Source organism: Amblyomma mixtum, chromosome 9 (genome assembly GCF_055824585.1).
Source record: "Amblyomma mixtum isolate Tamu chromosome 9, ASM5582458v1, whole genome shotgun sequence".
Lineage (NCBI taxonomy): Eukaryota > Metazoa > Arthropoda > Arachnida > Ixodida > Ixodidae > Amblyomma > Amblyomma mixtum.
This window is the reverse complement of record NC_143020.1, coordinates 71,888,643-72,031,046: the sequence shown is the minus strand read 5'-3', so window position 1 is coordinate 72,031,046 and position 142,404 is coordinate 71,888,643. Positions and strand designations below refer to the sequence as shown.

The window sequence follows — 142,404 nt, the reverse complement described above, 5'->3', positions numbered from 1 at the left end:
CCTCCGTGTCCCTTTAACCGCATCGGTGCATCCGCGGTGTGTGTGTTGAGTTGGTTTGCACGTTTACTGGACGCCATTAACTAAGTAACTAATTGTCATGAACTATTTAACCAGTTGTCACAAACCAATTAAATAACAATTACTAATTAATTAGCGAATTATTATTAACTACTGCTCATGCATCTCTACTACACCATTAACTATCATTACTGACTTTTCAAGCAACAATTAACCATTCTTAATATCATACAGGTGATTGACAGGTGCCGTTGACGCGCGGACGGACACGCTGGCGAGTCAGGAGCCATAAATGTTTGGTTTGGTCCATGGGGTTTAATGTCTCAAAGCGGCTCAGGCTATCAGGGACGTCTTAATGAAGGGCTCCGGATATATTCGACTAGCTTGTGTTCTTTACCGTTCACTGACATCGCACAGTACACGGGCCTTTAGAATTTCGCCTCCATCGAAATTCGACCGCCGGCAGCCGGGATCGAATCCGCATCCTTCGGGTCACCAGCCGAGAGCCATAAACACTGAGCCACCGCGGCGGCTTGAGAACATAAAAGGCTTTCGCCTTAAAATTAAGGCACTGCACGATTGCCGACATTGCGCTGCGAGCCTCTACCATGTCGGCTCATTGTTTTCACGACTACGGCTGCTGAAGAGACTGGAAAATCCGCAAAAGCCCAGCCAAAGTACAGGGGACCTTTGGTGGTTACTAAGGTTCTGTCCACCGACACTTGCCGAGTTACAGAGCTCGACCAGTCAAATAGCACTCGTTTTGCAACTACTGTCCACGTGTCGCAGTTAAAGGGGTGGGTGTCGACAAAATACCTAGACAGGCTAGACAACGACGATATCACTAGCGAGGAGGAAGAGATTGTGAGTGAAGCAAGCAAAGCAAGCAGTGTCAAAGAGAGTTTGGAGCCGTGCTCCAAACGCTCTTCATAGGTGCGAGGCGGTGACATCATGGTAATGGGTCACCGTTATTCGTTGAAGGGGGGTCCTTTGAAGGATTAATGTCGCTTCGTTGTTGAGTTGTATCGGACTATATAGGAAATCTAAAGACCGATTCTGGCCACGTATATATATTTACTTTGCTCGCCGTGTGAAGAACGCATTACCGCTGAACTTTCGTTGAGTGGGATGTACTCGCATTGTGCTCCCCATTCCAGCCGTTAGAAGAACAGCCGCCAACTTACTTTGCTTGAACTGAGTGGCAGCGGTTGCAGAAAAAAAATAAGGGCGGCTATCTCCCAGACAGCGAAAAAAACAGCTACACAAGCTTCTATGCAAATACTTTTATGCTCGAGGTACCGGCCCACAATTCTGAAAAGTTCATATTGAATGACTTAAAAGCGAGAGCTCTACTTCTCGGGGTACAACATTCGATTTCGATGCGGATGAGACAGTAACCTTCAGTGCCTAACAAAAAACCGAACTTAACAATGCGGCGGTATGGCCCAAGCTATGGTAGTGTGAGCACGTGATCGTATGACTATTGGGTACCCGACCTTGACCCTGATTTTGACACTCGATTTGTGACAGTGGCCACCACATAGACAATGACCGTCGATGCCTCACAAGGTCAAACTGAACTTAACTGCGTGTTCGTATGGCCCAAGTTATGGTAGTATGACCACGTGATGATACGACTGAACCTTGGACACCTGACCTTGGCCTTGACATTTGATTTGAGACGGTGGAGACCGTGCTTAATAGCTGCTTTCGCTCGTATAACTAGGTTCGAGCCACGCTGAACTACAACTATTTTTTTTAGTCATACATCGGTGATAGAGGCCTTATCAGCAAGAGTAAATTTACCTGCATTATCGCCAAAGAGCCTGCGAAATTTTCGGCACTCTCAACAAGAAGGCTGAATCCACTTCTGATGCTTACTTGAAGGAGCTTCCGCCCCACAATAAAAAAAAAAAGTTCTGTAATCTGGGGCTGATCATGGAAAAATCTCAAACATTACATGCAGTTGATTGTTTTCCACGTAGCCGTCGTTGATGAGCTCTTCCTCTTTGAGCGACTGCACATCGGTCCACAAAGCTATGTTGCGGCATGCTGTTGGCTTTTGAAGAGACATGAGAGAAGGATTACTTATTGTTGCCTGAAGCACGCTATCTGCGCTGCTTTTTATGGGATGCACCACTGAAAGCTTGATCGTATGGTTAAATGGCCACTGCACAAGATCATCCATGTTGCCCTTATACAAGCGAAACCGCGCGTACAGGCGTACAGATTTACCGTCTTTCTGGAGGAAAATGCCTGGTGACAAGTTGTAGCCACGCAGGTAGACGGGCTCGCTCTCATACTCAGCGCAGCCTACCTTCAACGCGGTCTCCCTGAGTGACTTGAAATCCTTTACGACAAACACACAAAGCGCCTTGCTTGGTTCAGTGTTTCGGACAATGCTTTCGATATGCTCCAATGTCTCCAAGCGAAGTTCAGTATTTTCTTGCGTTGCCGCTTTTGCTGCTTCGATAGCAGCAGCATTCTCTGACAACACTTCTTTAGTTTGGCTCGCTGCTTTAGCGATTTCATCCTTCAGCGTTTTCTCTAATCTTTTTATACTTCCGGGAAGATTCCTTGTATCAGACCTCGAGGCCAAAACCGATTTCAGTTTCTCGCTAGATGCGTCCACTTTAGACATGATCTGTGTTAGACTGTCATGGAGTTTCCTAACTTCTGTCTTAACCTCCAGTCGCTGATTTTCCCTAGCGTTGTTTATCGCGTGGGAGATCTCGTTCAGCCTGTCACCGTGTGCACTAATGTGAGAAACTATTTGCCCGAGAAACTCCTTGACTTCCCCCGCCTGTTTTTCAAATGTTTCTTTCAGAGAAGAGTCAAAAGCAGCGGCGTTCCAGGAATCTGAATGTCCTTCGCCGTCCGATGTAGCAGGCTTTGCCGACTTGCAATAGCAGTTTTTCAGGTGCGGGATCACACTGGAACAGGGAACGGCGGCAGAGCACTTGGGACAGCAAACAGTGTGGTGTCCACAATTGCGCCGGAAATGTTGGGCGATCCGCGAAGCAGGAGCCACATACTCGCAACCTGCTCCCACGTTCCAGCACATCACCTGCAATGATAAGGCGTGCGTAATGTAGGACTAAGGTAACAGCGAAGCCTGCTACGGGCGAAAACAGCGGACTTGTGTCGTTTAGTTGTGCAGAACGCAGTCACTCTCAGTCTCACGCTTGCATGAGACTGATAGTGCGTGATTGAGGGAAGGAGAACTATCCGGCAGCAGTTTTGCGAACGAAGCGAGTGAAAACCCAGAAACAAAATATGATTTAGTTTTTTTTATTTTTTTAATGAATTACTCCAAACTTTATTTCTCAAATGTGCATACAGTCTTTAGAATGAGCCATAGGCCAAAAGCTAAAGAAAACAGCTTGAAAATGCCTGTGGCTCATCTAAGGGCCATTACAAAATAATAAGTAAAATAAACGCATACATACAACGGTGGCGAATGGGGTGGAGCGCATATGGTAGGTTCTCTCAGATCATGAATGGTAGCTTACCAATATCCCTGAAGAGAAAAGTATACAACAGCTGTATCCTACCAGTACTCACCTATGGGGCAGAAACGTGGAGGCTAACAAAGAGGGTTCAGCTTAAGTTAAGAACAACGCAGCGAGCTATGGAAAGGAAAATGATAGGTTTAACGTTAAGAGATCGGAAGAGGGCGGAGTGGGTGAGGGAACAAACGCGGGTTAATGACATCTTAGTTGAAATCAAGAGGAAGAAATGGGCTTGGGCAGGGCATGTAATGCGAAGGCAAGATAACCGCTGGTCCTTAAGGGTAACGGAGTGGATTCCAAGAGAAAGCAAACGTAGTAGGGGACGGCAGAAAGTTAGGTGGGCGGATGAGATTAAGAAGTTTGCAGGGATACAGTGGCGGCAACTGACAAAGGACAGGGTTAATTGGAGAGACATGGGAGAGGCCTTTGCCCTGCAGTGGGTGTAGTCAGGCTGATGATGATAGAAAGAATTTATAATATTTACGAATGAACGGATTAACTAGAAAAAAAACAAGTTAAACCCGAAAGCATATAAGTGGATCTTCGGCGAAGACTGTGGAGCCTAACGGAATTCCTGGCGCCAATGAAATGCTTCGTTCGTTCACAACGAAATTTCGCATGTGTATACAGGGTCTAGCAGAGTGTTACCCCCCCCCCCCCCCTCATTCCCCCTTGAAACCCCTTCAAGATACAACGCCGCTGACATCATTACATAATTCGTGAAGCTCCGCAGGGTCGCGGCGTCCTTTCACCAACCTTACATACTCTCTGTGAAGAAAGAAAGGGAAATGCTTTTTAAAGAAAAATGGTCGAGCAAGTACTCGGACAGCGCACCCGCCTGCCGCGTCGAGACCAATGAGCGCATGCGCAGGACGGGGCGTGGTACGCAGTAGCGGTAAAGTGAAGCTGCGCGCCCTGTCCTAAATGTATCTACTTTCACCATAGCGCGTAGCATTCCCGCCACCGCGTACCGTGCTCTGCCACTGCGTACGCACTGCTTGGTCTCGACGTGGTAGGCGGGCGCGCTTTGACGTGAACGTGGCGCCAGCTGGCGGCGCCGCCTGGTGATCCTACACAAAGTGACAATGCGCAGAGGTGAATGTGAAACGAATGGCCTTTTTTTTTGCGACCTTCCTTGGGACCGAAACTAACGCTTGTAGAATGAAGTGGCTTGATTAGATCGATTCGGCCAAGCTGGTCTCGCATACTTAGTAGCCATAATCGCTGTGTGCTAGGCATTAAATCTGTAGAGATGTGCAAAGTCCTTCGATGCCAGTCAACAGCCAGAACCTCTGGTGCTATTTGTTTTTATTTGCTTTGGAGGGTAAAGCGAACGTGTTGGTTTTGTTCATCTGATATAAAACACAAAACATGACAAATTGTATCTTGAATTATTAGCACAATTTGCAGTATATTTACTTTTTGTCCAATTACTAAGCTCCCACCCGATGATATCATATCCACTTCTAAAAACCGTCACTTTGTGGAAACACCATCAGTGCCATGAATTTGTTTTTGACAGATAATTAAAATAAAAACACCGGAATATACGCGGCACGACCGATACCAGTAGCATACCTATACCTCACTCTATGCAACCAAAAGGCAAAACAATGAACTGAAATTGTTTTTCACGACCCCTTTAAGGCGGAGGTTAAGCGTATTCCAAGTATTGAAAAAGACTCCACTCCCTAGCAAACATACATGTATACCTCTCACATAAATGGGCATTGTGTTTCAGCAGCACGTGTTTCGGCAGGCCGAACAGTAACATCGCTATAATATCGCTCTATAAGGATTATTGCCCACCTCTCTTCTCAACAGCTCTTTGGCAGGGAAGTCCGCGCAGATGACGTCTTCGTCCTGGCACTCGCAGCCGCCCAGCGGACAGACGTGTAGACCTTCTTCAGCGCACTGAACGCAGCACGACTCGCACAGCGTGTGGGAGCATGGAAGCAACGCCGTCTTGGGGCGCACCAGTCCGCACGCCCCACAAACTCTGTTCGGTGGAAGAGGCTTGAGGAAGTGTAGGGGCCTCCAGTCCAGCTCCGCGGAAAATCCGACCAACGTGTACTGCATGCTTTCAGGAGGCATCTTCTGGCCCGCACGATCGCTGCACTTCGATCCGCAGGAACTGCAGAATACGCCCCCGTCAAAGGGCTCACTTATCGCATGCACTCCTGGCCCGTCGCCAAGGCGACAATCGCTGAGATAACCGCCGCCTATCTGTCTTGGGGCCCGATTCTCGATATTCACATTTGCCTGTGGGCGCCATATTGCCTCTCTGATTGGCTGTCAGAAGTGTCAATCGCCGTCAATGGGCGTGTCAATCAGGGTCGGTTACACGAGCACTTTTCGCGGTGACGTCGATTTGACGTGGCATTGAAAATGCATTTTCGTAGCGCTATTCTTGGTGCCCGGCTGGTACATATATGTGATTGTGAAGGGAAAAGAAGCTACAAGTGGTCCGCGCGAGAGCACTTGCGCTCGACTTGCCAATTTGGAGAAAATAGCTGCACACCGGAAATGGCAACTTCCTAAAATCTGATTGGTTGGAACAATATCACGTAAATCACGTGATAGGCACACATGTTGGAGTGATGTCAGAATGACGTTTCACCACGTTTACGTTGTGAAATTCGCCGCCATCATTTCGCCCGGCGAAAGGTACCCGAATCATGCAAATGAGTTAGTGAAATGTTGATTTATACGGCGTTAGGTAGCCGCACTTTAACAGGTATTTATTTCAAGACAAAACTAAGCTCACAAAAGTCTTGTTTTGATTGTACAATGTAATGGTATGGCGTTATAAGAGCACATCTGAAATAAGCAACCCTTGAGAGCGTTAATAGTGAAGGCTTAAGCGTACAGCCGCATGGGGGCGCTAATTGCTCTCCCGTTGCAAACCCTTCGCTCGCAGTGAGAAATCATCCCTCCGTGCGGTTAGTGAAGCGCGAAAATTGCTCGAATGGCGGTGCCGGCGCTGCGATTTGCTGCTCCTTGCATTCATTCGTCGTTTGTTAAACCCTAGAAGTGGGAAAGGTGAGCGACTTTCGAGGTCACCGCGATGTTTTCGAGTTGTCTCTGACTAGACAGCTCGTCTATGCAATCACCTGACGAGGCATATGGTGTGGTGGCTATGCAAGGATGCATTACGGCGAGAAGCAGTGCCGACCTGTCGTGCTCTGAGGGGCGATCGCCAGCTGTGAAACGTGGCAGAACGGATGGGCTTTGCGCGCGTGATGAGCAGATGACACGACAGGTGTTCGCGCGACCGAGCAACAAACTCCAGGAATGTGTCGGGCTTCTCGACGAGACATCCGACGATTCCGTGTGTGTGTGTAGCGTCATTCTCATTCCTTTTGCATGCATGCTGCGAATCCGAAATTTTTATTCGGCATTTCGCGTTGCTTTTTTCATCATACTGTTTTCAGTTTTTGCACACGGTTCAAGTTGAGAAAACAAATTCTAGTATGCTAGTACGTTGGTCGATTTTTTTGTTTTTGGTGTTGATGAATGTGAAAGGCAGCATAGGTGAAATCAGCTGGAAGGCGTCGTTTCCTTAAGTGCGGGAAAAAAATGCGTGAAACTCTAAAAGAATACTTACCCTGGCTTAAGCATTATTAGTGAAGCACACAAAAGTGATTTTGCTATTCAAGGTAAAATTTTCATAACAGTGTTACATCATCAGTTACACAGCAGTCCGTGGAAATGACCGTAGGAGGGTGAAAAACATCATCTCTCTTAGGGCGCGCGAAAAACGAACATGAATGACTCTTGTACATTTTATTTACAGGTGTGTTGTTTCTGCCGGTGAAGGTTCCAGCTCACACAAAGTCTGTGCGGGATCCATCCATGACCCGTTTGTGTGCAATCTCTCTTCATGTGCTGCCCGCATGGAAATCGTCAAACTGGTGAGCACGCGCTTAGTGTGCGTGTAGTGGCAAGCATTAAGGAATAACATGTTTGGCTTTAGTAAGATTGCGTGCGGCTAATGATATCTGATTGCATTTATATGTAGTTTATTCAGCAAGCAAGAACAGTGTAAATAGAACCACGTATGAAAATAATGTAAATTAATCATGTCTGTACTTTTCAGGTGACAGCGGAGATAGGTGTGCGTGACACGCAGTGTTGTTCTGTGGTTTTGAATTTCTCTCAGTGACCACAATGTCAAGGTAGCCCCATTTCGATTGGTGCAAAATGCATATACTAAAAAACTCAAGGTAGTCATAAACAGTTAAACTTGTGCCCTTCCTTGCAGTGCATTCTGTAGCAGTTTTCTTGAGTATAAAAAGGCTGTAGTAATTATTTCTGTGCATCAGTTTGGGAAATCTGCCATCAAGTACCTTTAGCTATATAGAAACACTTTGTTTTGATACTAATGCATCGTGATTGGTTTTGCAGTGAGCGTATTTTACATTTGTACGTAAAACTAGACTATTTTTTAACACAATGTCTAGCTCGTTGGGAGATTTCAGTGCACATCATTGATTAGTGTGCAGTGATGGTGTGCATCTTATGCAGATGTGGCAGACAACCCTCACCATGGGGTCTCATGTGCTCTGGAGCCGGGATGCCAGATTCATGTTTGGTCACCTCCCAGCTGGTCTGGTTACCCAGCTGAGTGGCCATACCGGGCTCCTGAGGTGTCTGCAAAGGCCATGGTGCAGCATGATCAAGAATTCTCTGCGAAGGTCACCACAGCTTGCATTGTGCAACCCAAGATATTCATCCACACTCAGCTGCAGGACCATGACACCACTGGCAAGTGGTGGTAATAGCAGGAGCATCAACAGCTACAACAAGGAGGAGGACACAGCACCATTTGAATTCTGCCTGACAGACAGGAAGTGCATGATCAGCAGCTGCGTGCGGGAATTGCACTCACTGCCACGGTTTTGACGTGTAGCTATGCCACAAGTAATCAGTGTACATTTGCTCTGCTTCAAGTTTGATGGCAAACTGCTAGGAAGCTGGTGAAGTCTTCATCATTTTGGTGTTCTTCATTAAACTGGACCATATTGGTGGTATGCATGACAGTAGAAATCAGTTTTGTCTGGTGCTGCAGTTTTTTGTGAGTCAGGAAGTGTCCCAAGTGTTTTCAGTCTGCCGTCTGCCAACTTGCTGAGTGCGTGCTTCAACACATGTTTTGGTGATTGTGAAGAAGTGCTTTCCTTCATGTGGTGCCTCCCTATGTGTTCTGCTTGTACACAACGCACATTTTATTTGGTGCTTAAGTTCAGTGAAAGACAGGAAGCCACCAAAATGTTTTCCTTCTAGCACCAGAGTGTTCACTGCACATGCGTTCACCAGTGCTTTTCTGTTTGCTTTGGTGTTTCTTGACAGCTAGCAGTCCACAGCATCCTCAACATACAGCATGGTCGCTGTGTCTCTAGTCATTTACAACATCTGTTCTTCAGGGTGCAACATGCCTTGTGTGGTACTGTTTGTGTGATAAGATCACAACATGCTTTGTCTCATGGCATGTGGTTGCCTCTGTGTGCTTGCTTTCGACTGCCTCTTTCACATGCTGCTTGTAGTTATACAGCAGTGAACTATTTTTCCTGCAGGAAAAGTCACGTAATTGTTTCATGGTCATTTTCCCAGATGAAAATGCAAGGCCTGGCCAGCGTCTTCACACGTCTACCCATTCCCATCTTCTAGTTCAAATTTGAACCCGTGACGAAAACCTAGAAATTGTACATTAATTCAGTTGAAGGTAAATGGAGGCATAAATTGTGCAGCTGGACGTAATTTGTTTTTCAATAATAAAGCTCCAAATGGCATTTTGTAGCTGGAAGGGCATGATCCGGTTCAATAATTCAACTGGAAATGGATCATAATAGTTGTAGTAGTAGTAGTAAACTTTGTTGATCTTTCTGGGTTACTCAGGCGGTCTTCCCAGGTTTGGGATCTTTTTCTCTTTCCAGGATTTGCGGTCTGTGTTGTTTTTCTGTGCTGGGCCATCAACCTTGAATGCATGCATTGGAAGATCACTGCCCACCTGTCCTCCCAGTGAAACTCTTGTTAGATCCCATTTTCATTGACATGTTCCCTTGCGTTTTGCTTCATGCAAATTGGGGATGCTGTTTGGTCATTTCTGAAAAATCCTAGACAACCTGCTCACCCCCTGAACCCTTAGTGTGACTGGACCATATCAGTATATCAGTGTACGTGCTGCCATTTTTCTGTTTAGCAAAGGCGACTGCTGGCTACTTAAGTTCGCAAACTAGGCAACACTAATGTGCATGTACACCACTGTCAAACGGTTATGAAAGACAAGTCTGTCCCAAAAAAATTCTTATCTTTGTAGACGAGACATATTCGTCAATGTGTATTGTTGCACTATGTAATGATTCGCAGTTAGGCTGCATAATGAATTCTAGGATGTATGAAGTTCAGTGATGGAAATAAATTAATTTGCCAATAATGGCTTCCACAAACTTTTCACTCTGCATGTAAAAGACACCTCACTTTTTTTAAGCAAACTGCAACACCTAAGAGGCAATGCAACTTGTCTCGCTCCCCAAAAATGTAGGGGCACACTTAAGCTCAGCATTCATGGGTATGACACGACAGTGTTCATGGCTCCCTGCAGCGATTTCTCTTCACACACACAGTCACTGTTCTTCATTCGTGTTCACACATTTATCAGAGTTGCCTCAACACAGGTTCCCAATTCTTATCTTTGAACTCTTCCACACTGCAGTTCACCTACGTAATGTTATTGTAATTAGTTTCTCACTAATTGGCACATCTCTAGTTCACTGCAGTAATTACATTGCTAGGCTTCAAATTAAGCCAACAGCACCCACACATCACTCCCCCCCCCCCCCCCCCCCCCTTTGTACCTCAGCAGAGTCATTGAGCCTACACGGTCTAATTGGTAGCGTGCCTGGCTGGCGATCCAGGGGTCATGGGTTTCAAGGCAGACAGAAATTTATTAATTTTCAGTACGTAAAATCTATTATTTTATAAAGTGAAGTAGTTTCAGACGTGTGCTGACGTTTGATTCAGATTACAAATCCTCTTTTCAGTGACTTTCACTGCGGACATCTACGCGTGAAGCTTGTTTTTTGACACAATGCCGGCTGGATAACACTGGGTCTTCTGCAGAATCGCAGCCTCTCTCCTTGACAGTGGTGTGTGCAGGCTTTCCGTACCTTTCTTTTCTGGTTGCACATGGCACCCAATAACTTCTTAGCACTAATTGCGATGCCATCATATACAATACAGCAGTAATGGTATTACTTGGTGGTAGTGAGAAAAAGAAATTATTCTTATAGTGTGAAAAAAGAATAGCAGCCTGTTTCCACCTGTCTTGGTTTGGTTTCATACTTCTGCTAGAACTTAAAGAGAAATTAGCCAGCAAAGCTGTACAAGACGGTAATTTTTCAGGGAGCTGAAATTTTATGCACAGGCACTTGCAATGACTCCAATTTCATCAACATTTTGCAACCTGTTCTATCATTATATTGGTGGTGAATAGCTTCTGTTCATTAATTTAACACTCTCCTCGTGGAAACTCTGAGTCAGACTTGCTTACCATTTTTCAAGCTGCCTTAATCATGCTCAAAAAAACAATTTACCCTCCATGTGCACACACCACTAGGCATTTTAAGTGTTCTGTTTCTTTTTCATGCAGTGGAGTGTAATACATACATAGAGGGGAGAAATCTCCAACCTGTCACTTATGCTCGAGCACCAGAGCAGATTTTAAACGCACATATCAGGCTTGCCCAAACAAACCAAAACCTCCTTTCCAAGGGGTGGAATCACAGGAGCGATGGGAGGCTTCTCTGCGCAGCTCACAGGCAGAGCTTCAGCTTTGCATCATGGCCTGGGCCTTGAAGGTCGCCGCAGCCAAACAGTGCCTGGTCACCTAAAGTGGCCTGAGGGCCGTCGCCGACCTCTTCACCCCTTCACTAACCCTCACCTGATCCACTGAAGTGGGACTAATAAAGTTATTACCAACCAAGGGCTGTAATAGCCTTCCTGCCAACGCACTTCACCATGGTAATTTTGAACAGCTTCTTTGAACAAATAATCTCTGAGCTGTACACAAGCTTTGTCCTCAGTACAGGTAGGCCCTTTGTTATTGGAATGTGGTAATCTACTGTTGCAGAGCAACTTCGATTAGTCCTCAGTGTCCTTCAGACATTTCCTGACATTTCAGCACCTACATCTGGTATGGTGCCCTTCACTGAACTGTAGATATCATATTTTGAGTGTACATAGAGGGTTGTCTATTTTAGTTCACAGTAAAGGAAGGTACTTTGAGAGTGAACGCATTTCATTGAGCATTACTCTCCTGCAGTGCGCAATAGTGGCATCACAGGGTCTTTATTGCATTAGTGTATGGTGTAAATGTTGCCTAACGGCATTGTGATCCACCCCTCAAAGAGAACCAACAATAGCCCTGATATGTATGTGGTCAGGAGTGTGCACAGAGGGAAAGTCATGCACTTGCACATCAGGCTAGAAACATGACTGAGGCCTCTTGTAGATTGCTCGTGGAGTGCACAGGGCTTGTCAAAACCAATCCACATCATCCAGTGTTAACATGCTGCATTAATAGACCTTTTGCTAGAATACCACTGCTTGTCTGTGATGCTGACTCCCTCAAATACTGTGGGTCATGTTAGCCTTGCATTTCTTGCCCCATTTGTGTGTTATCTTGCTGCTGTGCATGCTTGTGCTTTTCTTGTTGTGTTGCTGTTCTTCCTTCTTAACTCACCGTTGTTTTTATTATCCTTCAGCTCCTTGACCTGACCCCGAGCCATGTTCAGGCTTAATATGACATGTGCACTAGATAATACGCGTGTATGTGCATGATATGATAATAACTTGCATGCACGTTAAAGAACCCCAGGTGGTCGAAATTTCCAGAGCCCTTCACAACGGCGTCTCTCATAGCCTGAGTCGCTTTGGGACGTTAAACCCCGATTCACCAAACCGATAACTTGCATGAAGCAAATAAAGCAAGTGTCTTGCACACTGCATTAGCTGTTTGTGATGTGGCATCACCCTCCAACTTCATTATACCCCTCTATATTCGTCCCGTTCCCCAATGTTGAGTAGCATATGTGAAGATATCTTTTTCCAGCAGACTTCACCTCTCTTGACATCACACATTGCCCTCTTACAAGGAATCTTGCTGCATTGAAAGGAGCTGCCTGGTGCTGCTGTGGATGCATTACAGTTGTCCTACAGCAAAGGAATTGTAGGGATGGGCATGACAAATTTTGTTTCACCTCTCACATTTTGGTGCGTACTTGCATCACACGAGTGGCGTACCTGCCTATATGCCCTTTGTAAGTGCTGTGTGCTCATTGTTAGACAGAATTAACGAGATTGAGGGCCTTTTCAAACATTGAAATTAAATAGCATTATTGGGAGCCTTTTTTTATTTGAATAAAATAATGTACCTGCAGCTCTACGCCATGCATTTGTGAGGTGCTTTTACATAAAGTCCGTGAAGTCTGCTTGCAGGCAGACTTAGTTAATGTTCACAAAGCAAAAGATGAGTGCCATGTCCTATTGAGATTAAGTGAAACGCCAACACTTTGAAATACATGCTCCTGTTGACAGTGGACTTTTAGCTGTGTCTGTTTTTCTTTAAGTACTGGCGGGAAACAATATCTCCCTATTTTGCTTTCGCATTTGACGCTTTTGATAATAAGACGTACGCGCTCATAGCGTTGCACTTGACGCGATTCGCAGTCGCGTTTCGTGCGCGGCCGCTTGGAAACGTAACCAAGGGTAGTGTTAAGTTCTATGCACCTGAAGAAGTGACACGGTGAGGTAAAGCTTTCCAACGCCACTGACGCGTTGAGGTTACGATCGAGAGCCAGCCGTTTCTCCGCCAATTCCTCTCCCCGTGACGCTGATCGCATCTCACAAGTACGGAGACGCGACACGCTACGCGATGGCTTCGGGCAATAAGCGTTCGCTTCATGCAGCACAATTGCCGCTAAACTCTTATTTCCGTGACGACCGGCCACAGGGTCTTTAGCGTCGCATTCAGCACCATCACTGTGCGGCGAGTACGCCGAGACCGCCGCCACAACGCATTTCACCGTCCATCTCTACGGCGCTACTGTGCTAACTCACCTTCGCGCCGCAACTCGGCGGTGTTTTTTGTACTTGGCGTCAAGTAGCAGACGACATTTTATTTTTTTGTCATACTTTTTTCTTTATTCTTCAATGTCGTCATTCTATTCTGCTGTTACGCATTTTCGCACCGCCCCGATTCACACGTCACGGGTACGCCCCGCTCATGGCGGATTGGCGAATATCGAGAATCGGGCCCTTGCTATGGCAGGGCGCGTTGCGACCTGGAGCAAGTAATCTCTCCAGTTGCACCTGCCGACATTTTCACATGTTTATTTCTGAATCGTTACCTCGCAGACTGAAAGGTTCGTTGAAAATTGTTTGTTAAGGTTTTGATGTTAATTTTTTCATACCAGTGACGCCCCCCCCCCCCCCCCCCCCAACATATCGTCACTGCACTACGCAACTAGCCTCCCATTGTTTCCGAGTGAAGAACCCCTCGGCACGTTCCGAAAAAAGTTCGCAAGCGCCCATACTCACGTCCCCCGCCCCCCTCCCCCATCCACATCGCCGAGGGAAGGAAAGTTGGGAAGCGCCCGTTACTCCCCTCGAGGGGGAGCCGGTGTCGGTGTGTGACGGTTTCATTTCTGTGTGAGGGTGAGCGCGCGGAGGGGACGATTCCTTCGTCAAGGTCGGCGATAGACACTTAACGATCGCGAACCACTCGTTTTCGACGTTCTCGGGCCAGTGTTACCTTTCTTATACCCCTGTCACACTAGCAAATTTAATGTCATTCGAACCTAATGGCATTCGATGCATCGAATGTCATTCGGTCTCTTTCGGTGCTACACGGAAAAAAGTAATGTCATTCGAAAATGATGGCATCGACGATCAGTGAAAAAAAAATAGTCCAACCGAACGTCATCGGCGCGCATAAAAGATGTTTGAAATTGTTGTGCAGTGTTTCAAAAGCGGGTGAGAACATTTGTGTGCCGTATTATACGCTTAAAATATTATTTGCGGCCATTCTGCACCACTTTAGCCATCAAAAGCCAAGCCAAGTACAAAGTCAACCACAAATCCGATAAATGTAAACAAACAAAATGGCTGACATGGCGGCGCGCGGACACGCGCGGAGCTTGGAAATGACTTCCAAAAGGTGAACTGCTCAGTTACGTCTTTAAGTAACTTCGAGCTTAACAAACAGGGCACGCCAGCCAGCAAGAATCACGCATCCCAAAATGACCGACGGTCGTGGGAAAGACGCTGCTTCGCGCTCGGCCGCTGCTGTAGGCTGCTGAGACCGAGAGTAATAGCTATCCACGACAGCCTCTAGTGTGAACAGATTCACACCAACATTAACTTTTTTTTAGCACAACTAAATAAATGCACTTTCTAGCTTTGGCAGTGTGCACATTATTTTTTCGCGTCGCTTGTTCCTGCTGCGTATCTGGTGTCCAGAGTACGCATTCGGTTCGAGATCGAATGCGAATGAGTTCCCCTAATTCATTCGATGGCGAATGTCATTCGAACCTAATGACATTACATGTTCCCGTGTAGCAGTCGAATAATGACATTAGGTGCTAATGTCATTCGATTCGAATGACATTAAATTTGCTAGTGTGACAGGGGTATTAGTGTAGGTGTAAATAAATCCTCTTGCGTTTTTTTGAAAAGTATACGTCGATCTCCTGCATATCATTGAAAAACAAACAGAGATGATGTACGCCGATGATGCATGCATGCTTACTTCTCTCTCTCAGCCGTGAAATTCACTGAAACTCCAGTAGCAGCTCAGGGAGAGCCTCGATATAAATGCCAGAGCGCTTTATTGTGAAAACTGACGGAGGATAGAATTCGGTAACATTTCAAGCTACATATATTATTTCTTCGCTGCGTAGCCAGAGCGTTTTCTTTCCCGTTAATTGAACTACTATAGTTGGTCTCGTCTACATTTACCATCAGCTACGTCCCGCCACACAGGACGGTGCCCCGAACCTTCCAAGTGCAATCTGGTACTACTTTTGTGCTATCGTTCTCCTCCATTCCGATCCTCATCAGGCAGCTTTATTTAGCATAACTGGGCGGCAGAAAGTCAGCTCTGGGGATGATATTGAGAGAGAGAGAGAAATGGACGGAAAGGCAGGTAGGTTAACCAGGCGAGCCCAGTTGGCTACCCTACACTTGGGGAGGGGAACAAAGGGAAAAAAAAGGAAAAAGAGCGGCAATGAAATGAGTTTTCTAAGTGTCCAGCGACCATCATGTCACGGGGACAGAGGGCGCGCACTGAAAACTTAAAAAATTATAGACGGGAATACAACCCCGAGTCCCTTAAGAATCTCAGGAGCGCTTTCACCGCTTTCCTTTGCGTGGAAGGTTGTGTCCAAGGCCCCAGAACGTTGGACTCTGTTAAAGGACGCGAGTCCAAGCGGCACAGAGTTGCAATTAGGGAAGCGCGCTCTGGCTCAAAACGAGGGCAGTCACAAAGGAGGTGTCCGATCGTTTCATCACAACCGCACTGGTCACACGCTGGAGAGTCTGCCATTAAGATGAGATGGGAACAGGCGTTTGTGAACGCCACAAGGCGGATTCCGGCTGCGCAGAACAGGGCTAATTTGAAGTGAGTGGTAGATCATGCAGTGTACGTAGTTACGAAGATGCTGACGATGATGTAGCGCGCCGGTAAGTGTACCAAGCGGATTGTGAGTACCCAACTCTTTCACTCAGTTTTTGAGTTGTATGACTACTGCGTTGGCATATAAACGGCGCAATGGGCTATCTCCTCCCAGTGCAGTCTACGTTCCTATGGCTAGAATATCATCAGGCGGCTTGGTTTGCAAGAGTTGATGCGCATGCTAGTTGGTGCATCATGTTTACGCACAGCGCAAGGGAGGACGAGACGAAGAAGGACAGGGCTGTGTCTGTCCTCTTCTTCTTCCTCGTCCTCGTCCCTTGCTCTTTGCATGAGCTTGGCTCATTTAGGCTGACCGCCGACGGTTGCAGAAACAAATAGCGGTGAACGCAGCGCCAGGAACATGGCTGCACTGGTGGTAAGGAGACACTTTATTCTAGACAACAGATTAGTCATCAACGAAAAATATTAAAATTATGACATAAACAGCATTTTATTCAAAAATTACTAACACAGAACTTCCACGAACAGGAGAATTAGCGCAAGATATTTATTTTCTGAGAACCTTTTATAATTTTGGCAGTGTTGCAGCCAACAATTCCGGACACAATCATTTCTGAACGGGAACCGGTTTACGAACCCGATTTTTTTCATATATTCGAAGATTTCACTACAACAATCAATATATCCGCAGATCTCCCGTCGGCAGGTTTGTATTTTTTTGCTATTAACGTTTTTTCTCCCGTCAAAAGCGTTCCCTATTGGTTTTCTACAGCAGACTAAACTGCTTGATGCGAGGGATGGAAGCACTAAAAAAGAAAGATTTTCATACATATGAGAACAGACAATTACCTTCAATATTTTCATGGCAATACCTTACAATATTTCAATATACTAATATTTTTTTCCAGGCATGTTGCACCTAGAACAATGGCGCTTCATCGACAGCTGCGACTCATGACAAGTTTATTTATATTTATTTATATATACGAAATACCTAAAACGCCCCCATGGGGTAATAACTGTAGGGGAAATATCATAAAAGCAACCGACATACAATACAATAAACTAGGCCAATGATGCAATATACTCAGAAAACCACCCAACCGCCCCTCATCCCAAAAAGCAAACAAGTTTGGCATTCAGGCGCCGATCATTGTAGGAGCTCGAACATTACACGCAGCTGATAATTTTCCACGTACCGGTCTGCGATCAGACCATCCACGTCTAGTGACTCCTCAGTAAAGTAACCGGCAACGCTACTGCACACTGTTAGTCTTTGAAAGCACGCAATAGAAGGTGGCCCTGAGACCTCAAACACGCGATCCGCACTTTTTGTAGGATGCATCACGCCATGTTTGACTTTCTGCCGGAATGGCGACTGCAGAACGTCATCCATATTTCTATTATAAAGGCGGGTCCATGCGTAGTGATCTACTGATTCGAAGTCTGTCATGGGCCAGATTCCCAGTGACAAATTGTGACTGCGTAAGTATAGACCCGTTCGCTCTCATATCGAGCCACGACTCTCTTCATAGCACTCTCGCGCAGGGACTTAGAATTTTGCACAGAAAACATGCACACTGCCTTGCTTATTTCAGTTTGTCGCAGAATGTTTTTGACGTGGTCCAGGATATTCGGAGGGAAATCATAATTTCCTTGCGCAACATCTCTTACTGCTTTGCTGGTAGTGGCAGTCTTTTCATGCTGCGGGGTTTTCTCTATTCTCTTTGTGCTTTCGGAAAGTGTATCACACAAAGTGTGATACACTTTCTGCTTCCTATTCGCCGTGATCAAAGCGCTTTTGTACGGCTCGTTACGGATGTTCGCAATTTAGTGCAGTCAGGAGGAAACTTGCATCACTTTATCTAACAATTTATTTAACAGCTGCATCTCACCGGTGCTCACCTATTGGGGTATGAAAGGTGGAGGCCAACAAAGAGGGTTCAGTTTAAGTTAAGGACAACGCAGCGAGCTATGGAAAGAAAAATGATAGGTGTAACGTCAACATATCGGAAGCGCGGGCGGGGTGGATGAGGGAACAAACGCGGGTTAATGGCATTCTAGGAGAAATCAAGAGGAATAAAGGTGCTTGGGCAGGGCCTGTAATGCGAAGGCAAGATAACCCCTGCTCCTTGAGGGTAACGGACCGGATTGGAAGAGAAGAAAAGCGTAGCAGGGGACGGCAGAAAGTTAGGTGGGCGGATGAGATTAAGAAGTTGGAGCCACGCTCCAGGCTTTCTTCATAGGTGCAAGGCGGTCGGCCGTGACATCATGACAATAGGTCGTCGCTGCTGGTTGAAGGGAGGTGCTTTGAAGGATGAATACCACTTCGTTCTTGATTTGTATCGGAGTGTATTGTAAACCTAGAGACCGATTGTGGCCACGTATATATACATTTAGTTTGCAAGTCGTGTGACGAACGCGCGTTACCGCTGAACCTGCGTTGAGTGGGATGCACTCCCATTGCACTCACCATTCCAACGGTTAGAAGAGCAGCCGATAACTTTCTTTGCTTGAAGTGAGTTCCAGAGGTTACAGAAAAAAAAACGGCGGCTATCTAGGAGAGAGAAAAAAAAACCCCACACAAGCTTGTATGCAAATATTTTTATTCTTGACATTACATGAAGTACTGGCCCACAATTATGAAAATTTCACAATGAATCACTTTAGAGTGAGAGCTCTGCTCATGGGGGTACAACTTCCGATTTCGATGAGGATGAGGCAACGTCCTTCAATGCCTCACAAGGTCAAGCGGAACTTAACTGCGGGGTGGTATGGCCCAAGCTGTGGTAGTGTGACCACGTGATTATGTGACTATGACTATTCGGCACTTGACCTTGATTTTAACATTGGATTTGAGACAGTGGCCACCACATAGACAATGGCCGTCGATGGCTCACAAGGTCAAAGCGAACTTGAATGGGTGGTGGTATGGCCCAAGTTATGGTAGTGTGACCATGTGATCATATGACTGACCATTGGGCACCTGGCCTTGACCTTGATATTTGATTTGAGATGGCGCAGACCATGCTTAATAGACCTTTCGGTCGTATAACTGGTTCAAACCACGTTCAACGCCAGCCATTTTTTTAGTCATACATCCGCCACAGAGGTCTTATAAGCGAGAGTAAATTTACCCGAATGATCGCCAAAAGGCCTCCGAAATTTTCGGCACGGTCAAAAAGAAGGCTGATTCCACTGCTGATGCTTACTGGAAGGAACTTCCGGCCCATTTTAAAAAGAAGTTTTCTAATATGGGGCTGATCGTGGAAGGATCTCGAACATTACACACAGTTGATTATTTTCCACGTAGCCGTCTTTTATTAGGTCTTCGACTTTGAGTGAATGCTCATTTATCCACGCACCAAAGTTGCGGCATGCTGTTGGCTTTTGAAGGGCCGTGTTAGAAGGATTATTTGTTTTTCCCTCAAGCACGCGGTCTGCGCTTCTTTTCATGGGATGCATCACGGAAAGCTTAATCTTGTGGTCAAATGGCCACTGCACAAGGTCGTCCATGTTGCCCTTGTACAGGCGAAACCACGCGCGCAGTCGTACAGATTCGCCGTCTTTCCGGAGGTAAACTCCTGGAGACAACTTGTAGCCGCGCAGGCAGACGAGGTCGCTCTCATAGAGAGCCCAGCATACCTTCAACGCGGTCTCCCTGAGGGACTCTACATCCTTTACAATAAACACACAGAGCGCCTTGCTTAGGTCCGTGTTTCGCACAATGTTTCTGACATGTTCCAGTGTCTCCAAGCTAAGTTCAATATTAGCGTTCTCTGAACACTTTTTTTGAGTTTGGCTCGCTGTATTACCGATTTCATCCTTCAGAGTTCTCTCTAATTTGTTTATACTTTCGGAAAGATTCGTTGTAGAAGACCTCGAGGCCAAAACCGATTTCAGTTCCTCGTTAGATGCGTCCATTTTAGACATTATTTGTGTTAAACTGTCATGGAATTTCCTAGCTTCTGTCTTAGCTTCGTGTAGCTGATTTTCTGTAGCGTTGTTTATCGCGTGGGAGATCTCGTTGAGCCTGTCACCGTGTGCACTAATGTGAGACACTATTTGCCCGAGAAACTCCTTGACTTCCCCCGCCTGTTTTTCTAATGTTTCCTTCAGAGAACATTCAAAAGCAGCGGCGTTCCAGGAATCTGAATGTCCTTCGCCGTCTGATGTAGCAGGCTTTGCCGACTTGCAGTTTTTCAAGTGCGGGATCACACTGCAGCAGGGAACGGTGGCAGAGCACTTGGGACAGCGAACAGAGTGGTGTCCACAATCGCGCTGGAAATGCTTGGCGATCCGCGAAGCAGGAGCCACACACTCGCAGCCAGCTGCTTCGTTCCAGCACATCACCTGCAATGGTAAGGCGCGCATAAGGTGGGACTGAGATAGCAGCGAAGCCTGCTAGGGACGAAAAAAGCGGACTTGTGTCGTTTGGGGGTGCAGAATGCAGTTTTACCGTGCTTACGCCCGTGTATTCCGATCGCGACAGTACAACAAAACTAATAGTTAATCTGTACAGTTTCAAGCTGTGATATCGCTGGTCATTTTTGTCTCATTCCAACTTGAGACATGAGATTGATAGTGCGGGATTGAGGACAAGAAAAGGTATCCCGCATAATTTTTGCCGAGCCAGAAACAAAATGTCATTATTTAAACCCGATAGCATTAGAGCGGATCTTCGGTGAAGACTCGGGGTTAGCGGAATTCCTGGCCCCAACGAAATTCTTACGTGGTTCACAACGATATTTCGCATTTGTCTACAGCGTCTAGCGTGGGTAATTACCAAATTTAGCGCATTTAATACACATATTTTAGTGACTACATAGATAATGGCAAGCAAGCATCAGGACGACCGATTATTTCCAAGCTTTGCTGTCGTGATGGTCGATGTGTGCGCATGGAGGCACCCGAAACCATGCGCGGAAGTGCAGCCATGGGTGCAGCAATATGCATGGCACAACGCTACGTAACGCTACAACACCAAAAGCACAACACTTGTGCAGCGCAAGATGACATAGCTTCTATTTTATGCCTTCGATTCCGCCGTCTGCCAAGGGAAAACACGAAAGTGCAAAGCGTATGCGTTCAGAGAAGGATTGCTAAAGGACGAGGCACTTGGGTGGATGCTAATGTAGCCACTGGCTGTGCTTGGGTGGATGCTGTGTTATTACAAATTCACTCGAACATGGGGGACTCCCTTAAACCTTAATTCAAGAACTCTATCTCCTGTAGATAAGCTACTAAACTTTCTATAATTTATTTATTTATAATCTACACGTGGCTTGAAGACAAAGCAAAAGGGCCAGTTGCCAAACTCTTGATTCTGTTTGTGTTGTTGATTCAAAATGCACTTATTTATTGTTAATTAATAAAAGCTGTGGTCATAATATGGCATCTGATCTATTTCGTGACAAATGTGGCGCTAAGATTAAACGGCATTGCTACTTTAGGGGACTTTTAACTTGAGACCTGGATAATCTCGTAATCATCCCAAAGGCAGCCCTGAGACGGAGGTTAAGCGTGTTCCAAGTTTTTCGACAAAGGTTGTACTCATTGGCAATCATATACCTGCCGCATAAATGACCAGACGTTTTGCTCAGGCAGCACGTGTCCGCCTCAGATGCAGAATCAGAGATCACTGCGGGGACCCACATTGGGGGAATGCGAAAGCACTGACGCCTCCTCGGCACTCGTCGCCTATTTGCCTCTATAGTGTTTTTTTTGCTTGTTACTTTAACTACTGAATTAGCGTAATTATCGTAAGGTTTAATTAAATAGAGACTTATTTACTCTGATTACATCTCCTTTTATCTCAATCAACCGTTTTGGTTTTTTAAATTTGGTGCCGTGGTTGCTATTCCGTCCACTTATCATATACCCGGCCACCCTGTTCAACCGCCCAATGGTTTTTGCTGATAATCGACTAATAAATCTATGCCAACTGAAAGTTTTAAATCAATTGTCACTGATCAAATATATTTCATGCTTTATTTTCACTCCTTTGCCCACTTTTGCCCTGCACTGTCGTCCACGGCTGTTTTTCTGTCCACTCACTATATAGACATCCGCACTATTTTGTCGTTTTTTCGAGATTATTTCTCTAATTATTTAACTAATCATCCTATCGACATCTTTTTTCTTTGCGAAGCATGCTCATTTCATCCTCTTTCGATTACAACCACTAGTTTTATGGTAAGTCTTCTGAGAACGTCAGAACTGCCGCGGACACGTCTTGCGGACACGTTTTTGTGCTACGATCCCGCCGACATATATGCTGGGAATGCTTTGACATAAATAAACCTCTCGCATAATGACACCGCTATAATATCGCTCTATAAAGATTCTCGCTCTCTTCAGGAGCTCTTCTGCACGGAACTCTCTCCAGTCGATGTCTTCGTCCTGACACTCGCAGCCGTCCAGCGGACAGACGTGTAGGCCTTCTTCAGCGCACTGCACGTAGCACGACTCGCAAAGCGTGTGGTAGCATGGAAGCAGTACCGACTTCGGGCGCACCAATCCGCAAGCACTGCAAACTCTGTTCGGTGGAAGAGGCTTGAGGAATTGCAGGGGCCGCCAGTCCAGCTCCGCGGAAAATCCGACCAACGTGTACTGCATGCTTTCAGGAGGCATCTTCTGGCGCGCACGATCGCTTCACTTCGATCCGCAGGAACTGCAGCATACGCCCCCGTCAAAGGGCTCACTTATCGCACGCATTCCTCGCCCGTCGCCAGGGCGACAATCGCTGGGACATCCGGCGCCTATCTGTCTTCCTATGGCGGGACGCGTGGCCGACCCGGGAGCAAGAATCCCTCCAGTGGCGCCTGCCGACACCTTCACGTGTTTTTTTCGGAATCGTTGCGTCGCAGACTGAAAGCTTCGTTGAAAATTCTGTTTAAGATTTCATGTGAAAGATTCCATGCCATAGACGCCTACCCCCCCCCCCCCCCCCTCCCCTTTTACCTCCCACCATATCGTCACTGCACACCGCAAATAGCCTCCCATTGTTTCCGAGTGAAGAACGCCTCGGCTCGTTCCGAGAAAAGTTGGCAAGCGCCCATACTCCCCCCCCCCCCCCCCCGCCTCGCCGAAGGAAACAGGTATCGGTGTGCGACGGTTTGATTTCTTTGTGAGGGTGTGCGCGCGGAGGGGACGATTCCTTCGTTAAGGTCGGCGATAGATACTGAACGATCCCGGAGAAACGAGCCACTCGTTTTCGGCCCTCCCCGGCCAGTGTTTCCTTTCTTAGTGTAGCTGTAAATAAATTCTCTTTCGCTGTTTTTAAAAGCATATTTCGATCTCCCGCATGTGATTTAAAAAGGAACACAGACGATGCACGTAGATGTTGCATGTATGCCCTATTCTCTCTCTCAGTCATGAAATTGACTTAAACTCCAGTAGCAGCTAAGGGAGAGCCGCGACATAAATTCCAGAGCGCTGTACTGGGAAAAGTGACGGACCGTAGAAATCGGTAGCGTTTCAAGCTACATTATTTCTTCGCTGCGTAGCCAGAAGGTTTTCTTTGCCGTTAACTTCACTGCTTTAGTAGTTGCTTCGACGTTATATCATCACCTACATCCCGCACGCAGCTCGATGCCTCGTACCTTCAAGGTACAATCTGGTACTACCTCTTGGTATCGTTCACCTTCTTTCGGTTCCTCATCAGGCAGCTTTATTTTGCATAACGGGGCGGCAGAAAGTCAGTTCTGGAGATAATATTAAGAAATTTACAAGCACAAGGCGGTTCCGGCCTGCGCAGAGCAGGGCTAATTCAGGCCCAATTTGAAGTCAGTGGTAAATCCTGCAGTGTACGTAGTCACGATGATGCTGACGATGATGTAGTGCGCCGGTAAGTGTACCAAGCGGATTGTGAGTACCAACTCCTTCATTCAGTTTTTGTGTTGTATATGACTACTGCGTTGGCATATAAACGGCGCAATGGGCTATCTCCTCCCTGGGCAGTCTACGTTCCCATGGCTAGAATATCATCAGGCGGCTTGGCTTATAAGAGTTGATGCGCATGCTAGTTGGTGCATCATGTTTATGCACAGTGCAAGAGCCGAAGACGAGAAGAAGAAAGACAGCGCTGTGGCTGTCCTCTTCTTCTTCTTTCTCGTCCTCGTCCCTTGCGCTGTCCATGAGCTTGGCTCATTTGGGCTGTCCGCCAACGGTTGCAGAAACAAATAGCGTACAGGCAGTCTGCGGCGCTGCACCGGACATTTGTGATGTGCGGCACCTGTTGTAGACTTGCCCAGCGACGGCCCCTATTAGAAAACGGCTCCTCAGGGAGGTCGGCCTGTGGTGGAACCGCGACGGGGACTATGTGAAGTGGACTATGGACAATCACTTCACAAGCAGCCTATGCGAGTACCTCGCCGAAACTGGTCTACACTCCTTCTTTTAACTTTCTGTAACCTACATTCCACTCCCCCTTTTCTCAACTTATGCCTCATGGCAGACTTCTCGAATAAAAAAAAAAAAAAAGAAACAAATAGCGGTGAACGCATTGCCAGGAATATGGCTACACTGGTGGCTAAGTAGACACTTTATTCTTCACAATAAATTGGTTATCAATGAAAAATATTAAAAGTTTGACATAAACAGCATTTTATGAAAAATTTACTCACACTTCCGCGAACAAGAAAGTTAGCGCAAAATATTTTCAAAAAACGTTCTAAAATTTTGGCATTGTCACACCCAACCATTCCGGACAACAGCATTTTTTTACGGGGTCCGGTTTATGAGCGCATTTTTTCATGTATTGTAAGATTTCACTATAAAAAGCAATATATTCGCTGATCTCCCATCGCAGGCTTGCATTTTTGCTATCAACGTTTTTGCTGTCGTCAAACTGTTCCCGATTGGTTTTCTACAGCCGTCTTAACCGCTGTATGCGAATTATGGAAATGCTCTAAAGGAAAATTTTGCTACACATGCGAAGAATGGATCCTTACCTTCAATGTTTCCATGACAGTACCTTACAATATTTCAATATACAAAATTTTTATCCAGGGATGTTGCACATGGAAAAATCGCACTCAGTGGACAGCTGCTGCTGATGACAAGTTTATTTATATTTTTTTATATGTAGAAAATACCTACAGCGCCCCCACTGGGTCATTATTGTAGGGGGAAATATCATAAAAGCAACCGACGTACAGTACGGTAAATTAGGCCAATGATGCAATATACTCAGAAAACCACCCCAGCTCCCATCACCCCAAGAAGCAAACAAGTTTCGTATTCAGGCGCCGATCATTCAAGGAGCTCGAACATTACACGCAGCTGATCATTTTCCACGTACCGGTCTGCGATCAGGCCATCCACATTGAGGTACTCCTGAGTAAAGCAACCGGCAACGCTACTGCACACTGTTGGTCTTTGAAACCACGCAGTAGAGGCTGGCTCTGTGACCTCAAGCACTCGATCCGCACTCTTTGTAGGATGCTTCACGCCAAGTTTGACTTTGCGCTGGAATGGCCACTACAGAACGTCGTCCATGTTGCCCTTGTAAAAGCGGATCCGTGCATAAAGTTCTACTGATTCGCCGTCGCTCATGAGCCAGACACCCGGTGACAAGTTGTAACCGCGTAAGTAGACCAGTTCGCTCTCATACCGAGCCGCGCCTCTCTTCATCGCGGTCTCGTGCAGGGGCTTAAAATTTCGCACAGAAAACACACACCCTTGCTTAGTTGAGTGAGCCGCAGAATGTTTTTGACGAGGTCCAGGGTATTCGGAGTAAAATAGTTCTTTACTTGCGCAGCACGTCTTACTGCTTCGTTGCTAGTGGCAGTCTTTTCACCCTGCAGGGCTTTCTCTATTCTCTTTATGCTTTCGGAAAGTGTATCACACTTTGTGGTCAAAACTTCTTTCAGTTCATGGTTGGAGGCGTCAGTTTTGAACACTAGTTGTGTGAAGCAGTCCTCACGTTATGGAACTTCAACCTTAACTGTGTGTTGCTGAATTTCTTTGAGCTGTTAATATCATGAGAAATCTCATTCAGCCTGTCACCGTGGGCGCTGCTGTCAAACTCTATCTTCCCCAGAGGTTCCCTGACTTCTCCCACCTCTTTTTCAAATGTTCCCTTCAAAGAAAAATTGAAATCAGTGGAGTTCTTGCATCCTGCCTGTGCTTCGCCTTCGGATGTGGGAGGCGTTATCGAGTTGCAAAAGCCATATTTCAGGTGCGGGATCAAAGTGCAACATGGAACAGTGGCAGAACACTTGGGACAACGAACAGAATGATGTCCACAATCGCGCTGGAAATGTTGCACAATCCGCGAAGCAGGCGACACATACTCGCAGCCTGTTCCTTGTTTTCAGCACTTTACCTGAAAAGATAAAGCAGCCCATTACACTCAGAAGCCAACACATGCAGGGTGCTCCACATAGGTGTCTAGAAAATTTTTGAAAACAGGATTTTTGAGTTACAGCGCTTTTTTTTCGACATAGCATGGTCAACAGTGTAGTACATTAGGATATATAGCTAGGGCGTGATAACTAGCAGGCTGTTTAACTAATAATGACTAGTTATCTTTCTAACTAATACTGTTGGGGTCTTTAATTATTATGAGGCGTGTAGCCGACCCGAAGTAATATCCATATAAGTTTTTAGAATTTCGAAAACGCGGTTACCCTTGGCGCTGTGGCGCAGCCAATTTGGGCTACATCGCCTCAAAATATATACGCTTTCGAGAAGCTTGCATGCAAACCTCCCACTCCAGTGCACGTAACTCATCGAAATATAAAAAAATTTGATGGGTCACAGCGCCGAGGGTAACCACGTTTTGCAAATTCTAAAAACTGATGTGTATACAGTTTTATTTATTTATTTATTTATTTATTTATTTATTTATTTATTTATTTATTTATTTATTTATTTATTTATTCAATACTGCAGGCCTTTACGGCCCAAGCAGAAGGGGCATACAAATGACATCAGCGTATAGAACGAAGATAGCAAATAATAATTTCAAAACACTTGTTCTATGGGCAATAGAACATGAGCAAAACAAGGACTAAACGAAATGCAAACCGAGCTCTTCATTTGGGAAAGTGAAACATAAACAAACAGAAGTAAGCCAATGAATGAAATGAAATGTCAAACTTGCAGTAAGGCAAAACACGATCAGTTTGGGCATCCAAAAAGCAGACAAGAAAAATATTCAAGAGCAATTTAAGGTTTCAATTGAATCAACGCTGGTTAGAAGAGGCAGAGGTAAGTTGTTCCAATCTGTTATCGTGCGAGGAAAAAAAGAATATTTAAAAACATTAGTTCTGGTGCTGTATGGCGTTAGAGAGTCATCGTGTCGATGTCGTGTTCGATGTCGATGTCGATGTCGATGTCGACGTCGATGTCGACGTCGACGTCGACGTCGTGTCGATGTCGTGCCATGGGCTATACGGCTCTCAGTAATTAAAAAGCGTAGGAGTACTAGTTAAAAAGTTAACTATTCAATATTAGTTAACCAGCATGGTAGTTAGCACGTCATAGCTATATTCTGATGTACTACACCGCTCACACTGCTATGCAGAAAAGAGCGCTCTCGCAACAGAAAATCATATTATTAAAAATTGTGTAAATTCTTTGGTTAAACACCCTGTATAAGTCGACATTAAGGGGCCTGACTTTGTCGTTTGGTTCTATCTGGTTGTATGAAATACCCTGACTTTTTATGAATACCCTGTAGGGGACAGATATTTATCCAGTTTTCACTTATTATCAAATCTGCAAAGGCGGAAGAAAATGATTATTTTGAAATTTCAGTTCATTTACATATTTTACTTTGAAGCGATCAGTTTCAGGTTATTCTGATGACATATGTATAGCCTTTGTCAAAAGTTTAGAGCCCAGGGAGCTTGCTTCTGGGCCACATTGCTTTGCTCGTAATGCGTCCTCAGCGTCCCAAATCTCCTGAAGGTAAGAAGATTGTTGGTCCTGCTCCCTACGATGCGTAGGTCTTCCATTAGTGCTACAGGAGCGCTACAATAGTGCTTTGAAGCAAACCCCCTGGGCTCTAAACTTTTGACAAAGGCTGTACAAGAACAGCAACAAAAAGCTAGATCTCTGTAGCTTGAAGCAATGCTCACACTGGTAACTTTTTAGATCGATTAGATTGTGGGAGCGCCGCAATGAAACACCATGACTCAACGCTTTTAAAAAATTGGCTGTGACTTAACTCAGTCATGCCTGGACGTACGTAGCGAGAGGTATGGCTAATCTTATTGTTTTGCTTGGTTATCTCTACGGTTACATCATTATCGTTTAGCTTTGTACGTCTCAGTGTTTAGGTTTTGTTGTTACGTATCGTTAAGTAATGGTTACATTAAAGACTAGACATTTGTAAAGTGTAATGCATTTATTTTCAATCTTCTTCTTCATCCTATTGTTTCTCAAATGCCACAAAGACGCCCCGATGGTTGTCTCGTTCGCGCAAGTCTTTTTTCCCATCTCCTTCTGGGGTTAGGCCTGAGTGAGCATTTTCTTTCGGCAGCACTTCAACATAACATACAAACTCTCTCACTGCGACTTCGCTGTAAAAATTGGAGAGGACGCTTACGCTCCACCTTAAGGATATGACGCGATAGCGCAGTGGGTTAGGCTTTGCATTTGCAGCAGTTTGACACCTTTGAACGCATTTTTCATTTTTTTTTTCAGTTGTTTCAACGGCAAATTTTCTTAATTAGCATCGTCATGCATTGACTTTTCAACTTGAAGATTTTGACACCTTTGAACACTCTTTTTCCATTTTTTCACTTAATTGATCAATTAATTGCAATTATTTCATTAGCTCGTCGCCACCTATCACACAGCCATCAGTCATCAATCACTAGAACCAAAAAATACCAATATATTATGCGATTTTGTAGCATCACATATTCTATAGCCTATATAGCCTATAGTCTATATAGTCTATATAGTCTATAGTGCATATAATATCATATGTATTACATAATGTGCAAGCGTGACGGCGCAAATTTCGCCGCAACTACCATCGATCTATCGGCCTGCCGGAGCAATGAGGTCGTCGCTCCTTGCCAGCAGCTGGTTTCATTCACCCAAGCCAGGATTGAGCGCAGCACAATCGTGGCGCTCGAATGCGCTACACACGCGATAGTTTTTTGTACTTCGGAGACTTTCTTTGGAGCTCGGAAAAACGATAAACGTAAGGCTTTCTTCATCGCAAATAAATAAAAGGGGGTTTCTGCAGGTGCTCTGCAACTTTGCTATTCACATTTGCTGTCTAAAGCCAATATTTACGCGTTTATAAAAATTATCTTAATTTCTAACTAATTAATTGCGAAACAAAAGATTTTCTATGATGCGCAAGCTGGTTGGTAGGTGCATGTAAGTGGTTTCCCTGGCCTACCTAAAATATTTTACCTTTTATCCTTTGGCTAAAGTTAGTCTGGACACCCTGCATAGTAAAGCGAAAGACCTATTCTGGCCACGTAGGTATAATTAGTTTGCTCGCCGTGTGAAGAACGCGTTGCCGCTGAACCTGCTTTGAAAGGGATGCACTCCCATTGCGCCCACCATTCCAGTGGTTAGAGGAGCAGTCACCAACTCGCTTTGCTTGGTCTGAGTTGCAGCGATTGCAGCAGAAATATAACCAGCGGCTATCTCGGAGAGAAAGGGAAAAAACAGATACATAAGCTTCTATGCAAATACTTTTATTTTTGAGGTACCGGCCCACAGTTCTGAAAATTTCACAATGAATAACTTTAGAGAGAGAGCTTTACTCCTCGGGGTACAACCTCCGATTTCGATGTGGATGAGACAGTGACCTTCAGTGCCTCGCAAGGTCAAGCCGGACCTAACTGCGTGGTGGCATAGCCGTAGGTACGGTAGTGTGAGCACGTGACCATATGATCATATGACTATTGGGTACCTGACCGTGACTCTCATTTTGACAACGATTTGTGACAGTCGCCACCACATAGATAACTACTGTCGATTCCTCACAAGGTCGAACATAAATTGAATGGGTGGTGGTATGGCCCAAGCTAGGGTAGTGTGACCAAACTGAACTTAACTGCGTGTTCGTATGGCCCATGCTATGGTAGTACGACCACGTGATCATAGGACTGACCATTGGGAACCTGACCTTGACGTTTGATTTGAGATGGTGGAGACCATGCTTAATAGACCTTTCGCTCGTATAATTCGTTCCAACCGCGTTGAACCCCAGCCATTTTTTTAATCATACAACGTCATAGAGGTCTTATAAGCAAGGGTAAATTTACCCGAATGATCGCCAAAAGGCCTGCGAAATTGTTGGCACTGTCAAAAAGAAGACTGATTCCACTGCTGATGCATGCTGGGAGGAACTCCCGCTTCTCTATAAAAAAAAAGGATTTGTAATATGGCACCGATCATGGAAGGATCTCAAACATTACACGCAGTTCATTATTCGCCACGTAGCCGCCTTTGATGAGCTCTCCGACTTTGAGCGACTGCGCATACATCCACGCAGCAATGTTACGGCATGCTGTTGGCTTTTGAACGGACCTCTGAGAAGGCTCAAGTGTTTGCTCAAGCACGCGATCCGGGCTTCTTTTTGTGGGATGCATCACGGAAAGCCTGATCGTGTTGTCAAATGGCCACTGCACAACATCGTCCATGTTGCCCTTATACAGGCGAAACAGCGGGTACAGTTCTACAGATTCGCCCTCTTTCTCGAGGTAAATTCCAGGGGACACGTTGTAGCCCCGCAAATAGACGAGGTCGCTCTCATACTTAGCCCCGCCTACCTTCAACGCAGTCTCCTGAAGAGACTTGACATCCTTTACAGCAAACACACAGAGCGCCTGGCTTAGTTTGGTGTTTCGCACAATGCTTTTGACATGCTCCAGTGTCGAGCTATGTAAAGCATTAGCTTTCTCTGACAACGTTTTTTGAGTCTGGCTCGCTGCATTGCCGATTTCATCCTTCAGTGTTTTCTGTAATTTATTTATACTTTCGGAAAGATTCGTTGTATCAGACCTCGAGGCCAAAACCGATTTCAGTTCCTCGTTAGACGCGTCCATTTTAGAGATCATTTGTGTGAAACTATCGTGGAATTTCCTAGCTTGTGTCTCAGCTTCGCGTTGCTGATTTTCTCTAACGTTGTTTATCGCGTGGGAGATCTCGTTGAGCCTGTCACCGTGTGCACTAATGTGAGAAACTATTTGCCCGAGAAACTCCTTCACTTCCCCCGCCTGTTTTTCAAATGTTTCCTTCAGAAAACACTCATTAGCAGCGACGCTCCAGGAATCTGAATGTCCTTTGCCGTCTGATGTAGCAGGCTTTGCCGACTGGCAACAGCAGTTTTTCAGGTGCGGGATCACACTGCAACAGGGAACGGTGGCAGAGCACTTGGGACAACGAGCGGAGTGGTGTCCACAGTCGCGCTGGAAATGTTGGGCGATCCGTGAAGCAGCAGCCACATACTCGCAGCCAGCTCCTTCGTTCCAGCACATCACCTGCAATGATAAGGCGCGCATAAGGTAGGACTGAGATAACAGGGATGGCTGCGATGGTGCAAAGAGCGAACCTCTGTCATTTGGTGGTGCAGAACGCAATTTTACCATGCTTTCGGACGTGTATGCTGATCGCGACAGTAAAAAAAACTAATAGTTAATCTGTTACATTTTCTTCTTTCTTTCAAGCTGTGATATCGTCGGTCAATTCTGTCTCATTCTAACTTTAGACATGACATTAATAGTGCCGGATTGAGTTAAAGAAAACTTAACCCGCAGAATTTTTGCGAAGGCAGAAACAAAATGTGATTATTTAAACCCGATAGCATTTGAGCGGACCTTCGTTAAAGACTCGGAGTTAGCGGAATTCCTGGCCCCAACGAAATTCTGCTATGGTTCGCAACAAAACTTCAGATTTGTCTACAGGGTCTAGCAATGTAATCACCCATTTTAGCGCATTTAATACCGATATTTTGAGTGACTGCATGGATAATGGCAAGCAAGCATCAGGACGACCCATTATTTCCAAGCTTTGCTGTCCTGATGGCCGATGCGTGCGCATGGAGGCACCCGAAGCCACGCGCGGAGGTGCAGCCATGGGTGCAGCAATATGCATGACACAACGCTACGTAACGCTACAACACGTTAAGCACAACACTTGTGTAGCGCAGATGACATGGCTTCTGTTTTATTCCTTCAACACGCCGATACCGCCCTCTGTCAAGGGAAAACACGAAAGTGCAAAGCGTATACGTTAAAAGAAAGACTTCTTAATGACAAGAAACGTGGGTGGATGCTAATGTAGCCGCTGCCTGAGCTTGGGTGGATGCTGCTTTACTACAAATTTACTCGAACACGGAGGATTCTACTAAACATTAATTCAAGAACACTATCTCTTGTAGATAAGCTATGTGCACGCGCAGTAAACTTTCTATAATTTATTTATTTGCAATCTACATATGCCTTGAAGACTAAGCAAAAGGGCCAGTTGCCGACCTCTTGATTCTGTTTGTTGTGTTGATTCAAAATGCTCTTATCTATAGTTCATTAATAAAAGCTGTATTCATAATATGGCATCTGATCTATTTGGCTACAAAACTGGTGGTAATATTAAATAGCATTGCTACTTTAGGCGACTTTTAACTTGAGACCTGGCTAATATTGTAATCAGCCCAAAGGCAGCCCTGATACGGAGGTTAAGCGTCCTCCAAGTTTTTTTGACGAAGGCTGTACTCATTGGCAGACATATACCTCCCGCATAAATGACCAGACGTTTTGCTCAGGCAGCCCGTGTGCTCCTCACATGCAAAATTAGAGATCACTGCGGGGACCCGCATTCGTGGAATGCGAAAGCACTGAGGCCTCCTCGCACTCGTCGCCTTTCTTTGCCTCCATAATTTTCTTTGTTTCGCAATTTAACTTCATAATTAGCGTAATTATCCTAAGCTTTAATTAAAAATACATTTTTTTACTCTGATTATACCTTCTTTTTGATTGACTTTGATTGTAAAACATTTTATTCGCCGGGAAGAGCTTGGCAAGAGGTCGCGTTAAGTGGTCGAGAGTACGTAGCCCTCGACGACTTTGTCAGCCCACTCCACCGCCAAAACTTGCGTTCTGGGGTCAGAGCTAGCCAGCACGGTCTCCCACCGCTCGAGAGAAGGAGCTGTAACTAGATCACCCGGAGGTGGCTCTATTTTGCAGTCCCACAGGATGTGATCGTAGGTAGCACGTTGGCCACAGTGTTTGCAGTTTGGGTTGTAAAGATCTGGATAAATGTGCGCGAGGAGTGATGGGGTGCGTATCGATCTGGTCTGTAGACGACGCCACGTAACCTCTTGTTCTTTAGTAAGTCTTTTGTCTGGAGGGGGGAAAATTCTCCTCTCTAGTTTAAAATGATTGGTGAGATCATGATATGTGATCATGGAGTCCTTCGTGAAATTCAGGGAGCCAGACTCATCCACTGCCCGGTCGACGAAACCTCGGGCTTTATTGTGGGCTGTCTCGTTCCCCGGATTCCCCGAATGGGCTGGGACCCATAACAATTCGGAATAATTTGGTGAGAATTTGGTTGCGTTAAGGATTCTAAGGGAGGTGTTTGTAATTCGCCCTTTAGCGAAATTATTGATACCCATTTTGGAATCGCTGAAGATGATGCTCCCTTGGGTATGCGCTAGGGCGAGGGCTATAGCCGCCTCTTCTGCCGTTTCAGAGGATTTCGTTTTGATTGTCGCCGAGATGATGTGGTCACCATTCTCGTTCACAACCACAATTGCAAAGGCATTGGTATTTTTGTATTCTGCCGCATCTACATAAAGTGTTCCAGCGCACTGTCTGTATTTGTTATGTAAGGCTTTGGCTCTTGCTTGTCTTCTGCCCTCATGGTGTAAGGGGTGCATGTTTTTGGGGAGTGGTTTGATTAGTAGGGCCGTCCTATAGTCGCGGGGTAAGTCTACTTTAGCATCGTTATTCGTAGGTTGAAAGTTAATTCCGAGCCTGGTAAGAATACTCCTGCCAGTTCTGGAATTGGCTAATCGCGCTGTTTGAGCCATTAAATGGGCTTCTTTCAGTTCATTGTAGGTGTTATGTATTCCTAACCTCATAAGCCTTTCAGTTGAGGCATTTAGTGGGAGTCCTAACGCAGCCTTATAGGCCTGCCGTATCATACTATCCAATTTGTCCTTTTCTGCTTTCGAAAATTTGAGATAAGGGGTGGCATAGAGTATCCTGCTTAGCGCAAAGGCCTGCACTAGGCGGCATAAATCTCTTTCCCTCACCCGTTGTCTGCGGTTAGCTATGCGGCGGATTAATCACGCCGTCGCTTCTACCGTGCGTTTTAGCTTAGTGAGTGTGTCAGCATTCTTTCCATTTGTTTGTAAATACAACCCCAGTATTCTCATGGTCTGTACCTCTTTGACAGATCGTCCATTAACATAGACATTTATTTGCGGGGGGGATGTCGTGGTACGCCTACCTCTTTGTTTACGACGGATCACGAAGAGTTCAGATTTTTGCTCAGAACAAGTGAGGCCGGATTCCCATGCGCATGCCTCAATGCCTCAATGCGCATGCCTCATCACCATACCTTCTTTTATCGCATTCTACCATTTTGGTTTTTCAAATTTGGCGCCATGGTTGCTATCCCGTCCACTTATATACCCGTCCAGCGTATTCAACTGTCCATTGGTTTTGCTGATAATTAACCAATTAATCTACGTCAGCATAACTTTTTTCAAAAATTATCGCTGATCAAAGACATTTCAATTGATTTCCAACTGTATTTTCACTCCTCTGCCCACTTTGGCGCTATACTTCCATCCGCGGCTGTTTTCCTGTCCACTCACTATATCGACGTCCGCACTATTTCGGCGTTTTTTCGGCATTTCTGGCACTAATTTATTGCCTAATAAAATAACTATTAACTAATTAATTTATTCGTCTAATCATGCTATAGAAATATTTTTTTTGCGCAGAATCACATTTTCCTCTTTCGATTACAACCACTAGTTTTATGCTACCTCTTCTCGGAACGTCACAACTGCCCCGGACACGTCTTGCGGACACGTCTTGCGGACAAGTCTTGCGGACACGTCTTGCGGACAAGTCTTGCGGACACGTCTTGCGGGCAAGTCTTGCGGACACGTCTTGCGGACACGTCTTGCGGACACGTCTTGCGGATAAGTCTTGCGGATAAGTCTTGCGGATAAGTCTTGCGGATAAGTCTTGCGGATAAGTCTTGCGGACACGTCTTGCGGAGAAGTCTTGCGGAGAAGTCTTGCGGACACGTCTTGCGGACACGTCTTGCGGACACGTCTTGCGGACACGTTTTGCGGGCACGTTTTGGTGCTACGACCCCGCCGACATAGGCTAGGAATGCTTTCACGTTCATAGAACTCCCGAATAATGACACCGCTATAATACCGCGCAATAAAGATTCTCGCTCACCTCTCTCTTTAGGAGCTCTTCTGCGCGGAACTCCCTCCAGTCGACGTCATCGTCCTGACACTGGTAGCCGTCCAGCGGACATACGTGTAGGCCTGCCTCAGCACACTGCACGTAGCACGACTCGCAAAGCGTGTGGGAGCATGGAAGCAACGCCGTCTTGGGGCACACCAATCCACCCGCCCCACAAACTCTGTTCGGTGGAAGAGGCCTGAGGAAGTGCAGGGGCCTCCAGTCCAGCTCTGAGGAAAATCCGACCAACGTGTACTGCGTGCTTTCACGAGGCATCTTGTGGCACGCACGATCGCTTCACTTCGAACCGCAGGTACTGCAGCATACGCCCCTTGAAAGGGCTCACTTATCGCATGCCTTTTTCACCCGTCGCCAAGGCGACAATCGCTGAGATAACCGCCACCTATTTGTCTTCCTATGGCGGGGCGCGGGGCGACCCGGGAGCAAGTAATCCTTCCTGCTGCGCCTGCCGACGATTTGAACTGTATATTTCAGAACCATTACCCCGCAGACTGAAAGCTTCGTTGAAAACTTTGACTTAAAGATATGATGATTTCGCGCAAATGACGTCTCCCCCCCCCCCCCTTCTCCTCCCAAGGTGTCGTCACTTCGCAACTCAACTGGGCTCCCATTGTTTCCGAGTGTAGACCCCTCGGCCCGTTCCGAGAAAAGTTCGGAAGCGCCCATTACTCCCCTGTAGGGAGAGTCGTGTCGGTGTGTGGTGGTTTGATTTCTGTGTGAGAGTGGGCGCGCGGAGGGGGCGATTCCTTCGCCAAGGTCAGCGATAGACACTCAACGAACCCGGAGAAGCGAGCCACTCGTTTTCGACCCTCTGCGGCCAGGGTTTCCTTTCTATGTGTAGTTGTAAATAAATCCCCTTGCGTTGTTTTTAAAACCATATTTCGATCTCCCCCATGTTATTGAAAAACGGAGAGATGATGCCCGCAGATGATGCATGGATACCTTCTTCTCCCTCTCAGTCGTAAAATGGACAACTTGCAGAATAACGAGCGCCCTCTACAATTTTCCAACCAAAAACCCTCGTTCGCAGACGGCAATCTCGCATTCTTCTTCGATAAGGGAGAGGAGACACGTCCCTTTATCTGTATGGGAGGGAAATTGTTGAAAGGACACAATAGAGCCGAGGCGCGAACGAGAGGAGTGGGTCGAGACAGGTACTCGTCAAGGGAATGCATCATTGTAACCTATGCACAACTTTCCTTTGCACTCTACCTCGAAAGCTGGCAATGTCCGGCGGGGCTTCAGGTTCACGCAGATTTGGGGGCAGCCCCGCACACCTTTTCGAAGAAGGACCCAGTGCAGGGCTGCTGACTCATCTCCCCTCACGCTAACCCCTTCAGGCAGCAATGAGGGAAGCGAAAACGTGTCTGTGAACGAGGGTTTTTGGTTGGAAAACATCTTCCTGTAAGTCGACTTTCCGGCAATTTTTGCAAGTTGTCCATTCACTGAAACTACCGTACGAGCTCAGGGAGAGCCTTGACACAGCGCTCTATTGTGAAAAGTGACGGAGGATAGTAATCTGTAGGGTTTCAAGCTACATTATTTCTTCGCTAAGTAACCAGAACGTTTTCTTTCACGTTAACTTCACTGCTGTAGTTGGTTACGTCTACGTTATAACATCAGCTACGTCCCGCACCCAGCTCGATGCCTCCTACATTCGAAGTTCTATCTTGTAGTACCTTATGCTCTCGTTCACCTTGTTTCCGTTCGTCATCAGACAGTTTTATTTAACCAAACTGGGCGGCAGAAGGTCAGTTCTGGAGATAATATTAACAAGTTCTCAAGCAAAAGATGGTTACCGCCTGTGAAGAACAAGGCTAATTTGAAGTGAGTGGTACAGCCTGCAGTGTACATAGTTAGGATGATGCTGACGATGACGTAGTGCGTCGGTAAGTGTACAAAGACGATCGCCAGTACCCAAGTACTCCTTTAAGTTTTTGTGTTGTATGACTGCTTTGTTGGCATACACACGGCGCAGTGTGCGGCCTCCTCCCTGTGCAGTCTACGTTCCGATTGCTAGAAGATCATCAGGCGGCTTGGCTTATAAGAGTTGATGCGCATGCCAGTTGGTGCATCATGTTTATGCACAGTGGAGTGGAGGACGAGAAGAAAGACAGCGCTGTTGGCTGTCCTCCCCTTCTTTCCCGTCCTGGTCCCTTGCGCTGTCCATGAGCTTAGCTCATTTGGGCTGACGTGCTGCTATTGCAGAAAAAATATGGGGGTGATCGCAGCGCCAGGAATATGGCTTCAGGGGGGGGGGGGGGGCTGCGTAGACACTTTATTATTGGCAATGCATTAATTAGCAACGAGAAATACTCAAGTTATGTCATAAACAGCATTTTATTCAAAAATTACCGCTACACAACTTGACCTAACCGGGAAGTTAGCGTAAAATATTTTCAAAGCGCCTTCTTAAATACTGTCAGCGATCACTGATCAATTCCGAACGAAAGAATTTTTGAATGAGAACCGGTTTATGAACACATTTTTTTTATATATTCTAAGACTTCACTACAACAATCAATATATCCGCAGATCTTTCTTCAGCAGGCTTGCATTTCTTTGCTATTAACGTTTTTGCTGTCGTCAAAACAGTTCCCCGTTGGTTTTCTATGGCAGTCTAAACTGATTGATGTGAGCGATGGAAACACTCGAAAAGAAATATTTTCCGTTACGTCCTAAGGATGGACCATTACTTTCAATATTTCCATGACAATACCAAACAATATTTTAATATACGAAATTTTAATCCAGGGTTGTGGAACATGGAACAATGACACTGCATCGACTGCTGCGGCTCATGACAAGTTTATATTTATTTATATATGGATGTATGCATGTATGCATGTATGCATGTATGTATGCATGTATGCATGTATGTATGCATGTATGTATGCATGTATGTATGCATGTATGTATGCGTGCACGGATGCGTGCATGGATGCATGCATGCATGCATGCATGCATGGATGGATGGATGGATGGATGGATGGATGGATGGGTGGATGGGTGGGTGGATGGGTGGGTGGATGGGTGGGTGGGTGGATGGATGGATGGATGGATGGATGGATGGATGGATGGATGGATGGATGGATGGATGGATGGATGGATGGATGGATGGATGGATGGATGGATGGGTGGGTGGGTGGATGGGTGGATGGATGGATGGATGGATGGATGATAGGAGCGCCCCCTTTGAAACGGGGTGGTGGTAATTGCCGCCATGCTCCGCTTTTCTTTCATTGTTATTTTTTGAACTGTGTTGTCAGTTGTGATTAAGATTCGCCATCATTTTTACCTACGGTTTCCTAGAATTCTAACCTTATGACACATCTCTGCTTTTCAGCCACCAATCCTTCAATCGCTTTTTGCTCACTTCCACTGCAGATTTATTTAACTATATTAAGGCGGAAACCTTTAATGCCTCATCGTTGTAAGCAGGAGCTGTCGACAAGAAATGTCACGCTTTTCAGTTGGTCGAAACGGTCGTAACGTCACAGTGCGCGAATTTCAAACGGGGCCAATTGTACTTTGGCTACTAACCATGCAACCAATTAAAGGGATCGTATAGTGATGCTCCAAGTAAGTTTGAGTTCAGTTAATTGCTTACTTAACCAGTTAGTCCAATTAACCTTTCTAGTCAGACCAGATAAGTAAATAAAACCGAGTAAGAAATTGGCCGAGCTTGGGAATCGAACCCCGCTCTCCGGAGTGCGAGTCGAGCACGCTACCACTCCGCTATGCTAGCTCGATGGTTTCGAATGAACAAAGGCGCGTCTAGTGAATACGGTGTCTTCGTTCACTCCCATCTTCCTCCCTTCCCATTACGGCGAGGTTCAGGTGTGCACCGAATATGCGAGACAGATACATTTCCTTTCCTCAAAAACCAATTTACTGACGAGCAAGGCGTATTTGTCCGCGTTTCAGATTGGTCCAAATTGTCGTGATGTCACCGCGTGCGAATTTTGACGGGTGTCCACCGAAATATGTGAGACAGTTACTGCGCAACTTTCTTTCGACAAATACAATTTTCGACTAGTGCTACTGAAATATGCGAGACAGTTAATGCGTAATTTCCTTTCCTCAAATATAATTTTCATTTTCTTCATTACGGCCCCTCTTTCTTCTTTCACTCCACTTCCTCCCTTCCTGTACAGTGCGGCTCAGGTGTCCACCGAGACGACAGGCAATTACTGCGCCATTTCCTTTCCTTAAAAAGCGTTGCGTTCAAAGGGCAAGGCATCGCGCCGAACGGGTGGTGGCGTTCAATGGACTCCGTGGCAGCGCTACAACATGCTGTCGCGTTCCACTCCTAAAGGCGAAGCTTAAGAGTCATTAATTGGCAGTTAATTAATGCACCAACAAAATGTGAAGTGAACAATCGCGTAGCAGAATGCAGCACTCAGGCTTTCGCCTTTCAGCACTTTAGCCGCTAAAGTTCCTCGTAATTTTTTATACTATAACATATAGATAGTATAGTATACTAGTATACTATATAAATAGTATAGTTATTTATACTATATGCCTACAGCACCCCCACTGGGTCGTTATTGTAGGAGGAAAATATCGAAAAGCAACAGATGTACAATACATTAAATTTGCCATATGATACAATATACTAAGAAAACCATCCAAGCTCCCATCATCTCAAAACGCAAACAGGTTTTGCATTTCGGCGCCGATCATTGGAGGAGCTCGAACATTACACGCAATGATCATTTCCTACGTACCGATTTGCGATCAGACCATCCACATCGAGTGACTCTTGAGTAAAGTAGCCGGCAATGCTACTGCATACTGTTGGTCTTTGAAAGCACGGAATAGAAGGTTGCCCTGTGACCTCAAACACGCGGTCTGCACTTTTTGTAGGATGCATCACGGCAAGTTTGACATTGTTCTGGAAATGCCACTGCAGAACGTCATCCATGTTGCCCTTGTAAAAGGGGATCCATGCATAAAGTTTTACTGATTCACCGTCGGTCATGATTCCGACTCCTGGGGTGCGAATACGAGTCGCTCTCAATTTTTGACTCAGTTTCGAGGCTGTGACGTCAGAATGACGACACCGCGAGACGCTGACCGCGGAATCAACCAATTAGCAGCGAGGTTGCGGTGGCTAGTAGCAGGGCTCCACCCAGGCAGCATTTAGTTGCACAATAAGGGACCATATGCTTATAATATGCTGTAAACGCGCCGTTAATAAGATGAACAATGTTTTATTTTCCTAACAAACTGTGTTTCAAACTCGACAACATGACGCAAAACAAGAAGCCTCCTCATTTTTGCAATTATGTTTGCTCTTCAGTTACTTTTGCAGACGCAAGGGTACGCTAACGCTGGAAAAGCGTCGGCTAGATGGCGTGAGCTGCCGCCCGATTCAAAGGATTCAGCATTATCCGTCCACCCACATATTCAGCCATCGTAAACATGGCAGCCAGAAAAAAATTAGCTGATTCGACGGCTGTCTCTTTTTTTTTACACATTATGTAGAATTGTAGAATCAAGGTACTCTGCGCACGTCTTGAGTGCATGGAAAAATCGTTTTGAAGGTAGTGATTGCTACGGGTCTGCCGAGATCAGTTTGCAAGGAGCGCTCGGCTCGAAAACCGACGGAGGGAGCTTTAACACTTCAACTTGCTTGAACTGAGCTCCAGCAGTTAAATAAAAAACAAAACCAGCGGCTATCTCATAGAGAAAGAGAAAAAAAAAAACAGCTGCACAAGCTTCTACGCGAATATTTTCATTCTTGACATTACATGAAATACCGCCCCAAAATCCAGCTGCAGAAGCTTCTATGCAAATATTTTTATTCTTGACATTACATGATGTACCGGCCCACAGTCCGGAAAATTTCACATTGAATCACCTTAGAGCGAGAGCTCTACTCCACGGGGTACAACTTCCCAATTCGATGTAGATGAGACAATGACCCTCAATGCCTCACAAGGTCAAACCGAACTTAACTTGAAGTGTGGTGGTATGGGCCAAGCTATGGTAGTGTGACCACGTGATTATATGACTACTGGATACCTGACCCCGACCCTGATATTGACATTTGATTTGAGACAGTGGGAACCCCATAGACGATGACCTTCAATGCCTCACAACGTCAAACCGAACTTAACAGTGGTGGTATGGCACAAGCTATAGTAGTGTGACCACGTGATAATATGAATAACTATTGAGTACCTGACCTCGGCCTTGATTTTGGCATTTGATTTGAAACAGTGGGCACCACATCGACAATGACCGTCGATGCCTCATAAGGTCAAACTGAACTGAACTTCATGGTGGTATGGCCCAAGCTGTGGCAATATGACCACGTGATCATATGACTATGAGCGTTGGGAATCTGGCCTTGACATTTGACTTGAGACGGTGGATACCATGTTTAATAGAGCTTTTGCTCGTATAACTAGGTTCAAGCCATGTTCAACGCCAGCAATTTTTTTAGTGATACACCGTAGCCGCCGCGGTGGCTCAGTGGATATGGTGCTCGGCTGCTGACCCGAAAGACGCGGGTTCGATCCCGGCCGCGGTGGTTGAATTTCTTTGGAGGAGAAATTCTAGAGGCCCGTGTACTGTGCGATGTCAGTGCACGTTAAAGAACCCCAGGTGGTCGAAATTCCCGGAGCCCTTCACTACGGCGTCTCTCATAGCCTGAGTCGCTTTGGGACGTTAAACCCCATAAAGCAAGCAAAGCAAGTTTAGTGACACACCAGTCATAGAGGTCTTATATGCATGGGTAAATTTACCTCCATCATCACCAAAGAGCCTGCGAAATATTCGGCGTTGTCAACAAGAAGGCCGATTCCGTTGCTGATGCTTATTGAAAGGAACTTCCGGCCCGCTAAAGAAAAGTTTTGTAATCTGGCACTGATCATGGAAAGGTTTCAAACATTACACGCAGTTCATTATTCGCCACGTAGCCGCCTTTGATGAGCACTTCGACTTTGAGCGACTGCGCATCCATCCACGCACCAATGTTACGGCGTGCTGTTGGCTTTTGAAGGGACGTGTGAGAAGGAAATTTTACTTTCGCCTTAAGCACGCGATCGGCGTGCTATGGGGATATCACCACCGAAAGCTTGACCTTGTGACAAAATGGCCACTGCACAAGATTGTCCATGTTGCCCTTATACAGGCGAAACAGCGGGTACAGTTCTACAGATTCGCCTTCTTTCGTAAGACCAAGTCCAGGCGACAAGTTGTAGCCGCGCAGGTAGACGGGCTCGCTCTCATAAGCAGCAAAGCCTTCCTTCAGTGCGGTCTCCTGGAGTGACTTGACATCCTTTACAACAAACACACAGAGCGCTTTGCTTTGTTCAGTGTTTCGCACAATGCTTTTCACATGCTCCAGTGTCAAGCTAAGTGAATCATTAGCGTTTTGTGACTTTTTTAAGTTTCGCTCGCTGCAATACCGATTTCATCCTTCAGCGTTTTCTCTAACCTGTTTATATTTTCGGAAAGATTCGTTGTATCAGACCTCGAGGCCCAAACCGATTTCAATTCCTCGTTATATGCGTCCATTTTAGACACGATTTGTGGGAAACTGTCAAGGAGTACCCCAACTTCTGTCTTAACTTCGTGTCGCTGATTTTCCCTAGCGTTGTTTATCGCGTGGGAAATCTCGTTCAGCCTGTCACCGCGTGCACTAATGTGAGACACTATTTGCCCGAGAAACTCAATCACTTCCCATGTCTGCTTTTCTAATGTTTCCCTCAGACAACATTCAAAATAAGCGGCACTCCAGGAATCTGAATGTCCTTCGCCGTCTGATGTAGCAGGCTTTACCGACTGGCAACAGCAGTTGTTCAGGTGCAGGATCACACTGCAGCAGGGAATGGTGGCAGAGCACTTGGAACAGCGAACAGAGTGATGCCTACAATCGCGCTGGAAGTGTTGGGCGATCCGCGAAGCAGCAGCTAGATACTCGCAGGCGCCTTTTTTGGATTTAGATAACAGTGATGTCTGCGACGGAGTAAAGAGCGAACTTGTGTCGTTTAGTGGTGCAGAACGCAGTCACTCGCAGTCTCGCGCTTGCATGAGACTGATGGTGCGAGATTGAGGCAGAAAAAACATATCCGGCAGCAGTTTTGCGAACGAAGCGAGTGTAAACCTAGAAACAAAATGTGATGTACTTAAACCCTATGGCATTTAAGCGGACCTTTGGCGAAGACTCTGGAGCCTAAGACAATTCCTGGCGCCAACGAAATGCTTCGTTGGTTCACAACGAAATTTCTCATTGGTATACAGGGTCTAGAAGGGTGAATACCCCCCCCCCCCCCCCCCCCCCCTTCAAACCCTTACAAGGTACTAAGCTGCTGACATCAGTACACAATTTATGATTGGTCTGCAGGGTCGTAACATCCTTTCACTAACCTTACGTACACCCTGTAAAGAAAGAAAGGCAATTGCAATGGAAAGAAAAGTGGTCGCGCAGGTACTCAAACAGCCCGCCCACATGCAGCGTCGAGACCAATGAGCGCTTGCGCAAGACGGGGCGTGGTACGCCGTAGCGGTAAAGTGTAGCGGGGCGCTTTACCCGCCGCGGTGGCTCAGTGTTAAGGCACTCGTCTACCGAGCCGGAGTACCCGGGTTCGAACCCGACCGCGGCGACCACGTTTCGATGGAGGCGAAACGCAAGAGGCGCCCGTGTGCTGTGCGATGTCAGTGCACGTTAAAGATTTCAGTGCACGTTAAAGTGTAGTGTATTATTTATTTATTGTACCCTCAGGTCCTGAAGGCATTACAGAGTGGAGAGGGGGGGGGTACATAAAAAAATCCAGCCTAAACAGCAACAACAAGTAGGAGAGAAAACAAAATAAACCAGGAATACTTAGTAAATGCAAACACAGAAGGCAATGACTTTAGATATGTAGTGGGGATACATTAAAACAGTGTTTGAACAGTGAAAGGCATACTTTATATATTAATAAACAAATATATACTCAGAGAGAACCATTAATGACTAAGAATTGTGATAGTATCAGAAATATCCGCGATGTCGTGGGGAAGGTGATTCCAGGGGACACACGTTCGTGGTATAAATGTGCCGTGAAAACTCGTGTGCCAAAATGGGATTCCAACTTTATGACGGTGATGAAAGCGTGCTGATATATAACATGGTCTTGACAGTAACTTATGTTTGAGGAAGCTATTGTGGTAAATTTTATGAAAGAGACACAATGAAGGAATTGATATGCGGCGGGAAAGAAGTGGAAGGGACAAACTTCATTTCATGGCAGTTACACTGCTGATTCGGTGATAATTAGAAAGTATAAAACGGCATGCGCGGTTCTGCACTGCATCAAACTCTGAAACGACTGAATCAATGCAAGGGCTCCAGACAGATGAGCATACTCCAACTTGGACCGTACCAATGTTTTATATGTTTTATGAAGTAATAATTTTATTGAACTAGATGACCGTGAGGAATTTCTGCGAAGATGCCCAATTACAATATAGCTAGGACGTGCTAGTTAGCAGCCTGGAAAACTAATGATGAATTGTTAACTTTTTAGTTATTACTGTTAGGCTTTTGAATTATTGGGAAGCGTGTCGACCATCATAATGAATATCAATTTCATTAAAATTTCGAAAGCGTGGTTACCCTCAGAGCTGTGGCCCCAACAAATTGTGGCTACATGGCGGTAAAGTGAATGCGCTTTCGAGAAGCTTGCAGGCAAAGCAACCTCTTCAGTACACGTAAATCGTCGAAATATCCAAAATTTGATGGGCCACAGCGCCGAGGGTAACCGCGTTTTGCAAAGCCTAAAAACTGATGTGCATACAGTTGCCTTGGGCTACACGCTTCTCATTAATTAAGGAGCGTAAGCGTGCTAGTTAAAAAGGCAACTATTCAATATTAGCTAACCAGCATGCTAATTAGCACGTCTTCGCTGTATTCTGATGTACTACACCGCTGACACTGCTATGCAGAAAAAAGCGCTCTCCCAGCTCAAAATCCTATTATTAAAAAATTGTGTAAAGTCTTTGCTTAAACACACTGTATAAGTCGACATCAAGGGGCAGACTTTGCCGTTTGGTTTAATCTGGTTCTATGAAATACCAATGACTTTTCATTAATACCCTGTAGGTGACAGATATTTATCCAGTTTTCACTTATTATCAAATCTGCAAAGGCGCAAGGAAGCATTATTTTAAAATTTCATTTAATTTCCATATTTTGCTTTGAAGCGATCAGTTCCATCATCATCATCATTTATTGTACCCTTAAAGGTCCCGTCTGGAACATTAGATATAGGGGGGAAAAGACAGTGGTGTGGAGCGATCATACAAAAGCATGTGAACATAAAAAAGGTAAAAAATAACTAAAAAAACAAGTTTGACGTCAAATTAGCGTCAGATAACCCAAACAATACAAAAAAATTGACAAACAAAGCAGTAGAATATAAAATTAAAAATTAAAATGAGCGGTAAATAAATAAGTGGGAAAATATTTGTAGGGGACAGCGCAATGACACAAGCAGTTCAAATTGCAGGCAGAGCATCGCGAGGGAAGTAGCTTTAGATGATTCAAGTGGTCTGTTATTAGCTGCCTAAATCTGGTGGGATTAGTTTCGATGAGAACGGTTTCAGGAAGGTTGTTCCATTCTTCTATAGCGATAATAAGGAAAGATTTGTTGAAAGCGTTGGATGAACCGTGCAACCGCTGAATGCTGAGGGAGTTGAATAATAGGCGAGATGAGCGTAAGGGAGTAGATAACAAAGTTTGGCGTAGAGCAGGGAAGTTAAAGTATAGTTTGTGTAAAAGACAAAGAATTCATACTTTTTGGCGGAGTGCTAATAGTTCAAGGCCGAGAGAAGATTTTAGGTTGGTAACGTTGTGTCGAGACGAATACTGCGACGTTATGAAGCGAGCTGCCCGATTCTGGATAGCTTCGAGCAGTTGTATTAAGTAGGCCTGGTGAGGGTTCCATATTGCTGCGGCATATTCCATTTTAGCACGAATGAATGTTTCGTATGCTTGTTGTCAATTGATGGAGGGGACATTGACAGTGATCTTCGGATAAAGTCAAGTGCTCTGGAAGTGCTTGCGCAAAGTTTGATAATGTTGTGTGACCATGTCAATTTGTTCGTTATTTCCACGCCAAGGTACCTGTATGAATTCGTTACTGACAGCGCCACAGAGTTCAGGGAGTACTGGAAATTAGTAATGAAGCGCTTGCGTGATGTGTGCATGTATTTACATTTCGAAATATTAAGCCGCATGAACCAGTCGGAGCACCGTTTCTGTATTGTATTTATGTTGTCCTGTAATAATCTCTGGTCTGTGTTGTCAGATATGCGGCGATTAGTGACGCAGTCGTCCGCAAAAAGACGGAAAGATGACGAAATTTCAGATGGCAGGTTGTTGATGAAGATTAGGAACAGAAGCGGAGCAAGGACGGAACCCTTGGGGTACACCGGAGATAACCACGGTAGTTGCAGATGCATGCCTAGCGATGACGGTGAACTGTGAGCGATTAGTCAAAAAGCAGCGAATCCAGGAGAGGACTAGAGGGTCGAGTGACAAGCAGTCGAGTTTACAGATAAGACGTTGGTGAGGAGCGCGATCAAATGCTTTTGAGAAGTCTAAGTAAATGGCATCTGTTTGAAATAAAGAATGTATACTTACATGAAGATCAATTGTGAATTCAAAAAGTTGTGTTTCACATGAGAAGCCTGCCCTGAAGCCATGTTGTTTGGGAAAGATAAAAGAGTTTTGATCGAGGTGATTTGTAATATGGGAGTACAGTATATGCTCAAAGAGTTTAGATGAGATGCATGTTAATGAAATGGGATGATAATTGAAGGGGTCAGTGGCGTCACCGGTCTTAAAAGCGCACAGAACTTTGCTTGTTTTCCAATCGTCCGGAATTTGACCGGTTCTGAGAGACTGGTCGAAAATAAGCTGTAGAATTTGACTTGAATATTTTTTTGTTTCTTTGAGGATTTTTTCAGGTATGTTGTCAGGTCCGGGGGAAGTAGACGGCTTGAGATTATCGATGAACTTAAAAATTTCCTCAGACGTGATGGTAACAGGTGGCATTGAAGCAAAAATAAGTTGCGGTAAAGTAATGATGTTTTGCAGTGGTTCGTGGGTGAAGACTGAAGTGAAATAGGGATTCATTGTATCAGAGCGTTCGGGAAGCGGAACGTGTGTGGCATCTTGTCTTCTCAAAGATATTGTTGTGAAGAAGGCGAAGCTGACAGTGGCGCGGGACGGGGCGCTCGCGCTAGGCCAGCGGCCGTTAAATCATCTCTTGTCCATCGTTCATCACGCCTCATTCTTCGGCTTGCCGCCACGTAATATTTGGTGTGAGGTGCGGGCGTCCCTTCATCGCCATCCTGGTCCCGGAGCCTCGGCGTTCTGCACCTGCCGTGGACATCGGCCGTGAGCACATAGTCCGCCCCGCCCGTCTGTGCTCCAGCCTGCCTGTCCTGAACCGACCTCGCCGCTCACCCCAGCCCCGTCAGCCGCCCGGACCCCAAGACACGATGAACTGACGACTTTGCCGCGGCCAGAATAACCCGACCGACCCACGATACTGCTCACACGTGAAGACACCGACCCCCTGCCCCTGCCGTTCGGGCGTCCAAGGACCTCGGCCGTCAGCTCCTGGAACCCTACGTGCCGGATGCTTCGTGGACCGGGATCATTCGCATATCGTCTCATCCACCGTGGCGGCCAGCACTTCACCACCTTGCCACTTCTATGCCCATCACCGTATCACGCATCCCTTCGACGATGTCTTCTCTTTACGATCGGGACGATCGCTCGGTGGACCCGGGTAATGTTATGAAGAAGATGAAACTGGCAGTGGCGCGGGACGGAGCGCGAGCGCTAGGCCAACGGCCATTAAAATCATCTCTTGTCCATCGTTCATCACACGCATTCTTCTGCTGGCCGCCACGTAACAATATGTTGTATGAGCTGTTTTCTTTGGGCGTTATCAGATTCCAGAATGTCTTTGGGTTAGAGCGCGTTAACTGTAGGAGATCATGATTATAAAATTTGTTTTAGACAACCGTAATAACTGGGTGCATTCGCGAAGACTGACGAGGTAATTGTTCCATTTCACGGATGATTTCGAATTTTTTGCATTACGGAAGAGGCGTTTTTTTTTCGCGATAGTTTGCGCAATGCATTGGAGTACCATGGATTAGTGGCGTCTCCGCGGATGCATATAAGCAGTACGCAAGCGTCAATGAGCGACAAGAGTTTGTTTGAAATCGCACCAGTTTTCATTAACGGATCTCGTAGGCATGGATAGGAGAAAGGTACCGAAAAATTGTTCGAGGTCGGAGTTCCCACTCGCTAAGTCGGCATTGCGATAATCGCGGTTGTATTTGACGGATGGTTGGTGGACGGAGATTTCAATGGTTAGGTTGAAAAACAATATACTATGATCGCCGAGTCCACTGGAATACGAAAGTGATTGTTTTAATTCTGGACTGGAGACAAGAATGAGGTCAAGGATATTTGATCCTCGTGTTGGCTCATGAACTTCTTGGGAAAAGTTGAAGGTAAGAACCAGTTCCAGGAAGTCTTTAGATTGGCGAGATGATGCAGTCAAAGCTTCCCAGTCGATATCCGGGTAGTTGAAATTGCCATAGAGTATAATATTGGCGTGGGGAAGTCGAGAGTGCAGATCTTGAAGCACAAAGTGAAGGTCCGTCATAAAAGATTGGTCTGTGTCAGGCGCTCGATAGCATGCAATTACTATGTGGGTACAGGACGGAAGACAAACTTAAGATATAGGATATCGCTGCGGCTATTAATCTCGACTAGAGAGGCTTAGATATTGGATTTGACAAGAGCGAGAATGCCCCCCCCCCCCCTCCTGCGACCTACTCTATCTCGCCTGTACAAATGAAAGGACCGGTTGTATGTATAGCAGCAGTTCTGCGTCTTGAATATCAGGGGTTAGCCAAGATTCGGTATATAAGCCAATGTCTTTGTTAAGATATTCGAGGACGGCTTCAAATATTTGATTTTTTTTTGGCAGGTCACTACCTATGTTTGTCATCAGGACAGAAGCTTTCTGATAATTTTTGATAGGGCGCAAGCATTTGCACGGTTGCACCTGCGGTAAAAACGGAACACAAGGCACCTGGGCTAATCGCTATGGTTTTAGTTCTACTACGGAATCCGTTTCGGCGTTGAAAGTGAACTGACTTTTTCCGATAAGTAACATGTCGAAGCGGATCCTAAATGAGGCGTTGCTTCGTTGGCCATAACAGAAAAGTTTTTTCCTAGCTTGTCGAACTTTCGCTGAATAATCCTCACGGACTGAGAAGGAGGTATCTTTAAGTGTATGCCCTGCAACAAGAATTCTTTATTTATCTTTAAAGTGTCCAAATTTAACAATGATTGCGCGGTTTTTGTCTGTTTAAAAACGGCCCAGTCGATGCGCACGTTCTATGTCTTGGTTATCAATTGTAATGTTTAGGTGTTCGGAGCAGAAGGAAATAATATGTGCTTCAGGCTGAGCCAAACTTTCGCTGGGGTCGTCCTGAAGTCCTAGAAATGCCGCCGCGGTGGCTCAGTGGTTGTGGTGCTCGGCTGCTGACCGGAAAGACGCGGGTTCGATCCCGGCCTCTGCGGTTGAATTTCTCTGGAGGAGAAATTCTACAGGCCCATGTATTGTGCGATGTCAGTGCACGTAAAAGAACCCCAGGTGGTCGAAGTTTCCGGAGCCCTCCACTACGGCGTCTCTCATAGCCTTAGTCGCTTTGGGACGTTAAACCCCATAAACCAAACCAACCAAGTCCTAGAAACAATAAGATCGAGCAGCGCAAACGGTTCTCAGCGTCATCCCACTTCTTTGTTAAAGCTTTTACGTCTGAAGAAAGTCTGGCGAAGTCGGTGTTGTTTGAGGATGCAGCTACATTTTTTGGGTTAGATTCGGCTGTTTTTTCCAATGTTTCAACCCGCGCTTAAAGACGACGGACCGAGTCTTCAATGTTTGTTTGAGCAGTGCTGATCAATGCAAGCTCTGCAATTACAGTGCTCTGAGAGGATTCAATGCGTAATAATGGCTACGGAAATTGATTCTATAGATGGCAGAGCATAGCTTCCGTTCGGGCCTGGGTCCAATTCGTCATCTCCGGATAATATGAGCAGAAGACAAGTCAGGTGGGCGTTGAGGCAGACGGAGCAAGCAAGATAAAGTAACCTTTTACAATAGTCAATGGTGTCAATGGGGCACGACACCGCTAGCAAGAACGAGTGTTAGCAAGAAAACCGCTAGCAAAGAAGCATATTATTCTTCCGGCATATGTACAAGAACCGCAAAAAGAAAAACAAGATCTCTGTAGCTTGAAGCAATGCTCTTACTGGTAAATCTTTAGATTGATTAGACTGTAGGAGCAACACAGTAAAAAATCATGACTCAGCGCTTTTAAAAAAATTGGCTGTGGCTTAACTCAGTTATGCCTGGATGTACGTAGTGAGAGGTGCGGTTAATTTTATTGTTTACCTTGGTTATCTCTACGGCAACATCTTTATTGTTTAACTTGGTACGTCTCAGTGTTTAGGTTTTGCTGTTACCTATAGTTAAGTTATGGTTACATTAAAGATTAGACATTTTTAAAGTGTAATGCATTTATTTTCAAAGTATTCATCTTGCTGTTTCTCAATCGCCCCAAGACGGCCCGACGGTCGGTTAAGTAGCAAGCAGCCGTCTACGTGGCTCCGACACAGCACTGGCGTCGGCCCTGGCACGACGGGGCGAACTAGACGACGAACCATCCTCATCTGAATCCACTCGCCTGGCCGTTTGATTCGCACTTACGACGCTTCTCGAGGCGTGCGGCTCGGTCTCCCTCCGTCTCCACGGCTCGCTGCCTCCTCTTGGGTTCGTTCCGATCACGAAGCCTGGCTTCTTTCAGTCTCTCCGACTCACTTTCCATATCTGCCGACGAATCCCACCGAGCCGCACCTTCTATATATACGATGGAACACCTGCTCCTACTCTGTTGTTGCAGAGGTTTCACCGGCTCCTCCTCTGACGTCATGCCAGATGGCGCGACGAGCGGTGCTGCCAGCTGCGGCGGTTGCTAAGCAACGGCTCAGCTCGCGGTGTGGCCACCGGCCACAGCGAAACGGCGAGAATACGGCCCATGTAGCTCTCGCTACAAAACGAACGAAGCATACTTCCAGTGACAAAATGTTATGCATTTTCTTAGCGGTTTAAAGATATGTGTAAGAATAATTGGGGTTTAACGCCCTGACGCGACACATTGTCTATGAGGGACGCCGTACACTCTTAGCATTGTCCTGGTTAGCATCGTAGGTATAAGAAGGACACTCCGTGCTTTGCTTAGAGTCCTGCTTAGAAGCTGCTATACACGCGAGAAACTAAGCTTCCCGACACAGCGCTGCCTGACGCTCGTCCTGTAAGCCTCTAAAGGAGGTGCATGACCAAAATTTGTCATCACTCTGTCTAAACCTGGTCACCGTGATTCATTTATTAATGATATTGTATTTTATATGCATTTTATCCCTCACAGCGTTGCGATAAGAGAGGCTTTCGCCGGGTTTAATGGACGTCCTATTCTGTCGGCAGCGAGAACGCTGGCGTTCTCCTGCTGAGGAAAGATGATGGTATTGGACGTGACATTTTTGTGTTCTGTCACGAAACAAAGTTGTTAGTATGCGTATGTGTGCGTCTTTGCCTCTTCGCCCTGTGTGTCTCGTTCGCGCAGGTCTTTTTCGCATCTCTTCCTGGGGTTAGGCCTGAGTGAGCATTTTCTTTCGGCGGCACTTCAACATAACATGCAGACTCTCTCACAGCGACTTCGCTGTAGAAATTGGAGAGGACGCTTAAGCTCCGCCTTAAGGGTATGACGCGATAGCGTAGTGGGTTAGGCTTTCCATTCCCAGCAGTTTGACACGTTTGAACGCATTTTTCATTTTTTTTTTCAATTCTTTCAACGATAAATTTTCTTAATTAGCAACGTCATGCATTGGCTTTTCATTCTGAATATTTTGACATCTTTGGTCCCCCTCTTTCCATTTTTTATTTCTTTAACCAATCAAAAATTACAATGATTTTATGAACTCGTCACCACCTATCAGACACCCATCGATCATCAACCACTAGAACCACAAATTACCGATATATTATACGATTTTGTTTTTTCACAGAACCCCCGATTATAGGTTGTTCAATCCCTGCCACGAGCAGGCTCTAACTTAACTAGTAAGCCTGAGCTGCAGGAAACGCTCAATCGTATTACACCTTCTGGAATATTCTGCGGCAAAAGGTTGGCATGATACGACTTTGTTTACGTGACATTGTTCGGTAATGACACCCTCTTCACCTTGTATCCGTTCTCGCTCACCTCTCTCGTCAAGAGCTCTTCTTCGCGGGACTGCCTGCAGTCGATGTCTTCGTCCTGGTACGCGTAGCCGTCTAGCGGACATACTAGTGGGCATTCTTCAGCGCACTGCTCTTAGCACGACTCGCACAGCGCGTGGGTGCAGGTAAGCAGCTCTTTCTTGGGGCGCACCAATCCTCACGCCCCACAAACTGTTTGGTGGAAGAGGCTTGAGGAAGCGTAGGTGTCTCCAGTCCAGCGCCGTGGAAAGCCCTACCAGCGTGTACTCCAAAATTCGCGGCATCGTCGATAAACACCCACACCCGCTTGTCTTGAAACTGAACGACTGCAGCATACGCTTGCCGAAGCGTGCTCTCATCTCCACTGTTTTATTGCGAAAGCAATACTGCGTAGCGCGGCAGTGGACGCGTTTGAACTTTAGCGTGACCTTAGACGTGACGTCATACTAACTGCGAAAAACCAGGGCCCCAGCTCGGCTCTTCAGTGTAGAGCGGCGGCAGACACGGCGGGTGGTGAGCCTCTCGCTTCTCCCCCTAGAGGCGCTGCGGTAGGAGTGACGTCACACCATCTGTGGAAGAAAAGGGCCCCGGCTCGGCTCGTCAGCGTAGAGCGGCGGTAGACACGGCGGGCGGTGATCCTCTCGCTTCTCCCACTGAGGAGCTGCAGTAGGAGTGACGTCACATCATCTGCGTATTTAATGATTGAACCTTGCTGACTTTTCGTCAATATGATGCCACGTTGGTTGAGCGAATATATCTAGGACTTCATAAGCTTGTTACCTCAAACAATTTTTGTGGTCATTGGGTAATAAAGGAAATCATTAAGCAGGTTGTTGCGCACCGTTGCAGTGAACATGAGACTTAATTTTCAGGTTCCTCACGTAGGTATGAGGACCGGTTATAATAGCAAACTTGGTAAAAATTAGATAAAGAGGAAGTAGTAGCAGACGGATAAATAGCCTCGAAAACCTCAGTGGCTTCAACAGAAGGTGTTGCTAACAAAGCGGCAAAGGAAGAGGGAGAATTTGGCTCCAAAAGGTAAATTATTACTGAATACATTTCAAGCCATGAGACATTCTGCACGTAGCTTGGATTAGGTGCAATCTTTGTTCTGTTATAATTATGCACTGCCAAAAAACCGTCCCAGGGGGGAGTAAAGACAACTTCAAAACGGCTCGTTAGTCCCTAAATTTGCACACGACGCTCTTGCCACAAATGCCCGCTGTGCACTAACTCAACGGACTAACTGCTGAGAGACTAACGGGGGGCGAATAGCAGCACGCAAAAATCGCGCGAGAAGACATCGACTGCAATAGTACTCGGTTTTAAGCATGAAATGCTTTTAGCTCCCGTTTTCGGCAGTGTGGTGACGTCACGCCGAGACCGAGAGCCAACATCCGGGCACTGAATTCCACTCATCCGGGCCCTGAAACGAGAGCATCCGGGCACCGTACGAGATTTAACGAGACTCTCGAAGAGGGAGGGCCGCTTAGAGCAAGAGGGGAGCTCCTGGGCAAGAAGGGCTTTGGGCGGAAAAACTGCTTCCGCGCCGTCCCCAAGGATGGCGCCGCGGTCCCACACTCACGCATCTAAAAGACCGGCCGCTGGGCCTTCAGCTCATGACGTTTCCTCCTTTGGCAGGCAGATGTATACACGCTCGGAGAGTATTCGAACGCGCGGCATATACATTCTTGTCGGGCCTGCGTCTCGCGTGTCCGCGTACGCTTCTGCGTGGTCCTGCATTTCGATCCCGCCACCTTCACAGCTGCTTAAGCCGAGCAATGGAGCCTGACAGAAACCGGATACAGCTGACGAGGCAGGGCGGAAGAGATTCCCCAGACACTCACAGGAAACGATTGCGTCCACATGGACCAGTGCACAGTATGTGTGGTGTGGTGTGTTGAACACTAGACCGATTTCAAAACTTTGACTAGCCCCATCTACAACCAATGTGTTATGCCCGCAAATATTTCATGCTTACTCTACTCCCGGTTAGAGGAGAGGCAGAGATTTTTGAAGCCCAGCACAGCGTGTGAGGCCAGTGAGAGCACCGCCGCTGCCCGTGACGAAGCGGATAGGCTCTTTTGCGTGAGAAAAAGGCTTCGTGCAACCGTAACGGCTGGCAGCTGGGCAAGTGTATTGTCACGTTGTAGTGACGGCAATCCAGCAGTCAGGAACACAACAACAAAACTTGCAAACGAAGCTCTTTATTTGGGCTGACTGGCGCCCGCAAAAGAACTGAATCACTCGGTGGCGGCGTAAGCAACAAACGTGCGCGTCAGTCGTCGAACTACGAATGCCCGCTGCTCACGGCATCGTTCAATTTAAAGCCAGAAGGAAACTTCGAGATAACAGATCGAGATCATCTAGAGTAATCTGGAAACACGTAGATGCAGCTCTTCATGGCTGTGATCAATCGAGATTAATCCGGTCGCATCTCGCGTCACGAACAAAAATGATAACATCCCTTTACTGCGGCCTTGCGCGAACGAACGGACACTGCAATGATACGTGGCATTACCCCCTTCGAAAAAAATCATCGTCTCGATGTTTTAAAATGAAGATAAACACGGAGAATGCAAACTTCGAGTCCTTTGTCGTTCATAATATGGCTTCAGGCGTACGACATGTACGACTCCGGGAGTGTGCGGCGTCGCTGAGATGCTGTCGTGCCGTTGGGGATGACTTCATAGTCGATGTCAACGATGCGATGGACAACCCTGTACGGGCCAAAGTAGCGTCGAAGCAACTTTTCACTCAATCCACGACGGCGAACTGGCGTCCATATCCAAACACGATCACCTGGCTTGTAAAGCGTGTCTCGTCGACGCAGATTGTAGCGTCGGGCGTCGGTGTGCTGCTGGTCCTGAATGCGAAGCCGCGCAAGTCTTCGGGCTTCCTCGGCGCGATGAAGGTAGGCGGCGACGTCGAGGTTGTCTTCGTCGGAAACGTGCAGGAGCATTGCGTCGAGTGTTGTCGTGGGCTTCCTGCCGTATACCAGCTGGAATGGGGTAAACCTGGTTGTCTCCTGGACGGCAGTATTATACGAGAAGATCACGCAGGGCGGAATGGAGTCCCACGTCTTGTGTTCGGCGTCGATGTACATGGAGAGCATGTCTGCGATGGTCTTGTTCCGACGCACTGTGAGTCCGTTGGTTTGTGGATGATAGGCAGTTGTCCTCCGATGGCTTGTCTGGCTGTAGTTTAAAATGGCTTGCGTCAGCTCCGCTGTAAATGCCGTTCCTCTGTCTGTGATGAGCACTTCGGGGGCGCCGTGTCGCAGGAGAATTTGTTCGACAAAAAATTTTGCGACTTCTGTTGCGGTACCACTAGGCAACGCCTTTGCTTCGGCATAGCGGGTCATGTAGTCGGTGGCCACGATGATCCACTTGTTACCTGATGATGAAGTCTTAAAGGGACCGAGGAGGTCCATCCCTATTTGCTGAAAGGGCTTAGTTGGCGGTGGTATGGGGTTCAGGAGTCCGGCTGGTCTAGTCGGAGGCGTTTTGTGTCGCTTACACTCACGGCACGTTTTCAAGTAATAGGAAACGTCGGTAGCTAGACGCGGCCAATAGTACTCCTGGATGCGGTGCAACGTGCGAGCAATCCCGAGATGCCCCGCAGTCGGCTCATCATGACATGCCTGCATAATTTCTTGCCCAAGATTCTTGGGCACGACAAGAAGATGTACTGTCCTGTTGGACGCGAAGTTCTTCTTCAGGAGGACATTATTGTGAACGACGGAGGACGACAGTTGGCGCTTGAACCCTCGAGGAGGCGATGCGGTCTTGCCTTTCAGGTAATGAACTACGCTTTGAAACTCCGGATCCGAGCGCTGCTGCTGCACGGAACTGCTGGCGCTTATCGGTCCTAAGAAAGCATCGTCGTCTTCTTCTTCACTTGCTGCGTCGACGGGGGCTCGCGACAAGCAGTCTGCGTCGGAATGCTTGCGGCCAGATTTGTAGACTGCAGTTATGTCGAATTCTTGAAGACGCAGGCTCCAACGAGCAAGGCGGCCGGAGGGATCTTTCAAATTGGCTAGTCAGCACAGAGCATTGTGATCGCTCACAACCTTGAATGGTCGTCCGTACAGGTAGGGGTGAAATTTCGACGTGGCCCAAATAATGGCGAGACATTTTTCATCGGTCGTCGAATAGTTGGCTTCGGTTTTTGACAGTGAACGGCTAGCGTACGCAATAACTTTTTCATCTCCACCATTTTTCTGAACGAGCATCGCTCCTAAGCCAACACTGCTTGTATCAGTATGAATTTCGGTTTCGGCATTTTCATCAAAGTGCCCGAGCACAGGAGGGGACTGTAAGCGGCGCTTCAGCTCTTTGAAAGCTTCCACTTGCGGCGTTTCCCATTTACAAAGCACGTCAGCCTTGGTTAGTTGGGTCAAAGGCTCAGCGATGCGCGAAAAGTTCTTGACGAATCGCCGGTAATAAGCGCACAATCCAAGAAATCTGCATATAGCTTTCTTGTCATTAATCTGTGGAAACTCTGTGATTGCAGCCGTCTTCAGAGGGTCTGGGCGAACTCCATCCTTGCTTACGACGTGACCAAGGAACAGCAGCTCCTCGTAGGCGAAGTGCCACTTCTCTGGTTTCAGTGTTAGGCCTGAAGACCTGATTGTTTCCAGCACGATGCGAAGCCTTCTGAGGTGGTCTTCAAAGCTTGTGGAGAAGACAACAACGTCATCTAAGTAGACTAGACAAGTTTGCCACTTGAAGCCTGCGAGCACCGTATCCATTACTCGCTGGAACGTCGCTGGGGCAGAGCAGAGGCCGAATGGCATCACCTTGAACTCGAAGAGTCCGTCTAGTGTGATGAACGCAGTCTTCTCGCGATCTCTTTCATCGACTTCAATTTACCAGTAGCCGCTCTCCAGGTCCATCGATGAGAAGTACATAGCGTTGCACAGCCGATCTAACGTGTCGTCGATGCAGGGGAGGGGGTAGACATCCTTCTTCGTAATGCTGTTCAGGCGATGGTAATGGACGCAAAAGCGAAGGGTGCCGTGTTTTTTTTTTTTCACTAGGACGACTGAGGGGCTCCTCGATGGCTGGATGACGTCGTCACGAAGCATTTCCTCAACTTGCTTGCGGATAGCTTGGCGTTCTAGCGGCGATACTCGGTAGGGGCTCAGTCGCAGTGGTCGGGCGTGTTCGTCTGTGACAATGCGATGCTGGGGAAGCCGGGTTCGTCGCACATTGGAAGCTGATGAGAAGCAATCGCTGTACTATTGAAGAAGACTGAGTATTTGGTCTTGTCGGCTCCGTGGTAATGCTAGGTTGATATAAAACGTTGGTTGATGGCCTTGGTCAGATGGTTCTACGGGTTGATCGGGTAGGGCAAATATGTCTCTGATGTCTGCCAGCTCGTCGAGGAAAGCGATCGTCGTACCTTTGTTTAGATGCCGGTATTCTTCGGCGAAGTTGGTTAGCAACACCTGGGCTTGGCCATTTCGGATTTGGGTGACTCCCCTTGCGACGCCCAATCCTCGATCCAGGAGTAGCAGGGTGTTCCCCTCGATGACGCCTTCTGCAGTTTCGATGTCTCCGGTACCTATGCAGGCGAGGACACTCGGTCGGGGCGGCACGCTCAATGCTTCGTCGAGGACGTTTAAGGCTACGTGATGAGTTGCGCTCGTCGCAGCAGGTATGGCTTTGTCCGTGGAAAGCTTGATCGACTTAGATCGAAGATCGATGATCGCCCGATGTTCATTCAGGAAATCCATTCCCAAAATCACGTCTCGCGAGCATTGCTGTAGGACCAGGAAGGTTGTAGCATAGGTTCTCCCATTTACAGTAGCTCTCGCGGTGGAGCGTCCTGACGGCGTAATCAGGTTACCACCTGCGGTGCGGATCAGCGGGCCATCCCAAGTTGTTGTTACTTTCCTGAGTCTGACAGCCAGTGGCTCACTCATGACGGAGTAGTCAGCTCCGGTGTCCACCAAGGCAGTAACCGCGTGACCGTCGACCATAACTTCAAGGTCACTTGTTCGCGTTTTCGTATTGCACGTTATCTTCGGTGTACGATTTCGGCTTCGTCGGGCAGTGAGACTGCGGTGGGCGTACTCCGACGTTGCTTCTCTGGGCGATGGCATAAGGTTCAAGTCTGGCCGCGTCGTCGTCGTCGTCGGTGTTGTCGTCGTAGTTGAGGCATGGTCTTGTGTTTTCGTCGATGGAGGATCTTTGTTCTTGCGCTCAGAAGCAACCTCACCTCCAGAGGCTGCTTTATTCAGTTTAACCTTCGGGGGCTGAGGCAGCGTCCATGCATCGCATAACCTCGGCTAGGAGATACAAAGCGCAGTGAAGATGGCGACGGGGAACGTGATAGGCGGCTCGGCGATGAGCATCCTTCCCGACGCAAAAACTCCTCGATTTCGGCTGGTCGCTGGCCGGGTCGGGGTCGTGGAGCGTCGTAAGAGAACCCTCGGATGCCCAGTCTTCTGTATGGGCAGTACCGGATAGTGTGGCAGGCTTCGCCACAGTGGAAGCATAGTGGGCGGAGCTGGTCGGGAGTTCTCCACTCGTCGCATTTCCTCGGATGTGTGCGACGCTCGGAGTACGGGCGGGTTGTGGCGAGAGGGCGGCGGTCCAACGCAGCTGGTTGAGGGCGATAGGGGCTTGGGTCCCGTCGTCGAGGAGCAGGACGGCGCACAGCTGCGGCGTAAGTCATGGCTAGAGACCGGATTTTAGGCAAATGCCTATTTTTTTCAACGCTTCGTAGGCGCACCATTTTTACATATGAGCACGATTTAGGTGTTCACAATATGTTTAATACTCTCTTTATAGTGCCTATAAATGCCTATTTTGGGTGTCAGTGCCTATAAGTGCCTATTTCCGACGTCGGTGCCCAAAAATGCCCTATTTTACAGAAAAGGGGCCTGAAATACGTTGTGATTTTGCTTTCAGATTCTGTTTGCTTTCGAATCCATTTCGGCTTTGAGTAAAACACACACGTGGCAACATTAGATGACCTCGTCAGTTGGCTGTGGTGAACACTGCACCTACGCCGGCTGTGTACACAATACCAACCACGTCAGTCGAAAATATCGAAGCAACCTTTTTCCTATTTTCTGCTATTTTATCGTGGCAGCTTGTTGATGACTTTGACTATTAAAGTGGTAGTTGACCAGATGGCACCACTTTTCGGAAAGTATACGGAGTAAGTTATAGGTTCGTACAAATAATTCCCAGTTGGTTCCAATTGAAACCAACTGTAAAATGTTCCATAAACCTTCTCAAATGGCATTTGGCGGTAATCTTGTTGGAGCAGGCCACACTAGACAGCTGGCAGTCGTGCGAGCATACGAAAACGCATTCGTGCACTCAAATCATAGAGTAAATGACTCAAACAACGTTTATTTCTAAATACATGGCCTCCTGTTAAGGTGTTCATTGGTTCTACTTTTGTACACGACAAGCGAATTGTTTGTTTCGAGGTATACCAAAGTGTTTTAAAGGGGTTGGTAACCGTCCCTTTTGCTCTGCTGAAGCATTTGTATTGTACGAAAAGTTGCGCGACAGCCTTAAAAAAACGGCTTCTAATGTTCGCGCCTTGCTTAAGGTTCCAAATCATTCCTGCTGTGTTTTTGTTTTATTTTAAGGCAGATATTGCGCGCTGAAGTTCGGAACTGTGTGCACTTTTGATAAAGTTTATAGTGCCTATTTTTCTCCGTTAGGTGCCTACAATGTAATTTTAGCCGCCTATTTATGGCGCCTAAAACGTGGTTTTTAGTGCCTAAAAATCAGGCCTCTAGTCATGGCTGTGGGCTGCAGAGGCTCCGTGGTTGTCGGCGTCACACCCAAGGACTGTTGAACCTCAGCCCGGATGACGTATGTGAGCAATGAAAGCTGCGGCTGCGTTCCCGTTGGCAGCAATCGTCGGAGCTCTTCTCGCACAACTTGACGGATAACCTCCCGCAGGTTATCGTTGTTAGCAGTGTCCAGGCAATTTGCTGAGAAAACGCGCTGCTGGCGGTCATATTGGCGGGCTCGGGCATCAAGAGTTTTTTTCCATAGTGGATGCCTCTTCTATTAATTCCGCGACAGTTTTCGGTGGGTTGCGGACGAGGCTGGCAAATAGTTGCTCTTTAACTCCTCTCATGAGCAGCTTTACTTTTTCTTCTTCCTTCATGTTTGCGTCGGCACGCCGGGAGAGACGCTTCATTTCCTCAGGGTAAACTGCAACGGTCTCGTTTGGGTATTGTATGCGAGGCTGTAGCAGCTGCTGGGCTCTCTCCTTTCGCACGACGTTCGTGAAGGTCTTTAGAAGCTGCTCCTTCAAGGTTTCCCAGTTCGTGAGGCTAGCTTCCTCATTCTCAAACCAGATTCTTGCTGGTCCATCCAAGGCGAAGAAGACGTACCTAAGTTTCGTGGCATTGTGCCAGTTGTTGAAGACAGCCACACGGTCGAACTGTTCCAGCCATTCTTCGGGGTCGGCGCCAGGCGAAGCGGCGAACGTTGGTGGTTCCCGGGGCTGCTGAAGAATGATTGGAGCCGTCGTCTGGGGCAAGCTCACAGTGGACGTTGCTACTGGCTTTAGCTTCCTGATAGGGTCCGGCAGAATCCCGAACTCAGGTGCGTCACCTAGCAGACGCCGGCTTGCGCGGTGGGCTCGACTCAGGTCCTGTGGTGAATGACTCGGAGGGCTGGCGTCACGACTTGTAGGGGGTGTCCGGAACATGAAAGGCTACCCGGCACCTCCACCAGATGTCACGTTGTAGTGACGGCAATCCAGCAGTCAGTAACACAGCAACAAAACTTGCAAACGAAGCTCTTTATTTGGGCTGACTTGCTCCCGCAAAAGAACTGAATCACTCGGCGATGGCGTAAGCAACAAACGTGCTCGTCAGTCGTCGAACTATGAAACCCCGCTGCTCGCGGCATCGTTCAATTTAAAGCCGGCAAAGAAACTTCGAGATAACAGATCGAGATCATCTATAGTAATCTGGAAACAGGTAGATGCAGCTCTTCATGGCTGTGATCAATCGAGATTAGTCCGGTCGCTTCTCGCGTCACGAACAAAAATGATAACACCCCTTTACTGCGGCCTTGCGCGAACGAACGGACACTACAATGATACGTGGCAATATAAACAAGTACTACGAGCTTCAATACGTGTCCAATGGGAGTTATAAAGATTCGGGTTGACCAAGTACACGCAGTTTAACATCGTTGTCGTTTGTTTACGAGCTTATGGGGTGCTGTGTAAGTATCGGTGAAACGGTGAGTGGCAAGCAGTCAATTCCAATGGTTACAAGAGCAGCCGCCAACTTTCTCTGCTTGAACTGAATTAAATCGGTTACAGAAAGAAAAAGAAAAAAAATTACCAGCGGCTATCTCGGAGAGAGGAAAAAAACAGCTAAACAAACTTCTGTGCAAATCATTTTATTCTTGAGGTACCGGCCCACAGTTAAGAAAATTTCACAATGAATCACATTAGAGCGAGTGTTCTACACCTCGGGACACAGCTTCCGATTTCGATGTGGTGAGACAACGACCTTCGGTGCCCCACAAGGTCAAACCGAAGTTTACAGTGTGTTGGTATGGCCCAAGCAATGGTAGTGCGACCACGTGATCATATGGCTATGACTATTCGGTACGTGACGTTGACTGTGACATTGGATTTGAGACAGTGGGAACCCCATAGACAATGACCGTGTATGCCTCACAAGGTCAAACTGAACTTAACTGCGTGGTGTTCTGGCCCAAGCTATGGTAGTGCGACCACGTGATCATACGACTGACCATTGGGCACCTGACCTGGACCTTGACACTTGATTTGAGACGGTGCAGACCATGCTGAACAGAGCTTTCGCTGGTATAGCTAGGTTCAAGCCACGTTCAACGCCAGCAATTTTTTTCAGTCATACATGAGTGAAAGAGGTCATATAAGCAAGGGTAAATTCTTCCGAGTTATGGCCAAAGAGCCTGCGAAATTTCCGCGGCTGTAAAAAAGAAGGCTGATTCCACTGCTGATGCTTACTGGAAGGGACTTCCACCCCACTCTAAAAAAAAAAGTTTCGTAACCTGGCAGTGGTCATGGGAAGATCTCGAACATTACTCGCAGTTGATTATTTGCTACGTAGCCGTCCTCGATGAGATCTTCGACTTTGAGTGACGGCGGACTAATAAACGCACCAATGTTACGGCATGCTGTTGGCTTTTGGAGGGCCGTGTGAGAAGGATTATTTATTTTTTTCTCAAGCACGCGGTCTGCTTTGCTTTTCATGGGATGCATCACGGAAAGCTTGACCTTGGGGTCAAATGGCCACTGCACAAGATCGTCCATGTTGCCCTTATACAGGCAAAACCACGCGTACAGTTTTACAGATTCGCCGTCTTTAAGGAGGGAAACTCCAGGGGTCAAGTTGTAGCCGCGCAGGCAGAGAAGGTCGCTCTCATAACAAGCATTGCCTACCTTCAATGCGGTCTCCCGGAGGGACTTGAAATCCTTTACAAAAAACACACAGAGCGCCTTGCTCTGTTCAGTGTTTCGCACAATGTTTTTGACATGCTCCAGTGTCTTTAAACTACACTCAATATTTCCTTGCGCTGCCGCTTTTGCTGCTTCGATAGCAGTAGCATTCTCTGATAACTTTTCTTTAGTTTGTCTCGCTGCATTACCGATTTCATTCTTCAGTGTTTTCTCTAGTCTTCTCATACTTTCGGAAAGATTCGTTGTATCAGACCTCGAGGTCAAAGCCGATTTCAGTTCCTCGTTAGATGCGTCCATTTTAGACATGATTTGTGTGAAATTGTCATGCAGTTTACTAGCTTGTGTCCCAGCTTCACGTTGCTGATTTTCTCTAACGTTGTTTATCGCGTGGGAGATCTCGTTCAGCCTGTCACCGTGTGCACTAATGTGAGACACTATTTGCCCCAGAAACTCCTTGACTTCCCCCGCCTGTTTTTGAAATGTTTCCTTCAGAGAAAAGTCAAAAGCAGCGGCGTTCCAGGAATCTGAATGTCCTTCGCCGTCTGATGCCGCAGGCTTTGCCGACTTGCAATAGCAGTTTTTCAGGTGCTGGATGACATTGCGACAGGGAACGGTGGCAGAGCACTTGGGACAGCGAGCGGAGTGGTGTCCACAGTCGCGCTGGAAATGTTTGGCGATCCGCGAAGCAGGAGCCACACACTCGCAGCCAGTTGCCACATTCCAGCACATCACCTGCAATGATAAGGCGCGCATAAGGTAGGACTGAGATAACAGCGATGGCTGCGATGGTGCAAAGAGCGAACCTCTGTCGTTTGGTGGTGCAGAACACAGTTTTACCATGCTTTCGGACGTGTATGCCGATCGCGACAGTAAAGAAAACTAATAGTTAATCTGTTACTTTGTTCTTTCTTTCAAGCTTTGATATCGTCGGTCAATTCTGTCTCATTCTAACTTTAGACATGACATTAATAGTGCTGGATTGAGGCAAAGACTACGTATCCCGCAGAATTTTTGCGGAGCCAGAAACAAAAGGTCATTATTTAAACCCGATAGCATTAGACCGAATCTTCGGTGAAGACCCGGGGATAGCAGAATTCATGGCCCCAACGAAATTCTTCATAGGTTCACAACAAAATTTCGCATATGTCTACAGGGTCTAGAATGGGTAATTACCAAATTTAGGGCATTTAATACCCACATTTTTAGTGGCTGCATAGATAATGGCAAGGAAGCATCGGGACGACCCTTATTTCCAAGCTTTGCTCTCTTGACGCAAGATGCGTGCGCATGGAAGTACCCGAAGCCACGCGCGGAGGTGCAGCCATCGGTGCAGAAATATGAATTTCACAACGCTGCGTAACGCTACAACACGAAAAGCACAACACTTCTGTAGCGGAGGGCGCCACCAGCGCCACCGTGATCGGCTGTGCGCACACCGAGCTCCAGCAAAATCACGTCTACGTCCAGGTTCCTGACCTCGGATCGCCACCAACCGTTCTACAGGAGCGCTACTTCATCGCCTGTACGCCTGGTAACCAAAATTCCAAGCGTTCTGCGCCGTTTTTTGGCACATCAGCATCTGGCTGGCCGCCCACGCCGGGCGCGCTAAGCCAAGCCTACATCTGCACCGCCGGGGCAACGCCCCCCGCGCTCGCCAGCATGCTCGCAGCCGGAACGGCGGGGAGCTCGCCTAGCCAGTCAGCAGCCCAGGCGCTGAATCACAAGCACTGTGCTCCCGCGGCGCCCCGGCAAGCCACCGCAGCCACGATCGTCATGAAATTTGCGAACCACCTCAACCTCGGCAACACTTTATTCCCTGTGCTCTGTCGGTCCGTCATGGATTCCGCCCGCCTAACCAAGACTGAACGTGACAATACCTACATCAAACTCCGCACCTCGCAAAACATCCTGGCCATCGATACCCACCGCCCAGCCGCTGCGGACAAGCTGCTCCAACTCAAGCAAGTTTCACTGAACAACATACAGTACGAAGTCACCTCGTACGTAGCTAACGACCCCCTTAACGCCCGTGGTGTTATACACGGCATCACCATGGACTTTACCGAAGACGACTTTGCCGCTAACCTTCGTGTTGACGGCACCCGACTCCTAAGCGCCCGCCGTCTCGGACGTACCAACACACTTCTGCTCACCGTCGAAGGGCCCCGTCTACCACGCTATGCCGTCTTCTACAGCGGAGTGTACCGCGTCTACCCGCAAAAGCCGCACAGCAAACAATGCACGCATTGTCACGCCATAGGACACCGTGCCGACGTCTGTCCTAACAAGCCTAGCCTTGTTCGGTGCTCGATTTGCAGCCAACCGTTTCCTCCTGACCAAGACCCAACGACTATCCCACACGAATGTGAACCACACTGCTGGAACTGCAAGGGCGACCACACACCGTCTCATCCTGAATGCCCCGCAAGGAAAGACGCCGACGCTGCAGTCCTAAAGTGGCACCGCGCCCAACGACGCCATCGCGCCCGCGCCGCCCCTCCACCCCCTAAAGCCGACGCGACCATCTGGCCGCCCCTGCCTACCTCGAACCGCTACGAGGCCCTTCAGCTCTCCAGCAGCAGCAGCAGCAACAGCCCGGGGCACGAGACCGCGCAAAGAAGTCAATCTCGAACCAAGCCCTCTGCCAAGCGGCCACCGTCCACCACTTCTGGTGCGGCAACCAGCACCTCCACCTCCTCTACTAAACCGCAAGCTTCCGTGATGCAGTCACAGACTCCACCAAGTCACCAGGTGAGCGGTCCATCTCCCACATCCATCGCACCCCCTCCCCCGTCCTTCCAAAACCGGTTTTACTCACGCCCCTCCACACCTACTCCACTTTCACCCCTCCCTACCGACAACGCTATTGATCTCATACAGCAATCCCTTGCTCCCGTCCTATTGGCCTTACAACAACTGACGGCTCGCGTCGAGCAACTAGAGCACCATCTCCTCTCCCTCGCGTCCTCTGCCCCACCCTCTCCCGACGCAGACTCCAATGCTCCCCCTCGAAAGCGCGCAAGCGCCCCTCTAGTGCCTAACCTCGACACAATGGAGGAAGACCGGCATGATGAGTGATATCATGCGACACACATCCCCACCCCAAAACCCTCTAATTATTTGGCAGTGGAACTGCCGCGGTTTTCGTCGCAAGAAAAATGCCCTCTTGCAACACATGCAGATTACTGGCGTTAACCCAGACGTCATCGCACTGCAGGAAACGCACGGTGCCTTTTCTCTGCCAGGTTACGACCATTTTACTCAGCCAAGTATAGTCATGAAGAGAAAAGGACATCAAACGCCCCCTCCTCCGCCGACTTTGACGGTTACATACATACGGCGCACGATACCCACCATTCAGGAAGATACATCCCACCTCAACTCCGGGACGAAAGAGCATGTCCTGACACACTCCACCTATCAGGGTCACCGTATCACGATTTTAAACTGCTACTGGACTCCCTCCGACTCCAAAACCAGCATCCCACCTTTGCATACGGCCCTTCCTGCCTCTAATGTCCCTACTACTTTCGTCCTTCTTGGTGACTTCAACTGCCCACACCCTGCATGGGGATACGACCGTACTTCAGCCTCCGGACGAAAACTCGACCGCTTCGCCAGTATTCATCACCTCACCCTCCTGAATGACACGTTCATGCCTACACGTCTAGGATGTGGAGCACAATCCGACACAAACCCCGACCTCGCATGGATTCGCAGCGATCTCCGCGCTTCTTGGAGTAATACGGGTGACACGATGGGGAGTGATCACTGTATTCTTCAGATAACGCTCACGTCCCAGCGACCCTCCAGACCACCCGGAACACATCTACCTCCCACTATGCTCGTAGACTGGCCAAAGGCTCGGCCGGCCCTCGACTCCTTATCAGCCTCACTCGAGGACCCCGAAAAATGGTGTAGCGCCATTATGGAGACCGTCTCCCAACACACCAAACATATCCACCGATCTCCCGACTATCCATACATTGACACACACCTACTTGGGCTATGGAAACAACGTCGCCGGGCCATAAAAGCTTGGCGCAACTGTAGATCTAGCCACGCATTGAAAAGAAAAGTTGCTGAACTAACGCAAGCAGCCCAAGAATACGCTGACCAACTAGCCACGAACAACTGGCTTCAGCTCTGTGATGACATGGTCGAGAGACTCCACACTCCAAAAGTCTGGCACATTATGCGCACCCTACTTGGACAGGGTAAACCTCGTAACACACTTCAAAAGCTACAGTTGGCCCTCTCCGTCTCACAAGAAGAGCTGGTTGAGCAAATCCGAAATCAATTTTACCCATCCTCTACTTCTCCTGCCAGCTCCCCGTCATACCCTTACACCGATGAAGAAGCAGACGAACAAGGAATGAATTCCGACTTTACATTCGCCGAACTTCAGGCTGCTCTACGCTCCCTTAAGCGAAACACAGCACCCGGCCCAGATAAAGTTACCTATGGTATACTCCGTAATCTCCCCGATTCAAAACTAGACGAACTTATTCAGATTATTAATACTGTTTGGCGCTCCGGGAAAATTCCCGCTGCATGGAAAGAGGCACACGTAATTATGATTCCGAAACCAGGAAAATCCTCTGCGCTCATCACTAACCTCCGACCTATATCCATGACTTCTTGCCTAGGGAAGCTGATGGAGAAGATGGCCCTTACCCGCCTCGAATGGCACCTGCATACCAATCGCTGTCTTGCTCCCACTATGGTCGGATTCCGCGCCCACGTATGCACACAAGACATTGGACGGCAAATCTATGAGGATTTGTACGCCTTCCCAAGCAGCGCACAGCTTCGAGTTTTGACCGGCGTGGATATCAAAAAGGCTTTTGATAATGTCGCCCACTCCGCAATTCTCACCAACCTGGCAGACACTCGCCCTGGGGTCCGCATGTTCAACTACATCAAAGACTTTCTTACAGACAGGACCCTCCGAATCATTGGCCCCGACGGCACACCTTCCGCCCCCTTTCCCCTCACTGCAGGTACACCACAGGGATCCATTCTTTCACCTATGCTTTTTAACTTGGCAATGAAAGAACTGCCCCGAAAACTCGCTGAAATTCCTGGCCTACGCCACGCTATATATGCGGATGATATCTCTCTCTGGTCTACCACAGGAAACGCCGGGGAACTAGAATCCACTTTGCAGCAAGGCCTCGACGTCGTTCAGGAGCATGCACGCCGCATAGGTATGAGTTGTTCCGCCGAAAAGTCGGAATACATCGTGGTTTCTAACGCTCCTCAAAAAACCGCTTCTTCCTACCGCGAACTCATTCAACTCTCTCTCGCGCAAACCCCTATTCCCCGACGGAGCCACATCAAGATCCTTGGCTTCACTTTTCAACAAGATGGCAAGTGCAACGTGTGGCTTAGCCAACTCCTGCAACAACTGAACCAAATTCGCCACATGCTGTCCCGCATATCTCGTCAAAAGCATGGACTCAGAGAACACGAACTCCGTCGAGTTATAGAAGCACTCGTTTATTCGAGGGTCATGTACGCCTACCCCTATCAACGCCTCACATCCTCTCAAGTAAGCAAACTGGAAGCCTCTCTGCGTCGCTTCACTCGATTAGCCATGGGAGTTCCCATCTACGCCGCAAATGCTCTGATCGCAGACGCCGCCATTTTCAACTCCCTCGAAGAACGCGCAGCAGCACACCACCGAGCCCAGATACACCGTCTCTCTACCTCCGAGCAAGGCAGAGACCTCCTCAGCCTTTTCGGACACACCATTTCCCAACTACCCCCGCTTCAACCATCTGCTCCCCCGTGGAAAAGCCTCCCGCGTCTTACTGTAAAACCCATTCCACGCCACATGTCTCCAACGATAAATCCCGGGCGGCGTGAAGCACTGGCGAACCATTTACCCGTACTGGGCCACGACACTTACTATACCGATGCCCATATCCTCGAGCACCAAGTAGTTACTGCAGTAGTCGGCCCTCGAAGCACCTCCACACATCTCCACACAGGAGTGCCCTCCTCAACCGACGCAGAAACTCTGGCCATAGCAGAGGCGATTACGCTTCACGACCACCTGTCCTCCACCATCACCATACGTGCAGACTCTCAGGCTGCCATACGCTCATTCGAATCTCAAAAACTCCCTCCCCATATCCTAGACACTTTGCTGCAATACCTAACAGCCCACCCTACGCTCCATGTCCGCCTTGAATGGATTCCTGGTCATCAAGGTATACCGGAGAATGAGCTTGCTCATGCTCTGGCCCGTGAAAAAATACCACCGGGCCCTCCGACTGCCTGGCCAGCCCATTATAATCCCAAGGCAGACCGCGCTACACACCGACAGGACCGCCGCGAACACCTTCGCAATTTGCGGCACATGCGACGAACCCTTCCGTCACCCTCCCATTTCCTTTGCCGTGCTGACGCCTCTCTAATTCGACAGGCACAGACTAACTCCCTTCCCTGCGAACTGTATTCCCACTATATCCTTCATAAACCTGGCAAACCCGCCTGTATCGTGTGCGGAGAGCATCCCTCCAACATTCATACATATTGGTTATGCCCCCGCGCAACTAACTCTCCCACCATACCTTCCTCGCATACCTTGCCTCCCCCCTTTCACCTCACGTGGGCCCGATGTACCGCTCCACCAACCTCTCTGCAGCCCACCCTCTGGCCGCTCCTCGCCGCCCACATCCGACGCATCCAAGGGACACGTGGCCCTACTCTGCCACCGCCGATAAATAGCGCCCACCAAACGGGCAACTAAGAAGGCTCGGACTTGAGCTGAAAAATAAAAGTTATCTCTCTCTCTCTCTGTAGCGCAAGATGACATAGCTTCTATTTTGTGCCTTCAGCGTGCCGATACCGCCGTCTGCCATGAGAGAACACGAAAGTGGAAAGCGTATGCGTTCCGAGAAGGACTACTAAAGGACAAGAAACTTGGGTGGATGCTGATGTAGCCGCTGGCTGTGCTTGGATGGTTTCTGGCTTATTAAAATTTACGCTAATTTGGAGGACTCCCCTAAACATTAATTCAAGAACACTATCTCTTGTAGATAAGCTATGTGCACCCGCATTAAACTTTCTATAGTTTATTTATTTGCAATCATCACTTCAAGACCAAGCAAAAGGGCCAGTTGTTGAGCTCTTCAATCTGCTTCTTGTGTTTATTCAAAATGCTCTTATTTATTGTTCATTAATAAAAGCCATGGTCATAATATGGCTTGTGTTCTAATTGGCGACAAATCTGGCACGAAGATTAATGGCATGGCTACTTTAGGCGACTTTTAACTTGAGACCTCGCTAACATTGTAATCAGCCTAAAGACAGCCCTGAGACGGACGTTAAGCGTCTTCCAAGTTTTTTGACGAAGGCTGCACTCATTGGCAGTCATATACCTATCGCATAAATGGCCAGACGTTTTGCTTAGGCAGCCCGTGTGCGCCTCTCATGCAAAAATAGAGATCACTGCGGGGAACCGCATTGGGGGAATGTGAAAGCACTGATGCCTCCTCGGCACTCGTCGCCTCTCTTTGCCTCTATAGTGTTCTTTTTTGTTTGTTACTTGAACTACTGAATTAGGGTAAGCTTTAATTACATGTAATTTATTTACTCTGATTATAGCTTCTTTTATCTCAATCAACCGTTTTAGTTTTTCAAATTTGGCGCCGTGGTCGCTATCCCGTCCGCTTATTATATACCCGGCCACCCTGTTCAACCGTCGAATGGTTCTTGGTGATAAATAACTAATTAATCTATGCCAACTTAACATTTTCGATTAATTTTCACTGATCAAATATATTTCAATTCATTTTATACTTTATTTTAACTCTTTTGCCCACTTTTGCACTATACTGTCGTCCACGGCTGTTTTTCCGTCCACTCACTATACCGACATCGACACTATTTCGACGTTTTTTGCTCTATTTAATTAACTAATCATCCTATCGACATAACTTTTCTTGCGCAGCATGCTCACATCATCCTCTTTCGATTACAACCACTAGTTTGATGCTACCTCTTCTGAGAACGTCACAACTGCCGCGGACACGTTTGGCTGACACGTCTTGCGGACACGTCTTGCGGACACGTCTTGCGGACACGTCTTGCGGACACGTCTTGCGGACACGTCTTGCGGACACGTCTTGCGGACACGCTTTTCGGGTACGATTTTCGGGTACGATTTTCGGACACGCTTTTCGGACAAGCTTTTCGGACAAGCTTTTCGGACAAGCTTTTCGGACAAGCTTTTCGGACAAGCTTTTCGGACAAGCTTTTCGGACAAGCTTTTCGGACACGCTTTTCGGACACGCTTTTCGGACACGCTTTTCGGACACGCTTTTCGGACACGCTTTTCGGACACGCTTTTCGGACACGCTTTTCGGACACGCTTTTCGGACACGCTTTTCGGACACGCTTTTCGGACACTTTTTTCGGACACGTTTTTGTGTTACGACCCCGCGGACATAGGCTGGGAATGCTTTGACATTAATAAAACTCTCGCATAATGACACCGCTATAATACCGCTCAATAAACATTCTCGCTCACCTCTCTCCTCAGGAGCTCCTCTGCACGGAACTCTTTCCAGTCGACGTCTTCGTCTTGGCACTCGTAGCCGTCCAGCGGACATATGTGTAGGCCTTGTTCAGCGCACTGCCCGTAGCACGACTCGCACAGCGTATGGGAGCATGGAAGCAGTACCGTTTTCGGGCGCACCAATCCGCAAGCACTGCAAACTCTGTTCGGTGGAATAGGCTTGAGGAATTGCAGGGGCCGCCAGTCCAGCTCCGCGGAAAATCCGACCAATGTGTACTGCATGCTTTCAGGAGGCATCTTCTGGCCCGCACAATCGCTGCACTTCGAACCGCAGGTACTGCAGCATACGCCCCTTGAAAGGGCTAACTTATCGCATGCCTTTTTCGCCCGTCGCCAAGGCGACAATCGCTGCGATAGCCGCCGCTTATCTGTCTTCCCATGGCGGGGCGCGTGGCGACCTGGGAGCAAGTAATCCCTCCAGTTGCGCCTGCCGACACCTTCAAGTGTTTTTTTCGGAATCGTTGTCTCGCAGACTGAATGCTTCGTTCAAAATTCTGTTTAAGATTTCATGTGAAAGATTCTATGCCATTGACGCCTAACCCCCTCCCCCTTTTTTACCTCCCACCATATCGTCACAACGCAAATAGCCTCCCATTGTTTCCGAGTGAAGAACCCCTCGGCTCGTTCCGAGAAAAGTTGGCAAGCGCCCATACTCCCCCCCCCCCCCTCCTCGCCGAGGGAAAGCGGTATCGCTGTGCGGCGTTTAGATTTGTATGTGAGGGTGGGCGCGCGCAGGGGACGATTGCTTCGTTAAGGTGGGCGGTAGACACTCAACGATCCCGGAGAAGCGAGCCACTCGGTTTCGACCCTCGGCGGCCAGGCTTTCCTTTCTTAGTGTAGTTGTTAATAAATCCTTTTTTGTTGTTTTTAAAAGTATGTTTCGATCTGCTGCATGCCACTGAAAAACGAACACAGATAATGCAGGCAGGTGATGCCTGCATTGCTTCTTCTCTCTCTCTCAATCTAAAATTCACTGAAACTACAGTAGCGATTCAGGGAGAGCTTCGACATAAATACCAGAGCGCTGTACTGGGAAAAATGACGGACGGTGGAAATCGGTAACGTTTCAAGCTATATTATTTCCTCGCTACTTAGCCAGAACGTTTGCTTACACGTTATCTTCACGGCTGTTGTTTGTTGCGTCTACATTTTGTCATCAGCTACGGCCCGCACGCAGCCTGACGCCTCGTACCTTCAACGTGCAATCTGGTACTACCGTGTGTTATCGTTCATCTTCGTTCCGTTCCTCATCAGGCACCTTTATTTAGCGTAACGGGGCGGCAGAAAATCAGTTCTCGAGATTATGTTAAGAAGTTTGCAAGTAGAAGAGGTGCCAGCCTGTGCAGAGCAGGGCTAATTCAGGGATAATTGAAAGTCAGTTCTAAAGCGTGCAGTGTACATAGTTACGATGATGCTGACGGTGATGTAGCGTGTCGCTAAATGTACAAAGCGGATTGTGAGTACCCAACTCCTTTATTCAGTTTTTGTGTTGTATGACTACTGCGTTGGCATAGAAACGGCGCAGTGTGCGATCTGTCTGCTTTCCTGTGCAGTCTACTTCCGATGGCCATCATCAGGCGGCTTGGTGTACAAGAGCGGATCTGCGGGCTAGTTGGTGCATCATGTTTATGCACAGGCGCAAGGGAGGACGAGACGAAGAAAGAGAGCGCTGTGGATGTCCTCCTCTTCTTCTTTCTCGTCCTCGTCCCTTGCGCTGTGCATGAGCTTTGTTTATTTGGGCTGAGCGGCTGCTATTGTAGAAAAAAATTGGGGTGTTCGCACCGCCAGAAATATGGCTACACTGGTGGCTAAGTAGACACGTTATTCTTGACAATAGATTAATTATGAACAAAAAATATTAAACTTATGACATAAGCAGGATTTTATTCAATTACCAACACAGAACTTCCACGAACAGGAAAGTTTGCGGAGAATATTTTCTGAGAGCCTTGTAAAATTTTCGCAGTGTTACATCCAACAATTCTGGTCAAAAGCATTCTGTAGCGAAAGCTACATTGGCCCCGAACTTGCGATTTCGCTATGGCGATGCTCCGAGGATGCACGAAGACCGACTTTGAGCCGTTGCCTAGCCACCGAGGAAGCTGGCGGACGCCGCGCCACCTGGCATGACGTCACACCACGCGTCTCTCCATGGAGACGCCACCGCCGCTTGCTATGACGTCACACCGCTTGCCTCGTCGTTGCGCACGTCTCCGCTCTCTTCGCCAGCTGTGTCGCATGCTTGATAACATGTCGGAGGATTGAAAAGGAGAGCTTGTGTGCGCCGCAGCCACAGTTGAGGCGGCAGTATGACAGAGTATTTGAAGCGGAAAAGGGTGGCGGATGCTGCCAACGTCTCCGCGTCGACATCGGCCACTGGTTCGGTTGCCTTTCGCTCCGTATCACCCGGCTGTGCAGAGCTGAGCCACAGCCATTTCTGAAGGGGACCCGGATTATGAACGCTATTTTTTCATATATTGTAAGGTTTCACTACAGCAATCAATATATGAGCATATCTCCCGTCGACAGGCTTGCATTTTTTTTTGCTATAAACATTTTTGCTGTCGTCAAAAGTGTTCCCCATTGGTTTTCTATGGCAGTCCTAACTGCTCGACGTTTGTGGTGAAAACGCTCCAAAAGAAAGATTGTGCTGCACGTCGTATGAATGGACAATTACTTTTAATATTTCCATGACAATAAGTGCAATATTCCGATATGCAAAATTTTTGCCCGGTGATGTTGGACTTGGAACATGACACTGAAAAGACAGCTGGGGCTCGAAGACAGGTTTATGTTTTTCTATATATAAAACGTACCTACAGCGGCCCCACTGGGTAATTACTGTAGCGGGAAAGATCATAAAAGCAACAGGCGTACAATACAATAAATTAGGCTAATGATGCAATATACTAAGAAAACCACCCAAGCTCCCTCACCTCAAAAAGCAAACAAGTTTGGCTTTCCTGCGCCGATCAATGAAGGAGCTCGAACATAACATGCAGCTGATCATTTTCCACGTACCGGTCTGCGATCGGACCATCGACATCGAGTGACTCTTGAGTAAAGTAACCGGCAACGCTACTACATACTGATGGTCTTTGAAAGCACGAAATAGAAGGTTGCCCTGTGACCTCAAACACGCGATATACACTTTTTGTGGGATGCAGCACGCTAAGTCTGACTTTGTGCTGGAATGCCCACTGCAGAACGTCATCCATGTTGCCCTTGTACGAGGGGGTACCCAAAAGGAACCGGACTTATTTTTGTTTGAACTTATTTGTTCACATTTTAGGCACAGACCTTCAATCTCCTTCAAAGTATTCCCCACTTGCAATGATACGCTTGTCGAATCTTTCATTCCATTTTTCAAAACATTGTTTAAATTCATCTTTTGTGATGATTGACAGTGCCTCCGTCGTTTTTTTCTTCACCTCAGCAACATCAGCGAAACGCTTTCCATTCACCTATTTTTTCATTCAAGGAAACAAAGAAAGTAGCACTGGGCAAGGTCGGGAGAGTATGAGGGTTGAGGAATAGGGGTCATGCCATTTTTGGCCCAAAATTGTAGAGACAGGGCTGTGTGAGCAGGGGCATTGCCATGATGGAAAAACCAGTCACCCGACCGCCACAAATCTGGCCGCTTCCACTGCACACTGTTGCCCAATCTTTTCAAAACATCCAAGTAGAAAGCCTGGCTAACTTCTGACCCTGCGGAACAAATTCTCAATGGACGACTCCTCTCACGTCGAAAAAACAAATCAGCATTGTTTTGAGGTTTGGTTTCACCTGACGAGCTTTCTTGAGGCGAGGTGAATTTGAAGTTTTCCATTGGCATGATTGTTGCTTTGATTCAGGATTCGATTCAGGAACACTTGAGTTGTCCCCATAGCATCGTCCTTGTACGTCTTTCTGAATATTTTAAGAGTTTCTATTCAACTTTTTCCGAGCAAAAATCAGAATTTCACCGGCGCACGCTGTTCACGAAAATCAGTCATTGCAAAAACGACGTTCACACAAAACAGTCGTCACTCTAAAACTCTGCCTAAACTAGTCTGACCTCCTTCAACGACGGCACTCGGCTTACTGACTCTGGAATGTTCGCTCTATGCGCTCCTAGTGGCAAAACGCGGTTCCACAGAAGCTTTGCCGACCAAAAAATTTAGTCCGGTTTCTTTTGGTACCCCCGCGTATAGGCGGATCCATGCGTAGTGTTCTACTGACTCGCCGTCGCTCATGAGCCAGACTCCCGGTGACAAGTTGTAACCGCGTAAGTAGACCAGTTCGCTCTCATATCGAGCCACGCCTCTCTTCATCGCGGTATCGTGCAGGGACTTATAATTTCGCACAGAAAACACGCACAACCCTGCTGAAAAAAAAATCTATGATGCAATAACCTCATAGAGGTTTCATCATAGAATATCATACAATCTGAATGATATATCATTTACTTTGATATTCTATGACAACTCTATGATGACTATGATTTTACAGAAATGTATTGCATTTGTATGATAATTTTCTATTATTTGTATGATAAGTGTATGATATTTGTATGATAAACTGTATGAGTTTATTGCATCACACAAATTTTTTCAGCAGGGAATGCCTAGCTTAGTTGAGTGAGTTGCAGAGCGTTTTCGATGTGGTTCTTATTCGGAGTAAAATCATTCTTTACTTGCGCAGCAGCCCTTACTGCTTCGCTGTTAGTGACAGTCTTTTCATTCTGCAGGGTTTTCTCTATTCTCATTGTTCTTTCGGAAAGTTTATCACACTTTGTGTGATACACTTTGTGCTTTCTATTCGCAGTGATCAAAGCGCTTTTGTACGGCTCGTTACGGATTTTCGCAATTTAGTGCAGTCAGGAGGAAACTTGCATTACTTTATCTAACAATTTATTTAACAGCTGCATCTCACCGGTACTCACCTATAGGGGTCTGAAAGGTGGAGGCCGACAAAGAGGGTTCAGCTTAAGTTAAGGACAACGCAGCAAGCTATGGAAAGAAAAATGATAGGTGTAACGTGGAGATCGGAAGCGCGGGCGGAGTGGATGAGGGAACAAACGCGGGTTAATGGCATTCTAGGAGAAATCAAGGGGAATAAAGGTGCTTGGGCAGGGGCTGTAATGCGAAGGCAAGATAGCCCCTGGTCCTTGAGGGTAATGGAGTGGATTCGAAGAAAAGCAAATGGCCTGGTTAAGCCTAGGATACGAAGCATACCGGCGGCGGAGGATGCGCGTCCGCAAGCGAGCGCACGAGTTGAGCCCCAGCTTTCACAGCTGTTGTGACGTCAGCGTCCCTAGCGGAAGGAGCGGTAGTTAGGCCGGCGGTGGAGGCTGCGCGTCCGCAATCGAGCGCACGAGTTGAGCCCCAGCTTTCACAGCTGTTGTGACGTCATATCACGTGGTGCGCCGATGTAGGTCAAGTGGTAGCTACGCGGCCGTGCGCGACGCAGCAAGGAAGAGCTCGGTTGTGCGGCTAGTATGCTTCGCATAAAAAGCGTAGCAGGGGGCGGCAGAAAGTTAGGTGGGCGGATGAGGTTAAGAAGTTGGAGCCACGCTCCTGACTTTCTTCATAGGTGCAAGGCGGTCGGCCTTGACATCATGACAATAGGTCGTCGCTGCTGGTTGAAGGGAGGTGCTTTGAAGGATGAATACCACTTAGTTCTTGATTTGTATCGGACTATATGGTAAAAACCTAAAGACCGATTGTGGCCACGTATATATACATATAGTTTGCTCGCCGTGTGACGAACGCGCGTTATCGCTGCACCTGCGTTGAGTGGGATGCACTCCCACTGCACTAACCATTCCAACGGTTAGAAGAGCAGACGCTAACTTGCTTTGCTTGAACTGAGTTCCAGAGGTTACAGAAAAAAAAACGGCGGCTATCTAGGAGAGAGAAAAATAAAGAGCTACACAAGCTTGTATGCAAATATTTTTATTCTTGACATTACATAAAGTACCGGCCCACAGTTATGAAAATTTCACAATGAATCACTTTAGAGTGAGAGCTCTGCTCATGGGGGTACAACTTCCGATTTCGATGATGATGAGACAATGTCCTTCAATGCTTCACAAGTTCAAACGGAACTTAACTGCGGGGTGGTATAGCCCAAGCTGTGGTAGTGTGACCACGTGATCATATGACTGACTATTCGGCACTTGACCTTGATTTTGACATTGGATTTGAGACAGTGGCCACCACATAGACATTGACCGTCGATTCCTCACAAGGTCCAACTAAACTTGAATGGGTGTTGGTATGACCACGTGATCATATGACTGACCATTGGGCACCTGGCCTTGACCTTGATATTTGATTTGAGACGGCGGAGACCATGCTTAATAGTCCTTTCGGTCGTATAACTGGTTCAAACCACGTTCAACGCCAGCCATTTTTTTATTCATACATCCGTCACAGAGGTCTTATAAGCAAGAGTAAATTCACCCAAATGATCGCCAAAAGGCCTCCGAAATTTTCGACACTGTCAAAAAGAAGGCTGATTCCACTGCTGATGCTTACTGGAAGGAACTTCAGGCCCACTATAAAAAGTTTTCCAATATGGGGCTGATCGTGGAAGGATCTCGAACATTACACACAGTTGATTATTTTCCACGTAGCCGTCTTTCATTAGGTCTTCGACTTTGAGCGAATGCTCATTTATCCACGCACCAAAGTTGCGGCATGCTGTTGGCTCTTGAAGGGCCGTGTTAGAAGGATTATTTGTTTTTCCCTCAAGCACGCGATCTGCGCAGCGGTTTTTGGGATGCATCACTGAAAGCTTGATCGTATGGTTAAATGGCCACTGCACAAGGTCGTCCATGTTGCCTTTATACAGGCGAAACCGTGCGCGCAGTTTTACAGATTCACCGTCTTTGTGGAGGTAAACTCCTGGAGACAAGTTGTAGCCGCGCAGGCAGACGAGGTCGCTCTCATAATCAGCCCAGCCTTTCTGCAACGTGGTCTCCCGGAGTGACTTGACATCCTTTACAACAAACACACAGAGCGCCTTGCTTTGTTCAGTGTTTCGCACAATGTTTTTGACATGCTCCAGTGTCTTTAAACTAGACTCAATATTTCCTTGCGCTGCCGCTTTTTCTGCTTCGATAGCAGTAGCATTCTCTGATAACTTTTCTTTAGTTTGTCTCGCTGCATTACCGATTTCATCCTTCAGTGTTTTCTCTAAACTTCTTATACTTTCGGAAAGATTCGTTGTATCAGACCTCGAGGCCAAAACCGATTTCAGTTCCTTGTTAGATGCGTCCATTTTAGACGTGATTTGTGTGAAATTGTCAAGGAGTTTACTAGCTTGTGTCGCAGCTTCGCGTTGCTGATTTTCCCTAGCGTTGTTTATCGCGTGGGAGATCTCGTTCAGCCTGTCACCGTGTGCACTAATGTGAGAAACTATTTGCCCGAGAAACTCCTTCACTTCCCCCGCCTGTTTTTCAAATGCTTCCTTCAGAGAAGAGTCAAAAGCAGCGGCGTTCCAGGAATCTGAATGTCCTTCGCCGTCCGATGCGGCAGGCTTTGCCGACTTGCAATAGCAGTTTTTCAGGTGCGGGATCACACTGGAACAGGGAACGGTGGCAGAGCACTTGGGACAGCGAACAGAGTGGTGTCCACAATCGCGCTGGAAATGCTTGGCGATCCGCGAAGCAGGAGCCACATACTCGCAGCCAGCTGCCACGTTCCAGCACATCACCTGCAATGATAAGGCGCGCATAAGGTAGGACTGAGATAACAGCGATGGCTGCGACGGAGGAAAGAGCGAACCTTTGTCGTTTGGTGGTGCAGAACGGAGTTTTACCACGCTTTAGGTCGTGAATTTCGATCGCGAGAGAACAAGAAAACAAAGAGAGTTAATACGTACAGTTTCAAGCTGTGATATCGCTGGTCAATTCTGTCTCATTCCAGCTTCAAACATGAGTATGATAGCGCGGGATTTAGGGAAAGAAAACGTATTCCGTAGCGTTTATGCGAAGCCAGAAACAAAATGTGATCTATTCAAACGCGATAGCATTAGATCATATCTTCGGTGAAAACTGTGGGGCCTAACGGAATTCCTGGCCCCAATGAAATTCTTATTTGGTTCGCAACGAAATTTCCCATTGGTTTACAGGTTCTAGCATGGATGTCCTCGTAAGGCGGAAAGGCTGTCGTCGACAGAGTCTTAGGCTGCCACGGATCCGTAACGTCATAAGTCCCTGAAAAATCCCGGGAGTGCCAGCGGCGGAGGCCTTGAGCTGCCTGAGAGAATGGAAGCTTTCCACTTCTCGCGAAAGCCACCAGGAGCGCTGTGAGTGAGCGCGACGTCATCGTTCGTCCTCAAAAAAGCGGCGTCTAAAGTTTTCATTGCCACGGGGACATGTTGGAGCAGTGTGATGTGATGCCGTCATCTGGATGGTAGAAGGAGCGGGTGCTATCGTGTTTCACTCTTAAAGAGGCTGTGAAACACTGCTTGAAGGGTCGCCGTCTATACTTCACTGAATTCTTTATATCACACAGATGCTGAGTCAAAATGAATTACAGGAATCGGCGCATAGAAACGGGAGTTATCCACTGCAGAAACTTCAAAATACAAGCAAACAAAGTGGGGCCCTCAACTCCATTATCGCGGTGCTTCCCATTATTTAATTTTCCCAATAGAGCGATTGAGAGGGACTAATCAAGGCAGCCTGTGCCAGCACGTCGCGGAACTTTGCACACCATGGTTGCCTGCTTGCTGTAAGTCGTTCCTGCCAAGGCTGGCAGAGTTGTTTCCATGGTTACAACAGCCACGTCGACGCCATTCTGGCCCAGCGATGCTTCAACGTCGCGTCAAGAGCGCAGACGGGAACATTAGAGAGTTTTAGTATAGCGGGCTTTGCGTAATTGCGTGCATAGCGGAATAGCGGGTCCAGAGTGCGCATGCGCAGAACGCTAACGGGGAAATAGCGTTAGCGTACGCGCGAAATTTTCAGAATTTAGCGTTGCGGCGTTTGTGCCCTTAGCGTGGAAACATGGCGGCGTCCTTTCAAGCGACAGCCGCCCGCTTCAGCCGATTCAGCAGCTCTTGCGATTCCGGTCGGCATGTTTACCGGCAACTACTGGTGTTTTTGCTTTTCGCTATGACTTACCTTGCTTCGCCGATAAAGTTTAAGCTGCAATTCAGCCCTGTTTTTAAGATACGCTCTCTATTCTGGAGCGCGCAAGCCTAATAGCCCCTCCAGCTGCACTGCTACCGTCTGCAACGGCCCGAAACGCAGCAGAAACCAGCAAAAACGTCTGGAACGAGACAAAAATAGATTTGGGGGCTTTTCGCGGTGTTTTATGGACTTAAATTATGTAAAGAGAGTTTATATTAAATTTACAAAAGTTTTTTAAACATTAGACGTCATGTGATAACAAATGTTCTTGCTCCAACGGCTTGTAGTTAACATTGCCTTTACTAGATGGCGCCACTGTTTTACGTTTTTATTTCATTTTATTGTAATTTCGGGGTCATTTTGCAGACGAAAATGAACGCTGCACTAATAATTCGTATAAAAAACTCGGAAAAATTATAATTTGCAAGTTAGCGGCCGTGTCGACCAACCATTCGCATCCATGTCAAGCAGATGGCGTTTAACGTTTTCAAAACGCTATACTAAAACTGTCTGTGGGGATAAGTTGCTTGCGGCACGCTAACGTAATTTCCCTTAGGTCCGCTATCACGCTAACGCTATACTAAAACTCTCTATTGATCAATGGCCGTAGGCGCCAACTGCAGAGGAGAGGGGGGGGGGGCTGCAGGGCTCGAGCTCTCCCCCCCCCCCCCCCACAGCCACTACGCATGTGCAGATCGCCCTGGGGCGCCAGAGGGTGCCATGTTCCCGCCAACAGCGCGCACGCCTGCCGCGTCGAGACCATGGAGGAAGAAAAAACTAGGAGAGAGTGCGCTCAGCCTCTGCAAGCCATCCTCCTCTGACGCCGCTGCCGAGGGCCCTTTTGCGCACTGACACTTGGGAAATAGGCCCTCCACAGTTACCAGACTGCCAACCTGCGGTGCTTTTAGTGAACGTCCGTGCTCCGATGTAGCGCAGAAGCGCAGCGCCTGTGTTGCAGCTTTGGCGGAATGCCTACCGATCTCGAGGTTGTCTGAAGGCTCCGCGTCTCAACGCTTCTGTTGATTACGCTCTTGTGTTTTGGGGTGCACTGTAGAAAACTGCAGGTAAACTTTTCATCAAAGGGTGCGGCCGCGACCTCGTCAATGTTCGACTGTGGTTCATAAAGAGAATGGAGAGGAATTCCTTTCGTCGTTATACACACATACGGAGCGTGTATTTCAGCGCATGCTATAACCGAAGAACTCGAGAGTAGGCGAAGAAAACGAGCCTCTAAAAAAATCTCTGCCTCTCCCGTAACCGAGAGTAGAGTAAGCATGAAATGTTTACGGGCATAACACATTGGTTGTAGATGGTAACAAGTCAAAATCTGGAAATGGGTCTAGTGTTCAACACACCAAACCACACTCTTCTTGTTGCGTCGAAGCGATCGCCTGCAACAGTGCGGGCTTAGGTAGGCAGCCGCGAACCGTGGCGGCCTTGTCGCTTTCGGGAGCGGCCACATAATCATGGCGTTGTCGGCAGGGGCGAGCAGTCCTCTGCTGTGGCGTATCACTCGCTAAGCGATCGCTTTCCGCAAGACGCTTCCTCTCCCTCCTTTCATCAGGATCCATAGCTCGGCTTACGCAGTTGTGACGGTAGCGGCAATGAAATGCAGGACGATGCAGAAGCGTACGCGGACACGACTATGAGAAGGACCGTGTACGGGAGGCCTAGGCATGGCCCAAAAGAACTCTCTCCACTCACTAGCACCAGAGACACTGTGTCTGGCTTTAAAACTACTGCCCTGCCCCGTCTGCGAAGGCGATTGTGTGGAATCCGGCGGCCGCAACAGAAAGACGTGCAAAGTAGCCAGAGGGCTAAAGAGGAGAGAGGACAGCCGTGACCCTCATAAACATGTCAAGTTCGAGAGGAGTGCGTCTTTGGCTGAGCATGAGCCCCGCGTTAGCGAAGAGGCCGGCACCCTGCGGCGACGAGGGTAGGCCGGAACGTTCGCGGCACAAACAGTTTCCCGGAGTTCGCGGACCCACAGGCCAGCAGTGTCTTGCAACGCAACGGCCTTACTAACGGCTTGAGGTGGCGGGGGAGGCCGGCAAGCCAGCACCAGGAGGGCTCCCAGCAGAGGAGGCGAGGCGCTGGTTTAGGGGAACCGTTGCCCTCCGAGGGACACCTGATCCCCTTCGACACAACCCAACGGAGCCGCCGGCCCTCGCGTCCTAACGGCCGCGGCTTCGTGGAAAAATCGGCGGGCGCCCTTGGTCGGCTGCATGAGTAGCGACGGCGAAAAACCGTTGGGCGAGGAGGACACCGAAGGGAAGAAAGAGAGTCCTCAGAGAGACGCGTTGGAGACAGAAGAGACAACGGACAGAACGAGCAGGGACAGGCGAGGTGAACGGAAGCAGATCGCGCTGGTCTGTAGTCGGCGAGGCCGGACCTGAGGGCATCCGAAGCAAACTGACCGCCAGCCGAGACGCCCAAGAAGCCTGACGCCACAACTCGTCATAGTACCGCCAGCCGAGACGCCCAAGAAGCCTGAGGCCTCGACCCGTCATAGAACCGCTAGCCGAGACGCCTGGGAAGATCCGACAGTGTCAAGGTGGAAGCCCCCTGTTAGCGGTCGCCGGGCCAGTTCGTCGAAACGTGGGACCGTCACCAGGCTCAGCGCCACCCCGCCAGAGCAGCCGAGAGCGAGGCACCTGTTGGCCGGACTGCACAGACGCCTAATACAAGACTACGGTGAGCGGAACTCCCAGTTTCACCTTCAGGCAGAGAGGGAATAAATAAGGTTGACTCGGAGGCGTTGTGTGTTGGCTCAATTCTCTTCGTTCTCAAACTTCCTGCACGCCGGCTCAGTATCATATCGTTTCAGCGCGAGCGCTTTAAACGATTTATACGAAGTCACGCCTGCCACCTCTTCATCCACCACGCAAAGTCCAGAGCAGCCCCGACCATCTTACACCGCGCCATCCCGACTAACTGTTTCTCCTGCCATCCGCCCAGATTACCGACCTGCTCTAAAATTTGCAGAAAGTCCCTTATCTTGGGACCGTTGTCACCCCCCGCGAATGACGGAATCACAGCTCCCAACAGGATCTGATTTGCTCCTATCACCCCTCGTGAAGACTCGATGATTCCTGCAGCTACATGTTGGCCCTTTTCTCCTCGGGTACGAGGGTTAATGGTCTCGCACCAAAACTTCAGCAAAATCCCACCGCTGCCACCCCTTGTGACGTTTCCGCCTGTCGGGGGTCAGTCACAATGCAACACAATATTTGTTGCTATCTACGGGTTCTGCTGACGCGAGGAGAATTGAGCCAACACACAATGCCTCCGAGTGACCATTATTTATTCACTCTCTGCCTGAAGGTGAAACTGGGAGTTCCGCTCACCGCTGTCTTGTATTAGGCGTCTGTGCAGTCCGGCCAACAGGTGCCCCGCTCTCGGCTGCTCTGGCGGGGTGGCGCTCAGCCTGGTGACGGTCCCACGTTTCGGCGAACTGGCCCGGCGACCGCTAACGGGGGCTTCCATCTTGACACTGTCGGATCTTCCCAGGCGTCTCGGCTAGCGGTTCTATGACGGGTCGAGGCCTCAGGCTTCTTGGGCGTCTCGGCTGGCGGTACTATGACGGGTTGTGGCGTCAGGCTTCTTGGGCGTCTCGGCTGGCGGTCAGTTTGCTGCGGATGCCCTCAGGTCCGGCCTCGCCGACTACAGACCAGCGCGATCTGCTTCCGTTCACCTCGCCTGTCCCTGCTCGTTCTGTCCTTTGTCTCTTCTGTCTCCAACGCGTCTCTCTGAGGATTCTCTTTCTTTCCTTCGGTGTCCTCCTCGCCCAACGGTTTTTCGCCGTCGCTGCTCATGCAGCCGACCAAGCGCACCCGCCGATTTTTCCACGAAGCCGCGGCCGTTAGGACGTGAAGGCGGTGGCAGCGGTGGGATTGGGTCACTGCACATGTATTATGAGCTGTGGATGCCGTTGTTGTTGTTGCCTTGGTGGCATGACACATACCCACGACGGGGGATTGGCCAGGGTTCAGTGAGGAGAGCCCAAAGAAGGCAAATTGGTGCCAAGCTAATGGATTACCTTTTGGTGCCAAGCTAATGATTAACTTTGGGCACGTATTGCGAGGAATCAGATATGGAATTTAAAGAAATTACGGGAAGAAATGAATGAAAAAAAAAACCGGCATAAAGATTAGAGAATTGAATACCAGAAAAAATTCTGAATGATTTTGCAATGCGGACATTTTGGGTACCATTAGCAAGGGAACCTGCCGGTAGCAATTATGTAATTGCGGAGGAAATCGCAAACTTGATGCAATGCGAAACCTCTGGCGCTAGCACCGAATGAGAGAAGAAGCGGAACCGACAAAGTGAGTCCCATTCGAGAAATTGGAATTTCGAGATACGTCCTTCTCTGAAGTGAAAACCTCCGGCAATAGAGTGGGAAATGCTCCAGTGTTTCCACCTCTCCACAAGTCGTACAAAGGTTTGAGGGACTGAACCCGCATCTGCATAAATAAAGATTTAAGCGGGGAATTCTGCACCGCAGGAGTGTCATTGCAACCTCACACTGCCGGGATTTACAAGCCCGAACCTTCCATGGGTACGTGAGATGGTGGTAGTCAATAGTAGACAGCAAGGGATCGTTGCACATAGTGGTAATATGCTGAAAGCGGTGAAAGCGAGACATTCCGAAAAGGATCAGATTAGGGACGTTACAGGCGACCGGTGCATTGAGAGTAGATTTTAAGGCGGAAGCCTTTAATGTCTCATCGTTGTAAGCAGCAGTTGTCGACAGAAAATGTCACGCTTTTCAATTGGTGGAAATGGTCGTGACGTCACAGTGCTCGAATTTCAAACGGGGCCAATTGCACTTTGGCTATTAACCATACAACCAATTGAAGGGATCGTATAGTGATGCTCCAAGTGGGACTGAGCTTAGTTAATTACTTAATTACCCAATTAGCTTTACTAGTCAGGCCATATAAATAAATAAAAGCAATTACGAAATTGGTCGAGCTCAGGAATCGAATCCCGGTCTGCGGCGTGAGAGACGAGCCCGCTATCCACTCCGCCATGCCAGCTCGATGGTTTGGAATGAACAAAGGCGCGTCTAGTGAATACGGTGTCTGCACATACTGCCATCCTCCTCCCTTCCCTTCCGGCGAGGTTTAGGTGCCCACCGAGATATGAGAGACAGATACATTTCCTTTCCTCAAAAACCAATTTACCGACGAGTGAGGCGTACAACCGAATGGGCGATGGCGTTCTATGGACTCCTTGGCAGCGTTGCAAGACGCTGTCGCGTTCCACTCTTAGGGGCGAAGCTTAACATCTTAACCACACATCAGTGACCACACTTTAGGTCAAAAAAATGCCCCCCCCCCCCCCCCCCTGAATTTTGACGGGTGTCCACCGAGATATGTGAGACAGTTACTGCGTAATTTCCTTTCCTCAAATACAATTTTCATTTTCTTCATTACGGCTCCTCTTTATCTATCTTCTTTCACTCCTACCTCCCTTTCTCTACGGTGCGGTTCAGGTGTCCACCGAGATGACAGAATTACTGCGCCATTTCGTTTCCTCAAAAAGCGTGGCGTTCAAACGGCAAGGCATCGCGCCGAACGGGTGGTGGCGTTCCGTGGACTCCCTGGCAGCGCTACAACGCGCTGTCGCGTCCCACTCCTAAAGGCGCAGCTTAAGCGTCATTAATTAGCATTAATTAGTATTCAGGCATTAATAAGTAATTAACAATTAATTAGTGATTTGCCATCACTTAGTAATTAGTACTCAAATATATGTGACGCCACCAGTGCCACAGAAACAGCGAAGGTGGTGCGGAAAACGCTTCCGCCTCTACCCACTTTAGACAGTCAAAGTGCCCCCTGAATTTTTGCTAAAAAGTCTGCTGCATCGTTTTGAGAAATACCGCAGTGACCTGGGATCCAGACGAAGCGCACCTCTTTCACCCATCCAGAAATGAAATACTTCAATGGGCGGCTCAATAGATCGTCCCGTTTAGAATCCAGCGCCAACAACACAGAAAGGCAATCTGAGAGGAAGATCACCTGGGAGACACTGGGGGGAATCTTTAAAGCAGCCAGCCCAAGAGCCATAAACTCCGCTAGAAATATGGGAGTGTAATCCGGGACTCGAAGTGAATAACTCCAAGAGAGATCCTCAGAAAAAATGCCAACGGCTGCGTTCTGGCCAGCCCCGGACGCATCTGTAGCAATCACACTGTGGTGGGGGAAACAGTCAAGGTGTTCTGAGAGGAGACTAAGTAGGGTCCTCGACGGCAGATGCTTTGCATTAGGTGGGAAAATATAATCAAAAGCAATATCCACAGGGGACGTTGCAGAACCTACTCTACACACAGAACTGAGATCTATACCAATGACCGATGCACTCACAGCCACACTATGTTTGCACCATCCCCTTCGTCTTTTCCTGGCTCCGTTTGCAGAAGCTCCGGTGGCACGCCGTCGCGTACGCCGTGCTCGACGCAGAATGCATGCAGCGTACCTTCGGATGGAAGCGGGTAGTGGGCCGCCAGCATGGTGCGATAGGCCTTGGGTGAACAGCGGTAAACGTCCAGGGCGAAGCGCAGCGTGGGCTCCGTCCAGCGCACAGGAGCATCGCCGGGCTGCTTCACGAGACGCTCAACCTGATCAGCCCGCAGGAAGCGGGATAGCCGCTCTGACTGACGAGACAGAGTTGCTTTGACTCGTGCCGCCTGGCGCGCCGCCTCGCAAATGTCGCGCCGCAGGTCGGCGCTCTGCTGCTTCAACGTCGTCACCTCCCGTCGCAGCTCGTCGTAGGTGGGAGGCCTCGCAATCAGGGGCGGTGGTCCAACCACTGCACTGGATGTCTTTGCCGAGAGCGATTCAACAGACAGGATGATGGGCATGGGAGGAGAGCCACCCTGTCCTGGCACTGCACTGCTCACAGCCGAGTCTGGCAGGGCTCTGGGCACCACCAAGCTCGGTTGGCTCATGGGCACCAGGATGATGGGGCCGGCGTTGGGAAGGCAGCCAAGTGGCGGTAGCACTATGTTTTGGGGCCGGGCAGGAGCTGCCGCAGCACGGGGAACAGGTACTGATGCGAAGGCATTGGAGCTGGCCACGGTGGCAACCGGCGGCCGGCCACTGATGAGGCCCCGGTCCTGGCCCAGGGTGGTGGCCGGCACGAGGACGACGTTGCCACCCGAGGTGGCCACCGTGAAGGCCGGCTCAGCCACACCCCTGGCCGGCTGGGCCCAGCAGGGAGGGGCCGCTGAGTGCACGCCCGCCTGCTGGCTGGTGGCCACCGCTGAAGGGGCAGCTCCAGTGGTGGCAACAGTCGTGGCATCACTGCTGTTTCCGGCTGGGCTGTGTTGTGCCTGAACCCTCATTCCGCTGGCCTGTCGGGGAACCAGAGCTGTGCGCCCGCCGTCGCGCAAAGCAGGCACGGACTCGCCGCCATGGCACGGCGTCATCCTGGCTGGCCAGCTGACCCTTCCTCCTCCTCACTAGCGTCGGATCGAGCCAATCCGAGCGGTGGCCTGTGGCGTGACCTCATCGGAGCAGAGGAACGCCGGGTGCAGAGGAGCGCAACGGTCACTGGCGGCTATAAAAGGAGATCCGCACTGAGACGCGGGAGCGTATCTGTCCTCGCTTCGGCGAGCGCGGCTTCGGCCGCTTATCTGTTGTTTGAGCAGCGTCCGCTCCGGCGGACGCAGTTGTTGCTGCGACGCGCGTCTTTTCTTTCCTTTTTCTCTTTTCTCTGATCTCTTAACTCTCCTCTATCTGCTCGTGGCAGCGGTGGTGGCTTGGCTCGAGCCAGTAGGCAGGCCCGTGCAATTTCCTTTTCATCCTTCTCTCAGTCACAACAACAACAACAGACGCGGGAGCAAGTATCTGTCCTCGCTTCGGCGAGCGCGGCTTCGGCCGCTTATCTGATTTTGTGCAGCGTCCGCTCCGGCGGACGCAGTTGTTGCTGCGACGCGCGTCTTTTCTTTCCTTTTTCTCTTTCCTTTGATCTGTTAACTCTACTCTATCTGCACGTGGCAGCGGTGGTGGCTTAGCTCGAGCCAGTAGGCAGGCCCGTGCAATTTCCTTTTCATCCTTCTCTCAGTCACAACAACAACAACAACAGACGCGGGAGCACACGGGCAGCAGACACGCCATCGTGACAGAGAGACGCTCTCTGCAGGGCCTCGTCCTAGCACGTTGTGCTCACTGCCCTTGTACATATCTTGTAAAAAGCCTTGTGAATATTGTACATAAACGTCAGTTCACTTACCGTCCCATCGACCGTTCTTCGCTCAGCTCTGCTGAACAAAGGCAGCAGGCTGAGACGCACAAGTCTCAACAGTGGTGACTAGGGTGCGACGCACCATTCGTAACAATGGTGGCAGCGGTGGGATGTCGCGTCCCAACAGTGGTGGCAGCGGTGGGATGCCTAAACCACAACAGTGGATGACAGCTGCGGGATCGACCGGCGTCAGCTACCTCGGCGCGTTGAGTTCCTGATGTTTTACCCTCAATTCGCCAGACTGCTCTAGCACACGTGATTGTAGTCTAGTGTAGGGCTGTGTGTTGCACTGGAGAGAGCTTTGCCGTTTCGAGCCATGTCGGAGCGCTTTGAAACGAAAGCTAGTGCACAGTGAGTTAACAAGGCTTTGTTGTAAAGAATTGCTTGCGCGTTTTATGCTAGTAGTGCTTAGTATTGAACGGCAAGAGAATTCAAATAAAAGGGCGAACAGCAAGAGGCTATTGTTTGCGATGGAGGACCTTAAAGTGAAGGAACTCATCGAAATTTGCGAAGAGTTGGGCATTGATTTGGGCCCCACGAAACGAAAACATGCGATCCTTGAGATCATGCGGGCACAGGAAGTAACGGCTGAGGAAGCCAACGAGGCCTGGGATGAGATCAAAGAACGCCGTGAGCGCGAAGACGCAGCAAAACGGAAGCAGCCTGAGATAAAACGGCGTGCTCGCGTTAGGAAACTTATGGACCTAGAGCTTGAAGCGCATCGGATAAGTTGCGAGAGAATTGAAGCATTGTCCGTTCTGCATGAGTCCAACGGCCGGCAGCCGAGAGACAGGCCACGGCCCTTCGTGATCGCCGAAGATATGGCGAAGTATTTGGCGGAGTTTGAGCGCGTCTGCGAGGGAAAGCGCGTTGAGTGGAATAGTTGGGCACAGGAGTTGGTAGCCTTTCTTTCCAGCGAAGCGTATGAAGTTATCAAGCGCCTGTTGGACGGCGGCTTGGCGAACTACGATGAGTTGAAAGGCTTTTTACTGATGAAATATGACTTGTCACCGGAGGACCTTCGCCAAAGGTACCAGCGAGAGCAAGATAGTACCAAATCGTTTTACGATTTTCCCTATCAGTTTAAAGCCGACATTTTAGAATATCTCGAAAATGCGGAAGGTTCGGACGATCGTGGCACAGAGGTGGAGTGCGTAGCTTTGGAGCAGGCCTGCCAGTGCGGCACACAGGAAGGTAGTCCGTACGTGGCAGATGTAACTGCTGCTGTAACAGTGGTAGATGTTCCACATTCGCGAACTGTGGAGACCTCTCTATCTTCGGATAAGGTAGCCACAGCATCGGACAATGCAGTTACAGAGGTCTCTCGTATTGAGAGTGGAGCAGAGCTGAAGGAAATTGGATCTCCTGGCGTTTCAAAAGCAGGAGCAGTTGCAGGGAATGGCAGAGAGGATGTTCGGCTGGACATTAATGAAAAGGCCAGTGCCAGTTCTAGCGAAGTCAAACAGGATGACGCACTGTGTTGTGCATCGCGTTCGGCAGAAACGCAGGCCAGTGCCTGTTCTAGCGTAGTCAAAGAGGATGAAACACTGTGTTGTGCATCGCGTTCGGCAGAAACGCAGGCCAGTGCCAGTTATAGCGAAGTCACAGGATGACGCTCTGTGTTGTGCATCGCGTTCGGCAGAAACGCAGAAACGTGACACTTTCGGTCAACGGATTCGGATGCATATAGAGTTCGCGGACGCTAAGTTGGACGCTAGTGTTTACGGCGATCGATGCAAAACGCGTCTCGTGCTTTCGCAGCGCTGTGAGCTTAGTCACATTCCGGAAAGCAGCTGCAGTAGCGGAAACGCCGCAACTGAGTGCAAGGCAGACCGTCATCTGCAATCGGCTGGAACGCGTCAGGAGCCTGGCGAGAGCTGCGTGCCAGCACTTATGTCGGGAGAGAACGCTGGTTTGTCTGCGTCTGAAGACACAGGTGCTGGACGGTAGTGGCCTTCAGAACCATCCAGACGACATGGGGGTTGTGGACGTCATTCTATGCGAGGAAGATGAGGACGTATGTGTACTCAGGGACGCTGAGGCGGAAGAGCGCAGGTTTGAGGAATACAGGAAAGGCGCCGAAGACAGATGTGAGCCAAGTAGCGCACGTGAATCGGCTCTCAATCAGAGGGATATTATCAGAGAGCAGCAATTTAGGGGACAGAAGCAGCATGAGCTTCCACAGGAGAAAATTAGAGGAAAGCTCAAGATAGCAAGTGGCAACCTGAAGGAAAGGAACCGCCAGTTAAGGAAAGTGGACTATCATCCCAAGGTGGTAGACAAACAGGAGAAAGAGTGGTGCTGCCGAAAGGAGAGGAAAGGCAAGCACGAGAAAGAGAGTTGCCACCGAAAGATGAAAGGCAGGCATAAGAGTGGTGCCTCCGAAAAGAGAGAAAGGGCACGCGCGCAGAAACGCGCTGCCGCCATCGGAAGCACCAGCGTCTCCGGCAAAATGTCTGCAGCAAAGTCCGTCACTTTGTCAACCCAGAAACTATCGTTAGAATCGGAGCTAAAGAAATGTGCGAGGGCACAGGCTGTCATGCAGGCTATCATTTTCCGCTGCGGTCACGGGAGAAACCACGGTCCCACAGAAAACGGCACGCTCGCGCAGTGAAAACGCGTGTGTGGCTCATGAAGCGAAAGATTGTACGGGGCCGTAGTGACGGAGGTAACAAGTTAACTGGCCAGAAGGAAGCGTCTAAGCGCTCCGCCAAGCATAGTTATCGCGATGGACAGCCGCGAGTTGACACGACGCCATTTTGTAGGCCGAAAATCAAAAGGCCGGGTAGATGCGGACCTCGCATCGTGCGAAAAGGACAGGTGCGCGTGAAATTGAAGATTCGTGGAAGGTCTCACTTGCCGTCACGAAAAAAGAAAGAATGGTCCCACCGGAGGCGTTGCGCACTCGAAATTGAACGCCGCGACTGGCGTGAGAAGCTTAAGGAAAGGGACAAGTTGTCAGTGTCTTCTTCTTCCCGTAGAAACTGGAAGGACAAGTACGGAGAGAGAGGAGAGCGCAGCTACAGCGAAAGAGTAACGCTGTCGTAGACGCACTAAGCCATGCGTTCTGAGCAAGGCAGCCTTAGACTTCCTCGTGACTTATATGTTGTCACTTTGCGAACAGCTGTCAAGTTCGCTCGTAGATTGGGGCAAAATTGATGTCCTCATTTGTGGCCTCAGCTGAGCGTCTTCTGAACCAAGTGATCTCAAGAGACCAAATTTATTTTGCATTCATTCATTCCGTTTGTCACATGCGTTTGACACGAGTTAATTACTTTAGAGTTCTTGTATCCCACATGTGCCTCTTGTTGAAGAGGGAGCAAAAAGGGGACAGAAATATAGCTAGTAGAGTTTTTTGTGGCATTGAAGTCTGGCGTTTTGACAGGTGGCAGAGGGCACTTGCTCGTGTTGGGTTTGTCTGTTGTCGATCGATTCTTGGCAAGGTGCAGAATCATGCACGACCGGTGCCGAGCAGCAAGTTCTTCCGGAGGACCGAGCGAAGCTGGTCCAGACACCTGGGCGACAAGGCGGAGGCACAGCGATCCTGTCCTGCGAGCGGGGCCTGTTCACGGCAAGGAGCATGGAGCCACCTGCGGCTGAACACCGGACGGGAACTGGGAGGAGCCTGGTGTTCGAGCGCGCCCCGCATCCGAGCCACGCGGAAGCAGCTCGTCTTCGTGGCGCATTGTCTGGCGGCGGGGGTGCTGTTGTGCCTGAACCCTCATTCCGCTGGCCTGTCGGGGAACCAAAGCTGTGCGCCCGCCGTCGCGCAAAGCAGGCACGGACTCGCCGCCATGACACGGCGTCATCCTGGCTGGCCGGCTGACCCTTCCTCCTCCTCACTAGCGTCGGATCGAGCCAATCCGAGCGGTGGCCTGTGGCGTGACCTCATCGGAGCAGAGGAACGCCGGGTGCAGAGGAACGCAACGGTCACCGGCGTCTATAAGAGGAGAGCCGCACTGAGACGCGGGAGCAGACGGGCAGCAGACGCCATCGTGACAGAGAGACGCTCTCTGCAGGGCCTCGTCCTAGCCCGTTGTGCTCACTGCCCTTGTACATATCTTGTAAAAAGCCTTGTGAATATTAATTGTACATAAACGTCAGTTCACTTACCGTCCCATCGACCGTTCTTCGCTCAGCTCTGCTCAACGGAGGCAGCAGGCTGAGACGCACAAGTTCCAAGAGTGGTGACTAGGGTGCGACGCACCATTCGTAACAGTGGTGGCAGCGGTGGGATGTCGCGTCCCAACAGCTGCCACGCACAAGCGTCCGGCGCCGTTTGGGGACTTTCCGATGGCTGAACAGGGTGGGAATGGCAAATTTTGGGTGCCTCCCAAGGACTCCTGCTACGGTGTCTGCGAGGCGCACTTTGAAGATCAGTATGAGCCAAGGCGCACAGATCACAAGCTCAAGCCATTTGCCAATCCCACCGCTGACACCACTCATGACGTTCCCGCCTGTCGGGGGTCAGTCACAATGCAACACAATATTTGTTGCTATCTACGGGTTCTGCTGAAGCGAGGAGAATTGAGCCAACACACAATGCCTCCGAGTCAACCTTATTTGTTCACTCTCTGTCTGAAGGTGAACCTGGGAGTTTCGCTCACCGCTGTCTTGTATTAGGCGTCGGTGCAGTCCGGCCAACAGGTGCCTCGCTCTCGGCTGCTCTGGCGGGGTGGCTCTCCTCCCATGCCCATCATCCTGTATGTTGAATCGCTCTCGGCAAAGACATCCAGTGGAGTGGTTGGACCACCGCCCCTGATTGCGAGGCCTCCCACCTACGACGAGCTGCGACGGGAGGAGACGACGTTGAAGCAGCAGAGCGCCGACCTGCGACGCGACATTTGCGAGGCGGCGCGCCAGGCGGTACGAGTCAAAGCAGCTCTGTCTCGTCAGTCAGAGCGGCTATCCCGCTTCCTGCGGGGTGATCAGGTTGAGCGTCTCGTGAAGCAGCCCGGCGATGCTCCTGTGCGCTGGACGGAGCCCACGCTGCGCTTCGCCCTGGACGTTTACCGCTGTTCACCCAAGGCGTATCGCACCATGCTGGCGGCCCACTACCCGCTTCCATCCGAAGGTGCGCTGCATGCATTCTGCGTCGAGCACGGCGTACGCGATGGCGTGCCACCGGAGCTTCTGCAAACGGAGCTAGGAAAAGACGAAGAGGATGGTGCAAACATAGTGTGGCTGTGAGTGCATCTACAGCTCATAATACATGTGCAGTGACCCAATCCCACCGCTGCCACCGCCTTCGCGTCCTAACGGCCGCGGCTTCGTGGAAAAATCGGCGGGCGCGCTTGGTCGGCTGCATGAGCAGCGACGGCGAAAAACCGTTGGGCGAGGAGGACACCGAAGGAAAGAAAGAGAATCCTCAGAGAGACGCGTTGGAGACAGAAGAGACAAAGGACAGAACGAGCAGTGACAGGCGAGGTGAACGGAAGCAGATCGCGCTGGTCTGTAGTCGGCGAGGCCGGACCTGAGGGCATCCGCAGCAAACTGACCGCCAGCCGAGACGCCCAAGAAGCCTTACGCCACAACCCGTTATAGTACCGCCATTCGAGACGCCCAAGAACCCTGAGGCCTCGACCCGTCATAGAACCGCTAGCCGAGACGCCTGGGAAGATCCGACAGTGCCAGGATGGAAGCCCCCGTTAGCGGTCGCCGGGCCAGTTCGCCGAAACGTGGGACCGTCACCAGGCTGAGCGCCACCCCGCCAGAGCAGCCGAGAGCGAGGCACCTGTTGGCCGGACTGCACCGACGCCTAATACAAGACAGCGGTGAGCGGAACTCCCAGTTTCACCTTCAGGCAGAGAGTGAAGAAATTAGGTTGACTCGGAGGCGTTGTGTGTTGGCTCAATTCTCCTCGCTTCAGCAGAACCCGTAGATAGCAACAAATATTGTGTTGCATTGTGACTGACCCCCGACAGGCGGGAACGTCACAACTAGACGCATGCCTGACAAGAATGTATCTGCAGCGCGTTCGAATACTCTGCGAGCGTGTATACATCTGCCTGCCAAAGGGGGATCCTTCATGAGCTGAAGGCCCAGCGGTCGTTCTTTTACATGCGTGAGTTTGGGACCGCAGCCCCATCCTTGGGGACGGCGCTGAAGCGCGGCCCTCTCTCTTAGTCTCGTTAAATTTCGTGCGGTGTCCGGATGCTCTCGTTTCAGTGCCCGGATGAGTGGAATGCAGTGCCCGGATGTTGGCTCTCGGTCTCGGCGTGACGTCACCACACTGCCGACAACGGGAGCTAAAAGCATTTCATGCTTAAAAGGGCGCAGTGGCTTCCAGAGCGCTCACGGCGGATGGACGTGTTGAACGAGCGCTCCGGCGCGCTGCGCAAGATTGTATTTCTCGGGCAGGCGGACTTCGGCCCGCCCATGGGCCCGCCGTTCTCCGCTATTCTCGAGGCACAAGTCGCGCAGAATACGCTCGCGCTCATACGCGGTTCCGACGTGAAATGCAGCAGTGGAGTATTTCTCTCTCTCCCTGTCGAGAGAGAGTGCCGGCGGCTTTACGTCTGCCCCTGCGCGGGGTCTCCCGGCCACTGCGCACAATCACTTACAAAAAGAAGTAAACTCTGTGTAGTGTAAATAGCCGCGCGCGGTACACTGCACTAGCGGCCAGGGTGGGGCTCCCGACCGCGTATACCGTCCGAGGTAGCACCCACGGAGCGTTCGTGTCACGCGTGCACTACCTGGCGAAGAGCAAGCGGGAAGTCAAGTCCGCCTGCGCGATGAACGCACAGAGGCTCACCATTGTTCTGTCACGGGTGCGCGCACTGCCGCGCGGCAACAGGAGCGCTTCGAGATTGTCCGGGATGATTCCCAGCGCCCTGTAGGCCTCGAGCATCTCACGACGCGGCACTGCAGAAGCGGCACAGCGAAGGAGCATGTGCTCCAATGTCTCCACTGCGCCGCAGTCAGCGCACGCGTCGCTCGGGGATGGTGGCCGCTGCGGCGAGCGAGCAGGTTGCGCTCACCACGGAGCCGTCAGCGAACACAAGCAGATGGTCGCACAGTTGCTCGTAGCGCGAGAGAGCGAAACCGAAATCCGGCTAAGAGCTACCGCTGCCTTGTCACGTGAGGGCTTTTTTCCCATGATGCTTTCCTATTATATTTTTTATGACTAGGCTTCAAGATTGTGACGTCATGCTCTCTCCTAGTTTTTTTCTTCCTCCATGTAGGCCAGATCTGTACTGATATGTGCAAAGTCTTTCGATGCCACACAGCCAGAGGCTCGGGTGGCGTTAATTTTTTGCTTTACTTCCTTTGCAGTGCTTTTGTGTAATGCAAACGTGTTGGTTTTGTTGATTTAATGTAAAACACAAAACATGACAAAATGTATATTCATCTATTACCACAATTTGCATTATATTTAATACCTGTGCAATCATCAAGCTCCCACCATCTATTACCACAATTTGCATTATATTTAATACCTGTGCAATCATCAAGCTCCCACCCGATGAAGTCACATCGACTGCTAAAAACCGCCACTGTGTGGTGACACCATCAGCGCCATGACTTTGTTTTAGAGCGCAGCTCTTTGGCGTCCGTTCCTGGGTTTCGCGTCGGCGTCGGCGTCGGCGTCGGCCTCGTAACCAGCTCCGCCCCTAATGTCATGCTTTTCAATTGGTCGAAATGCTCGTGACGTCACAGTGCGCGAATTTCAAATGGGGCCAATTGTACTTTGGCTAGTAACCATACAACCAATCAAAGCGATCGTATAGTGATGCTGCAACTAAGTTGGACTGAGTTTAGTTAATTGCTTAATTAATCAATTAGCCTAATTAATATAGAGGAGAATGAAGAGGTCAGAAGAAAAGAAAAGAAAGACGCGCGCCGCAGCGACAACAGCGTCCGCGGAAGGAGACGCTGCTGAAAAAAAAAACACATAAGTACGAAGCCGCGTTCCCACCACCACCACGCACTTCCCCACTCAGTAAGACGTTGCTCGTTTCATATACGTTGTGTCGAACATCCTAGACAGTTCCAACAATTGACAGGTTAATGACAGAACACGATGGATAGAAATGCAATAATGTAAATATGAAATAGCCTAATTAACCTTTCTAGTTAGACCGCATAAATATATAAAACCGAGAACGAAATTGGTCGAGTTGGGGAATCGAACCAGGGTCTCCGGAGTGCGATACGAGCACGCTAGCCACTCCGTAATGCCAGCTGAATGGTTTGGAATGAACAAAGGCGCGTCTAGCTAATACGGCGTCTTCGTTCACTCCCATCTTCCCCCTTCCCCTTACGGCGAGGTGCAGGTGTCCACCCAGATATGCGAGAGAGATACATTTCCTTTCCTCAAAAAATAAATTTACCGTCCAGCAAGGCGTACAGCCGAATTGGCGATGGCGTTCTGTGGACTCCCTGGCAGCGTTGCAAGACGCTGTCGCGTTCCACTCTTACAGGCGAAGCTTAACATGTTAACCACACATCAGTAACACACGCAGAGAGCCAATGGACGCGTCATTCGCTGGCAGCACTTGATTCATCATTCACAACCACATTCTTAACGTACGCTCCCTTGCCGCACATGCCAAGGACGTACACCACGATCACATTCTGCGCCATTCCTCTGTACTTTGCCTTGCTGAAACCTGGATGGATCCCGAAGAGCCTCTCGAAATCATAGATTTCCTATACTGCTGTGGTGCTCGCAGAGACCACAACAGAGCGGCGGGAGTCGCTATCTACTTGCGCACAGGTCTCTCTGCAATACCAGTCGAAATGTTTGGCACGTCACATGAACTTGGCGAACTGTGCGCCGCAAAGTTGCCCAACGGCTTGCTGGTAGTAGCTGCCTACTTCGCCCCTACCGCACTCACGAAAGACGTCGTGCACTTCCTGCAACTCGCATTAACCGTCCATCGATCCACACCGATTTTAGTAGTGGGGGACTTTAATGTTGACATAAAGACAAACAGCAATTTCCTAACACTTATGCGGGAGAACATCCCGTTCCTCTCGCTCGTAACGCGTCCCACGGCTGTGACAACCTCGCGAGGCACTTGTATAGATCTCGTCTTTGAGAATCAAGCATTGGTGTACCAAGTCGAACATATATCAGTCTATTTCTCCGACCACAAAGCTTCATTCATGACTGTCAAGAACTGTTAGTGGAATCTTTGTTAAAGGAATACGTGTGAAAAATAAAAAAAAAACTCTGTGATAGCGCATACATGTGTTGCTCGATTTCTTTGCCTCAATTTATCGAAAAGGTGAAACAGCTTTTTGCTGCGCTCAAATTTCGCATTAGGAAGTAACGTAATCGTCGGTAATTTTTTTTTTTGGCAGCTAATTAAAATAATAAAAACCGGAAGGTACGCGGTACGGCCGATACTAATAGCATTATTATACCCCACTCTATGGACAAAACGCGCAAAACAATGCACTTAAATTGTGTTTCACTGCCCCTTTGAGGCGGATACTAAGCGTCTTCCAAGTTTTTTTGAAGAAGACTCCACCCCGTGGCAAACAAATACCTCTCACATAAATGGGCGTTTTGTTTCTGCAGCACGTTTTTCGGCAGGTCGAAGAGTGACACCGCTATCATATCACTATATAAGAATTACTGCTCACCTCTCTTGTCAACAGCTCTTTGGCAGGGAAGTACACGCAGATGACGTCTTCGTCCACGCTCTCGTAACCGTCCAGCGGACATATGTGTATGCCTTGTTCAGCGCACTGCACGTAGCACGACTCGCAGAGCGTGTGGGAGCAAGGAAGCAACGCCGTCTTGGGGCGCACCAATCCGCAAGCACTGCAAACCCTGTTCGATGGAAGAGGCTTGAGGAAGTACAGGGGCCTCCAGTCCAGCTCCGCGGAAAATCCGACCAATGTGTACTGCATGCTTTCAGGAGGCATCTTCTGGCACGCACGATCACTTTACTTGGATCCGAAGGAACTACTGCATACTTCCCGTCAAAGGGCTCAGTTATCGCATGCACTCCTCGCCCGTCGCCAGGGCGACAATCGCTGCGACATCCGGCGCCTATCCGGTGTTGGAGATGGAGGGGTCCTTAAAGGGGCCGTGAAACACAATCTTAGTTAACTGTTTTGCCTGTTGATTGCATACAGTGAGTTATAATGGTGCTATCAGCGTCGGTAATACCGCGTATATTCCGTTTTTTAATATTTTAATGTCCTCCCAAAAACAACTTCATGGCTCTGATGGTGTCACCACACAGTGGCGGGTTTTTAGCAGCGGATATGACATCACCTGGCGCGAGCTTGATGATCGGACAGACAGTAAATATACTGCGAATTGTGTGAATAAATAGACACACATTTTGTCACCTGTCTGCGTTTTATACTAGATCAACAAAAACAACTTGTTTGTCTTAGATAAAAGCCCTGCTAAGCAAGTAAAATAAAAATACACCACCAGGGGCGCTCTGGCATGGAAACAACGCTGCCAGTCTCAGCAAGAACGAGTTACAGAGAGCAGGCAACCATGGAGTACAAACTTCCGCGACGTGCTCTGGCTGGCTGTTTTGATTGGTTGCGCCAGGTGCCGTCATTGGGAGAGCGTAATAGGAGTGGGAAGCCCCGCCAAAATCGAGTTGAGGGCAGCGTTTTGTTTGCTTGTATTTTGAAATTTCTTCACTGAATAACTCCCGTTCCTGTGCATCGATTCCTGTAATTCTTTTTAGGTCAGCATCTGTGTGACATAAAGAACCCACCTGAAGTATAGCCGGTATTCCCCCAGGTAGTGTTTCGCAGCCCCTTTAAGTTGACTGACCCGTTCATCCTCGCAGGTCCCGGCTCCGAAGGACGGTGTCGAACTGCGTTATGGAGGAAACTGTACAGAAGGTTTATTTGTACATATTTATAGTCGAGATGGGAGTGCTTCTGTCGCAAAACAACATCCCGTTAAATAGGCTTCGGATTCCCCAGATATCTGACTCTGGAATAAAGTTGGGAGAACGATGTCCAAACTGATGGACAGTTGTGGACACGCAGGCGGCGATGTTGATGCTCTTTCGCTCTCTCACAGCTCGGTCAATGGAACGGGGGTAGAGACTGAGTCATAAAACACTGATGTGTCAATCTGACCACTGCGCCAAGTGTTCTGTTCGTTGCCTCCGTGGGAAAGGTCTTGCCCACTGTCTGCCAGCAGGTGAATGAACGCCCTCGTATTCCCTTGCCGGATGTCCGCAACACGACACCTCCGTCGAGGACACAGCCGTCTTTCAATTAACAGCAACAACTTGACCTTTCGAAGCACCACTCCGTATTGCGACCCGAGGGCAGACTCGGCCATCTGACGCCGCCGCCGTCTGCGCTGCTTCCGCCGTTGCTGCCGCCGCCGCCAGCCCTCGCCGCATCTTTGCTTCACGATGACTCACGTCTGGTAGTAATTCCTCCTAGGCCCGTGTTCTCCGATCTTAACATCGCCGTTGCATACTGTAGCGCATGTTTGTCCGGGAGCAAATAATCCCTCGAGCTCAGTGGCGGTCCCAGCGATTGGTTATAGGTGGCGCGGACGGACTTCCGTATATCAAAAAAAAAATAGAAACAACGATTTTTTATTTACACTCTACTTGTACAACAATTTTTGTGTACTTTGTTGTTGAAAAATCAATGGCGAACGATAAGATGTAATACCATAACTCATGCTTTGAATGCTAACGGTTACGTGAACAGGAATCATATGTAATTGATATATATATATTCATGATTTATATATGAATATTGCTGACGTAACCATTACCTTATATAATTGATATATATTTACGCGGCGGTGAAATTTAGATCAAGGAAAAATTCCAGCGGCACGCGAACTGTGCGATGTCAGTGCACGTTAAGAAATTGCCGGAGCCCTTCATTCCGGCGTCCCTCATAGCTTGAGTCGCTTTGGGACGTTAAACCCCCATAAAACACACAAGCAAAACAGAGATATTTATCTCACAATATTTCAAATTGAATGATAGGGCCAATCCTGAAGCGCAAAAGTAACTGTGAGGGCACGGCAGGACCACGATACCTCGACAGTCGCGTACGAATTGCACTCGTATAACTACCAACCTGTTGTATAACTACTACTGTTGTAAGACAGTATTAGCTTACAACGTGACTTACTGTGGCAGTAGGAAACTGGTGTGAAAAATGGCAAATGTCTTTAAATATTGCTAAGTGTAAGGTCATTTCCATATACAGGCGCCCCAACTTAATACCACATAGCTACTTTTATCTGCGGTTCTCTTTAATGCTACTAAAGTATAGAAATATCTTGCATTACAGCTGTCTGACGACCCTAAGTGGTCAACGCACCTCAACCACATGACTGCAGCATCCAGCCGATTTCTTGGCTATCTTCAACGCTGAATGAAGTTTGCCCCAGCACATGTACAATTACTAGCCTATACCACATTAATGCGCCCAAAATTAGAATATGCAGCCGCCATTTGGAAATCACATGAAGAATACCTTTCTGAGAGCATAGATGCTATCAAAATCACGCCATTAGATTTGTGCATTCCGATTATTCATCCTACACAAGTGCAACCGATCCGAAGAATCGATCCAGCTTGCCATTATTAAAGAACCGTCGAAAACTTGGCAGTTTAGCCCTTTTTCGTCGTTTCTACTATTCATTTCCGTTAAGAATCTGCACAAAACACTCCCTGTTTTCAGCTCATCACAAAAACAATCAGCAGGTGTCACACCCTCGCCCAAAGGTGAGTTTTGCCGTCATCTTGATGAGCGCATTCGTACTTGAACTGGCCCCGCTCTCGACGTGAAGCATTTCAAGAAGCCAGCTGCGATCCCCTGGTTGGGAAAACAGCGCACTGTCGGTGTAGGGCACACAGGCGACACAACCGACTCGGCCGGCGCCATGTTGGAAAATGGCGACACATCGCTACCTCGCAGCAGGCCTCCGCAGAGCTGTGTCCGTACGGGCTTTGTCTGTAAATTTCATCAGCACTCTCTACCATCTAAATCTGCCAGTCGAAACGAAGTTTTCAGTCGCTGTGCTTATTGTTTGATTAATAGTCCTACACTGATCAAATAATCTAGGGACTATTTTTGTGTTCCTGCAGCCCTGATGGTACGAGAGAGCTCTGCCTTCCGTAGTGCTGCAAACATCTTGTGAGACGAAGTATAGAAGGGGGTAGTGTGTTCAAGGAGCGTTTGGGCCTGAAGCATCTTATGTCAACGACAGGAGATGGCGCCACCAGGGGATGGGCTGTGTAGATCTTTCAGCATACATGGGATCTGCATCATCGAGAAAGCTTCTCGTGTTGCGCTTAGCGCCGAATAAGACACGTCTGCGGCTGTAATGCAGTTATTTCTTTCAAGCGAAGCAGCGAGTACAGGAAAGAGTTGAAATCTCGACATACCACAGTCTACTCTGCAATGACAACGCCGAGTTTATGAGAGAACACTTGTACGACGGGCTTGATTTCCCTCCTCGGGGAGCCTCATCTAGCATGTGGGGGACGGGAGGGACTCAGGTGGCCAGAAAGGAAATATTCAAAGATAATGTGGTTACAGCTAGCATAGGAAATAATTACTTCAAGTCATCTGGTGAGGCCTTTGGTTTTGCAGTGGACGCTGATAGGGTGATGATTATAATGATGATGCTGATCTAGCGTTTCTTTAAATGTGCTGAGCCGATTGGGGCCATGTACGAATTTAATTTAGTTTGTCGTGTGACGAACGCTTCAACACTGCAACTACGCTAAGTGCGATCTACTTCGGGTGCAATACCCATTACACATGTTAGCAGAGCAGTATCCAGCTTGGTTTACAATGGCTGAGTGCCAACGGTTACAGAAAAAACAAATGGCAACATCACCGGAACAAAAAAAAGTCAGGGGTTTAATCCTGCTTGCCCCCATTATTGAGCGATAGCTGGAAGATGATATACATTTTCGGATTGTACTTGTCGGGACCTTTTTAACGCATTTGAGTCGTCATTGTAGCGTAAAGTTCAATTTCTAGTCACAATTAACTAATTAGCGGTAATTAATGAATAAGTGTAATTCGTATATGTAATTGTACTCGAGAGAACCTATATAACGATATATGGTGACTCGTATGATAAAGTTCACAAAAAGTTCAAGTTTTAGTCACAAGGAACGGATTAACAGTAATTACGCGTATTCACAACGTGTAATTAGTAGACAGTAATTGTACTCGATATAAGTTATCCAACGATGTATAACGACGTTGTAGCGTAAATTTCAGTTATTTGGTACAATTAACTAAACGGTAATTAAGATGTGTAATTAGTACAGTGCAATTGTACTCGACATAAGCTAGCGGACGATTTGACTTGACATTCTAGCATAAGGTTTAGTTTTTAGTCACAGTTGACTAAGTGTAATTATATACGAACCGCGTAATTGGTACAGCTCAGTTGTACTCGACACAAGCTAGACATGTGGTTAGGTTAGACATTGATTTTTGGTACCGTTATTTCGAGGTCGAATTGTGGGAAAGGGTGGGTCAAATCTGCGGGTTGGCCGCCTAAATTATGTCTACCACCATCGTGTTCCTCATGCTCGAATTTGATTAAGATACTATGTTAGCCCGGCTCAGCATAGAACTAGCGGCTAGTCAACATCTTTCTTTTTGCTAGGTGCATTTGACCTTGTCTTCGCTGAAGGTCATTCGTTCGTAGCGGACAGGTCACATGTTGGTGAGCGGGGTTGGCGCATAGAATAGAGCTATCGGTCTGAAACACTGTAAAAGCTACAAAAGTGATTAATGTTTTTTCAAAAATTCAGGGGGCACTTTTGCTGCCTAGAGTGCTGCAAGGCGGAAGCCTTTCCTGGCGCTCTGTTTTGCGTATGCCTTACGTCACCTGTCGAAACAGACGACAACTATATTTTATTAGTTGTCTTCTACTCCAAGAGGGGGCGCCAGGCATCCGTGGGTGACCTTGTTACTTCGAATCCGCGCACTCTGACGTCATAACCATTTCGACCAACCGAAAAGCGTGACAGCTGTGCTTACAACCTTCTGTCGACAACGATGAGGCTCTAAAGGCTTTCGCCTTAATATTTCATTACGTTCAACAGAAATCTATGAGTGAACCCATTTTTTATTAAAACATCAGAAGTAAAGATCTTACAAGCATGGGTACGTTTCACCAAACGGTTGAAAGAGTATTGTAACGTTTCGGCAAAATCACAAAATCCACAGATGGTGCTCATCACAAGTTGCTTCTGCTCCGGCCACCCCTCCCCCCCCCCCTCAAAAAAAAAGTTTTAAATCAATCGAGGAGCTCGAGCATTACACGCAGCTGATCACCTTCCACGTAATCTTCTCGGATGAGATCTTCGAGGCTTAGCGACTCCAGAGGAAAGTACCAAGCGACGTTACTGCATGTTGTTGGCCTCTGAAAACATGGTAAAGTAGGATCACCTTTGACCTCGAACAGGCGACCTGCACCATATTTTGGATGCATCACGTAGAGCTTGACAGTGTGGTCAAACGGCCACTGCACACTGTCGTCCATGTTTCCCTTATACAAGCGGAGCAGAGCGTCCATTTTCAGCGACTCTTCGTATGCGATGAGGCGGACCCCAAGCGACAAGTTGTAGCCGCTTAGGTAGACCTGCTCGCTCTCGTATCTAGCAACGCGTTTCTTCGTTGCAGTCTCCTCGAGCGACTTGACATTCTTCACAACAAATACGCAGAGCCCTCGGCCTAGGTGAATTTGTCTCACTATGCTTCTGACTTCATCCAGGGTCTTCTCACTAAACGCATTATTTTCTTGCGCTTTACCGTTTGCTGCTTCGATAGCAGTTGCCGTCTCTGACAACTTGTCCCGAGTTTGGCTGGCTATATATGCCATTTCATCCTTCAGCGATTTCTCAACTCTGTTTATGGTTTCGGAGAAGTTAAGTGTACAACTCATTTTTGCCAAAAATCCCTTTAGTTCTTCTTTAGAGGCATCCACTTTAGACATTATTTGTGTGAAACAGTCACGGAGTTCCCCAGCTTCAGCCATAGCTTCGCGTTGTCTAGAATCTCTGAAGCCGCTTATCGCATGGGAAATCTGGTTCAGTCTCTCACCGTGTGCTTTAACATCGAACACTATTAGCTCAAGATAGTCTTGTACTCCTTGCATTTGTTTTTCAAGTGTTTCTTTCAGAGAAGAATCAAAGGCTGTGGCGTTCCTGTAATCTGATTGTCCATCGTTGTCCGCGGTTGGAGGAGCTGACGAGTTGCAAAATCCATGTTTCAGGTGAAGGATAAGGCTGCAGCACGGAACGGTGGCAGAACACTTGGGACAATGAATGGCATGGTGCCCGCAATCGCGCTGGAAATGTTGGGCAATCCGCGAAGCAGGGGCCACATAGTCGCAGCCTGTACCCTGGTTCCAGCACTTCACCTGCAAAAATAGTGCAACACTTTGCATGTAGAAGCCAGCCTATGTATAGGGTGTTTCACCTAAGTCTTAAGAATTTCTTAAAAAAAGCCTTGATGAGTTATAACAGTGATTTTTTTCGGCATAGCAATGTATGCGGTGTAGTACATGAGAAAACAGCGAAGACGTGCTAATTAGCAGGATTGTTAACTAATATTCAATAGTTGCGTTTTTAACTATTACTGCTACATTCATTATTACTGAGTGGCGTGTAGTGCACTGTACGTAATAACCATACTGGATTGGTTTGGCTTGGTTTATGGAATTTAACGTCTCAAAGCGACTGAGGCTATGGGAGATGCCGTAGTGAAGGGCTCCGGAAATTTCGAGCCCCAGGTGGTCGAAATTTCCGGAGCCCTTCACTACAGCGTCCCTCATAGCCCCAGTCGCTTTGAGACGTTAAATCCCATAAACCAAACCAAACCAAATCAAACCAAACCAAACCAGTTTTGAGAATTTCGAAAGCGGTGTTACCGTTCGCGCTGTAGCCCAAAACTTTTGGCTATTTTGACGAGTTAGTGCACTGGGGAAGTTGCTTTGCCTGCAAGTTCCTCGGAAGCGACTGTATTTTGGCGCCATGTAGCCAGTGACAATGGCAATGTGTGACAATGCGTCGTGCATTTTTTCAACGCTTTCTGCATCCAAGCGGTGAATATGATGAGCCGCATGCTATCGTGCACTGCAAACCGACCACACCGTGCTACCGTTGCCTTCCTATAGGCTGGCTATAATGGTTTGCGAACTTCTTCAGAATGTTTTCAGTCGCGGAAAAAAAAAATGGCTCGCGAACTTCGTGACCGTGCTCTCAGTCATTGAAGCATAACACGTCTTGAAAAACCACACATATACGATGGATTTTTCTGCCGAGGACCGTGAGCCTCTATACTGCGTCTGACGGCAAATTTATCAACACTCAGCGTTCGAATCCTCATGAGGCATGGATAGCAAGTCGCTGATAAGGTGTTCTTCGATGACGTGCCTCAAATGTAATCATCTTGTGCTTGTGGATAAGATACGACAGCAGCAACGAGAATAAATCTTCAGCTCTTGTAAAGCAGGTCATATCCTTACAGGAAAGCTACTCGTATCTTCATTCAATCAGTTGAATTTACACTGAACAGACCACCTAGGAAGGGGCTTTACAAGTCTGAAGCACGTAGTAGTTTCGCGACATGGCATTCCTTGACAGAAGTACCTATGCTGCGCGTAGTGCGCGTCCCTTGTAAGCAATGCGCCACTTTTTTATTTTATTTTAAATGTTGAATTTTTGGCTAACAGTGGAAAAGTTAGCCAAGGAGGAGCAGGCAAAAGGCGTTACAAAATACCTGACTAAGGCCTGCCCTCTTAAAAAGACAAAAAATTCCAAGCGTCTGACAATGGCTGCTTATGACCGAAAGGAAACACAGAATAGAATGACAGACAACATTGAACACAAATAATCATTATAAAATGAAAACATTTTCGTACGTGATGGCGCAGTGCAATCCCAACAACATACGAAACAGTATAGGCATTGCAAAAAAACTAGCATGTTGTGCACGACTCGTTTAAACATAGTCGTTCTGGGTGTCTGACACCATGGTGAGCAGCTAGTGGTACGTAATTAAACCCCACATAGCATATGCCCCAGGTGTCGCGATGGCTCAGTCGTTATGACACTCGGCTGCTGACCCTAAAGACGCCGATTCGATCTCGTTTGTGTCAGTCGATTTTCGGTTGGGGCGAAATTCCAGAGGCCCGTGTGCTGTGCGATGTCAGTGCACGTTAAAGAACCCCAGGTGGTCGAAATTTCCGAAGCCCTTCACTACGGCGTCCCTTGTAGCGTGAGTCGCTTCGGGACGTTAAACCCCCATGAACCAAAGCAACCACATGCCATACCTTCATTTCACCACACACGCCTCAGCTCGCGTACATGCGCTGCTTGTTAAACATTTCCACTGACATTTTCGTTTTGGAGCACATCAACACCTTACACGCCAAGATACTCTCGAATAGGGAAGGATTACTGCCCACCTCTCTTCTCAACAGCTCGTCGGCAGGGTAGTCCACCCAGATGACGTCTTCGTCCACGCTCTCGTAGCCGTCCAGCGGACAGACCTGTAGGCATTTTTCACTGCACTGCAGGAATCAGGGCTCGCACAGCGCGTGGCCGCATGGAAGCAACGCCGTCTTCGGGCGCACCAATCCACACGCCCCGCAAACTCTGTTCGGTGGAAGAGGCTTGAGAAAGTGCAGGGGCCGCCCGTCCAGCTCCGGGGAAAATCCCACCAACGTGTACTGCATGCTCTCAGGAGGCATCTTCCGCAGGAACTTTGATCCGCAGGAACTGCAGCTTACGCCCCCGTCAAAGAACACACTTGTCTATTCTTCAATAGTAGGGAAGGATACAATCGCTGGGATATCAGCTGCCTCTTCGTCATCGCACGGCGTAGCTGTTGTTGTTGTTGTCCTCAACAACAACAACAGCTACGCCGTGCGATGACGAAGAGGCAGCTGATATCCCAGCGATTGTATCCTTCCCTACTATTGAAGAATAGACAAGTGTGTTCTTTGACGGGGGCGTAAGCTGCAGTTCCTGCGGATCAAAGCGCGTGGCTACCTAGGATAAAATAAGTTCAGCTTCTTCTGTCGACTCATTTGTTCGTTTATTGAAAACCGTGTTTTAGCAGACTGAAAGCTTAGTCCGACACCGCCTACTCAGCGTTTACGACGAACGCATAATGTAAAATGAACTGTTTATGACGGTATTTCTGTCGGAATGCTCGTTATTGAAATTATGCTACCGGTTGCTGAAGCCGGCCGTATATTGGCCGTATTCTCTCCTGTGCGTGGATAATGGTGCTTCCCTCGGGAGTTCTTCTGTTGTCTTGTTGCTCTGAGTTCGGCGTAGTAAACGCCACATCGATTTCAATATATAGAAGAGAAACGCAATTCTATCTGTAGCTTCGAAGCATGCTCTTTTCTTGCATCTGTTTTCTCCAGGATACCGCTTGCTAGGCTTTCGCCAACAAGACTGCAGATGGGAGGGTGGTTATAAGCGCCTCAATTTGCTTCCTTGTTCTACAGATGTCGACTGTAACGGACACGTGCCTATCTGCCACTGCCAGAGATTATGCCGCAACTGCTGTCTCGTCACCTTGTCTTATGGCTCCTGTTTCTAATAAGACCATCGAAAAATACTAACCGTATCATTTTTATGGTCACTACAGGCACGTTTCCCTGTTCATATATGTCACGGTGAGCAGGTTACCGAAACTTCAGACAATCATCAAGTAAGTGTACATTAGCTATTAAGCACACCGAATTGAAGGCCTCCGGATTGGTTCCAGGTACACATGCTGAGAATTCGTACACAACACGCGTACTTTTCAATTTTGCTTCCATCTGTCTGAACACGGCCGCTCATGCTGAACTATATCAGTCGCACTTAGCGACTGCCGCAAGATTTTCACTGATTTGACAAGGACGCCATTTTAGACTACTGGGCTTACATAGCTAGTACATTACAAGCTTAATAAAATTGTTTTAGTGCGTTAGCACTAATAGTGGTCGTTCCCCGCATTCAGCCGTTGTGCATTTGTCTCTCTGTCTGTTTTTTTTCTGTTTGCCTGAAGCCTCTTTTATGGCAAGCTGCCCACCTGTCCATCGAGTTGCGCTCAACCTTGGTTTGGTTTAGTAGGGTTCAACGTCCCAAAGTGACTAAGGCTGTGAGAGACGCCGTAGTGAAGGGCTTCGGAAATTTGGACCACCTGGGGTTCTTTAACGCGCACTGACATCGCACAGCACACGAGCCTCTAGAACTTCGCCTCCATCGAAATTCAACCGCCGCGGCCGGGATCGAACCCGCGTCTTTCGGGTCAGCAGCCGAGAGGCGTAACCACACCGCGACGGGCTGTGGGCAACCTGCCGAGGTGTACATGTATATGCAACCGGCACGTTGCCCACTTCTCCTGGACTATGCAAAAATGCCTTCATGGTTAAGAAAGTATAATGTGCAGTGTTCTCCCGAACTTCTTTCTTGTTAGTGTTCGCTGCTGCAAAAAAAACGCCGAGATGCAGCCTCTCCCTCTAACGTAGAAAAAAAAGTTATAGCCACTCTTCATTACACTTCTGCTTTATATGGGTATTTTTTTTAAAATCGGGGATCCACAGTACAAGAGAAGATAAAACTCGGTGCTAGCCGTCCAGTGCGAAGCATACCGTGCTATGAGTACAGCAGTTAAGATAGGAACACTGTCACAAATGATAACGGCCACAGCACCGTTGTTACAGGCAAAAAGCAGCCTTTGCTTTTCATCTTTTTTTACAACAAATCTCACCGGTTGCTCATTTCAGTAAGTGAGCGAAGAAACAAGTAGGATGGTAGTGCACTGGCCACTCCTCTTTCCAGGACAATAGACCTTGCTAAGACGTGTTACTGCCACAAGCTACACAGCACAGTCCTAGCAGCCCAGTGATTGCAGCCTTAGCGACGGTGGGTGAAGAGATAGATGACGGGCACACTCGGCTGCAGTGGTTACGGCTCTGCGGGTGCCTACGGCGCAGCAACAAAGAACGGTGAGCGATGCTTCCGGGGAGTATGCGGTACACACTCGTCGGTTTTTCCACGGAACTCGACTGGAGACCTTTGGAATTCGTCAAGCCTCTTCCCGAGTATCGAGTATGCAGCGTCTGTGGACTTGTGCGGAAGTGGACGGTACTGCTACCCTGCATGCACGCCCTGTGCGACTCCTGTTACGACCAGTGCGCCGAGGACGGCGCCCGCATCTGCCCGCGGGACGAACGGAGATATGAGGAAGAGGACGTCGACTGGAAGGAGTTCCCATCCGATGAACTGCTTAAAAGGCTGGTAAGCACTGAGTGAGGATAAACAGTGGATTGCTGCGGTATTTTCCTTCGTCCTTGAACAGTTCCTAGCGAAAGTTAGAAAACCCACCGCTGGCTCAAAACCACCTTTTTGCTTTCTTTTTGGAGCTGCGGTCACGTAGTGTGAAGACGTCGCACAAGCATTAGCCGACTGTAGGCGTGTAACTGGCTGTCGCGAATGTGTGCCATAGTGAACGGTATTTCGGAAGTGTTACTGGCTCGTCCTATTCGATGCGCATTCTGACTAGCGGAATGCGTTCAGTGTGCCCATCGATATCTCAAGATTAAGCGCTCTAACTAGTGGTTGGTTCGTCATCATCAACGTAGCTACATCCGCTGCAGGGCTAAGACCTCTCCCATGTCTCTCCAATTAAAGCTGTCCTTTGCCAACTGCGGCCACCCTATCCCCGCAAACTTCCTAACCTCATCTGCACACCTGGCTCCCTGACACCCCTTCCTACGCTTGCCTTTTCGTGGAAGGCACTCCGTTACATTACGGGATCATCGGCTGTCTTGCCTTCGCATTGCATGCCCTGCCCGTATACCTATTTCTTCTTCTTGTTTTGGACTAGAATGTGATTAACTCGAGTTTGTTTCCTGACTCCTTCAGCTCGCTTCCTGTCGTTTTAATGCTACACGTGTGATTTTCCTTTCCACGCCTCCCTGCGCTGTCCTCCACTTCAGCTCAATCCTTTTCGTTAGACTCCCCGTTTTTGCCCCATAGGTTAGCACCGGTCATATACAGCCACTCTTGCATTACTCTTGACATATTTTGGTAAAAAGATAAACCGGAGAGGGCCCCCCCCCCCCTCTAATATTTCACTCACGTGGTCGAGATATGTGGCAACTACAGGTCGTAAGCAGACACATTTTCCTTACCACTCCCAATGCTACACTGCCTATTGTAAGCATTGCTTTTTCTTTGCGACACTGCTGAACATTTATTTACACTTCTTACTAACTTTCGACCCACTGTCTTGGCTGTCTAAGTCCTCGATCATGTTTTGCAGTTCGGAACTTCTCAAGGCAAGTTCATGAGCAAACCGGAGATTGCTGAAGTATTCTGTATGAGCTTTAATATACGACTCTTCCCAATCCAGTTCTCTCATTACTGAGTGTAAACACGCGGTGAATATTACTGGAGAGATCGACTCTTCTTACCTGACCCCTTTTCCTTGTTAGGCTATGGAGGCTTTGGAACCGTTGTAGATATTTTTCAGTACTCTTATATATGCTCCTTGAACATCCTGGTTACGAATGCCAGCATGATTGTTCAAGTTTCTAATGAAACGAATGGTTTCTCGTATTTTCTTGCTGATCTGGCGAATATAGAAAGGGAAAGTAGTGCGAAATGTCAAGGAAACATCATGGCGATGCTTGTCTGTTTTTTGTCCCTGTGTTGCAGTGCTGTTTTTTCATTTGGTATTTTCACGTACGGCTGCACAAGCCTCAGTCAGGTGCATTATAGGGAGCTTTACCTAGTTGCTACGTAGTCACGAAATTTGTGCGTAATGAGCACTTTCTCTAGGCGACGTTGCTTTAACTTCCTTTTACAACTGAGTGATGGATTCTACTTTGGTGCTTTATGGTTTACAGGAGTTTAACGTCCCAAAGAGACTCAGGCTATGAGGGACGCCGTAGTGAAGGGCTCCCGAAATTTCGACCACCTGGGGGTTCTTTAACGTGCACTGACATCGCACAGTACACGGGCCTCTAGGATTTCACCTCCATCGAAATCCGACCACCGGGGCTGGAATCGAACCCGCGGAATTCCACTTTATTTATTTATTTATTCAAGTTGCCCCTAAAGGCCCTCTAGAAGAGGCTATTACATAGGGGAAAGTATGTGGACAGTAAGGATGCATGTAGGCAAGATGCCTCTGAAAATTGCTGCGATTGACGACACCACCAGTGTGTTGACGCGACCGTACTTGGCGGCTGGCAATGCGAACCTGTTTTCCGGCTGTCGACTGAGCCAGTAAAGACATACTAACACGTCCCTATCGCGGACGTCGACTGGTTTTGGTGGATTTGTCGCGGTAGCTAGCCGCTTGCTTGGAGCTCGGTAACCGTAACGAATTGACCAAAATCGTTCAAGCGACCTATCTGATCCGACGGCCCGTATGTGCCTGAAAAAGTGCCGGTCCTGATTCCTGATGCGAAGCCCCTGATAGCTTCTTGACACGTGCGTTTGCCCAGGAAAAAAAATGCACTTCTGATCTTCGTCGAATATCCACTGCTGCCGGTATTGCTCGGCGTTCTTGAGAATAAAAAGTAAGCTAAAGACTCGTTCAAACTCCCAATGTTCAGCACGTTTAAGAGGATCATGGGCCGCCGCGATGGATCAGAGGTTATGGAACTCGGCTGCTGACCCCAAAGACGCGAGTTCGATCCCGGCTGCGGCGGTCGAATTTCGATGGGAGCGAAACTCTAGAGGCCCGTGTACTGTGCGATGTCAGTGCAGGTTAAGAATCCCAAATGGTCAAAATTTCCGGACCCCTTCACTACGGCGCTCCTAATAGCCCGAGTCGCTTTGGGACGTTAAACCCCCATCTAAACAATATGCAGATCATGGAAGGGGCGGAAGAACCGCTGTGATAGCCCGTTGCCGGTTGTGGTCGCCAGTTGCATATTCACAGGAGGAAGTGTGTATTTGCAAGTGACAAATGTGTGAATGTGCAAAGCAAGGATATGACAGGTATGTTTTTAGAACAAGCCAAATCCAGCTTCAGAGAAAGCTAGAGAAAGGCTGAATTTTGTTAACGGGAGCAACCGTAATGCTATTCATCTTAATTTATAGGTTTTAAAATGCTGTTTACTTGCCCCATTTCGTTTTTATAATATTTGCATGCGAAAGACATATGGGCCATTTAGTCTCGGTTTCTTCATTTGGCCACTTAGAAAAAAACCTTCTGTATTATGTATTTTAGCGCAAGATGCAACCGTCCCTTTCCGGTGGCCAGGAAGCGGATTCCATGAGTACACGAAGCCTGGGCAGCAAAAATTTCTGCAGGAAAATTCCACCGAATCAGCATTGCGTCAGCGTTAAGGATCCTGTTCTTCGCATATGAGCGTGTATCCGATCAGAGCACGTGAGTGCTTTCTGATTACGCCCCCTTTGATTGGTAGTAAGTATGCCGGAGGTCGCTTGTTGCAACAGAAATAGGCGAAGTGGAAAACGTCCAGCCAGCTATGTTTCACGGCCTCCAAGAACCCCTTTTATTGTAGTCATGGGCTTCGACTGTGGCTAATGGCATGGGGGGAAGTTTCATAGAGGATACATTCATCGTTCCCGACACAAAATGGAAGTGCTACGGGCTTTGATCAGATAAATAAAAAAGATCGGTCTTACCCTCTGACAGAGGGATTTTAAAAAAGATGCCAGCAGAAAAATGAATAGTCATCTGCTGAAAAGCTTCAGCTAATAGCTAAATGGTTTCCACTAGCATTCGCTTACAGAGGACCGTTAACACGCCTATGTCGTATAGATAGTGATTTTTTTTTTCAAAATTTTTGCTATTTCTGTCACTGTAAGAAGCTCTGCCGGCATTGAGATTGTCTATCACTCTATTTAGCCGTCATGTCTAAGCTAAAAAATAAAGGAGCTCAACAAAAGGCAATCGCAACATGCAACTCTTGAATGTGCCTTTGGGATGGCTACGTTTTTATTAATGCAAACGTATTATATGGCTCACCAGACGAAAACTTGTCCGCAGAATCTGTCATCAGATATTGTCCGCAGACCACGGCACCGGAAGCCGAGTGACGTCATAGTCGTCTCGTAAGTGTGGTGAAGGTTATAAAATTGGACGCCGACATAGTACGTCGTAGTGATAGTTACTAAACCCTGGATGTAACGAATGTCGTAGTATGTCGTAACTAGTAACCGGATACAACGACCATACCGGATATGATGAAGTATCGAAGTTTGTCGTAACAAGAAACCTGATATAAAGTACTGTAATGTAACGTGTCATAGGATGACTTGTAACAGCGGTTAAAACGAAGTGTCGTAGTATGTCGTAACTGGAAACCGGATATAACGAACATACCTGATGTAACGAAGTATCGAAGTATGTCGTAACTGGAAACCGGATATAATGAAGTGTCGTAGTATGCCGTAGCTAGAATCAGGATAAACGAAGTTACCGTATATAACAGTCTCTCACGTGACGTAAGATGACTTGCAAAAAGTTGACGTCATGAAAAAGTCACGTGACAAGTTAAGTATAAAAAAAGTTGGCGTCATAAAAAAATCACGTGACATAAGATGACTTGGTTTCGAATTTCTCCAAAGCAGCAGACTGCAGTGCTTTCGAAGTTATTTAGCCTCGATTGTTTCCTTTTTTTCTTTCAGGTAATGTGCTGGAACAAAGACAGCGGCTGCGGCCATGTGATGACGGCTGCGGCCATGTGATGACGGCTGCACAGATCTGCACGCACTTTCGGAGTGAATGCCAATACCACTCAACCAACTGCCCCGTATGCTCGGCTGTAGTCCTCTGCAGTGAGACTTGCGGACATCTGAAGTCAGGCTGCAGCCCACTGACGAAGACTCAAGCACCGGAATCCGAACGACAGGCGAGCTACACGAGTGAGACTGCGATTTCGACGTCATTCAATGGTTTGCTGGAGAATGTGGCCGGAGAAATGAAAGCGTACCTTGAGCGCTTGAGCAGCGATACTAAGGTACAGTCTGACAGGCTCAGCGAGCTGTCTCATGGTATCAACACTTTACAAGAAATAGTAAGAGATGAGCACGCCCGAAATCAAGCAATTTTCGGGAACATCCACCGTGAAGTCGCAGAAGCACTGAGAGCTAATATCGACAGCTTGTCCCAAGGAATGGGGGAGTTAGCTGCGGCAACAACATGCAGGGAGAACCTAGCCAGCCTTAAGCAGAACTCACTCGCCGTAAAAGAAAGCACGGCGGCCGTGAAAGAAAACAGTGAGAAAACTCTGGAGAATATCAAGGCAGTTCTTCGATACGTTAAATTGAATGCGTCATGCGTCGAGTACTTTGCAAAAGGTGTCAAGTCCCTTGAAGAAACTGCGTTGAAAAATGGCTGGGATGTCTACTTCAGTCAGCAAGTGTACTTACGCGGTTACTGTGTGACGCCTGGAGTGACCTTTAGGAAAGACAGTGGTTCTGTAAAATTGTATCTTGCATTCTGTTTGCACAAGGGGGATATGGATGATGTTGTTCAGTGGCCCTTCGAGCACAAAATGAGGCTGACCATCATGCATCCAGAAGAAGGCACGGAACTTGTGCTTAATGCGAAAGGATATCGTGCTACATGCGCTTGCCAAAGGCCTTCGGAATCTCAGAACGGCTGGTGTTACAGTCGACCTCTATCGGCAAAACTAATAGATTGTCTGTGGCGGCTACGTCGTGGATGACCAGATTCGGATTAAATGGGAACTTCTTTGATTTTCTCGCGTCTCTACGGCGCCTGGAGAACGACGATGATTTAGGTATTTAGGCATGCGTGATGGGTACTATATGTCATTGGTTTTTGTGGTTTTGAGTAAAGAATGTTACCGATGTTATCACGAAGAACGGTCTTTTCCATTAAACAGTTTTCGTTATAGAAGGAAACCTTCTCTGGGTAGGTAGCGCCATCGTAATGACTGAAACTGAAGCCCAGAAGCAGACAGGAGCCAAGCAGCAATCTATAGGTCTGCAAACGTTATTGGCTGCTTGCTTGTATAGTACTGTCTCACGTGGCGACGGAATAAGGACATGCGCCGGCGTGTTATAGAAAATAAGGAGGAAAAAAAACTTGTTTAAACTGCACACCTGTCGATTCGCTACCTTAGTGTTGGACCAAAAAGGTGTGTTCCGTAGTAACTAACATTTCATTCAAGGTAAACCTCCAAGAAATGCATTTATGTATTTTCTAAACGATCATACCGCGTGTAAGAAAATAGCGGCTATACTAAGACAGTGCAAAAAAGAACACGACACATGCGCATCTCTCTTGTGCTATATGCCGCCGCGGTGGCTCAGTGGCTATGGTGCTCGGCTGCTGGCCCGAAAGACGCGGGTTCGATCCCGGCCGCGGCGGCTGAATTTCTTTGGAGGAGAAATTCGAGGCCCGTGTACTGTGCGATGTCAGTGCACGTTAAAGAACCCCAGGTGGTCGAAATTTTCGGAGCCCTCCACTACGGCGTCTCTCATAGCCTTAGTCGCTTTGGGACGTTAAACTCCATAAACCAAACCATAAACCAAACCTCTCGTGCTATATTAGTTGCGTCGCTGTTCCCTTGCGTCATGCACCAACTCGCCCAACAATACTTTATTCCGGCATACCGGGTATATCAGCCAACACTCTCAAAAATTGTTGAAAGCAGAGTTCTAAACAAAATATTTTCAGGAACAAACTGTCAGCCGTGGCAGACGTTAGTTTCTATTAAATAGCCGTAATTAAAACTCCGCCCCCCCCCCCCCCCCCCCAGTCGGTCGGTAATTTCCGGAACCCTTCACTACGGTGTCCCTCATAGCCTGAGTCGGTTTGGGACGTTAAGCCCTAACATACCAAACCAAACCTCTCTTGTTGAAACCGCTAGTTCTTGTCTCAGTCCCTGTTTCAGTGCGTTCGTGCTGTGGGATGTTTCACTTAACCTGTCCCCTTGAGCGCTTATATCGAGAGCCATCGGCCTCAAACACGCTGTGATTGCATCCGCCTGCTTTGCAAAGGCGGTTTTGAAAGAAGCCAAAAACGCTGTCTCTTCGACTCGACTTGGAGGAGCTTCGCATTCGGATGAGAGAGGCTTCGAAGTGTCGCAACAGGCTGACCTGAGATGCGCGCACACGTCTCTGCAGAGCACAGTGGCCGAACACTGGGCACATAAAACGGAGTGGTGTTCACATTCCCGCAGATAATACTGGACGATTCCTGAAGCTGCCGTGGAATACTGGCAGCCACTTCCTTGGTTCCAGCACTTCACCTGCAAGGCGAGAAGAGTTATCACTAGGAAAGAAGCCTTTGCATTCCGAGGTAGTTGCTTATGACCTCCTCTCGGCACAATGATTAGCTCGGCGATTTGACAAAACCACTCGGCCAACAGCGGATCTGGGCTGACAGTCTTATGCTTTGCCTTTAAATTGTTTATAGAAGTGAAACGGGAAAAGCTAAGAAATTTTCCGCCATATATGCGCTTTTTATTTGTGATGGGTGCCTAGCGTGGTTTGCGCAGTATGCCCGGTATGTACAGTAGCGACGACAAATCAGTTTTTGAAATAATGAGCGAGATCGCAAATTATTTATCTATACCTTCGTCAAACAATAATAAAAACTGTAGAGAACCGCAGTCTGCTGCTTTGGATAAATTCGGATGAATTTGGATTGGAACGCAAGGAACTTTATTTTTTGCAAGTATTCCTATTCACGTAGCACTTATCACGTGGCCGTTGGATGATTCGGCAAGCTTTTTTGCAAGTAATCGTTGTCTGATATTAGTACACACTTTACCGTCGTACACACAACGCGTTCAGTTCGCGCCCTTCTAACACGCTTGAACCAACAACCCTTCGTGGAGTTCGACACCTGCTGTGATCGATACCTGCAGAATATGCTTGTATGCAATGGACACGTAATCCTCCGCAGCTACCTTGACGTCCCTTTTAGCGTAGTACACATAACTGAAATGACCGCGTGCCCACTGTTCAGCGCTATACTCAGAGATTTGTCCCCCATGGTTTCTCAATTTTTGGCAGGGTGACCGCCTATAATTGCTCCTCGCCATTGAAATTTACTACGTACTTCAAATTATTCAGTGCACAATAACTATATCCATCGTTTTCGCAGTATTTTCGCCACTTTTGTGTGGGATTCGTCTTTTGAATCTATGAGGCGTGATAACCCACTGACTCGATAAACACGGGTTTCATCCCGGCTGCGACGGTCGAATTTCGATGGAGGCGAAATTCGAGAGGCCCGTGTACTGTGCGATGTCAGTGCACGTTAAAGAACCCCAGGTGGTCGAAATTACCGGATTTGTTCGCCACGGCGTCCCTCATAGCCTGAGTCGCTTTGGGAAGTTAAGCCCTCATAAGCCTTTTCCGGCCCTTGAGCGCTGGCGGCCTTAACTTAGTCTACCTACATGTCCGGGAGATAGTTTAACGTTTCATGCTTTTCCATGACACTACACAGCGAATAGTGCGTGCATTCATGCAGGTCAATTTAGTTTACGTTTTACCGAACCTCATTGTGTCCTCTAATGTTTCTGATCTTCCCGTGTTTGTGGGGCTTCATGCATGGGGTGTATTTACCTGTTCATTTCCTGCTCGTTCGTTTCTCCGCCGAGTTCCTTTTTTCAGTGTCGACGAAACGATTGTACTGTCACGAAGGAATGGAACGCGAAGAATAAAACTGAGCTGCGAATTGCCATATAAGATGTTCTTAAGCAGGGGAAGAGCAGAGAGTAGCGTCACTTCGAAAGACGCAAGGCGCTTCTACAGAAAGGTTAAATAGCCTCGCCTCTATTGGCTCTCCAGGAGCTGATATGTTGGTGTATTTGTGTTGCCACCCTAGTTTTCTTGTTCCAGTTTTATTCGTTATTAAGGCGGAAGCCTTTAATGTCTCAGCGTTGTAAGCAGCAGTTGTCGACAGAAATGTCACGCTTTTCAATTGGTCGAAACGGTCGTGACGTCACAGTGCGCGTATTTCAAACGGGGCCAATTGTACTTTGGCTAGTAACCATGCAACCAATTGAAGGGATCGTATAGTACGTGATGCTCAAAGTAAGTGGGACTGAGCTTAGTTAATTGCTTAATTACCCAATTAGCCTAATTAACCTTTTTAGTCAGGCCATATAAATAAAAACTGCCTCTCCCGTAACCGAGCTAGAGTAGAGTAAGCATGAAATGTTTACGGGCATAATGCGAAGCGCACGCGGACACGACGAGACGCAGGCCTGACAAGAATGTATATGCAGCGCGTTCGAAACTATCCGAAGTGCGTAGAGGAGAAAGCGTTTTCAGCACCACTTTGCGCATGTGACACTGGTGATGTTACCACTGGATTACGTCACACATAATTCATGACGAAGTAATGACAAATTACTGATTAGTGTGTAATGACTGATTAATGACTAAATACTAATAAATTGCTAATTAATGACGCTTAAGCTTCGCCTTTAGGAGTGGAACGCGACAGCGTGTTGTAGCGCTACCAGGCAGTCCGCGGAACGCCACCACCCGTTCGGCGTGATGCCTCGTCCTTTGAACGCGACACTTTTTGAGGAAAGGAAATTACGCAGTAATTCCCTGCCATCTCGGTGGACACCCGAGCCGCACCTTACAGGAAGGTAGGAACGCCACCACCCGTTCGGCGCGATGCCTTGCCCTTTGAACGCAACATTTTTTGAGGGCAGGAAATGGAGCAGTAATTCTCTGTCATCGCGGTGGACACCCGAACCGCACCGTACAGGAAGGGAGGAACGTCACCACCCGTTCGGCGCGATGCGGTGCCCTTTGAACGAAACGCTTTTTGAGGAAAGGAAATGGCGCAGTAATTCTCTGTCATCTCGGTGGACACCCGAACCGCACCATACAGGAAGGGAGGAACGCCACCACCCGTTCGGCGCGAAGCTACCGGCGCTTGTATGCCGGTCCTGTAGGAGGGCTTAGAGAGTCTCGTTAAATCTCGTACGGTGCCCGGATGTTCTCGTTTCAGTGCCCGGATGAGTGGAATTCAGTGCCCGGATGTTGGCTCTCGGTCTTGGCGTGACTATCACCACACTGCCGACAACGGGAGCTAAAAGCATTTCATGCTTAAATATTGTGGCATGTATGTGCTTTTTGCACGCGTTATTAGAAATCGGAAATTATAATTCTATGCATTATCAAACGCACAGCTCGACTGATATCTTGATAAACATTGAGAAGGCACTGGCAGCAGTTATTTTTTGTGACTCGTTTGGAGACCAACCGGCGCTTGCATGCCGGTCGCGTAGGGGGGGGGGGGGGGGGCTTAGAGAGTCTCGTTAAATCTCGTTAAGTCTCGTACGGTGCCTGGATGTTCTCGTTTCAGAGCCCGGATGATGGCTCTCGGTCTCGGCGTGACGTCACCACACTGCCGACAACGGGAGCTAAAAGCATTTCATGCTTAACAAAACCGAGTAGGAAATTGGTCGAGCTCGGGAATCGAACCCCGGTCTTCGGCGTGCGAGACGAGCATGCTATCCACTCCACCATGCCAGCTCGATGGTTTTGAATGAACAAAGGCGCGTCTACTGAATACGGTGTCTTCGCTCACTCTCATCCTCCTCCCTTCCCTTCCGGCGAGGTTTAGGTGTCCATCGAGATATGAGAGGCAGATACATTTCCTTTCCTCCAAAACCAATTTACCGACGGGCGAGGCATAGAACCGAATGGGCGATGACGTTCTATGAACTCCCTGGCAGCGTTGTAAGACGCTGTCGCGTTCCAGTCTTAGAGGCGAACCTTAATATCTTAACCACACATCAGTGACCACACTTTAGGTCAAAAAAGTGCCCCCCTGAATTTTGACGGGTGTACACCGAGATATGTGAGACAGTTACTGCGTAATTTCCTTTCCTCAAATACAATTTTCATTTTCTTCATTACGGACCCTCTTTGTCTACTTTCACTAGCACTTCCTCCTTTCCTCTACGGTTCGGTTCAGGTGTCCACCGAGATGACAGAATTACTGCGCCATTTCCTTTCCTCAAGAAGCGTTGCGTTCAAAGGGCAAGGCAGCGCGCCGAACGGGTGGTGGCGTTCCGTGGACTCCCTGGCAGCGCTACAACACGCTGTCGCGTTCCACTCCTAAAGGCGAAGCTTAAGCGTCATTAACTAGAGGTTAGTTAGTATTCAGGCGTTAATCAGCAATTAACCATTAATTAGTGATTTGTCATCACTTAATAATTAGTACTCAATTATATGTGACGCCACCAGTGCCACAGAGGCAGTCAAATTGCTTCGGAAAACGCTTTCGCCTCTACGCACTTCAGACAGTCAAAGTACCCCCAGAATTTTTGTTATTAGAAGGATTTAATTTGTGCGCTTTTCCCTCCGCGCATGTATTTCTGTATTTTTGTGTAACGGAACATAACATAAAGTACGTAATATGCATGCCCCTCTCAGCGTGTACCAAGTCATTTTTTATAGGCGACTTAGCGAGACATAGCCCGTTAAAACATGGCTAGAAAAGGGAATTTTTGTGTTCACGGCAAATTGCCGTCTTTATGATGTTCCAGAAACGATCGAACATTGTTTCATTGATTGCAAAGGTGCAATACTGTTGTGGTGGTGGTGGAAACTTTTATTGCCAATGATGTAAATCGTGGGGGCGAAGCCCCATACATGGCACTTGGATGCCTCCTCAATGTGAGGAGGAGGCACCCTTACAACGCGAAGGATAGCCCCTGGAGCGCAATCCTTCTGTGAGCGCTGGAGATGATCCGGCGCTGGTCTTGAGCGGACGAGCTGGTCAGAAGAGACTCCCAGTAAGACTCCGCCGCGGTTGGTGATGGGGGATGAGGGAAGGTGGGGCATGTGAGGAGGGTGTGTAAGAAGTCTCCTGGTTTGCCGCAAAGTTTGCATGATGACGGGAATTGGTCTGGGTATCGGGTCTGGGTATGGAGCAGTTCGGGTTTGTAGTTGTCACCAATGTGCATCCTGCGCTATGGTGAGGGATGGAGCTGGGGGTGCGTATTCCCTTCGTTTGTCTCGGTAGTACGAGAGAATATCACGGAAGGAGAGCAGGCGCTCCGAGGCTCGTAGAGGGGGCTCGACTCCTGCCCGGAATGTGAGACCTCGGGCTAGGGAATGAGCCTCCTCGTTGCCAGGGAGGCCAGCGTGTGCTGGCGTCCAGATGACGGTGATGAGGCGCCGGGGCTGCCAGAAACGTAGTAAACGAGCAGCGGTGCAGGATGTATAGCCCTTGGCATAGTTTAAAATTGCAGATTTGGAATCGGAGATAATTTTTGTGGCAGGTGTAGAAATGAGAAGAGGCAGCCATCGCGCTTGCAATACTGTTGTGGCATATCTTGCAATGGGCATTGCAAAAAAAGACTTCATTTGAAACCGCATTCTGTGCGATATGTCGCTGCACTACCATTCGTTGATAAACCCTTAGACATGTTCTTTCTGATTGGACTACACAGCCTCTGGAAAACGCGCTTGATGGACCGACATTGTGAATCTGTTGTTTCTTCGGAAGGCCACTTCTGTAGAATGATTGTTCATCTAAAAAAATTGTATGCCCAGACCGAGTTTTAGCCAGAATGGCAACCATTCCGTGCTGTGCAAGTGCAAATGCTCTGCTTCATTTCCCTTTTTCTAGTGTATCATTGCTTAGGTGTGCCGTATTGGATGCATGATGTGCTCTGTGGTATTCGAATCACACAGGCAAGGCGGGCAGTGATTCGAATCACTGCCTGCGAAAACATAGCAACTTCGTTTTTCGGTGCCTCAGACAATTCGGCCGCCTCTGCTGCCTCGTGCCCTTCTTGCATGCACAGAAATGATTTTTAACCATCAGACACCAAGGTGTGCTGAAGTTCTTCCAACCGAATTTAGCTGGAGACTCTTACCCCTAGCGAAGCTCTGTAATTTTCTGCCTACGTTTTTAGGTAACGACAGCTGGAGAACCTGCTCCGGAGATGCGGCCCTATTCTGTCGCCGTTTTAATCTCAGAGACGCTAGTGCCATCTCCAGGGTGGTGACTGCACCGCGTTAATTTTCATCGTTTTCTCTTCGCCGCCGCGGTGCCCATTGGCTGCTCGGTCGCGTGGTCACTTTGCTCCATAACCATGTAGTTAAGTGGTCTGCCCTGGCTCGCGCCTCGCATCGTCTTCGCAAGGCACGGAGGAAGGAAAGAACTCAGGAGAGGCGGTTACGTCACATTTTTTGAAATCGCTCCCTCCTGCTACCCTCTCCTCCGTTCTCTACGTTGCCGCCGTCTCAGCGCGCTTGCGCACGCGCAGCAGATAATGCCGCAGACGACGCCGCTGCGCCCAGCGTTACCATTGGCTGCGCCTTCGGCCAAAGAATTCCAGCAGTCCTTGCGAAAGCGCGTGACTTCCGGCACACTTTCTGGCGTGCAGCTCGGATAGCGAGGGCCTCTCCTGAGCCTCCCTTTCTCCATGTCGCAAGGTATAGCTGCTTGTAGCTGCGTGTCGCTATTGATGTTTGTAAAACTGGTTTTTGTGCAAGGAAATGACGCAGTATCTGTCTCGAATCTCGGACACACGAACCGCGCCGTAATTGAAGGGATAAAAGAAGGCGTGAAAGAAGAGAGGAGGAAATAGGTGCCGTAGTGGAGGGCTCCAGTACAGTTTCGACTAGCTGAGGATCATTAACGTGCACTGACGTTGCGGGTGGTGGTGGTGAAAACATTTATTAAGAAGGGACAGGAGGTATGTTTGGATCAGCCCGTAAGGGACCAATCCTTACAAGCACTAGGTGGAGGTTCCTAGTATGGGACCCCAGTGGCGGTTGCCGCCGCCCGGGCGCGCCCGACTAAGGCTTGTTGGGCCTGTAAGTCGTGGCAGCCGAGCAGGGTCGCCTCCCAGTCCTCCCGGGTTGGGTTGGGGATGGGGAAAATAGCGGGGTTGGAGGGGCAGGCCCACACCATGTGGTAGGTGTCAGAAGACACTGCACTACAGTGTAGGTAGCTGCCGCTAAAGGAGAGGTGAAAATGTTTCAGTGCTGCTGGGCACAGCAATGTATTCGTGAGAAGACGGAGAAGGAGCCGCTCATCCCCCTTCTTCAGGCCTTTACATGGGCTGGGGTAAAGGCGATGACTATTTTGATAGTAGGTTGTAATTTCTTTGAATGTATAGACTGGATTAAAATCGGGTTCCTGATCGGGTGGGGAGGAGAAAACAGCCCGGTGAGAGAGCGCGCGGGCGGCTGCGTCTGCTGCGTCGTTTCCTGCCAACCCCTGATGAGCAGGGGCCCGCAGCACACGGGTGCCTTTTGCGTTTCGCCTCCATCGAAACGCGGCCGCTGCGGTCGGATTCGAACCCGGGTGCTCCGGCTCAGAAGCCAAGCGCCTCTTAACCTCTGAGCCAAAACGGTGGGCACTATTGATGTTCACTGCTCGGATTATCTATGTATTGCTAAGTTCGCGTGCGCTCTACACTTGATTCACGAGATGGCAGGATGCTCGGGGTTGAGATTTTGGGTGTAGATCTCGGTCGAAACGGAAAGCTCTTCTTTCCGTGGTTCCACACGGCATAATCGAAAAAACACGGCGTGCCACTTTCCACTCGTAGTTTGGCGTGATAAAATTCTTCACGTGGGTTACGTGCGGCTGTGCAAAGTAGTATGCAGGCCTGCTTCGTCTGCCGTGTGCAGGCCGCATCTCGGCTGACCGTTAGTGGTTACCTTCCTTGTCTTACTGGCGACCGGAAGCGCAGCAACTCCTACACGTCGCTTTGAAAGCTTCTAAAACTGTCGCTGAATCCCGGTAACAGCACTAAATTTCGCCAAGTACCAGTCTCTTAGTGCTCACTTGGGAGCACCGTCTGCAGGGGAAACGCACCATATTGGGGGATTTTCTCTCGGCTTCTTTTAACAATTGTGTGAAGGAATAAAATGCCTACTGAGTGACATTCCCAGAAGTAACTAAGATGCCTAATGAATTTTGCAACCTCGGCTTGTGTGCCAATTTCCATTAGGCACCTTTATCCAACGTATCTACAAACGTTGCCTTCAGCATACTATCTACCGTGTTGCCGTTACCGGAGTACCGGGATCCCGCCCGCTGCGAGTGAGCACGTGCTGATTGGTCCCCATATAGCAGGCGTACACGCTGCTGCCGGGTAGCTGGCGCCATCTGGCGTCCTCGAGGCGATATATGCTTGCGCATTGGCAATGGGCGGGCCCCCGGTACTCCGGTAACACTAACATTAGACGCCTTTAGCATAACGTGTACCATGTTACCGTTGCCGGAATACCGGGAGCTCGCCCACCGGCGGTATGTGCTGATTGGTTCCGACGTTGCGCGCGTGAGCACAGCTGCCGGGCATGTGGCGCCATCTGGCGCCGTCAAGGCAATTTGGGAATGCGCATTGGCTGCGCGCGGGCTCCCGGTACTCCGGTACCGGTAACGCTAACACGGTACACGGTGCGCTAAAGGTGTCTACTATATCGGCTCCCTGAAAGCTTGCGCAGCTAAGAAGTCGGAACGAGATGAGCACCCATTTGCCAGCGTGTTTTTAACGTGTCTGGCTAAAGTTGTGGTTATAAATGCTACTAAACCATCCTGTTCCAGTAATGCAAAAGAGATCAAGCCAAAAATGTAGAGGTCACTGCGGCAACCCGCATTGTGAGAAGGCGGAAGCATTGACGCCTCCTCGGCACTCGTCGCCTCTCTTTATCATTTTCGTTTCGTTTGTTAATTTAACTACCGAATTAGCGCAATTATCTTTAGCTTTAATTAAAGACCGGTTTATTTGCTCTGATTATACCTTTTTTTATCTCAATCAACCATTTTGGTTTTCCGAGTTTCGCGCCGTGGTAGCTTTCTTGTCCAATTGCTATATCCCCGTCTAGATTATTCAACCATCCAATAGTGTTTGCTATAATTAACCAATTAATCTATGTCAATGAAACTTTTCGTTCACAGAATTGTCCCTCACGAAACACATTTAAATTTATTTCAAGCTTTATTTCCACTCCTTTGCCTATTTTCGCATTATTTTTCCGTCCACGGTTGCCTTCCTGTCGGCTCACTATATCGACGTCTGCGTTATTTTGACGTTTTTTCGACATTTTTGGCTCTAATCAATAAACTAATCATCCCATCAAGATAATTTTTTTCGCGTAACATCCTCACATCATCCTCTTTTGATCACAACCACTTGTTTGATACTATCTCTTCTGAAAACGTCACCACTGCAGCGGTCACGTTTTGCGGACACGTTTTGGTGACATGACCCCGCCGACATAGCCTAGAAATGCTTTCGCAGTAAAACTACGTTAGCACCTTACAACGTTTTTGTAGCACGTGAGCCACCGTCTGCTGACGATCCGCAATCCGGGAGTAGCAGACGACGCGCTTAGTGATCGCGTGGGTCCGCTCCGCTCCCTGGCGCGCCGCTGCTGCTTTCGAGCTGCCCCTACCTGAAAAGTTTCTTTTTGCGACGACGGTTGATTGCCTTGCAGTTACACTTGGCACCGCGCACATTCTGCAACGCAAGCGGGGCGCACGGCGTAACTTCTTACTTACCTTGACGCCTTCCCTTGGAGTGCGGGGACTAGTTGCTTGACGTGCGCGAGAAAAGTATTCTAGACTGCACGACTGAGACAAGCATACATATCGTTGATTTAGTTAAGCATAATTTCGCTCACATTGTCTTGACCGCAGAAAGCTGTTACTCGATTTTTCTCAGCGTACGATGCCGATACAAGTGCCTACATTCGGAGTGAAGCAGACTGCAGTGAAGAAATTTTTATGGACGCATTTCCTTTCTGAACCTCCGTTGCAGGTCATCGTCTCCAACGACAGCGAACATTGGCACTGTAGCCGCAGTGCACAACAGTTGTTCCAAGTTTGTTTGGTTAATCAAAAAAGCAGCACCAGTTGATGGACTACCACCGGATAACTTTTATTTTTTAGAAAATGAATAAAACGATATCGTCAGGATGTACTATTAAACTGAAAAATGAATCTTTTGCAACAACAACAAAAATTGGGGTCCTAATACATAGATATATATTCCAAATAAAATTACATTTACTATCACAATGCGACACCACTGGAAGCTTCCTTCCGCGGAGGCTTTCAGAATAATTGGCACCAGGGGCTTTATAATGTGCACCAGAACTTCCGTGCAGTGGTTCTTTTAATTGTCCAACCACCGAAATCGGGTCAGCCGGGACAGGAAACGAGCCCGCGTACTTGTACCCTGTTCCACGGCTCTCCAGCCTCTAACTCAAAGCGCCAGGTATTTCAAATTAGAGCCGAACTTCCACGTCATTACAAAAAGTGAAAACATTCTTCTCTCTTACAAAATCATGCGCGTAACTCAAGCTTGCTAACCAAAAAACTTCAAGCTTCTTCAGTGCATACAAATAATCCATTAAAAGATTAGAGTCGCAGGCTGATGTGGGGAGGCTTGGTCAGTGTCACCGCAGTCATACAGGTGAAAAAACAGCAGTAACGAACAATTTCTGCTGACTAGCGTAGCTCTTCGATAAAGTCACATTACTGGCTCCTTTCATTCATCGGTAACTGAGGGCAGCAACTCCCACTTAACGAGAAGGGTATCATTTTCCACGTAGCCCTCATTGAAAAGGTCCTTGATGTCGAGGGCACTACCTGGAAGGTAAATTTCTTGGTTATATGACTGTGAGGGCTTGTTAAGTTCTTGTCCATATGCTTTAACCTCTATCTCCCTTTTTGAACCGTCTTTCGGGTGGAAAACACTCAACCTGATATTATGCATGAGTGGCCACTGAAGAAATTCATCCATGTCCCCCTTGTTTACGCGGATACACACATAAAGTTTGACAGATTCGCCTTCTTTTCTGAAGTTCACTCCAGGTGATATGCAGTACCCACGAAGGTACACACTCTCACTGTCATAGGCGGCCCTGGATCCTTTTAGCGCGTTTTCTTGGAGAAGTTTGACACCTTTCACCACGAAGATAGACAGAGATACTTGTAGTTTAGGGTGTCCCAAAAATTCTCTGATTTTCTCTATTGAACTACGGGAATTTTCTTTAGCTTCACCTCTGATGACGCTTGCTATCTGCGTCAAGTGGTCCTTAGTTCCACTCATCGCATTAGCCAGTTCATCTCTCAGAGCTTTTTGTAGGGTGGTGATGCTTTCAGGGAGATTGTTGATTTTAGTGCGCTCCATGGCGAACCATTTCAGTAGTTTTTTGTTAGAGACAGAGATCTCAAAAATGCTTCCACTCAAAGTGGCTTCATTTTGCAGTGTTTGAGCTGCCACTTCTTTCAGAGTTTCCTTGAAGGTATTAATGCCTTCAGAAATTTCATTGAACCTGTCTTCATGCGTGCCAATGGCAATTACCAATCTTTCAAGAAATGCTCTAATATCAGCCGCCTGATTTTCAAATTCTCGTTTGAAATCAAGAAGCGCTGCGTCTTGTTTGGAGCTGGAAGGTCCTTGCTTCTCATAGTGAAGAGGCTGCACTGGTGGAAAACACTTCGATCTGAGATGCGACCACACGTCACCGCAAAGAACCTTCGCCGAGCATTTGGGGCAGGAGGCTGAGTGATGCCCGCATTCGTGATGGAAATGGCGGAAGATCTGTGATGCAGCCGTCGTAGTTTCGCAGCCATTTTCCTTGTTCCAGCACGCAACCTATATGAAAAGAAAAGATGTGATATTAACGGTGCAATTTCGGGCGCCTTTAGGTAAACTCAACTGTGAACTCCTTTCATAATGTGCCCCGCTGCGAGGAGGCTCAGTGGTTACGGTGCTCGGCTGCTGAACCGAAAGATAAAGAGAAGGGAGGGAATGGATCAAGCAGAAGCGTTGTATCATTTCCGCATTACCACCCCGCCTGAATCAGATATAAATTTTATAAACAGATATTATTTATGGTGAATCTACAGCAATACTGTACACGCCTCTGTTATAGCACTATTTCCATTCCTTAAGCAGTTTTACATTGCTGTCTCTTTAAATGTGTTTGCTCTGAACTACAAAAAAAAACTACATGCGTTAGCAGTTAAATTGGTTCAGCATTGAAGACATTGCCAATTTCCTGAAGTGACAATCCACGCTATGCTAGTGTAGGAAAAATTTTTCACTTCCGCAAGCAATGCAAGGACCAAAGCGGGTTAGGCAACCGTCCGGCATTGAAGGCAACTCTTGGTAAAGAACTTTGGGCAAGCGATAGTGACGGCAAATCTCATTCTTGTCGTCATCAGTCTCTTATCACGCAAGGCATGCCATCAACAAGGCGCCGATCTAGGACAGCATGACTAGGAAATGCATACTTTGAAAGTGCTTTGAAAGTAGTTTTGAAAGGCGTTCGTGTGTTTTAGAAACGCACATAGCTTTTCTTCATATTATGACGCTCATCCGCGTAGATCATGCGAGATACTCCCATGCGTTTACTCTTCCTGATCGGGACCTCGTGAACACTGAGCGCTTTTGGCTATGCCAGCCCATGTGTGCTTATTGCCCATTTGCTTGATGCGCACACCTAGGGCACACAAGGAACGATGATACAATGCGGATGTGGCCACTAAGCCTTTCTTGATTCGCATATCACACCAGTTGACTACCTTATGCCTGAGCATAATATGTCACCTTCCTGTAAAGTACCGCAAAAATTTAGTTTTAAACAGTACTATATGAAGTTTTCAGCGCTCGGAAACACGAAAAACATCAAGGAGATACCACATGCGCTACCGTGACGTATGTGGTATCTCCTTGATGTTGTCCGTGTTTCCTCGTGCTGCACACTTCTATATAACAGCCAACTTGCCCAATCAACAACCCTCATCAAGTACTATATGATACCTTAATACCTGATGCCAAAAGCACGGACATGAAACGAAGAAGGGTCAGGGCTCGGGCTAGTGGGTAGTGAACATGAGGATCCGTAGCGCACGAAATTGAAAATTGAATGAAACGAAGGTGCGAAATAGCGCCAGCACGACACCGAAAGCAGCCTACTTTTCTTCCAGAGAGTGCACATCCAGCGTGCAATGCTAAATATGAACTTAACTATAAAACGAGCGTGAAGTGGCTGTAATTATTGTCCTCGGATGAAAGCATTCTTCTTTCCTGCAAGCATACCATTCGTTACGGGGTTGAAAGCGCTGAAGAGACCTCTCTTCAGGGATTGAATGCATCCACCAAAAGGTGTAACACCTGAGATGTAATTGGAGAAAACCGCAAGTATTCAAAGCAAAACCGCGAACAGGTTAGATATAAGTCTAATTGCATTAATCACGCAAGCAAACAGTAAAGAACAAATATTTAACAGATGTTTCTGCACCAGGAATACAAAATATACGAAAGGCAGCTGGCTTATCTACAGCGCTGGGGTTGTATTCGGCGGAGCAGACTATTTGGAACTTCGAAGCACTTCCTGGCTTTCACATGCAACCGTTGCGCTCAAGCAGTGCCACGTGACTACAGGAACGATAAAAGCGCAAAAGTACTGTCCGAGGCAAGGAAGCTGCGGTATGATCTGATATGTGATATATGGTAGGGTACATGATTTCTCCTGCACCACACCGCTCCAGTGCGCTACAGAAACTGCCTGACGTCACTAGATTGTAGAGCAAGGGAGCGCGGTTCATTCGGCGGAGGAAGTGGAATGAACTGACATGCACAGAAACATGCCACTGTTGCAGTTCGAAGCGCCTCTGCATTACACCGGTTTGTGTGCAAGCCTTATTTTGTTATCGTTAACCGCAACACTGCCACTGTTGCCTTCTGCGTATGACTCATAGGCACTTTTGGTATGTGAATTTTGTAAACAAGCAGGAGGTGTACGGGAACGAAAAAATAGGTCATGTTGAGAGGAGATAAATGCACCCCCACGTGAGAAGACTTGTAGTACCGAACAGAAATAACAAAAAATAAAGAAAAGTTGGCGCATGAGCGTCGTCTGAGTTGGCGCGCTGTCTTTGGGGGGCGTTTCTTTTTGTGCAACGTCGCAACTATTCGTCATGGATCACCAACTAGCCTGCAGCCTTACGCTTCCTATGAGAAACTACCAGCACGGTTAAGAAACACTTGCACGCCGCTTTAATCACCGATTTAAAGCGCACCAAAGCGCGCTGCTGGCTATCACTCTTGAAGAGGAAGCTTGAGCCGGTACCTTCTCTGCTGTTCGAAGGCCAATGATTGATAAGGGCGTTCGACGGGCAAAGCTGATAGCGTTGACTGTCCAGGTCGAGCGTGTCGTCATACGCTATTATTCCCTGCTGAGGTATCCAGAAAAAAACCGTCCACACATGCACAAACACTTGAGATCGTTTCTTGTTACGGCTTTATCACTGCTTACGGATACTTGGTTTGGTTTATTGGAGTTTAACGTCCCAAAGCGACTCGGGATATGAGGGACGCCGTAGTGGAGGGCTCTGGAAATTTCGACCACCTGGGGTGCTTTAACGTGCACTGACATCGCACAGTATACGGGCCTCTAGAATTTCGCTGCCATCGAAATTCAGCCGCCGCGGCCGGGATCGAACCCGCGTCTTTCGGGCCAGCAGCCGAGCGTCGTAACCACTGAGCCACCACGGCGGGGTTACGCATACTTCCCCTTCAACACTCATTCACTGTGAAATTATCCATAATTATGTGCAAGTTAATTAATCATCGTGCTCATATTCATGTCTTTATTGATCAGCCTATTAAGACTAATCCTACTATAGGTTTCAACAATGCAATAATCCTGTTTTGCAAAGTGAAGACTAACTGTAGAAAATTTACTGCAATGTTTGCCGGCATATCCTGTCGGAGAATTTTATCATGTGAAATTAAAGCTTCATTTACTGTTCACTCCTTTCACCATCGCATTAAACAGCATTTAATTAATTTGCTGTGTAGTTCTCCAGCTTAACAACATAAAGTTAAAGTTTTATTTTGTCTGTATTTTGTACCGAAGTTGTAACTGTACTGTACTGTACTGAACTGTTCCGTTTTTCATTTCGCACATAATATCGTTTCCGTCGCTCTCTTTTTTGTATGTTGTATTTTTACGCTAATAGATACAGTGCCTTCCATTGTTTGCCATTTTAAGCTATCTGCATTCCTCTAGGAGGTCCCCCCGGCAGTCGTGTACTATGGGACCTCCTTCTGTAGTGATTCTTTTGCATTCACTATTACTGTGTGCGTTACTGAATAAGCTTCAAAACTTGAAGGCGGTCCGGCAGCGACGTCGTTGAAGTCGCAGTTCTTGCTGTGCTGCAATCAATTTTCTTCGACCATGCAACTCGGCATGAAATTCAAGACAAATGCGTTCGTTCCTGTCTCTATTCTTTCACGCTTACCTGTCTTCGAAGCACCTCCTCAGCTGGGCATTCCCTCCACTCCACGTCCTCGTCCTGGAAGTCGCTGCCGTCTAGTGGGCAGATGCGCAAGCCGTCCTGGCTGCACTGCTCGTAGCAACACTCGCAAAACACGTGCATACAGGGGAGGATTGCCGTCTTCTTGCGAACCAATCCGCAGGCGCCGCATACCCTGTGCTGTGGAATAGGCTTCATGAAGCGAAGTGGCCTCCAGTCGAGGTCTGGAGAAAACCCCACCAGCGTGTACTCCATGTTCACAGGAGGTCTGGTTTAACACGTCCTCGTTCGACGCTCTCCGAACGAAAAACGCCTTCTCCAGCTCGGCCAAAGGGCGCTCTTATCACTTCTTTTTCCTTAGCCGTCGTCATGGCGACAATCACGGACGGCGGCCTCTGCTGACTGTCGCTGATAACTCTTTGGAGGGCGCGGCGCTTGCATTGAGTAACCGTTTCAACTGCGACCACCAGCTAGATTGGACGTTTCTTTAAAAACGAATCGCAGGTAGGTGGACATAAAATATGATTTGCAGCTATCCAATAATTGTGATTTTATTCGCGCTGATGACAAATATCGCTTTATTATGTCCACACAGGAACCGCAATAACTTCTTTAATATGAGAGATGCGAATACGTTTGGCTTAGTGCCAAGGAAAAATAAAAACTGGCTGCACTTGAGCATATCGTATCACAAAACTCTAGATAGGTGCGCAGTGCGCACGAATCTTTGGCATGAGTCGCTGAGTAATCAATTCAGCAATGGTCGCCGGTATCTTGAGAAAGACGGGATCCTAGGCAATTCGTCACGAAGGGGGCCACGAAAATGCGCTTTGGGTTGTTTCCCGGCTCTCGCCTTAATTTTCCTTCATACGTGTAACTTCCTTAGCACTGTCAAAATACGTTAACTACGCATAGCAGAATGTTATGTCTAATAGGGCAGAAATATATTTTTAGATCCGGCATCTCCGATGGTGCTAGCGCCTCTTGAAGGGAGCAGGTTTTTGCAACTTCCTTTCTGGAGTGAAAGTATCGATCAACTCAGGCTTATGCAAGTTCCCTGGAGCCAGACTGTAGAAACAAGGCGTCAGCTGTGTGCGAAAACTCGTCGTGATATGCCGAGAAATGCTCCGTGACGCTAACGACGGCTTCTTCACTGGCTAATTGTCCTCGCTTACAAAAATTTCTTTAGTCCGTCTATAGACCATCATAGACTTTTGTCTATATGGTCTATAGCCTTTCTACAGACAAATCCTAGAGAAGAGTCTATAGGCAATGCGAATGCCACAAATAGTCTATAGGCAATCTATAGGTTTATGGCCATACGCTTTTAGTAGACTTTTGTATATATAGCGTCTCTCATAGCCTTAGTCGCTCTGGGACGTTAAACCCAATAAAACAACCTTTTGTCTATAGATAGTCTATAGACTATGAAGATGACAAAAATAAGTATCAATAGGAAGGCAATAGAGTCTATATGATCTCCATAGACAGCCTACACACCATTTTGGTAAGGACTGCGTCCCTTCTTGTGCCTATAGACACCGAGATCACAACTGAATGGAGGGGTGGGTATTTACATGATTAACTGGTTACGTACTTGACTCCTGAAAATTGCTTGTGTTAGTCTGATTTTGAAATCAGCCAACCTATCTTCGATATTAATCACAGTCCTACCTGTGTTCATGTCAACAGCCAGACTGAAGCACCTAAGTGAGCACAACTTTTTTTTTACCCAATCAGCATCGCTTCGAACGTGGTCTTTCCTGTGAGACACAGCTTTTGGAAATATTAGCTGGCTGTTACGCCATCCATGGTCATTACAAAACGATGCTATGTTTATCAGCTTTGCAAGTGCTTTAGATAACGCACGCTACACTCGCTTAATAATGAAACTAAGCGGTTAACTCACAGGAATATTGTTAACTAGATTATTGAGTCATTGCCAATCCATTATCAATATATCTACGTATACCGAAGTTCATCTCTCTCAGCACTCCCAAAATCTGAAGTGCCACAAAAGGCTAAGTACTTGGACCGATTGCGTTATTAATGCATACAAATAAAAATAACACCTTTATTTGAGACAACTAGGGTGCCACTAGATAGGGAGAAAATGCTAAGGTGTTTGTCGCATTTCGCGCTCTTCATTTCAGTTGTCATATAAAGTGACACCAGCGCCTATTTTAACAACTTTATTTCTATTACTACATTGGATGCTAATGACTGTTATATACAGCAAGAATAGGATTCCTGGCAACTCTAAACATTTGCTGCGGGATTTGACAGAATAGCCGCTACGTGCGAACAGTGCAATTGCAAATTAACGTCTCTAAGAGGAAACTTTGACATTTACCGGAAGGTCTTGGTAACAAAGCAATTTGGTATTCCCTCAGTAGTATAACATATACAATATTTCTACGATTGACCACCGAGGTGTCCGTGTTCTCTCTCTCAAAAGCTCGAAAAACCATATCACGAGGGTGTTCGACTCACCAATACCTTAAAAAAAGATCGCTCCTTTCTAGGCTGACTGTCAATGAAAATTCTGAAAAAAAAAAAAAACATTTTCCTGATAGCACAAAATTTTTCCTCGAGTCTTTCAGCACTCGCAGAATACAAGCACACTTCGTAGGCAACTGAAAATAAGAAGCATGATCATATTCTGCAAGTCTGAAAACAAAAGCTTCGCGGCTATTTATCATTCTCTCATGACAACTACAGAGTTCAGCTGTGGACCCAGAATTAATGGACACACCTACGGAAATGTGTGCGTCTTGGCCACCGTGCTTACCATCTAGAATAACCGCGTCAAGCATAAGGATAGAGCCAGCGGCGACTATACACCGGAACTTCTGTGCGAAATACGTTGCTACTTTCAGTGAGCAAAGTCCATTGAAGGTAGAAAGAGGGGAAATCGGAGTTCTACTTTCTATATAGATTACCGAGGTCATTGGTCAATCAAATAGATTTACGAAAGCGGAGCTCTTGTGTTCTATAACAATGAAAAAAGTGAAATAAAACTGTTACCATGACTGGCCGATATCGTTAATAAAATCGGTTTTATTATATCTTTATATTGATCAGCGGGAAATTTTCAAATGCACTATTTTCAGTCTATAGTTTGGAAAAATATCAACATAGAGAAAAAGAGCCCCATAAATGATTTTACTGAGAAAAGAATAGCACGAGGTTTTTCTGAGTGTCCCGTTAAAACAGAAGCTGCGGATGCCAGCAAGAAAACAAAAGCGCAAGTAAAATAGAACTTCGCACGATCGGCACTGCTTAACAAAGCACGACCGCAGTCGGCCACCAGCGCGAGGTTAAAAACTGGTTAATCAAGTAGCCCAACAGACTTACTCGTTGCAATCAATGTACAAGTGAAAAATATGGCTAGAACAGCCAAAGGTAAGCGGCAAGGTCATGGATGCCGTCAGGCTTGTGCTGCTAGTGGTGGAGCGTTCGCATGGAGCAGGGTTCTTCACTTCTGCCGCCAGGAGTCTTTAGTCATGTATTTTTTTTTATGCGAAGCATCGTAGAGGAAGTAGCAGTACTAGAAGTAATGACATCCATACGACTACCACTGTCAGTGTACGCGTACATGTGGACATCTTGGCGGAAGATTGCCTGTCAGACTGCATCAGCTAATCGCCCAAAAAGACTGGAACTTGTCCACAGTAAAAACACAACTCTGGCGCTCTATCTTTGCCGTAGTTCGCTTACCGTGAAACGCGGCGCCAAGAAGCGTCTCATGGCTGCACAATTGGACGCAATCCAGTCTCGGGGAGAAGAAGCACAAAAGAAAGATGAACAAGCCGTCGAAGCGTTTACGTCCGAGAACAGATTTCGAAGGCTGTACAGCGACAGGGTATGCCGCACTCTCAGGACCATGCATCACTCGGCACACGACCACTCTTCACCCAGGGAGGACCCTGTAGCTGTGCTATTTTGTTTTTACCACCTTGCGGCAGGTTCTGCGTCTACGGGCTGCGGCATGTTAGAAAGGGAGGTCAAGCGTTCGAGGCCGCGAATGTGCGAAGCCTGGAAATTGTAGCCAGTGATTTCTTCTGCATGCAGGGAGCATCGAACGGCTCTTGCAGCGCAGAGGCCTCAGAACGCTCTCATTTTGCAACACTCGGTTCTGGTCTCAGCTCAATCACGATGGTGGTTGACCCTATGTGGTACTTCCAAAGATGTCTCAGGTGAACAGTCCGAGGTGCCTCCCCAAGCAGTGTAACCACAGTGAGCTACATATGCCACGGGACATTCCTCGGTTCTGAATTATTCCCCTCCACCACCCAAGCAATGAACAAAAATCCGTCGTCGAGTGTGAGTGGTCAGATGCGTGAAGCCCCAAGTGGGCTTCCACAGTCCATGCTGAAGTACGATTCAAGGCAGCAGCTCCCACCTAATCTGGAGCTGGTCATTCTCTACGAATCCGTCTTTGATGAGATTTTTGAGGTTCAAAGACGGGTTGTAACAATAACCAGCTCGGTTACTCGACATTGTTGGCTTTTGATTAACTTAGCTGCACCGACTTGGTTTGACTTCCAGCACACGCTCTGCGCCTCCTTTCGGGTCAATGACGCTCAGCCTCATCTTATGCACGAACGGCTAAGGAACAAAGTCGTCCAAGTCGCCCTTGTGCAAGGTGTATCTCCCCTGTAGTATCACAGATTCCCCGTCTTTTAGAAGGTACACTCCCGGAGACATGCAGTATCCACGAATGTACACCTGCTCGCTGTCGTCAACGCTTCTAGATAAAGACAGTTGGAAAACTCTCTCCGGGTATGCGGCCCCTTTCTGTCGCCGATTTCGTTTCAAAGAGATGCGAGCGCCATCTCTTGGGTAGTGGGAGTACCGCGTTGGTTTTTTACGGCCTCCGTGACCAGCTCAGGGCATGGGTAATTTAACACAGCGCTTGATCTCAGAGGCCACGATTTCTCTTCACCGCCGCGGCGCCCATTGACTGCGCTTGGTCACAGTTTGCTGCGCGAATGATTAACGTTATTTCGCGCCTCGCATCGTCTGCGCCGGGGGGGGGGGGGGGGGGGGGGGGCTGCTTCTAGCCGCGTTCATCTACGAATTGCGAAGTCCGCGTGCGCTCCACGTCTGGGGTACGTGAGGGCAGGATGCTCGAGGTTGAGCTTTTGGCTTTAAATATCGGAAAAAACTGGAAGCCCTTCTTTCCGCGGTTTAGAGAAACATGACGTACCGCTTGCCTTCTCGTAGTTTATGTGGATAATATTCCTCGGGTGGGTAATATTCCTTAAATACGTTGCTTTTTTAACGGACGCGAGCCATCTCCTTCCGAAGATGGCGAAGAAGGCAAGAGGGGTGCCTGCCAGGTGCGGCATGTGTCCCCGGTGGTACCCTGCGAAGTGGGGGTGGTGTACCAGGTTCCCTTTTCATGCGGTGCTATGTACATCGGCCAAACCGGCAGGTGTGTGAACAAGCGCCTGTTGGAGCATGAAAATACGAGAAAAAATTAACCCCTTTCCCACACAGGCGCCCATTGCAGGAACTGCCAATGCGAGCATATGAAAGCTCATGCTGAAAGGAGGGCAAGAGTCGACCCCCTTGAACAGTCTACGTTTCTGTGCAAGGAATGCAAGTGTGTACCGGATTATAGTAACACGAGCATCCTGTTCCGACACGGCGATAAGGTCACACCAGAGATAATGGAGGCCTTTTATATTCATCCGAAAGGCAGTCTATGTATCAGCAGCCCTTCGATTGCCTTATCCGAGAGGGAGTTGAGGTATCTGAACTCCCACGTGTCTTCCAGAAAACGTCTGTGTGCTTGATAAGTGTTTCTATATATACCCCTTTTGTTCTTCAATAAAAACTAGTTGATAGTCAGCGCTTGTTTGTGTTACTCTTCCGTCTTTCGTTTTTTCCCGTTCTTGTTGCGCTGTGAACAATATCATGAATCTCCTTCCGACCGCTCCTTAAGCTGGGAGTAGCAGACGACGCGCTCATCCTAAAGCGACCGCAGCGCCACCGCCTAGACGGCGATCGCGTGGGGCCGCTCTGCTCCCTGGCTCGCCGGCGCAGTTTCCCAACTGTCTTTATCCAGAAACGTTGGCTGTCGTAGATAGCCCAGGTTTCCTGCGTCGCTGTCTGCTGAAGCGATTTCAATCCATTCACAACAAACTTGCATTGCGAGACTTGTAGCTCCCTCTGTCGGAGGACGACGGTCAACGTCTTTTTCACGCTTTCATTCATTTGTATTTTGACCTCTTCTATGGCACCTGCAACCTCTGAAAAGTCGTCTCTGGTTCCACTGAATTTATCATTCAGAGGTTTTTCTAAACGTTCAATAGTCGTCGAGAATGTGTTAATTGTGTCTCTGCTTGTGGCAAAACATTCTCTGAGCCCATCGTTGGACGCTCCAATTACGAGTACGCTTTTCGTCAAGCCATCGTGAATGTATCTTGTTGAAACTGCTAGTTCTTGTCTCAGTGTCTGTTTCAGTGCGTTCATGCTGTGCGATATTTCGTTTAATCTGTCCCCATGAGCGCTGATATCGAGAGCCATCGGCCTCAAAGACGCTGTGATTGCATCCGCCTGCTTTGCAAAGGCGGTTTTGAAAGAAGCCAAAAACGTTGTCTCTTCGACTTGACTCGGAGGAGCTTCGCATCCGGATGCGAGAGGCTTCGAAGTGTCGCAGCAACAGGCTGTCCTAAGATGCGCGCACACGTCTCTGCAGAGCACAGTGGCCGAACGCTTGGCGCATAAAACGGAGTGGTGTTCACATTCCCGCAGATAATGGTGGACGATTCGTGAAGCTGCCGTAGAATACTAGCAGCCACTTCCTTGGTTCCAGCACTTGACCTGAAAAGCGAGAAGAGTTATCACTATTAAAGAAGCCTTTGCATGCCGAGGTAGTTACTTAAGACCTACTCTTGGCACATTGATTTACGCTGCAATTCGACAAAACCACTCGGTCAAGAGCGGATGTGGGCTGTCAGATCTTTTGCCTTTAAGTTGTTTTAGAAATAAAACAGTAAAAGCTGAGAAATCTTTTGCGACATACGCACTTTGCATTTGGGATCGATATTCAGTGTGTTTTGTGAAGCCTTCCCGGTACGTATAGTAACAACAAAAAATCAGGTTTTTAACAATGAGCGAGGTCACAAATAATTTATCTACACCTTCGTCTAACATCAGTAATAAGGATGGAACAGAAACTGTGGTTTGACAGAGAAGATCGATCAAGGCAGCTTCGCTCTTCGCTTATGTTCTATGCGCATGGCAACAAGTTGGATAAAATGCCCTATTGTCCATGGAAAAAGATAACGCCCTGCCGCTGATATCAATGGCGACGCTGGCACTTTCTGGAGTACATACTTATGAAAGCGTTGCAGATAAAATTCATAGCGTGAAGTTTAGATACGCATGATAAGAAAGCATTACAGGTGCCACTGCACGTGCCGGTCGGTTATGCACTTGTACGGGGTGAACAAAACGCTCGGCTCTGTGAAGTTTTACTAAGCCTGATATGGCGACACGTCGGGATTCCGCCGTGCCTTTCGCCGCATCGGAACTTGGGAAACAGTGGACGCTAAGAGCTTCCCGAAATTAAATTATTTAGTTTACCCTCAGGGCTTACAAAAACATTTAGACGAGAGTAGCAATAATGCAACAGATAGAACGACATCTTTCACAAGGAAAAAGCAATTTTAAGGACAATTACGATATTCCCTAACGCGAAATTTGAGCGCAGCTCTGTAAGTGTTTCGATTTTCAGATGTATTGACGTGGTTCGGGTGCCCACCGAGATATGTGAGACACTTATACGTCACTTCCTTTCCTATTCGCCGCGGTGACTCAGTGGTTATGGTGCTGGGCTGCTGACCCGAAACACGCGGGTTCGATACCGGCCGTGGCGGTTGAGTTTCGATGGAGGCGAAATTCTAGAGACCCGTGTGCTGTGTGATGTCAGTGCACGTTAAAGAACCCGAGGTGGTTGAAGTTTCCGGAGCCCTTCACTATGGCGTCCCTCATAGCCTGAGTCGCATTGGCACGTTAAACCCGAATAAACCAAATCAAACTAAATGCGGAGAATGGACTCTATAATATCAAGCGCACTAAATGAGAGAAATATGAGATTATTCTTTTGCACTACTTTTTCGCTCTCACCCACCTCTCTTCTCAGTAGCTCCTCATGAGGGAAGTCTTTGAGATCGACGTCTCCCTTCTCGTATCCGTTGCCGTCGAGCGGACACACGTGGGACACACCATCCGGGTCTTGCTGCTCGTAGCAAGACTCGCAGAGCACGTGCATGCAGGGCAGCAGAGCGGTTGTCTTGCGAACCAGTCCGCAGGCACTGCATACTCGGTTCGCTGGGATAGGCTTCAGGAAGGTCAGGGGCCTCCAGTCCAACTCTGGGGAGAACCCGACCAGCGTGTACTGCCCACTTGAGGGAGGCATCGTTACTACCTTGTGATCGCTGTGCAGACTGGTTGATGAGCTGCTTTTTCCTCCCCCGTAAAGCGCTATCTATCTTTCTCGCGGCGGTCGCCTAGGCGACAACCGCGACTGGACCTTCTCCCTCTCATGCAGATTGGCGGACAGTGTACGGGGAAAAAATATCGCGTGCCCAAATAATCTGTCATGTACGCTTGAAGATGCACCGAAACAAGGTATACAGGGTGCTCCAGCTTTCTAGCAACGGTGTTTTAATTAAAAACGTGTTCAACATTCTGGAACAAAAATCTTGAAAATCGGAAATTTGTAAGACACTTTTATGTAAATATTGATGGGAATAGTCCATTCTTCTGCTATTTAGCAAAATCTTTCTTTTGCAGTACTTCCATCGATCGCATCGAATTGGGAAGCCTGCCAAAGAAAACCAGTAGGGAACGCTTTTGAGGAGAACTTGTACAAAAACTCATTTCGAATTGCTGTATGGATACCAGCCAGAAATCCACTCCACCGCCCTTAAAAGAATAGTCAGCAGCCAGGACGCAAACTGGGAAGACTCCGAAATGTTGCGAACCCGTGTTCGAGAGCGCATTATTGCCGAACCGAAGAAAAAAAATTCAGGGGAGCCCTTTGAGGATCTGAAGTGCGCAGAGGCGACGGCCTTTAACCGCATCTGCGCATCCGCAGTGTGCGCGTTGAGTGGGTTTGCACCTTTACTGTGTGCCATTAACTAACTAACTAAGTAAATGTCACCAACTAATTAGCTAACTATCCCTGACTGATTAAATAATGATCATTAACTATTTATTACTAACTACTGCTTATACATCCACTACTACACCATTACTATCATTACCGACTTTTAATCAACAGTTAACCATTCTTACTATCTGGCCCGTGTACTGTGCGATGTCAGTGCACGTTAAAGAACCCCAGGTGGTCGAAATTTCCGGAGCCCTCCACTACGGCGTCTCTCATAGCCTTAGTCGCTTTGGGACGTTAAACCTCATAAACCAAACCAAACCAAACCATACTGATGATTGACAGGCGCCGCAGACGCACGGACGGACACGCTGGCGAGTCATGAGCTATAAAAGTTTGGCTTGCTTTATGGGGTTTAATGTCCCAAAAAGTGGCTAAGGCTATGAGGGACACCGTAATTAAAGGCTCCAAACAATTTAGACTACCCGAAGTTATTTGACGTGTACTGACATCGCACAGTACACAGGACTCTATAATTTCGCCTCCATCGAAATTCGACCGCCGGCGCCCGGGATCGAATCCGCGTCTTTCGGGTCACCAGC

The 142,404-nt window shown here is 48.1% G+C and overlaps 8 protein-coding genes and 3 pseudogenes across 9 annotated transcripts in view; 2 read left to right on the top strand and 9 right to left on the bottom strand.

Moving 5' to 3' along the window:
• The window catches only part of LOC149329657 (TNF receptor-associated factor 6-B-like), a 7,288-nt gene extending 1,624 nt beyond the window's left edge, over window positions 1–5,664 (bottom strand). The window contains exons 1-2 of the mRNA XM_089559570.1: window positions 5,340–5,664; window positions 1–3,085 (exon numbers count right to left, since the gene is read on the bottom strand). The exon at window positions 1–3,085 is cut by the window's left edge and continues 1,624 nt beyond it. Coding sequence (XP_089415696.1) covers window positions 1,955–3,085; window positions 5,340–5,624 — 1,416 coding nt within the window. The 5' untranslated portion in view covers window positions 5,625–5,664 and the 3' untranslated portion in view covers window positions 1–1,954. The remainder of the gene's footprint in view (window positions 3,086–5,339) is intronic.
• Window positions 5,665–16,943: 11,279 nt separating this feature from the next.
• LOC149329656 (uncharacterized) lies at window positions 16,944–23,103 on the bottom strand. The gene is made up of 3 exons (XM_089560384.1): window positions 22,572–23,103; window positions 19,690–20,576; window positions 16,944–17,584 (listed from the first exon to the last, which is right to left on the bottom strand). The coding sequence occupies exons 1-3, from the start codon at window positions 22,852–22,854 to the stop codon at window positions 17,372–17,374; spliced, it is 1,383 nt and encodes a 460-aa protein (XP_089416510.1). The 5' UTR covers window positions 22,855–23,103; the 3' UTR covers window positions 16,944–17,371.
• A 6,775-nt stretch (window positions 23,104–29,878) lies between these two features.
• LOC149329655 (TNF receptor-associated factor 6-like) lies at window positions 29,879–35,981 on the bottom strand. The gene is made up of 2 exons (XM_089560381.1): window positions 35,628–35,981; window positions 29,879–31,685 (listed from the first exon to the last, which is right to left on the bottom strand). The coding sequence occupies exons 1-2, from the start codon at window positions 35,910–35,912 to the stop codon at window positions 30,597–30,599; spliced, it is 1,374 nt and encodes a 457-aa protein (XP_089416507.1). The 5' UTR covers window positions 35,913–35,981; the 3' UTR covers window positions 29,879–30,596.
• Window positions 35,982–42,537: 6,556 nt separating this feature from the next.
• LOC149329654 (uncharacterized) lies at window positions 42,538–53,292 on the bottom strand (annotated as a pseudogene).
• An 8,698-nt stretch (window positions 53,293–61,990) lies between these two features.
• Window positions 61,991–72,322, bottom strand: LOC149329653 (TNF receptor-associated factor 6-A-like). Its single transcript, XM_089560376.1, has 2 exons — window positions 72,000–72,322; window positions 61,991–64,189 (listed from the first exon to the last, which is right to left on the bottom strand). Exons 1-2 carry the CDS (start codon window positions 72,282–72,284, stop codon window positions 63,059–63,061), a joined length of 1,416 nt encoding a protein of 471 aa, XP_089416502.1. The 5' UTR covers window positions 72,285–72,322; the 3' UTR covers window positions 61,991–63,058.
• A 5,645-nt stretch (window positions 72,323–77,967) lies between these two features.
• On the bottom strand, window positions 77,968–99,339 carry LOC149329651 (uncharacterized). Of its 2 annotated transcripts, none has more exons than XM_089560373.1 (2): window positions 99,019–99,339; window positions 77,968–79,748 (listed from the first exon to the last, which is right to left on the bottom strand). In XM_089560373.1, exons 1-2 carry the CDS (start codon window positions 99,301–99,303, stop codon window positions 78,534–78,536), a joined length of 1,500 nt encoding a protein of 499 aa, XP_089416499.1. In that variant the 5' UTR covers window positions 99,304–99,339; the 3' UTR covers window positions 77,968–78,533. The 2 variants fall into 2 exon arrangements, with proteins under 2 accessions (XP_089416499.1, XP_089416500.1); XM_089560374.1 differs by lacking the exon at window positions 99,019–99,339 and adding an exon at window positions 87,543–89,157 and having other exon boundaries at window positions 79,608–79,748.
• On the top strand, window positions 94,079–96,832 carry LOC149329652 (uncharacterized). The gene has a single exon (XM_089560382.1). It carries the CDS (start codon window positions 94,114–94,116, stop codon window positions 94,612–94,614), a length of 501 nt encoding a protein of 166 aa, XP_089416508.1. The 5' UTR covers window positions 94,079–94,113; the 3' UTR covers window positions 94,615–96,832.
• A 5,323-nt stretch (window positions 99,340–104,662) lies between the features above and the next one.
• Window positions 104,663–108,121, bottom strand: LOC149329650 (TNF receptor-associated factor 6-like; annotated as a pseudogene).
• Window positions 108,122–113,731: 5,610 nt separating this feature from the next.
• LOC149329649 (uncharacterized) lies at window positions 113,732–116,089 on the top strand. Its single transcript, XM_089559280.1, has 2 exons — window positions 113,732–113,781; window positions 115,047–116,089. The coding sequence occupies exons 1-2, from the start codon at window positions 113,757–113,759 to the stop codon at window positions 116,087–116,089; spliced, it is 1,068 nt and encodes a 355-aa protein (XP_089415406.1). The 5' UTR covers window positions 113,732–113,756.
• Window positions 116,090–127,257: 11,168 nt separating this feature from the next.
• LOC149329648 (uncharacterized) lies at window positions 127,258–132,960 on the bottom strand. Its single transcript, XM_089560370.1, has 2 exons — window positions 132,658–132,960; window positions 127,258–129,001 (listed from the first exon to the last, which is right to left on the bottom strand). Exons 1-2 carry the CDS (start codon window positions 132,925–132,927, stop codon window positions 127,889–127,891), a joined length of 1,383 nt encoding a protein of 460 aa, XP_089416496.1. The 5' UTR covers window positions 132,928–132,960; the 3' UTR covers window positions 127,258–127,888.
• A 5,257-nt stretch (window positions 132,961–138,217) lies between these two features.
• On the bottom strand, window positions 138,218–141,106 carry LOC149329647 (uncharacterized; annotated as a pseudogene).
• Window positions 141,107–142,404: the final 1,298 nt, after the last annotated feature.

Coding starts and splice junctions, on each gene's coding strand:
- LOC149329652 (XM_089560382.1), top strand. CDS start 94,114: ATGCCCATCATCCTGTATGTTGAATCGCTCTCGGCAAAGACATCCAGT.
- LOC149329649 (XM_089559280.1), top strand. CDS start 113,757: ATGAGCGTGTATCCGATCAGAGCAC. Junction 113,782..115,046: donor CGTGTATCCGATCAGAGCAC/GTGAGTGCTTTC, acceptor TTTTTCTTTCAG/GTAATGTGCTGGAACAAAGA.
- LOC149329653 (XM_089560376.1), bottom strand. CDS start 72,284: ATGCCTCCTGAAAGCATGCAGTACACATTGGTCGGATTTTCCGCGGAG. Junction 64,190..71,999: donor AGGAGCTCCTGAGGAGAGAG/GTGAGCGAGAAT, acceptor TTATCATTGCAG/GTGATGTGCTGGAATGTGGC.
- LOC149329651 (XM_089560373.1), bottom strand. CDS start 99,303: ATGCCTCCTGAAAGCATGCAGTACACATTGGTCGGATTTTCCGCGGAG. Junction 79,749..99,018: donor AAGAGCTGTTGACAAGAGAG/GTGAGCAGTAAT, acceptor TTATCATTGCAG/GTGATGTGCTGGAACGTGGC.
- LOC149329656 (XM_089560384.1), bottom strand. CDS start 22,854: ATGCCTCCTGAAAGCATGCAGTACACGTTGGTCGGATTTTCCGCGGAG. Junction 20,577..22,571: donor AGAAGAGCTCCTGAAGAGAG/CGAGAATCTTTA, acceptor CCTTACCATTGC/AGGTGATGTGCTGGAACGAA. Junction 17,585..19,689: donor ACCACAAGATTAAGCTTTCC/GTGATGCATCCC, acceptor CCATTCCGGCAG/AAAGTCAAACATGGCGTGAT.
- LOC149329648 (XM_089560370.1), bottom strand. CDS start 132,927: ATGGAGTACACGCTGGTGGGGTTTTCTCCAGACCTCGACTGGAGGCCA. Junction 129,002..132,657: donor AGGAGGTGCTTCGAAGACAG/GTAAGCGTGAAA, acceptor CTTTTCATATAG/GTTGCGTGCTGGAACAAGGA.
- LOC149329655 (XM_089560381.1), bottom strand. CDS start 35,912: ATGCCTCGTGAAAGCACGCAGTACACGTTGGTCGGATTTTCCTCAGAG. Junction 31,686..35,627: donor AAGAGCTCCTAAAGAGAGAG/GTGAGCGAGAAT, acceptor TTATCATTGCAG/GTGATGTGCTGGAACGAAGG.